This window comes from Echiichthys vipera (genome assembly GCF_963691815.1).
Source record: "Echiichthys vipera genome assembly, chromosome: 18".
NCBI classification, from domain to species: domain Eukaryota; kingdom Metazoa; phylum Chordata; class Actinopteri; order Perciformes; family Trachinidae; genus Echiichthys; species Echiichthys vipera.
This window is the reverse complement of record NC_139843.1, coordinates 27,596,364-27,735,142: the sequence shown is the minus strand read 5'-3', so window position 1 is coordinate 27,735,142 and position 138,779 is coordinate 27,596,364. Positions and strand designations below refer to the sequence as shown.

Here is a 138,779-nt window from a genome sequence, read left to right as displayed (position 1 = left end):
AACCTTTCACCGCCATTGTTGTTGTTGTTGTTAAATGTCCGCGCATGGTCCGTCCTTCTATTTACTATGTCCGAACAGGCGGACATAACGCTACCGCCGTAGGGCTCGTGCTCGTGCTCGTACACGGGCGCATGCTCGTGCTCTTACATGTGCAAACGGCTCCGCTAAAGCCCACCTCTTTCAAGCGGCTGTGGGCGGCCCGCTGTCTGCTGTTATGCGCGGAACGGGTGCATTCACACTGCTTAAAGGTACTAGGCTTTAGCTGAAAAAACGGTTTGGCCCGGTACAGAACGACAGTGTGAGTGCGCCCTTAGAGATAAACTGTTTATATTTCAAGAAGAGAGTGTAAGCAGGTCTTGTGTCAGTCATCCCCTTGCAGTGTCCACTGGCACAGAGTAACCATGTTAATGTTATGAGTTTGATAATGACAAAGTGTACTACATATCAAGGTCAATTGATGTCAGTGCCGCCTGCAGACATACAGATAAACCGTCATACAGACAGATAAACCGTCATACAGACAGTGAGGCAACATTCCATCAGCCTCAGCTTTCTTCAACAAGGTAAGAACAAGTAACAATTACAGTTCACCTCAGGGTGGACAGCAGGACGCTTTATTCAGCCTATGTCCCTATCCCAGATATAAGCAGAAAAGAAACAGTAGGTGAACTCTCTACTCGAAAAGAACGATGCAGCCAAACAACATGGACACGCATGAGCTTCAGTTGCTCAATTCATTTGGGAGATGTTCCAAACAGAACAACCACAACCTCCTCATTACTGGCTACACCAAAATAGCTTCCCTTGCATTCTTTGGTAAAACATTCTTGTTAGAGGGCCGGGCCAGTATTCCCTGACAGCAGTGTTTGAAAGTACACAGGACCACTTTATGTCCAAAATTGGACTTGGACTGACAATCTTTTCAATAGAGCTTAGCAAAGGACATCCATGAAAAAACACTGAGGAACTCTAGTATGAATTAGTAGGAGTTATTAGTGTCCCATGGTGGTCTTAACCACATACTAGAAAGCCTGTGAAAGTTCTCATATGTCCAGGTCATTGTTATCTACAAAGCAATTTCAGTCAAAAGCAACTGGACTTGGTTATTTGTCTAGGAAGAGGTTTCACCTCTCATCCAAGAGGCTTCATCAGTTCATGTACGCATCTGACCAGGCTGGGACTGGTCCAACTATCTGGTGTGGAGATCCAGGTATTTAACCTTTCACAAGGTCGATGATGTCACCGGAACCCTTTGTGCTCCAAGTGCCAACGACCGTCGTTAGAGTGACGGTCGTTGGTGGGAAGTTGGTTTCGACTTTGTTAGTGCTCTATTGAGTCTTAACGACAGTCGTTGGAGTCCCAGGAGGCCATTTGTGAGCAGTTGTTCTTTGAGGTTAGATGTTGAATCTCCTGGGAAGGGATGAAAGGGCAGCATTGTAAATTGGAGATAGGTGGTGTCTCAGACCTCCTCCTCTGTTTAGCGATGGTTTCTATACTTTTGCATAGATGGCTTCTTTTACTTCTCTTTCAAACCACCTGTCCTCTCTGTTCAGGATGTGGACATTGTTGTCATCAGAGGAGTGAGCTTTCTCCTTGAGATATAAGTGGACAGCAGAGTCCAGGCCTGAGGAGTTAGCTCTCCTGTGTTGGGCCATGCGTTTATGCAGTGGTTGTTTTGTTTCTCCAATGTAAAGATCTTTGCATTCCTTGTTGCATTGAACAGCATAAAACAGATTGCTTCTATGGGTGTGTGGTGTTCTGTCCTTGGGATGTACTAGTCTCTGTCTGAGTGTGTTACTGGGTTTGAAATACACAGGGATGCAGTCTTTGTTAAAGATCCTCATGAGTTTCTCTGATACCCCAGTCACATACGGGTTGACTAAGTTGTTTCTCTTGTTTTCTTTTTCAACCACTTTGGTTTTCTTTCTGGAAGCAGCAGCCATTTTCCCAGGTCCAGCTGGGATAACCACAAGTTGTGAGGGCGCCTCTCAGGTGCTTGCGTTCTTCTACACTTGGGTATTGTTTACTGGGTATTGGCTCTCGCGGCCAACGGCAGTCTTGTGGCTAGCACCGCGCAGGCTACGCTAATCTTCTTTTTATAGTACAGTAAGCCAGTACAGTAAGACCCCAAGTTGTTCTCAGCTTCAGCCATTGTTTAATATCAGACATCTCCAACCAGGAGTCCGCAAACTTACACAAATTTCCAGATTTCTGAGTTTATTTCGCACCAGGAGGGTAACATATAGGGGATAGACTGGTGTTTCAATAAAGTTTACGAAAGAGAAAGAAATTATTTTTTACACACAGAGACCATGAACGTGACAAGATGGAGGGTTTGGATAGAACAGGCTGACCTGAAGTTGCATCTTATTGCCAAAGATGCCGCTGGAAACAAGGGATCTCAAATCTACAACTTTAAGTCTTGTTGCAAAGTGAAAACAAAGGAGAAGAAGTCAGTTTATGTGAGGTCAGTTTAATAATGATTGCGTTCAGAGTTGTCATAAAATAAGGGATATCAATTTAAAAATGTCTATAGTAAACGATAGATACGCCGTAGAATGAACCATCAAGTCAAAGTTTAAAACCAACAATCACAATCTGTCTAGAAGTGATATTAGATCAAGCTAGTGGTCAGTGTGATTCATTTAACAAGGTAGTTAGTTTTTTTGGTTCTAATCAAATTCTAGGGTTTTTATATCAGTTTTATAAATATATATGATGTATTGAAGCATTAATGGCCACCAAAATACAAATGCCATTGCAGCCTTGTGATGAGAATAGAAGTAGAGTAGCACGGTACATCATTCAGGTCTGACATGGTCCTTTAGGAAACCACAGCAGCTGTTGAGTAGTAGAGCCTAATGTATTCCCAGGGTTATCTGGGAAGCCTGCAAGCCTATAGGAGACTTTATGGCTGCTGTATGTAGCACTGTGTGTGTGTGTGTGTGTGTGTGTGTGTGTGTGTGTGTGTGTGTGTGTGTGTGTGTGTGTGTGTGTGTGTGTGTGTGTGTGTGTGTGTGTGTGTGTGTGTGTGTGCGTGTGCGTGTGCGTTTTAGAGAGATGGGGGAAGGGTACATCCAGCCAGCAATCCAGCCAACCCATCCTGGCTTCAGATTACATTTTGTTTCCTTAGGCACCAGAAAACAAACCACCAACACTCTGAGTATCCAGTTACTGTGCTGCCCAAACACCACATAACATGGATGTCACATAGCAATACTGCGGCTTACTGTGCAAATATCAACTTGATAAATAAAGACTCATCATTACAGCATAGACTACTTCTATTCCCCTCTGACTTTACTGAAATTCATAATCACAGCTACTTTGAAACACCAAGCAGCTGAAAGTGTGAGGAGTATCTGTGCTGCCTGTAGACATCAGCACAAAGCCATACTGCACTGTTAGCAAACATCAAAACATACATGAAGCTTACTGGGTGACATTAAATAACATGCAAATGTATTTGCTCCATCCATTATGTATCCAGTATTGTGTATGTAACCTGGTGATATGTCTGTCTTAACAGGAGCTGTACTCAATATTCAGAACATTAACATTAACAGCAAACAAATATCAGTAGGAGTTACACAAACAGAAAATATCCTTTACCCACGTGTTGTTTACCTTCTGAGCTATGCCTCGACATTGTTAGTACGTCATGCGCCGATTAATGTCTACGTTGATCTGATTGGTTGATTTGGCCCGCATGGTGGTGATAGACAGATGGTTTATCCAATCAGCAACCAGTATTTTTGCCCCTTCCCAAAAGCTCTCCAAACGGTAGTTCCCGGATGGATATGCAGAGCAAATGCATATTATGGGAATCAATTCATCTGGTGGAGACAGGTTACACTAACTGTGCACCGCTTGAGATTTTATCTGGGAATGTTACAGACACCGATATCATCACGCCACAAAAACCCAAGGCTTTCATCAGTGGGCTATAGGCTCAACCTCCAGTATGTTACCACATTCAGTGATAGATATTGACTTAGAAGACATTCTTTAATCCATGTAATGGTACGTTATGAGGTATCTTTAGAAGATGGGAGTCTCTTTCCTACCATTATAAATCTCAGTCTCTGGTTTGTGTTTGTGCTCCAACAATGCTGCTATTTATGACCCAAAACACACGCACACACAGCTTAGAAACGTAAACTGCAGCACTGCAACAACCACAAATGGATTCTGTATGTGGAAGGTTCTTCCACGGTCACAGCCTGTCATTTTCTGCTGATTAGCCACACAGAGATGAACCTCGGGCCACAGCACTAAAAACAAACTAGCAGCACTGCTAGTGTACACACAAACACACAGGTGGACTGTAATGGAAAAAAAGGCTCCTATAGGCAGTGACCTAGCTGCCCTGCTCTTTCCATTCAGGCATAAGAACATTTTTGTTTGGTTCCGGTTTTCGACCGACCGTGTCAATTTTATGAGCTTGGGGAAGAAATAATAATAATTTAAAAAAATCAAATACACAAATAAGCAATTGAGAAACTATAATTACGTTTTTGTACAGCACCTCTTCATCCTGTACAGGAATGAGCGCATTCTCTTTTTTTTAAATGAAAACAACTTCACGTGGGATCTGCGTGCAGAGGACTGGATATACGGGAGCGCTTGATATTGTCATATGGTCGCTGGAGAAAGATGGACATACAAAATTGTAAGATTGGGTTTACCGTGACAGTCTTAAAGAAGTCAAGCAGTGCACTTGTTAATTTGTGTCTGCAGCCGGAAAAGTGAACCGAGTTGACAGACCGCCAGCTGTGGCCAAAACATGTGCTAAAGTGCCCTCTAGGAGCCAAAACGTGTGCTTAAGTGCCCTCTAGGAGCCAAAACGTATGCTAAAGTGCCCTCTAGAAGCCAAAATGTGTGCTAAAGTGCCCTCTAGGAGCCAAAACGTGTGCTAAAGTACTCTCTAGGAGCCAAAATGTGTGCTAAAGTGCCCTCTAGGAGCCAAGAATTATGCTAAAGTGTCCTCTAGGAACCAAAACGTGTGCTAAAGTGCCCCCTAGAAGCCAAAACGTGTGCTAAAGTGGCCTCTAGGAGCCACAACATGTGCTAAAGTGCCCTCTAGGAGCCAAAACGTGTGTTAAAGTGCCCTCTAGGAGCCAAGACTTATGCTACAGTGTCCTCTAGGAACCAAAACGTGTGCTAAAGTGCCCTCTAGGAGCCAAAACGTGTGCTAAAGTTCTCTCTAGGAGCCAAAATGGTGCTAAAGTGTCCTCTAGAAGCCAAAACGTGTGTTAAAGTGCTCTCTAGCAGCAAGAACGTGTATTAAAGTGTCCTCTAGGAGCCAAAACGTGTGCCAAAGTGCCCTCTAGGAGCCAAAACATGTGCTAAAGTGCCGCCTTCAGAGGGAGGACACACTTTATGTGCCCTTTGTTTTCCTTTTCTCCCCAGCCTTACAAAGGTCTGTGCACGCCACTGCTTCTGACGTTCTGACAATGGAGATCTACGGTTTGGTCAGATACATTTTAATATAGCTTGAGATGTCTTCAATGCCAACGGTCCAGAATTGGTTTTAGGAGTAGGAAAAAATACACAAAAAAGAGTAAAGAGTATGCATCGCTGCCGTAAAGGAAAATAAAAAATAAAATTCTTTTCCTACCGATCGCTCACTGCCACTGGAAAAAATTTAATAAAATAAATTCCCTACCTACCCATGACCTCAACTGACAACCAACAGGAACCAAACTTTTTTTAGGCCTCATTGTGAATCCAGATGAGTATGGCAGTTTTATGCCTAATGTCTCAGCATAGGGTTCTGCTGCTGGGTTTTTTCTTTTTTCTTTAAACTTGTCAGTGTCCCTCAACTCCCATCAAAGTGTCTGCAGGCGAATAACAATGCGGTTTAGATGGTCTGTATTTCACTCTGTATGTCACTGCTGCACAGATTTTCAGCTTTCAATTTTAATGTTTTTCTGTAGGTCTCATTTAAACTCACTTTGACACTGTCTCTGCAGTGCCAATACTGGGTCACTGCAGAGGAATTTACAATGCCATTAGAGTAGTGGGGCGATATGGCAAAAATATCATATCACAATATTGTTTTACAGTAAATTCACAATTACGCTTTTATGTTTTTACATTGATTTTTAACTATTTTGCAAGTAGCTGAACAGTGCATCCAAAGTATTTCCCTATGTAAAAACATAGCCATAAAAGAAAAAATATAAACCAGCATTTAGGCCATAGAACCTTTTGAACAGATTTGAATCAGTTTATGCAATTTTGCCAACTTGTGCCAAGTACAAAACACACTCCATGTATGATTCAGACACAGGCTGCAGTGTTTCAGTGGAATTAATAAATTAGCGGCTCAGTCCGACACAGTCTGACACAACGCCGTAAAAGTGAAACTACAGTTCTAAATATAGCGTCAGCATACGTCACAATTTCAGGAGAATCAGGTCTGGAGATAGTCCGGAGTTTCTCTTTCACATATGCAGCACACAACAAGACATTTTCTGTGTCAGACGTGTTCTCACTTACTGGAAATACTCTGTTTGGTTTAGGTGAGGGGGACGCCTGGGTAGACAGGATATGACTTGGATTACCAATGGATGCCAATCGAGCCATTTGTAATTTGATCACAACACAGTCTCTTGCCGTTCTTTGAGTTCTTTGAATTAAGGGCCTTACTGACAAAAGTTCCCAACCCTCATCATCTCTCCAGCTTTGTTGCCGTCTTTGTGTAAATTCCCCTTTTTTCTTTAACCTTGCAGTTTGTTTTCTTTCGGTATCGGTGAGCCCTGTGGTAGAAACATCATGAACATGCCCATTCACTCTCCGTGAATACTCCACACAATAAGCTGCTCTTTTCACACATGGGCTCACTCAGAGATTAAACGGTCTTTGTATTAGGGAGCTGTGAGGGTGGAACTCCACTTGATGTCTAATCCAAATGATTAGGACATTTGCACTCTCAAATACAGCTCGTCTGAGTAATGAAGAAATCATTTCAGGGGCTCGAGACTAGGGCTGGAACTAATGACTGTGTTCATTGTGGACAAATCTGATAATTCTTTTCTCAATTTATTCATTAATTATTTGGTCCATAAAACATTCAAAACTTGAGTAACATGCTGATTACTATTTCATAGAGTCCAAGGTGCAGGGCTAATTAAAAGTACTGTCAGGTTTAACAGGTGGAGAGCTTCAAGACCTTGAATGGTTTGTGAGCTACAGATTACCATGACAACATGAAAATCCAGGTGCTGGTTTATTTTCTTTTGATTAATGATTGACTGTTTCAGTTCTATATTAAAATGCTTAGCTATCTGAGATCAGCATGTTGAGTTTAGTGTGTATAACCAAGGATCTTAAAACAGTGTGATGGATAACCCCTGTAGATTTAGCCCAACAGATTTTTATATATTTGGTGCTTAATAGCTGGGACTCTCAGGGCCTACTCACACTGTCCTTCTGGCCGGGGCCAAAACCGTTTTTTCAGCTAAAGCCTAGTACCTTTAAGCAGTGTGAGTGCGACCGCTCCGCGCACAACTGCGGCCAGCGGGCCGTCCACGGCCCGCTTGAAAGAGGTGGACTATAGCGGAGCCGTTTGCACATGTACAAGCACGAGCGTGCGCACGTGTGCGAGCAAGAGCACGAGCCCTACGGCAGTAGCGTTATGTCCGCCTGTTCGGACATGTAAATAGAAGGACGGACCATGCGCGGACATATAACAACAACAACAATGGCGGTGAAAGGTTCACGTTGGTGTGATGCGGAGGTGGAGTGTTTACTGCAGATTTGGTCGGATGAAAATATTCAAAAACAGTCGACAAGACGCACAAAAACTCAGAGGTCTGTGGAAAGATTTGTAAACAAAGCCACACACACGCAATGCGTGTGACGTGTTACGGCGTGATGGCGTATGGACAGCAAGAAGCACTGGCCGGCCCTGGCAGTGTGAGTACAAACGGGGCTGGGGCATGGGGGGGAGAGGGAGGGGGGACAAGTACCCTAAAGTCCGGGTCGCGGTCTGGAAGGACAGTGTGAGTACGCTCTCAGACTGATCTCTATATAAATTTATATTCATATTGACCTGCATTACTTTTCTACTAATATAGCTTTGAAACCATTATGCCTTGGTGACAGGGATTAAGATTAACCCGGGGTCATAATTAATTGTCACAGAGATGATCAATATTCTCTCTCGGGTCGACCTCGGGACAAAGAGAGTTTTGTGGGCACTGACTTTATTTTTCATAACGAGTTTGCGGTCGGTGGAATAAATGGAAATAGGACGGAGCTTCGGCTCGGTTTGCTGGCGCGCTCCGCACACTCGTGTTTGTGTTGTTCAGTGAGACGCACGCGTTGCTCTTGCACTGCTGCCGCTTGAGCTGAGACGACGATACGCAGCTGTCACCATACTGTATTACTCTTTGCTGTGGGCCTCGGCAATGATAACGATGCACGCAAGTCTCTGGGCAGAAAGCTTTTAGTGGCTAGCGACGTCAGATTAAGCTAGAAAGCTAGTTAACACACCCTCTGATATTATAATACAATATTCCATCACTTCCATCTTGTCTTGACTCTAGTAGTAACTGGTAACCAGATTAGCATCGTCTGCTAGCTACCTAACGTAAGCAGTTGTATACTATTATACTGGTGAAACAAGGTAATAACACACTAAACTGTATACTCACTACACCAAGATTGTTGGATATCATTCTCAACTTTTCTGGTTATTGTGGTAAAAGTAAATTATCCACTAGTTATCCACCATCAACACAGGTAGACTGTCACAGTTTACGTTAACAGGGTTATTACCAATTGCTTTTAATGGGAGTCTGTTAGCTTCAGAGATAGCCAGCTCTAAATCTATGTTTATTATCATTATTTTGGTTTATAGGAGCCTGCTCACACTGTCCTTTTGGCCGCGGCCAAAAACGTTTTTTCAGCTGAAGTCTAGTAACTTTAAGCCATGTGACTGCACCCGCTCTGCGCTCAACTGCGGCCAGTGGACCGTCCACGGCCCCCCGTTTGCACATGTACGAGCATGAGCGTGCGCACGTGTACGAGCACGAGCACGAGCCCTACGGCAGTAGCGTTATGTCCGCCTGTTCGGACATGTAAATAGAAGGACGGACCATGCGCGGACATTTAACAACAACAACAATGGCGGTGAAAGGTTCACGTTGGTGTGGTGCGGAGGTGGAGTGTTTACTGCAGATTTGGTCGGATGAAAATATTCAAAAACAGTCCACAAGACGCACAAAAACTCCGAGGTCTATGGAAAGATTTGTAAACAAAGCCACACACACGCGATCAATGCGTGTGACGTGTTACGGCGTGATGGCGTATGGACAGCAAGAAGCATTGGCCGGCCCTGGCAGTGTGAGTACAAACGGGGCTGGGGCGCAGGGGGAGAGGGAGGGGGGACAAGTACCCTAAAGTCCGGGTCTCGGTCCGGGAGGACAGTGTGAGTACGCTCTAAAACACCTGATACTTTAACTTGCTGCTACAATGTCCTCAAGACGAATTAAACTCACAAAATGCAGTCACTAAATGGTTGAGTAGTGGCAGAAGGTCACGTGGACCACAGTTCTGTGACTGAGGTTGCTGGCCGTCACCTTGAATCGAATAGAATGAAATAGCTTTTATTGTCTTTGTATTGCATACAACGGAATTGTACATAGTGTTGTTTTTGCCGGCCTGTTTTATTTTTAGTCTAGTCTAGTTTTAGTCGACTAAAAGTCTGAGCATTTTAGTCTACTTTTAGTCGACGAAAAGTCTGACCATTTTAGTCTAGTTTTAGTCGACTAAAAGTCTGAGCATTTTAGTCTAAATTTAGTCAACTAAAACTTATGACATTTTAGTCTAGTTTTAGTTAAAGAAAATTGTATATTAGTCTCTTTTTAGTGATGCAATTATATTTAATCAATATAATAAAAGTACCTAGTGGTATTGACAAAACCAACATTTTATTTTAGCCAAACCCATGCAGATATCTTTAGTTTACATGCATGTACAGGTCTAGAATAAGTTATCCAATTTATGTTGATGCTAAATTCAGTTCAGTGTTATTTGCTCTGTGAAATATAAAACTAGTGAAAGTAATTGGCCAACAAGGGGAAGTTTAGTGCACTATAGAGTGAGTCAGTCAGGTAGGAACTAAAAACACACTTTGGACTCTCACAAACAAATACACATACACACGCTAGCCACGCGCGCGCACACACACACACACACAAACACACGCTAGTCTCTCTCACACACACACACACACACACACGCTAGTCCCTCTTACGCACACGTGCGCACACACACACACACACAACTCCAGTGGCTAACGCCAAAGCTAGCGTTAAAACCCGACACATTAACCGTAGCCTCATGTCGCATGAGCTTAATAAAACAGAAAGTATCTTTACGTTATGTCTTGACTTACCTAAATGTCATTTTGGGATGCCCTGAGGTGTCTCTTAAAATCGTGGTGTTTTTTCCTGTGATTTTGTGGTCTTTCTTTTTCCACAACACATTCCGTTTTCCTTTCCACGTTTATGTAATGAAAGTGTTTCTTCTTTTGCTCCCAAACACGCCCCCCGGCTGGTGGCACACTTTGTTCTGATGTTTCTTTAGTTGTCGCTAACCCTAACTCTAACGGTAACGCTGACCCACAGCAGCGGCAGCTTCAGAATCCAAATAATGCTCGTGTGGGGATTGAGGAAGTGACGTCGCACAGACGCGAGACTGGGAGAAAACTACAAAATAATAATAATAACAATAATAATAACGTGACTAAACGAGACGAAACAGTGTTATTTCGTCTCGTTTTCGTCAACGAAAATGAAGAGACATTTCGTCTCGTTTTCATTCGTCAACGAAATTGCATTATATATTTCGTCTAAGTCATCGTCACATGCCCAGCATTTTCGTTTCGTCTCGTCTAGTTTTCGTCACGTGATAGAGGTTCGTTGACGAAGATATTTCGTCATCATTTTCGTTGACGAAAGCAACACTAATTGTACAACTCCTTTTGGTGCTTTAAACAAAAAAACAATAAGAACAATTAACAACAAGGTAAACAAATAGTTTGTAAATAAATATATTATTTTATCAACATAATGTATTGTGTTTTTATTACAAGTAACAACTCAAAATGTACAAAAGATTTTTGGAAAAATTTGGGATGATTCTGGTCGATTCGGGGCGGTTCTAAACGTTTCTCGGGACGATTCCGGGACTGTACTGAAAAAAGTTAGTTTTAACATGAGACGCTACTAACCCAGTGTACTCCTGCAGTACTGGCTTTTCTGACCACATACACTTGACAAAAGGCTGATAGCTTGGCTTGACACACTTCTTCTAATCTAATCTCCAATCCTTCTCCACTGTATTCGCTCAGCTAGTTAAGCCCCTTGCTAATGAGACTGTGCCACATTGTATGGGATTAAACCAGAACATTACTAACTGTCTAAATCACATCACACACAAGGGCCAGTTCTACAAGGGAATTAGGAAGGTTGGAGCATGTTTGTTGTGCGACACAAACAAGTACATGCAATGTGTTATGTAGATGAGGGAGCATGCAATTACACATGAGAGAAGACTTTGGCTTTGACACTGTAATCGATTCATGGAACTATGCCACCTCACAGTTGCTGTCAAATACAGAAAAACAGCCTGATGTAAATGCGTGGGTGATGTGAAACATGGATAAATCTACTGTATTCATCATATAGAAAGCACCATGAGTAGTCAATGACATGCGGGAAGGACCTGTTACATATATTCTGGCCTGAATGTATGCTTTAAAATACACAAACACATAAACTGAACTACTACAGATGCTAACCCTGTCAGAGAACTATGACCATTAGATGACAATAATCTAAATTTAATATCTGATGACTTGCGGTCTTCAATAAATAGCACATTATGCAGACAGAAATCACACCAAATAATCAAATGACAGCCGTGCAGGGGTTTGGCCACTTCTCTGCACAGGCATATAGAAGGATTCTGTGAACAAAAGAAAACGGGGAACAGGCACACTGTACAGTGAGACACAACTGTGTGTTTGCCAGACAAGGGCTTGTCGGGGCAAATATTTCATTGTTTGCTCGTTTTAGCACGTTAACTCTTTAAGAAAATAGCTCTTTATAGGAGGGGGGGAAATACAGACTAATACATTGTCCAGATTCTCATCAGCCCCTGCCTACTGTCTGTACTAAAGCAATCATTACACCTCAAGTAGGAATAGATCTGCTTAAAAGCTCCACTAGTACCATTGAGTACTCTTGAAATTGCAGACAATATTTTACATGAAGACAAACTGCCCATTGTTCTGCCTGCAGCAAGCCACTTTGGTTTTTACACGTCCTGGTATTCCTCCTCCCTGTCCAAGTCGGACGTGTCCGCCAGAAAAATACCGGCAGACGGGGCATTACGGTCGATTATCACGCTCAAATAATGTGGATTGTGACCAATAACCACGAGATAATATGGATTAGCTCGACGTGAAGGCTGTAACGCGGGGTAAATCTAGAAAGCTAACACACCTCCGTCAGCTGATTTGCAGTATATAGCAGATTAAAGCATTTAGCTGCTCGAGACTCAAATTCCTACACATGTTTTTACAAACGCAGGCGCTCTCGGAGAACACGAGATCAGTTCTAATTCCAGGGGTTTCTCATTCTCAACTGATTCTTTTGAAATGGACGCTTTACATGATCCATTATGGCATGGAGGCACACAGTTACGTTACCTACACGAAAGCCTCTGGGGTTCATGCATTTTTCTCATTTGCTTAATATGAAACTATGTAGTCTTGTCTCAGCCACAGTGAGTGGTGTAAGAATGATAGAAACGTGTTGAAGGAAGGTTACCAGAGTGTCTGGACCACCGCGAGCTGTTTGCTTTCCAGAACCCCCTACTGGTAGTCTGCCTCCAGTTAACGTGCAAGCTAAGCAGTCAAATAACTAGTCAAACTTGAACACGCAACAATGAGAAATATTTTGGCGAAACAATGATAGATACCTGCGGTATACACATTGGTCCAGCGAGCCATAATAACGAAGAGAAAGCCACAAAATAATTTCCGCCTGGCAAACCTAGCCACCAACCACATACATGTTCCATTTGCTGTGCGTGTAACAGACCACCGATGAGCACAAAGTCAGCGTTTCCCTTACCGTCAGGTCAGGATTGTCGCTGTCACGGTGGTTAACTGCTCGTATGACCCCGGACCTCCATGGCCACCGACCGATGTTGCAGATTTCAGATGGCTCGTCCCCGCTGACACAGAGGAACCGCTTCCCGACCAGCTCCGGTCGAGCCTCGACTGCCATGGCCCTTTGCTGGTCAGCCCCCCCACCCCCCCTCGAAAAAACTTCCCAACAACGACGCCCTTACAGACCTGTCATTCACGACATCAAACCAGTTCTGAAGAGTCCAACATCAGAAAGAAAATAAAAAAGGAAAAGTTAGTTCTCGATAAACGCTGAAAACCGACCCGGGGGATTTAAATGTGTAGCAGTCTCCACCCGCTCTAGCGTCAGCCTCTTCTCTCTCAGCATGAAACGGTGGAACACTGAACCGCATCACCGCCGCCATCCATACTTGTATTTCTCCGCTGGATCCCAAGGCATTCACAGACCGCAGCACAGTTGTTTCCCTCCGCCCAATTGAACGCTATCGGTACTATTTTTACAAAACTAATCCTATAACTGCTCTCAATAGTGGATCTGCCACGACTATTGTTAACAGCAAGTGAAGACAACTTCTGCTTCTATTACTACAGTAATAGACGCATATAACTACTGTAATAGAACTGGGCTATACCCTAATAATAGGCTAAGGAGAATATTAAGTCATATAAAACACATATAACTCATAAAATATACATGCAGCAGATCCTCCATTAATTGTAGATGTTTTATTTTTGTTTAAAAGTTTGTTTTATAACACCTTAATATTTTACTGATTGATGACTCAGTAGCCTATCTCGTCAACACCTTTTGCAAATAACAGTTGAATGCCTAGAATGTAGTGTGAGGTTGGATAATATAGTAAGAAGTAAATATAATATATTTAATAGATATATATATAAAATATTATGTATGTAGAAATAGGTTCAAACCATTGGTTTGGCATGTCCTATTAAGTACAAAACACATACTGTTCTAGGCATCTGTTGTATCCCATTATATTCTGTATAGAATGATAACTAATTAGCAGACTCTTGAAACTCTACTAATGTAACCCGTACAGGGACCACCAAGTCTACATTATTGTTATACTTTTGTTTGAGGAAAAACATTGCACAATTGCAGATCAGTCTGTTATCAATGGTACAGACCAAAATGCCTCTGGACACAATTAGATAGAAAGAAAATGGAATGATGAGAAATCTAAAGTCAAAGTCTTTGTCGTAAACAAATTCCATCCATTCTAATCGTTCCCTGTTACAGGTTATCAAAATTATATTGAAAGCAGATATCTGTTTTGAGGTTCAAGTGAAGAATGTTGACCACCAAAATCAGGTTACTCTCTTCTCGTACGGATTTACACAAGGTCATACATGCATTTGTTTGTTCCTGCCTGGACTGCACTTGTATTGGTATCAGTAAGTTCTCCCCTCACAAACTCATTGTCAGGATCCCGGTCCTGTCAGGCTCTTCCCTCTTCCTTTCGTGTGAGTTTGTCTCCCTCTGTCTGTGTTCTCCTGCTTGTCTTTGCTGGTAGGCGTGGTCCCGCCCAGCTGTGGTTCATCAACTCGTCAGCACTCGAGGAATATAAGGCCGGAGGTGGCTCACCTTCAGCGCCAGACTGTTGTTGCATTTACGTGGTATCGTGTCTTTCTTGGTTGACTACCTCTACTTATTATCATTATCTTATTTATTTTGTAATAGTTTCCAGTGTTCCTGTTTTTCGACCACCTGTTCGTGTTTGTCTCCTGATCCCCGCGTTGGTTTTTCCTCGTCTTCACCCGGACCCTGTACCTGTTTCTTGTTTTCCCATTAAATATTTGTTTAAATCTTTCGGGTGTTCATGTCTGCATTTGGGTCCCGCTCCTCGAAGTTATTCCCCGCACCGTTCGACCCTGCAGACACTGGGACGATTCCTCAGGGATTTTCCGTTTGCCGAGCGGTTTCCGCTCAGGGAGTCTTACTCGGTCAACATGCGCAGACATTACAAGGAATCCAGGAAAGTCTGAGTCAGTTGTCCGCCTGTGTTTCCTGTATCGAGGGTAGACAGGTTAGTTCTCCCCTAGCTTCCTCTGCTAATGCTGAACCACTCACTACCCCAGTGAATAATCCCCTGCCCCACGAGCCTTATGTACCTGCGCCTGAGCGTTATAATGGAAAGTTGGGTGAGTGCAGAAATTTCCTATTCCAGTGCTCGCTAGTGTTCGGTCAACAGCCACTCACTTACACTAGCGACAGATCGAGGGTAGCTTATGCGCTTGGTTTGCTGACAGGTAGGGCCAGTGCCTGGGGAGCTGCTTTTTGGCATTACCCTCAGACGCAATAAGCTACTTTTCGGCAGTTGTCTAGTGAAATGCTCTCAGTGTTTGATCATCCTGTTTCCGACTGTGATACCAGCAACCAGCTGCCCCGACTGTGATACCAGCAACCAGCTGCCCAACCTACGTCAGGGTTCCGCCAATGCAGCAGATTATTCTGTGGATTTTCGTACCCTAGCGGCGGAGTTAAGGTGGGATGATAGGGCATTACAGAGCATTTTCTTCAAGGGGCTAAACGAGGAGGTAAAGGACTGCTTAGTGGGTAGATCTGAGACCTGAGCTCATCAGATTAGCCATTAAGATTGACAACTATCTCTGTGAGAGACGCCGTGAGTGTCGGCCATTACCTTCCGTATCTCCTATCTCACTCGCAGTACCGCTTGACCCCGTTACTAGTTGGCCTAGCGCCCCAGCTAACTCCAGTGTTCATCAGTCCTCCCGCTCTTTCCAGGAAGAAGTCCATGCAGCTGGGTCGTAGTCGCCAAAACTGGCAGAACGGCAACGTTGTTTCAGAGGGAGGTTGTGTATTTACTGTGGGGCACTTAACCATCAACTGGCCTGCTGCCTAGTTCAGTTAAACTGCCAGGCTCACCAGTCGCAGACAGGGTTCTGGTGAGGAAACGCATTAACCTGGACATTGTTTTGAGCTGTGAAGACAGAGATTACCCCCCTTCAAGCCTTAATCGATTCAGGTGCGGATACTAATAGTTTGGATTCCGAGCTGGTACATAATAGCCAGTTCCCGACCGTTTAGATACTCCGCTAGTGGTAATGGTCTCAGTGGTGAGGAGCTAGCCCAGATCTCTGCCGAGACGATTCCCATGACTTTGTCGCTAGCTGGTAATTATACTGAGACCATAGACTTTCACATCATGCCCTCTGCTAATGCGTAGCGTAGTTCTTGGACTCTTGGACTTCTTGGACCATGGCTTATAGCTCACAATCCTGTAATTGACTGGGTTACAGGCAGGGTTGTGAGTTGGAGTAGCAGTTACTCTTCCTGTCTTCGTTCGGCCCCAGCTAGGTGCCTCAGTGACCCCAGACCCTTGTTGACTGAAACTCCTGATTTGTCCTCCGTGCCAGCTGTGTACCACAACCTTGCCGAGGTGTTTAGTAAGACGAAGGTTCTATCCTTGCCACCTCACCATTCATACGATTTTCCTATAGATTTGTTACCCGGGTCGACTTTCCCAACCAGTCGTTTATATAATCTGTCAGGACCTGAGCGTGAATCAATGGAGACATATATTAATGACTCTCTTGAGTCTGGGATTATCCGTCCTTCCTCCTCTTCGCTGGGAGCGGGTTTTTTCTTTTTGGCCAAGAAGGAGAAGTCTCTACGGCCATGTATTGATTATCGCGGTCTGTACAACATTACGGTCAAGAACAAATACCTATTGCCACTTATTAACTCCGTGTTTGAACCGCTACATGGTGCCACCGTCTTCTCTAAGCTGGATCTCCGCAACACGTACCATCTGGGCCGGATTAAGGAGGGTGACGAGTGGAAGATCGCTTTCACTACCCCCCTGGGTCTGTTCGAGTACCTGGTGATGCCGTTTGGATTAACTAATGCCCCTGCTGTTTTCCAGGCATAAGTAAACAACGTCCTCATCCTTGTTGAATCACTCCGTGTTTGTTTACCTGGACAACATCCTGATCTTTTCCAAGGACTTTCTATCGCCCGTTTATCCGGAATTATATTCATGTTGTTTCCTCAATGACCAGTTTAACGTCTCCTACCACTCCTTTTGTGCAGTCGTCTGCTGCGGAAGATGCGTTTCAGACACTTAAGAAGCGCTTCTCCTCCGCCCCTGTGTTGGTCCAGCCTGAACCCTTGTGACAGTTCATTGTGGAGGTGGACGCTTTGGATCTGGGAGTGGGTGCGGTTCTGCCGCAGCGAACAGCTAAGGACAACAAGGTTCACCCCTGTGCCTTCTTCTCCAGGAAACTGTCCCCAGCAGAGCGAAACTACGACGTTGGGAACCGTGAGCTACTTGCTGTCAAGTTGGCTTTAGAAGAGTGGTGGCACTGGTTGGAGGGGGCAGAGACTCCGTTTGTGGTATGGACTGACCACAAGAATCTGTCCTACATTTAGTCAGCTAAGAGACTGAACTCTAGGCAAGCCCGGTGGGCTTCAAACGGTTTAACTTCTCGTTGATGTATATTCCTGGGAGCAAGAGCGTCTAACCGAATGCCCTGTCCCGACAGTTTGGATCAGCCAAAGAGTAGGAGACTGTTTCGGACCACATCATACCTGCGTTATGGCAGCCCTTACCTGGGAGATAGAAACGACAGTAAGACAGGCACAACGTAGTGAACCTGACACCGGTAGTGGTCCCCCGGGGCTTCTGTTTGTTCCCGCCAGTGTTCGCTCCCAGGTACTCCAGTGGGGACACTTTTCTCGTCTTGCCTGCCACCCCGCAGTCACCAGGACCCTATCTCTTCTTCACCGTCCAGTTCTGAACTGTCTGCGCTAGAGGCAAGGCTTCTCGTCGTCCTCCAGCGGGTCTTCTTCGGCCTCTTCCTGTGCTTGGTCGTCCTTGGTCTCACATTGCACTGGATTTTGTCACTGGACTGCCTGTTTTCCAAGGTAACGACACGATTGTGACCATTGTTGATCGCTTTTCTAAGATGGCTCATTTTGTTCCTCTGCCGAAGCTGCCGTCAGCCATGGGGATGGCATACCTTGTGGTAGATCATGTTTTACGAATCCATGGGATCCCCGTGGACATCGTCTCGGACCGGGGTCCTCAGTTCACGTCCCGGGTCTGGAAGGCTTTTTGCCAGGCTTTGGGGGCCAGTGTCAGCCTGTCCTCAGGTTACCACCCGCAGTCAAACAGACAGATGGAGAGGGCCAACCAGGATCTGGAAACTGCGCTTCGCTGTGTTTGTGCCAGCAATCCCTCTTCGTGGTCATCTCAACTGTCCTGGGTGGAATACTCCCAAAAATGCTCACCTGCTCGGCCACAGGTATGTCCCCTTTTGAGGCCTCATTAGGGTACTTACCTCCTCTTTTACCTGCCCAGGAGTCAGAGATCGCGGTTCCCTCAGTTCAACATCACCTTTGGAGGGTCTGCCGGATCTGGAGAGAGGTCCGAGGACTGCTACTCCGCACAGCAGAGCAGAATCACCGAATGGCGGATCGGTGTCGCATCCCTGCTCCCAAAACCTGGTCAGAAGGGTGGGTTGAACTCTTGTGACATTCCCCTGAATGTCACTTCTAAGAAGCTCGCTGCCCGGTTCATTGGTCCATTCGAGATCGAGGCAATCATCAACCCCAGTGCCGTTCGTCTCAAGCTCCCTGCTTCCCTCAGGATTCACCCCATGTTCCACGTCTCCCAGCTGAAGCCGGTGTCCACCAGCACGCTTTGCCCGCCTACCGCCGCCCCACCACCCCACTTACCGTGGATGGCCATCCGGCTTTCCCGGTCAGTTCCATACTGGACGTGCAACGCAGAGGACAAGGCTTCCAGTACCTGGTGGACTGGGAGATTATTGACCTGAGGAGAGGAGCTGGGTCTCTCGGTCCCTGATTCTGGACCCGACTCTTATCAGAGACTTCTACCGGACTCATCCTGGGAGGCCCGAGGGAGCGCCTATTGAAGGGGGGGTACTGTCAGGATCCCGGTCCTGAACCAAATGCAGACACAAACACCTAGAAAGATTTAAACAAATATTTAATGGGAAACGAGAAACAAACAGGATCCAGGGAACAGGGAAAATAGGTACAGGGTCAGGGTGAAGAAGAGGAAAAACCAACGCGGGGATCAGGAGACAAATGCGAACGGGTGGTCGAAAAAACAGGAACTCTGGAAACTATAACAAAAGAAACAAAGAAACAATTAACAAGGAACAGCGTAACACAGAACACGATCATAAGTACTGGTAGCCAACCAAGAAAGACACGATACCACGAAAATGCAACAGTCTGGCGCTGAAGGTGAGCCACATCCGGCCTTTTATTCCTCCAGCGCTGACGAGTTGGTGATCCACAGCTGGGCGGGACCACACCTACCAGCAACGACATACAAACACAAAGGGAAAGACACAAGCAGGAGAAAACAGACAGAGGGAGACAGACTAACACAAAAGGAAGAGGGAAGAGCCTGACAGGACCGGGATCCTGACCGATATATTGGACCCCTATGTGCATGGGCATTCCCTTAGGTCAGTGGATGGGGCTATGTGTTTATAAGGTTGTATTGGTCATAAGGAGGCTTTTGCTGTTACAGCCCCCAGACTGTGCAACACTGCCAATTTTTATCAGATAAGGCTATAAAATATAATATGAATATAAATATAAATATAATATGAATATTTTTTATGTGTTGGGGTTTTATCATCTTGTAATTTTAAATTCTATCCCTGTCTTTATGATCCCTGTGTTGTTGTTGTTGTTGTTGTTGTTTTTATTTGTTTTTATCTGCAGTTTTTTTCTGTAAAGCACTTTGTTACCATGTTAAGACAAATGCTATAAAAATATTTTTATTACCATCCATCATTCCATTCATTATAATCTGCTCTAATCTATTTCACAACTTTTTAATATTGCTCTATACATGGATATTTCTTTCAAAATTTTAAATGCAACTGACATGATCTCTTTCAATGTGGATATACCAGTATGTTTCCACTGCCATGCTCTTTTGCAGCTCCAGACAGAGAGAGAAATGGTGAAGGAGAGAACAAGGCAGAGGAACAGAAGGAGGTTTGTGTGTGTGTGTGTGTGTGTGTGTGTGTGTGTGTGTGTGTGTGTGTGTGTGTGTGTGTGTGTGTGTGTGTGTGTGTGTGTGTGTGAGAGTGTGTGTGTGTGTGTGTGTGTGTGTGTGTGTGTGTGTGTGTGTGTGTGTGTGTGTGTGTGTGTGTGTTATTTGCGCATGAGGCTGTATGGAGGTTTGAGAGTGAAGCATGTAGAAAGCAACCTCTAGGGTGGGATGCAAGAGGGGAGACCCAGAGATGTTATTTATTTATTTATTTTAAAAGTGGCACAAAGTGATCATATGTCCCCTATCGTCTGACACTGTAGTATCCAAACTTGGTATGGTCTTCTACTCAGACTCTGGGTGGTCCAAACAATGAGCAGCTTGTCACGTTTGCAGCAATGTGTGCAATATTGCTTTATATTGCCCTTTTTTCAGGTTAGAGCAACAGCCCCTTTAAAACGTCTGGCACGCCCCTGTAATGGAGGGAAGAAATTAAACAATTGAAAGGAAAAGCACCACGATAACTATGAGGAAGTGAGATTGTCATATTTCTTGTCTTATTTACATATTATGTCATGTTTACGGAACAGGTGTAATAATAAACAAAACATTTAGTGTTTTTTTTAGTTAGCATTAGAGTTATTTCTTGACAAACACGCTGAGCAGCTGGATGGCTTTAGAGCTATTAGAAAGCAAACCCAGTTGACAGATTAAGATGTTGGCATTGTACGTTTATGCAAACCACAGATGTTCTGAATCAAAATGTTTCTAAACCAGCTGCAACCTGTTCTCAACCCCTGCTTCTCACGTACCATTAGGTTAGGTTTAGACATCAACACTACTGTACATGGTTTGGTTTAGGCATCAAAACTACATGGTTAGGTTTGGGGCTATGCTTGCTCAAGGTATTCCATGGGCAGAGTAAACAGACATTCATTCATTCATCTTCAACCGCTTATCCCGGGGTCGGGGTCGCGGGGGTGCTGGAGCCGATCCCAGCTGACATCGGGCGTGAGACGGGGTACACCCTGGACAGGAAGCCAGTCTATCACAGGGCACATAGAGACGTACAGAGACAGACAACCATTCACACCTACGGGCAATTTTAGAGTCATCAATTAACCTAACACGTGCATGTCTTTGGATTGTGGGAGGAAACCGGAGAACCCGGAGGAAACCCACGCAGACACGGGGAGAACATGCAAACTCCGCACAGAAAGGCCCAGGCCGGGATGCGAATCTGTAACCTTCTTGCTGTGAGGCGACAGTGCTAACCACTACACTACCGTGTAGCCCTGAGTAAACAGACAAACAGACATAAATTCACCCTCTTCTGTGATTACTGATGCAATGACACATAGCTGCAGAAACCTGCAGCCTCCACTGTGTGAGTGGACCCATCCATTGCAAAAGTCTCTTAAATGCAGAATTCTAGTTCAGGTGTATGTGGTTTTAGCTTTAGTTGTAAAGCTGCTAGCTGTTGTACTGCAGACAGTGTAGCTGCTTCTGTGACCAGCTCTACTTATTCGTCCTCTCATGTTGGCACACTGGACGTTACAGTGACCCTCTCAAGGCACACGCATTAAACATGATGGGCTGGGGCTGGGGCTAGCTGTTTAGCATGCTAATTTCAGTAGATTTTATGTTTTGAATTAACAATCTGTCCATATATTAGACATTGGACCTTCACAGCCTTCCCCTCAAATGTGACCTGAGGCCACTGACAGTGAATAGTCTAAAAGCATTTATGTATAAAAGGTTGCACTATCGTAATAATTTTAAATCTGCTTTGATCATTATAAAAATCTACAAATAGAGGCATTAATATTATGGATACAAGAAGAAAGAAAGAAGAGCTGATTGGGATACATATGTCCTCATGGCTTTGAAGCTCCTATTAATCTTCCAGACTGGATGAAGTGTTTACCTAAGATATTCGGAAACTGCAATTGAAAAAACTGCTTTCAAGTAAGCAGATGTGAAGCATAAAAAGGACATCAAATTAACAACTGGAGTAAGATGTAAGTGAACAGATGCACTGTATGTACATCTCTTGATATATTGATGAATATGATATTGTTGAACAATATATATGAACTGCCAATATACCGTATATATACTGTATGTCAAGACCCATCAGCCGTGATCCTGGCCATGATCCTGGCCGTGATCCTGGCCGGGATCCTGGCCTCCTTCTCGGTTTACTGGGTTGACCATTTCGTCCTGTTTGGACCCAGTTCTAACTGCCAGTACTGCAATAACCAGTACTGCCCCAGTACGACTTGATGATCTCCTGGATTACTGACTACTTGACGGGCCTGCCACAGGTTGTCCGTCTGGGCAGTGTCCTGTCTGACATGGTGGTCAGTGATACAGGAGCTCCACACGGAAGTGTGCTTTCTCCTTTCCTCTTCACCTTATACACCACTGACATTCAGTACAACACTGAGTCATGTCACCTGCAGAAGTTTTCTGACGACTCAGCTGTTGTCGGGTGTGTAAGGGGAGGGGATGGGCAGACTATTTCCTGAGGAAGCTTAGATCCTTAAACGTGTGCAGCAAGATGTTGGAGATCTTCTACCAGTCGGTTGTTGCCAGCTCCATTTTCTTTGCTGCTGTGTGTTGGGGCAGCAGCATCAGAGCCAGTGACATCAAAAGACTTGATAAAATCATCCAGAAGGCTGGCTTTGTACTTGGTCACAGGCTGGAGTCTTTTGAGTCCGTGGTGAAGAAGAGAACGCTGAACAAGCTGTTAGCCATCATAGACAATGATCAGCACCCTCTCAATCACACAGTGGTCAGACAGCGGAGCACCTTCTCACACAGGCTGCTCCAGCTCCGCTGTCGAAGGGACAGATACAGGAAATCTTTCCTGCCACATGCCATCAATACAACAATAACAGTTAAACTTTTCAGAACAATACAATGAGAAGCACCTTGTGTTTTTTCTCACAATCTGTCCACTACACTTTAGATTATAATATGTTTACATTTGCACTACACTTAGACCGCTTATAACTGTTTAATTTTTTTATCCATGGTAGATTTTCAGCTGGGTGTGACATTATACAGTACTCTGAGGTAAGCAGTGGAGCAACTGAATGCTCGGTGGGGAGGTGTTTTCTGTTCAGCTGTGATACTGATGCTGTCCCAGACAGGCAGTGTGACCAGAGAGGGTCCATTGGGAATCTCCCTCACACTGCTGCACACTGCAGCAGCCACCTTCATGAATAACAAGTAGCTATGAACACAACCCCCCTCCACCTCCATACACATACTCGTATCATATGTACACAAAGCATGCACATATCTGCATTTGGTCAGAAACATGCACATCTGTAAATATATAATGTCAGAAGCTCGTAGCTGCACATATACAAGCTCACACACATGAACATGAACTCAGATATCACTATCCACACACAAAGAGAAGGGCATGCTGAAGCTCACAGATGGGGATTGTGTCTGCCAGGTGCTGTGTATGGAAAACTGTAATGAATATGATTACGACCTAAAAACTGATGTGGTTTACATAGTGAGCAAGACAGAGGCAGACTACTTTGTACTTAAGGTATGCAGTCTAGTTATATGTCTCTGTATAGAGAATAAATACCTATCCCATGGTTAGTATGTATGTCTGTGTGGGAAATACATCATAGTTAGAATGAATATGCTTTAATATGCCATTCATTGCACAATGCACATTTGGAACTTTTAGGGTTTTGGTTTTGGGATGACAAAATTCCTGTACCTGTGTTTTATTGAACTGATTTAGATTGATTTGGTCTCTTGAACAACAAAACCTTGTAGTCTTCATGATTCAAATGAGAAGGACCAAATGAGAGGGGGTTGTAGCCAATTCAGAGGTCTGTCCAGTCCGTCCACAGACCAGTGGTACAGACCAGTCTCTTGGTGGTTGGTAGCAGCTGCAAGGTCGTCCGGACCAGTCACCAGATGGTCGAGACCAGCTGCTTGGTGGTTTTGTTTTTGTTGAGACAAATAAAGACGACAAATCATGATATTTTATGTAGCCTAGATTTTATATGGAGTCTAAATTTACTCCCGGGTATAGCTGTGTTAACTGACTTTGGGTGAATGGTTTAAGTATTGGACCTTTACCTGTGTGGGATATAATTAAAAATGTTGATTTATTATATTATTATATTCACAGCTTGGTAAGGTTTAGTCAACAAAATTGGGCTACTTGGTTAGGGTTAGGCAACAAAGTTACTTGGTTAGGGTAAGGCAGAAAAAATGGGTGAAAATAGCATTGTTGGCTATGGACAATGAAAATAGTCTTTGCCTTAGCATCATTAGGGAGGCCTACCCCAGGTTGTAAATAGCACAAATTTCTATATACACCAGGGTACAAATAGCATCCACTTCTAATTATACAATGGTGCAAATACCCTTTGCCATCTTTATGTACACGTATGTACGGTGGCCTTGATGTGTAAATCACAACAGCATTACAACAACATTAATTTCTAGCGGAAACGGTAGGCCTATCTAATCAGAGGATGGACTCTCCTGATTGGACAGACGGGCTGTCTGTCTTTTAAGAGGAAGGAGAGATGGAAATGACGGAAAATAGCCTATTTTCAAAGAGTATTTCGGAAGATACTTTCGCTATTATTAAGAAATATTTTTGATGCAGGGCATCCGTACACGTGATATTTGATATGTTGTCAACAAACCAAAACATCAGGATGAGTATATCAGACTGTGTGATACAATTCTAGAATAATAACTTTAATCTTTATTACACCTTAAAGAATTAATTTTTACGTAACAGGCTAAAGAATAAATTAATAGATGTTACATCTTTGTATTAATGGAACAAACACACACACACACACACACACACACAAACGTACAATGCCAAATGACAGTTTATAATCTAGTGTAAATACAGAAAGTCTGCTGCTCCCTTTACCTGAACTAATTACAGGTCCTGCTCTCATTGGAGGATTTGAAGACATTTGATAATAACTTGGAGGCAGATTTATTTGGCTGTAGGTATTCTGACTGATATATTCATGATTATGGTATAATTGCCGTTTTTACTTATTTGATATATTTTTATTGTATTATAGTCTGTATTTTTATATATCTTTGCTGTTTTCACTTGTTATTTAATATATTTTTTATTGTATTATAGTCCTGGATTTTAATATACATTTCCTTTTTTAACTTATTTGTTATATTTTTTATTGTATTATAGTGTGGTGGTTAGCACTGTCGCCTCACAGCAAAAGGGTTCCTGGTTCGAATCCTGGCTGGGGCCCTTCTGTGTGGAGTTTGCATGTTACCCAGCTCTGCACGTGTTAGGTTAAGTGATGGCTCTAAATTGCCTGTAGGTGTGAATGGTTGTCTGTCTCTTTTTCTGTCTATGTGCCCTGTGATAGACTGGGATCAGCTCCAGCCTTTAGCTAACATTAATAATGAACGTGTATTTCTCCCTGTTTAACGCCGTTAGCCAGCAGATGGAGGCAGCATCGACAATAAAACACTTTTCGAAAATATGTAATCTAACTCGAGTCCTCATCTATGACAGACACAGACAGAATATAGCTGCCTGTAATACGTTTAAATTACTTCTTCAAGGGCCGCTTTGTCTGCCCGGGTGACACCAGTGGAGAACGGTACTGGTCCGCTCCAGGTTTTGCTGAGCGAGATAGGCATCTGCAGTCAGGATGTGAAGATGGGATATGTTGTGTTTTTGCGTGTTGTCTTTCTTTAACATGTGGTTGCCTACAACATAATTCTCCTTTCTTATTTTACATGGTGCTGTCTGACAATTGGAGCAACACATTACTTGCTTTGTGGCATCGAACTTGAGCCAGGCGAACTCCTACTGCTCCCACTCAGTGTTTTAGCTGTACGTTTCTATCCCCAAAGCAATTTCAGTCAAAGGAAACTGGACTTATTGGTTATTTTTCTAGGAAGACGTTTCACCTCTCATCCACGAGGCTTCATCAGTTCATGTATTCATTTGACCAGGCTGGGACTGGACCAGGACCAGGCTGGGACTGGTCAAACTAACTGGTGTGGAGATCCAGGTATTTAACCTTTCACAAGGCCGATGATGTCACTGGAACCCTTTGTGCTCCAAGTGCCAACGGCCGTCAGAGTAGCAGTCGTTGGTGGGAAGTTGGTTTCGACTTTGTCAGTGCTCTATACAGTCTTAACGACAGTTGTTGGAGTCACAGGAGGCCATTTGTGAACAGTTGTTCTTTGAGGTTAGATTGTTGAATCTCCTGGGAAGGGATGAAAGGGCAGCATTGTAAATTGGAGTAAATCCTCCCCTGTTTAGAGCTGGTTTCCCTACTTTTGCATAGATTAGACTTCTTTACTCCTCTTTCAAACCACTGTCCTCTCTGTCGATGATGTGGACATTGCTGTCTTCAAAGGAGTGGGCTTTCACCTTGAGATGTAAGTGGACAGCAGAGTCCAGGCCTGAGGAGTTAGCTCTCCTGTGTTGGGCTATGTGTTTATGCAGTGGTTGTTTTGTTTCTCCAATGTAGAGATCTTTTCATTCCTTGTTGCATTGGACAGCATAAACCAGATTGCTTCTGTGGGTTTGTGGTGTTCTGTCCTTGGGATGTACTAGTCTCTTTCTGAGTGTGTTACTGGAATTTAAATACACAGGGAAGCAGTATTTGTTGAAGATCCTCCTGAGTTTCTCTGATACCCCAGCCACATACGGGATGACTAAATTGTTACTCTTGTTTTCTTTTTCTTTTTCAACCCCTTTGGTTTTCTTTCTGGAAGCAGCTTCCATTTTCACAAAGGTCCAGCTGGGGTAACCACAAGTTGTGAGGGCGCCTCTCAGGTGCTTGCATTCTTCCCCTTGGGCCTGTGAGCTGCTTGGTACGATATCAGCTCTGTGTTGTAGGGTTCTGATAACTCCAAGCTTGTGATCCAGGGGATGGTGGGATTCAACTAATATCTATTTCTTTTGACTTAAATTTCTTTGGGGATAATGATGACCTGGACAAATGAGAACATTCCCAGCCTGTACGTTTTAGCTTTCACTTTTGTAGTTGGCGCATTTTCAGTCAGTGTTGATGGGTCCTAGACAACTTCGTTCACATTATTTTCTGTGTTGTCTGGACAGGTTGGATAAATCTCTTCATGTTGACCCGTGGGAGTTATGTTAGCCACTGTGTGCCAAAGGTAAAAACTGCGACTGTGAGGAATTGTGTGAATTGGTGTTCAATTTACATGACATTAGATTAATCATTGACCACAGTTGACTTCAACTACCAGGAAGGATAGTCGTATTCCAAACAAGATTTCTTTTGGTGGCTAAATCGGCCCATAGCACCCAAAGCTACAGGGAGGATTCATTCTTAGCACAGGCGTGTGTTGATGTAGCACATGCACGGGCTGAACATATATGTTGCACTGTACAACCCTGATCTGATTGCATTATACTCAGTGGTGTTTTTTTACACTAACGTTACATCATGTAAGTGGAGTGGATACATCTGTTTACTATAGAATATGTACAGTTAACAGTTCATGCTAGATATCAGAGTAAATGCACATGTTTTTGCTCTGAATCTACAACACTGTAGCTCTGTAACTTTAGGTGCATCTGTTCCTACATTAATGTTACCGACAGTTTCTCCATAAACCTTATAAAGTGACGTTAACACACTAACATTGATGTTAACTTTACTTAAATAACTCTGTGGGCTCTCTGGACCCATCTGTCACGACTATAAATTATAAATACATTAGCTGTGAAAACATGCTAACGCCCTGTAACTACACTTCAGGGTTTTAACATTAGCGAACTGACGTTACAGATTAACTGGTAGGTTTGACAAAATCCGATGCTAACTGTTAATGCTGGCTAACAATAACATTATCTTATTAGCCTGTGTGTTCTATGGCTGCTTTACAGCCAGACTACTTACCACACCTCGGTTCATCTTATTACTGAAACACTTATGCTGGTCCATGTGGAAGCTGACAAACATTAGAAAATTAAACATGCAGTGCACATGTAACCCTTTAGGGCCCACAGAATACTAAGATAAACCAGAAACTAGGTTCGTAGGAGGGTTAAAGGAGTAAGTGACAGACACAAACAAACAATGGAGCCACAGAATGCTTTTGACGTGAACTATATTGACAGGTTGCATAAAGATAGGTTGCATGAGATTCAGTGCAAATATAACTGCTCAACAGTATATCACAACACATAAAATAAATTCTGGAACCAGTTTTGTTCCTAACCACGCACTAGGAATGGGCAAAAAATTGTCCTGTGGCACAAAAGCAGAGTTTCGTTGAAACGTTCCTTTAAATTCAGTTTGTTCCTTTAGGTTCAGTTTGTTCCTTTCAGTTCAGTTTGTTCCTTGTTCTGATCAGATTGTATGTTGAGTCAGTTGTAGTTCAAAAATGTTCAGTAGTTATTCAGTAGGTTCGTCAAAAAAGGAAAAGAGTCAAGTAGTCATGTGTAGTCTACTGTAGTCTAATCCTACCGCACTGGTGTACTCAATGGATGAAAGGTGGAAGAGGAGAGATGGGTCCCCTCTTTGGAGAACAGTTAATCTCAGTCCAGCCTCTTGGATGAAGGAGGTTTTCGCTGGGGCTCACCATCTCCCTCAAGCAGAATTCCATCCAGGATCTACAGGTTTCCCTGAATCTCAGAAACCTAGCCTGTATGGAAACAGGGCTATTACTATGATGTCATGCAGTTCCACTCTTTGTGGCCATAATGGATATCAAATCAAAATCTTTACAAGTAAGGGAAGTATCAGGTTAGACTAGCACGGGAGTGGACGAAAAACGCTTTGTGAGAGTCAGAAAGGCATTGTTGGCGGCAGGAGACCAGTCAAAAGGAGTAGAGGGGGACGTCAACCTAGTCATCGGAGCAACTACCTGGCTGTAGTTACGGATGAACCGGCGGTAGAAGTTAGCGAAACCTAAAAACCGCTGAAGTTGCTTCCTGGAGGTGCGAGTCGGCCATTCGGTCACAGCAGTGACCTTTGTAGGATCAGCCCTAACCTGTCCACTCTCCACATTATAACCCAAAAATGTCACGAAAAACGTGGAACTCGCATTTCTCGGCCTTAACAAAGAGATGATTCTCCTGGAGACGCTGAAGAACCTGACGAACGTGCACCACATGTTCATTCAAGTCCTTGGTAAAGATCAGGATGTTGTCCAGGTACACGAAAACGGAGTGATTAAGCATATCACGAAGCATGTCATTAACTAAGGCCTGAAAGACGGCTGGGGCATTAGTTAATCCGAACGGCTTAACCAGATACTCAAAGTGTCCAAGTGGAGTATTGAAGGTTGTCTTCCACTCGTCCCCCTCCCTCACCCTCACAAGATGATATGCGTTGCAGTGGTCTAGTTTGGAGAAGACGGTTGCTCCATGCAACGGTCGAACGCGGAATTGATCAACGGGAGGGGGTACTTGTTTTTGACCGTGATATTATTGAGACCACGGTAGTTAATGCAGGGGCGTAGCGATTTATCCTTCTTGGCCACAAAGAAAAACCCAGCCCCCAGTGGAGAAGAAGAAGGACGAATGATCCCTGATTTAAGCAAGTCATTTATGTATGTCTCCATTGCCTCACGTTCGGGACCTGACAGGTTATAGAGACGACTAGTAGGAAAAGTTGACCCGGGCAACAACTCAATGGGACAATCATAAGGACGGTGAGGAGGTAAAGATAACGCCTTAGTCTTGCAAAATACCTGGGCGATATCGTGATACACGGGAGGCATTGAAGACAAGTCAGGAGGATCAGGTAGTGAGGAACTGGGGGTACTAGGACATCTAGGAGGAGCTGAACGGAGACAAGATAAATGGCAATTGCTACTCCAACTCACAGCCCTACCCGTTAACCAGTCAATAACCGGGTTGTGAGTGATAAGCCAGGGGAGACCAAGAACAACAGGAGCATTAGTAGAAGGCATAATGTGGAAGGCAATTGACTCTGAGTGGTGACCAGCAAGAGACATGGTTAAAGGCAGATCTGAGCGAGTTCGCTCCCACTGAGACTATTAACCATTAAGGGAGTCTCGAGCTGGTTCACAGGGATAGTATTAGAGTCAATAAAATTAGTGTCAGCCCCAGAGTCAATTAATGCTTGCAGGGAAAATTCCCTGCCCTCACAACTCAATATTACATCCATGATAATACGTTGACTGGGACAATTTGGAACAACTGAACGACTCACCAGTACCCTGCCTGTGACTGGTGAGTCTGACAGTTTAACCGTCTAGGACAGTTGATTAACCGATGATTGGAAGCACCACAGTAAATACATAATCCACCTCTAAAACGCCGCTCACGTTAAGCGGGAGTCAGATGGCTACGACCTAGCGGCATGGGTTCCTCCTGGACTGGAGTAGAGGACAGGGGAACCCGGTTGCTTGCAGATTCATAGGTGGTATACACAGGTAAACTAGCGAGTGAACATGGCAAATGGGAGGAACTGACCGCCTCTCATGGCGTCTCTCACGGCGTCTCTCACGGCATCTTTCACGTAGACGGTTGTCAATCTTAATGGCGAGGCTAATAAGCTCCTGAAGGTTAGCAGTCTCAGACCTTCCCACTAGACTGTCCTTGACCTCCTCATTTAGCCCCTTAAAAAATATACACTGGAGAGCCCGATCATCCCATCCTAATTCTGCTGCTAGCTTGCGAAACTCAACGGAATAATCTGCAACACAAGCGGATCCCTGGCGTAGATCCAGCAAACGATTGCTGGAATCGCTATTAGAGACAGGATGATCAAAGACAGACATAATCTCACTGGAGAAACCAGAGAGCATTGAAACAGAAAAATCCTGCACTCACCCAGTGTACCACAATAACGCTCTGGTGCCGCAACATAGGGCTCACGAGGGAGGAGAGTACTCACGGTAGTAGCGGGTGACTCAGCCTTCACTGGAGCAGCAAGGAGAGGTCCTACCTGTGACTCCAAACGAGCTAAGCAGGCCGTCAACTGACCAAGATTCTCCAAGATTCCTTGAAGCGTCAGTGAATGTTTACCGAGCAGTACTCCCTGGGATGTGGCCGCGTGACGAACGGAAAAATCCGGGGGCTCAATGTCCGCGGGGTCCATGTTATGGCCGGACCGTTCTGTCATGAACGGTACATTGATGACACACAAAAAGGGTGGACCCAATGCAGACACGGACACGAAATAAAAGTACAAACAATATTTAATTAACTACAAAAACGCAAAACACTAAAGGGTAAACAGGTGATACAAATGACGAGACGGTCGAGGGAAAAACAGGAACGAGGGACGACGGAAGATCAGGGGAGACGGACGAGGAAACAGAAACACGGGAAACTACGGAGAAAACTGAAAACAAACATGATTAGAATATACTTAACGACGGGGAGCGTGATAACCACAACGAGAAAAGGAATGCCAATCCGGGGGGACTAGTTTTACCAATGAAGGAATACAACGGTCCGGCGCTGCATGCCTGTCAGCTCAGAGTATAAGTAGTAGACCAGGTGATCAGCGTAACAGGCTGCAGCTTGGGGGAATGCCTACCGGACGTAGGTGACAGAAACAAGAGGAAAGCACACATGCAGGGAAACACAGACAGAGGGAGACAAACTCACACAAAAAAGGGAGAGAGGAGGGTACTGACAGCACTGACTCTTGACACTTTATCTCTTCTTAAACCAAGAGAAATACATTGCATTGTTTTAACCATGAAAATGATTAATTTATCTCTTTTGCTATGAACTAAAATATGTTTTTAGCTCTTATTTAACCATGAAAATGATTAATTTAAACTATTTAAATGTTGCATATGTGTACTTTAACTCATGAACTGAGTAACAGCACATTATACAAATATCTCAGTCTTAAATTCAAAGCAATAGCTTTAGTGCACAGTTTGATTTCTTTACACACTTCTACATTTTAACACATATAGTGCATAACAAAACAGACATGCTCCAAATGTAACATATAAATAAAATAAAAGTGCTTAACTTCAATTCAAACCTCATATTTTCTATCAGGTGATAAGCGCAAATTATAATTCTTTCACTCCAGCTTACTATCAACACACGGCAATAAACACCGAGTCAGTACACACAGAGAAAATACGAGCTCTCTACTATGCCTCGTGTCACAAACAGCATGGCTAACAGTTAGCTGCCCTAGCTTAGATGCTTCAACTAACCAAGACAATGCCAAAAGTAGTCAACTCCTGGCTCACGGGTCCTTAATCATCTCTTTCACATCGCGTGTAAGTCTGCTCATAGTTTACTCCGTCTTGATACAGGTTTAACAACTTCCACTCTTGTAGTTTAACTAGTTTTCCCACATCAGCTCAGATGTTCGGAAGTCAGCATTGTCTTAAGAATCAATAAGAATTAACATAGACAACATCCCTCTGATTGACAGGTTCATGGGCGAAAGGAAAATAATGAGAAATGGTGATATTGAGAGGAACTATAGGGGAAATAAAATAACACATAAGGGCCCAATTCTTTACTGGTTTACACACAGTTCATGTTTTCGTCGAGCTGAGTCTCTCTATGACCATGACCATCCCTCCCACCGGGCGCGTCAGCAGCACCGGAGGCTGACGGGGGTGCACTAGCTGACTGCCTCACATGTATGTCGGTGTCAGCTTCAATATTTCACTCTAATTTATAAATTATATCCACATATTTCACAAAATAAGAGAGCGTCCTAACATTACACGGCCTTGTAAAACTGCAGCAGTGATGAGTTTGATGTGTGATGAAAAAAGAGGTTTCTAGAAGCGTTGCTCAAAACCACCCCTTTCATCTCCGATTTCTGCCCATATGTTTTGTTAAACTTAAACAATCTTGCATTAACTTTTCAAATGGTCATTTGCTTAGAAAGCTTAAATGAAGATGTAGTAAATAATTAACCTGGAAGTTGCATTTAATAGCAAAAGTACTCATGTTTTGAAAATAGGCTCTTTTCTGGGTTTTCCACCTCTTCTTCCTGTTTAAAGAGAGTCTGTCCAATCAGGAGGGTCCATCCTCTGATTAAAGAGGCCTACCTCTTGACCTATTTTAGTTAATGTTGTTGTGTTTTAGGATTTGTTCAACCTCCCACCACAGCTACTTTCTGGTTGATCCAATCAGGAAGTGCCAAACACTGCAGTTCTTCGAGTGTCCACTAGGAGTAGTTTGCACAATAGCGCAGTTTGTCATTGACCTCCATGTTAAATAGGCCGATTTCACAGCACAATTAAACCTGTTTAGGACTTGTTTACAAAAAAACTTTCTAGTCTGTATGTTTAAGTCATATTTTCATTACAACATTTAGGATGTTGAATATTTTTGTTAGAGGCTATTTTTTTATTTTATTGGAGGTTAACGTTTGTGAATTATTAGGGGCGTGATCTCAAGTGACAGTTAGCCTCTGGCTCTCACTTCTCCTCGGAGACTAGTTGTCAGGATTAGCATCATTAGCATGCTAACTCCATCATCTGGTCCTGGACTTAACGTTAGCTCTGTCATGTTAATTATATATCTGCACTTGCACCATGACTTACAGTACAGCCTGCTATCTATGACACATACACTAGAAGCCAATCTGGAGCAGGGGGAGGATTCCAGCCGTGAGGGTTTTACAGTCTATGGGCATGGAACTGTGCTGAATATCAGTTTAAATCATGGATAATAAATGCTGCCTGCACTTTACTCCTGAAGCTGTTGTAATCTCCGCTAGAGATACAGGAGTGCCTGCACTCGACTTACTTTTTCACATTTTTTTCTCCCCCAAACCTTATTTCATATCATAGCCAATGTAATCTCCGCTAGAGACACAGGACTCCCACTCCCATTTATCTAGTAACGTGTTCTGTTAGCCTAACTCCCAGGCGGTGCAGCTAATGTGAGATAATGTGGCTAATTCAGTAAAAGTCACCCAGACGAATGTATCACCCCCCACCCCCCAACGTCCCATCAATGCCCATTTCTGGTAAGAGGAAATGAGGAGGAGCCAAAATCCGACAAGATGGCGACTCCCAGAGGCGAATATGACTGGATGTTGAGAGAACGGGCCTTGGCGGAGAGGCTACGTCCATTTTTTATGCAGTCTATGGATTTGTTGAAGTGCTTTCATATTTGGCGTTTTGTTTTTTTATTTGGCGTTTTTTCTCATTTTGCATTTTGTTTTCTTATATGCGTTTTTTTTAAATTATTTGGTGTTTTGTTTTGTGCTGATTTGGGCCACCGTACATATGAATATGTATGTGTACACACACATACACACACACATAAACACACCACTGAACTAATATCTGTTGTCCTTGATGACTAATATCTGTCCATGCATGAATTTATGCACTTGATTTCATCCTAATAAATTATAACCATTTCACATAAAGTTCAACATATTTTTATTTATTATTATAATTAACATTCCTTATTGACAAAATCACCATAATAAAAATAAATAACAAAACAAAAATAAGAAATTGTCTTTAAAAAATAACTTATAATAATAAAACAAAAAGAACAGAAGAAGGAACTGGATTAAAACAATAACCACACCAACTCAACACCACCCACCTCATCAATAATTGTCCCCATAACTTTTCACCTGGAACCTTGGTATTCCCTCAAACCTCTCAAGAATGTCCTCTGTAGCCTACATAAAAAAGACTATATACTATATATTACTATATAAGACTATATAAAGATGGATCAATTACAAGAGAGAGGTCAAACTGACAGCTTGATTGACAGTGAATAAACATACATTTGTGTGTATGTGTGATTAAGAGAACAATATAACCTAGATACTGTTACAACATTAGATGTGTGTTATGAGTAGAGAGCATAAAAACGCCTCCTTTACTCAACAGAAATTTGTATATACTACCTCTGGCACCATTAGGCTACATCTCTAATGGTGTTGACATTTCTCAAGTTAGCATAGTCCAAAGACAATGCCTCCTTTACCAGTTTGATTAGATCTTCAAGCTGTTGGATACAGTGAAGGTAAATAATTATCTACTGTTCTGCAACTTCCTAAAATAACTATTTTTTAAAATGTACATTATTTGAAGAAAATATCAGTATAGCCTATGCTATTTGCACCACTGTATAATAAGAACTGGATGCTTTTCGTACCCTGGTGTATATAGCAATGTGGGCTATTTACACCCTGGTGTAACTTTTAATGCAAAGAGTATTACTATTGTCTGTAGCCAACAATGCTATTTTCACCCATTTTTCTGCCTTACCCTAACCAAGTAACTTTGTTGACTACACTTAACCAAACTGAAAAATAATTAGTCAACAACTTTTTTTTAATGTAAATCTTAGTTAGATTCAAACAACTGTCTCCTGGGTGAGGGTCTGATGCTTATACCATTGACCCACAATCAATTATAACTATCATACCAACGTGTAAATATAGACTCCATATAAAAATCTAGACCTAATCAACAACAAATGGTTTTTATAGACTATATAGGCTAGATAAAATATTATGATTTGTGGTCTTTATTTGTCTCAACAAGAACAAAACCACCAAAAGACACTGGCAGCGGGTACCGACTACAAGGTGGCTGGTATCGACAACCGACAGACTGGTGTCTGCTACAGTCTGTGGACGGACTGGACAGACCACTGAATTGGCTACAACCCATGTTGGACCAGATGTTAGAATTTCCATCTGTGAGGTTCTGGTAGGGCCTGTTCCTCTTGATTATATAGCACAATAGACTTAAAATGAGAAAGTGTTTCTGCATGAGAAACAATGACTGATTTTTTGGTCCATTAGATTTAATGATACAGGCCTATGGATCAATAATGTCTCCATAATGTCAAGTCATCGCCGGTGGGGTGTCCTACGAAGCTGGATTAGTGGGTAAGCGAGGTATGTTGTTCTCAAAGCCCGCGAAAAGTCGCTCTCCTTAGCGTTGATGTATCACCATGGTAACTGATGCTTTCAACCAAACCGGGTCGGGAGGAGGTTTGCAGCTCAGACTTAGAGCTAAGACCTAAACTTTCGTGTTAGATCGGCTACTTAAAGCTCAGAGCAGCTTCCTACTTCCTTTGTGAGAGATTCATGTTCTCATCAGAGGGGATTCACTGTTTGATCGTCCTTGTTGGACCTTGGCAATGTTACACAAAGAAGCCGTGCACTTAGTGTTGAGCAGTGTTTCACTGGGATTCTTTGCCACGGGTACATATACATCATGCAGTTGGTGATGCTGAAAATCTGAGGAAAAATATGGCGCTATTAGCAGGGTTGTAGATGCGCTCAATATGTTTGTGAAGTTTCCGAGCTGTTCGCCCACCCAAACTGTCAAGGAACGATTTTGTTTTTTAAAGATTCTTTCATTATACAAGACAGACAGGAAATGGGGCGAGAGAGTGGGGGAGGCATGCAGCGAAGGGCCGCAGGTCGGAGTCAAACCCACGGCCGCTGCCTCGAGGACCGACAGCCTCTTTACATTGGGGCGAATGCCCTAACCACTGTTCCACTGGCCGCCCCAAGGAAGGTTTTTAAAGTGTTTAAGACAAAAGAAAACTTTCGGCTCTGTGAGACAGTGGTAAAGTGGAGGCAGCAAATCAGTCTTGTAATTCTGCGTGCAGGGTTCGTCTCCCATGTGATGTCCATTTAAAAAAAAATTCACTAATATATACAGTATATATATATATACCTTTGTATTTGTAACATTCTACAGTTCTCTAATCCATGTATAGGATTCCCCAAACTCATGGGTGTAAATGACCGTAAACATGTCCCCATCAATGCACCTTTAGAACATGAGGCCGACTTTGTGAATAAAAAGTCAACACATAGCATCAACGTAGCCTACTAAAACGTTGTAATGGTGCTTGAAAATGGTCACCAAATGTAGATGGGGGTAGAAGACAATTCTGCATTTGTCAAAGTTATTTTTAGGCAATATGTAGAATATTTCTAACTTTCAGATTTACACGATTATTATGTGCAACTGTGTTGCCCCTTGCTGTTATACTCAGTTAATTATAATGATCTGCTCCTCTTGAGTGGAACGTGCGGCACTTGTGCTGCCTTCTCGTGCTATGGAAAAGATGGTCCTTTGCGTTTGTTGTTGTAGTGAAATGAAACATGGCGGACCCACAGATCCTAACCTGTTACGTGGGGATTCATCAGCTACAGCAGGAAGAGGATTTATCAAAACACAAACGGTAAATATTAGGCTGTACTTTTTTATAGATCATCCTGGTTCGAATCCCAGCTGCGGCCCTTCTGTGTGGAGTTTGCATGTTCTCCCCGTGTCTGCGTGGGTTTTCTCCGGGTTCTCCGGTTTCCTTCCCAGAATCCAAAGACATGCACGTGTTAGGGTAATTGGTGACTCTTAATTGCCCGTAGGTGTGAATGGTTGTCTGTCTCTGTTTGTCTCTATGTGCCCTGCGATAGACTGGTGTCCTGTCCAGGGTGTACCCCTCCTCACGCCCGATGTCAGCTGGGATCGGCTCCAGCCCCCCCACGACCCCGACAGGAACAAGCGGTTGAAGATGAATGAATGAATGAAAATTAATGAATGAAACTGAATGAATAGTAGATTTTTTAACGGACAAAAAAGAAAGCTAATATTTCTGTTTTAGCTACATAAGCTTGGTCTACACTAATCTGAAGCACACAATCTTCCCTACCAGCTCAAAAACAGTGTTGTTGTAATAAAGTAGACTCTTGCGTTGCGCTCCACCATCTCGGCAACTCGTGTATCAAAATATTCTACACGTTTCCCAGTGGATATTACCACAGGAGGGGGCATTCATGTGCAATTTTTACGTCGGATTTTGGCATTAACCAAAAATCCCATAGGACGTGAAGGTCCCATTGATCTATCCAAAGGGTGAGTCAAATGAAGCGATACAGCACCCCTCTGGCACGAGGAATGGAGTGCTTGTTTTCATTCACGTTGCATGCACTTTCTTAGGTCGCTCCTGCAGGGGTTTATTAAAGTTTTCTTTATGTTGTTTTAAATAAATCAATAGATGTTCATAATATAGTGACCAGCCAAGCATATTTGTAAACCTGGCTGTTACTATGCACCGAGCTAGAAAACAAAAGTCCCGAACAACGACGCTTGGAATGTCAACCATACAGTGTATGACATCAACCAACACGGACAGAACACAGGCCAATCACAGCACAGCTCGCTGAGTTTCAAATTCCACCGCTTCTGTCAAACACAAAGGTCACATGGGCAAATGCGGCCAACCAATGATAACTCGTGTTTCTTGTAAACACACTGAACTGACCAATAATAGGTTCGGGAGGTTGTTCTTTTCCCGGTGACGTCAGTAGCTATATAGGCACCATTGTGGTATCGGGGACTGGGGAGTAAAGTATAGAGGGAAGGAGGAAACCTAAGGGGATCAGACAGAGTTCGAAAACAACAGGAATCATATTGGAAAGCTATCCCGTCCTTTAGCTTTGGCTAAAAAAACAGAGCAGGGAGATCGGGCGTGTTCCTAAAATGTGTGTAGAGCGAGATAACTAGCTGCTCCTGGATTCGCTCATCGAAGTTTTCGCTGAAGAAGTTTATACGGCGGTACGGCTTATCATCTGGCTGTCTTCTACCAGTGACACAGCAATATACAACCAAGACAGAAAACATGGTGTCCTGGATGATTTCGAGAAGCGTTGTGTAAGTACCAAGACCATTTAGACAGCTGATGGGATTGAACTTTGTTAGCTTGCTTGGCTAACCGCTCACTTCCTGACTTTAGTCCTTTAATTATCTACATCAGTACCGAACCTCTGTCAACAAGAAACCAAACTATTTTGGTTAGCAAACAGTTACCTGACGCCACAAACACACAGAACCCAATTTATTTAGTCATGTAAAAGTTGTATACAGCTAGCCATATTGCTGCTGAGAATAACGTTAATGCGAATGCTAATGCTACCATGTTGTTTATGAATCATAGCCATGCACACTGTTGGTGAGTCACCTTTAGGTAACAGTGTGTCACTTTTACAAGTGTCGGTAAGTTGGAAACTTTCAAGTTCAATATGTCTATCTGAGAAGGAGTGTCAGGTACAGCAGTCAGCTTCAAGATATTGTTAGCCAGGCCTTCCCAATTTAACCAGGCACCAATAAATAACACTCAGAAAGACATGCCAACGAAACACCTTTTAAACGACTTTGCGTGGGTTTGTTATCTGATGTAATTCCACTGGAATCCCTTGTGTATAAAGCAGAAGTCAGAGCTTCATATTTAATACACTTGTATTTGTAAAGCGTGTTTATTTTTGGGTAAAAATGCAAATGTTTGACCTGTCACCAAACAGCATGCCTTTTTCTCATTCTCTGTCCATAGCAACCATTCTCCCTTTGTCCTTCTCTGCCTGTATACATTCAGGAACAGTAGTTACAGAACTGGAAAATGGAGAATAGGAATGTGGTGGAAAGCACAGAAGGGAGTGGAGGAAACATTTAAAAGATGTCTCCTTTTTATCTAAAGCAACGCTTTTTAACACAGGCCCTCTATTGTGGGATAATGAGCATATTCTCTTGTAACAGAAGTGAAGCAGACATCCTAGGTCAGGGGTAGGCAATTCCGGTCCTGGAGAGCCACTGTCAAGATACAAGATTCAAGAAGCTTTATTTATCCCGAGGGAAATTATTTTGCAACAGTTTCAATAGAAAGGTGGAAAAGGGTCAGAGTAACAATAAGCATAAACATAAATCAAATCAAAACAAAGCTAACATCAGATAAATCAAGCAATGAACTAAGTGTGACAGATTGCAAAAGACATCGTGGTTAAGCGTAGGTATATACAATATACAACAATACGCACTGTTCAGTTTAGCAGCAGATTGAAATGAAATAAGTACAAACTAATAAGTGAGAAGGAGAGATAAGTTATAAGTGTAAAAAATGTTAAAAATGTAGCAGCATTTCCTACATAACTAAGTGACAGTATGGCACAGTGGAGTGTAGCAGCATTTCGTACTGAACTAAGTTACAGTAAGTTACAGTAAGTTACAGTAAACCACAGTGAAATGTAGCAGCATGTCCTAAGCACAGTAAGTGTAGCAGCAGATAGTTACAGTACCATTAATAAATAAGTATTACATTATATTACACCGGGGGAGAATGAGTCTGTGGCTGAATGTGCTTCTGCTGGAGGTCAGCAGCTGGTGGAGAGGGTGAGAGTTGTTGTCCAGGATGCTGTGCAGTTTAGACAGCATCCGCCTCTCAGACACCGCCACCAAAGAGTCCAGTGTGACCCCCAGGATGGAGCCAGCCTTCCTGATGATCTCACTGATTCTCTTTGCGTCTGCTGCCCTCAGTCTGCTGCCCCAGCACACAACAGCAAAGAAGATGGCACTGGCTACCACTGACTGATAGAACATCCCAAGCATGGTGTTACAAACATTGAATGACCGGAGCCTCCTCAGGAAATAGAGACGACTCTGGCCCTTCTTGTAAACAGCCTCAGTGTTCTTGGAAAAGTCCAGTTTGTTGTCCAGGTATACTCCAAGATATTTGTAATCCTGGACAACATCCACAGTCACGCCGTTGATGGAGATGGGTGTGGGGGCAGATTTACTCCTGCGGAAATCCACCACTAGCTCCTTAGTCTTGGTGGCGTTTAGAATCAGGTGATTAGCTGCACACCAGTCGACAAAGGAGTCCACAACGCCCCTGTACTCCTCCTCCTTCCCCTCACTGACACAGCCAACAATTGCAGAATCGTCAGCAAACTTCTGCAGGTGGCAGGACTCAGAGAGGAACTGAAAGTCTGAGGTGTACAGGGTGAACAGAAATGGGGAAAGAACAGTACCCTGTGGAGCTCCAGTGCTGCTGACAACAGTGTCAGACACTCCGTCCTGCAGTCTGACATACTGTGGTCGACCCGTCAAGTAATCCGTAATCCAGGAAACCAGGGGAGGGTCCACCTGCATCGCCGTCAGCTTCCGTCCCAGCAGAGCAGGCCGGATGGTGTTGAACGCACTGGAGAAGTCCATGAACAAGATTCTCACTGTGGTCCCTGCTCTGTCCAGGTGGGCGCAGGGACGGTTGAGCAGGAAGATGATAGCGTCCTCCACACCTAGTCTCGGCTGGTAGGCAAACTGTAGAAGGTCCAGTGATGAGCTGACCAGGGGCCGAAGAAGTGAAAGAACCAGCCTCTCCAGGGACATCATCAGGTGCGACGTCAGCGCCACCGGTCTGTAGTTTTCGGAGGTGCTGGGACGCACCTTCTTTGGTACTGGTACCAAGCAGGATGTCTTCCACAGCACAGGGACCTTCTAGAGACTCAGGCTGAGGTTATAGATGTACTGCAGGACTCCACACAGCTGGATCGCACATGTTTTGAGGACCCTCGGGCTGACACCGTCGGGACCTGCTGCCTTGCCTGGGCGGAGTCTGCACAGCTCCTTCCTCACCTGCTCTGCAGTGAAGGTCTGTCTGCTGTGTGTGTTGGTGGGGGTGGAGAGAGGTGACGGCGGGGGGGAAGGGGACAGGTAGGGCAAAATCAGGAAGGAATTAAGGGGGGGGGGGGTCTGCAGGGTTGGAGGTTTGGAGGTGGGTGGTTGTGGAGGAGCATTGGGGGGGTGGTCCAGAGCCCTTTCATCAAATCTGTCGAAGAACAGATTCAGCTCATTGATACGTTCAATACCACCTCCTACTGTCTGGCTACCAGATGGTTTGTAGCCAGTGATGCTCCTCATGCCGCTCCACACGTCCTTTAAGTTGTTCTGCTGGAGTTTGTGCTCCAGCTTCCTCCTGTAGCTGTCTTTGCCCTGTTGGATCCTCTCCTTCAGCTCCCTCTGGACCTGCCTCATCTGCTCTCTGTCCCCTTCTCTGAAGGCCCTCTTCTTCTCATTCAGCAGGACCTTGATGTCTCTGGTGACCCACGACTTGAAACAGCGTACAGTCACTGTAGGAACAACGCTGTCCACACAGAAATTGATGTATCCTGTTATGCAGTCCGTGAGATCATCAAGGTCCTCCCCTTGTGAATTACAGAGCAAATCCCAGTCTGTGAGTTCAAAGCAGCCCTGTAGAGCTTCATCAGTCTCCTGTGACCATCTCCTCACAGTCCTGGTGGTCACAGGAAGCCGCTGGACTTGGGGCTTATACAGGGGCTGCAGGTGGATGAGGTTGTGGTCTGATCTTCCAAGAGGAGGAAGGGCAGTGGAGCTGTAAGCCTCCTTAACATTAGCATACAGCAGGTCCAGTGTCTTGTTTTCCCTGGTGGGACAGTCCACAAACTGCTTGAAAGTGGGCAGTGTTGCAGCCAGAGTGATATGGTTGAAGTCCCCAGATATTGCAATGAATGCGTCTGGGTGCCGTGTCTGAAGTCCCGCGACGACGGTGTGGATGACGTCACTCGCGCGTGCCGCGTTTGCAGTCGGAGGAATGTAAACAACCAGAACGCTCATGTGTGAAAACTCCCTCGGCAGGTAGTATGGCCGCAGACTCACGGCAAGCAGCTCAATGTCCGGGCTACACACACGCTCCTTTACAGTAACGTGTCCAGGATGACACCACTTGTTGTTAATAAGAATAGCAAGTCCCCCACCTTTCCTCTTGCCACTCTCACGGTGACTCCTGTCCGCCCGAACAGTCTGAAAGCCGTCCACAGTTACGTTAGAGTCTGGGATGTCTTCGTGGAGCCACGTCTCCGTGAAACACAGCACACTGCTCACACGATACATCCACTCAGTCTTCACCAGGCCCGCCAGCTCGTCCATCTTATTAGCCAGCGACCTCACGTTCCCCATGGTGATGGAAGGGAGAGATGGTTTGTATCTCCTCTTCTTTGCCCGTTGTTTACGTCCAGCCTTACATCCCCTGTACTTTCTCCTCAGTTCTGTGGGGATTTCAGGCCTCTCCCGCATTAGCGCCGTTGGTGCTAGCGACAACAGCTGTTCACAGGTGTAAACAATGGAGCCGCCGCACTGTTGTGTCCAGACGGAGATGCGGTCGGCAAAAATAGTCCCAAGAATGAGACAAACGGACAAAAAACACGTAAGAAAGTTGACGAACATAGTTGGCTAAGGTTAGCACGACGACTTACAGGAAAAAGCACTAATAAAAAGACAGTAGAATAAGATAAAATAGCAAAAAAGTGCGGAAAGGAGAGGGAGCAACTGTTGCTGGCTGCCGCTTTACACAGCGCCAGAACCGGAAGTCCTGCATGTTTTAGGTTTCTCTGTGCTCTAACACACCTGATTCTAATGATTTGCTCGTTATCAAGCAGCTGATGCTTGTCACAGTTTGTTATTGTTAGACTCAGGTGTGTTAGGGTAGGGAGAAACCTAAAACATGCAGGACAGTGGTTCTCTAGGACTGGAATTGCCTACTCCAGTCCTAGTGGCACTGGCAAGTACTGACTCCTCTGTGGTACCTGAACGACCAGCGTGTGGCACTCAAGTCAATAAGGGTGGGGTTACATTTCCTGGATTATTTTCACAACAGGTCAACAGGCAGCAGCATTGCGCAGGCACTCAGTTGGGCTGGCACAAAATCTATTGATTAGCTGTCCAGACGACAACGCTAGGGTGCCGTTGAAAGGTTTATCCAATCTGGGAACCAGTTTCAGAAAAAAACGTTTTCAGGCGTTATAGGCGTAGTATAGGAAGCAGATGGGCAGTACGGAAGTAGTGCCGGTCGTCTGGGTATCTTCAGATGCAGCATTTGAACATTTTTTGTTTCATGCGCCACTGAGGAACTTCCAGTAGCAGTCTACACAAGTAGCAACATTTTTTCAATTTAAATGGATTTTTGATGTATGACTTAATATATTATAAAAAATAAAACACCGGAAGTTTCAGTGCGGTGTCTCTTCCGGAACTAGTGGGGGCAGTATAGCGAGTGTTCCAGTCAGACTTGGATTCAGAAGTAGGAGGTCACAAAGAATTGGAACTCACATGCATAACAAACCCCAATGTGTACATTCTCTGTGGATGAATCTTAGTTCTGTTATATTCTATATGTCTGTTATAGAAATGTCATTTTATTTTTTTGCAAATTTGCTAATAAAGAAGTTCATGGAGTAGTATTCAAGCAAATGGGATCTCACAAAATCCATCTTTATTTTTTTTGCGTTGTATTGAAATGGCATCCAGAGAATCGTGTAATTTCATTGGTATTGGCACTGACTACTGAATTTGTGGTATCGTGACATCCTCTAGTCTGAACTGGACTTTAGAACTCAAATGTCCGCCCACTGAACCCAGCAACAGCTCATCTCGCTTCTCATCGGTTTCTCTCGTGTTCTCTTCCTGGGCAGGAATTCGTGCAATGAGCAACGTTCCGCACTGAGTGCAAAAATAAATTGTGATTAATTGCTTTATTTTTTTTTGTCGCGTTATTTTTTTTGTAATGTTATTTTTTTCTGTAATCAATTAATCGTAATTAAAGCGTTAAAGTCCCTGCCCTAATTTTCATACATTTGGTTATCAGCATTTTCATGCCATCTCGAAAAGAGGTCAGAGAAAGTTCTCTCCCATTCACTCAAAACCTTCAACTCATCATGGGAATGTTTTCTAAACGTTTTGGGCCCAGATTATTTATCTTGCTCCACAAATGTTGTGGGTTCTTTTCATTTATCTGATCTAGGTATATTATTGTCCTCTCTGATGTCTTCGTTTGTAGAACCTACGTTTTTTTAATCAAAAATATGCTGTTTTTGCTTGTACATTGATTTATACTGTTTTCTTAATAAATAATCCTTACATTTTAAAAAGAGGTATTCAGCACTACACATATCTGACCATAAGTCACCTAAGTCCTTATAGAAGGGTTTATTCATTTTGTGTTTTCTAAATTTAGGCTTATCAATGTCATTGTTTAGCTCTGATTTAACTAATAAACAAAAGTTTTCATATCATTTATCCAGATCCTCTTTAGTTTTTTTTATTGTGTGCAGTCTCTCAATACGTTCTAACATAGCAATGCAACTCATATCCGAACTTGGAAAAAGTATTTAGGACAGTACATTTCACCTGCTTTTTGATCAGTTCAGCTGTAGCAAAAGGTTTTTGGGGCTGGGGCATTTTATGACCAGCGTTAAATGTCATCCACACTAATGAATGATCTGGTAGCCGACAACGGTGTCCAATCAGATTAAATAAAGCCTTTTCCTCCACCACTTGTGAGACGGACATCACCTTAAATTCTGAACAGTTTTCTAAACTATCAAATGGTGTTCGAATATAATCGACCACAGCTCTTCCCTTCATTGAAACTGATGTAAAATTGTCATATAGGGGATTAATCCTTAAGATACCTTAAATCGCTGCAAAAATAAAAATAGCATCTACTTCAGAAAACTGATAAATTTGGCTTAACAGTTGGCAAAAAAAAGATGATGCATCTGGGTGTTCCTTTAGCTTGTTTCTGACGCAGGATTGCAATTTTTGTTGTTACCTAAACCTTCCACAAATAGCTGCTTCATTTTATCACAAATATTTTCCCCCTCTTCTGATGGTAAACAAGCCACCACTATGGAGACAGCAGGGTCAAAAGGGATTTTTGAACATATAGCTGAGCCCTGTGGACTTGAATTTATCTTTTCCTCCAATACTTGCATCCGTGATTATAGGCGACCAACTTCAATATCCAGTGTCTCTTTCATATCGCGGCCGTATCATTCCATTTCAAACATCATTGCTGTATGGTTCTCTTTGATGGATTTTTTTCAGAGAGGCGTTGATACGATCGACCTTACTGTTCATCTGTTTTTCAAATGTGGACTGCATGTCTTCCACCATAGTGCTCAGCTGCTGTTCGATGTGTTCCTGCGTATCATCTATTTTACCATTCATTTTCTTTAATTCTTCAAAAAGTTGTGCAGTATTTTTGTTTTTCCCAGCCATCTCCGATCCCGACTCTTTCCTGACCTAGCTGAGGAGATGTCTTATATAATCTGTGCCACTTTTTTATGTGTGTACTGTCTACCGAAGAAAAGCAACCCGGCAACACACTCAGCAGACCCTCACACCATTTCAAAGAGCCTTCTTTCTTTTGATTTGTTCTAAATCATTCAAATACAAAACAATACACCATAAACCATTACAGGTGTTTTCTAGTGTTTCTCCCTCTATACATCTCCTTTCCAACAACCATTTCAATTGCTTTGTCATGCAGCAGTTGACCTTTGTTTTGGCAGCAGTCTGGGAGTTATGATTCTGGAATATATCTGTTTATCTTTCATAGTCCTTATTTGTCCAGCTCTCTCTCTTTGTTACAGTCTTCCTTTAAGTGTTGACAAAGTTTGAGTTGTCTTCTCAGGAGTAAAATAGCCAAGAAAATCTCTGATATTCAAACCAATAATGTGGACCCATGGTGATAATTATTACATAGCACAGCAGTGTTCTTATTTTGAAAAATATAGCAGCACAATTTAAACAGCACAAGAGGTAATCACTACCATACCTCCTCTACAGTATAGTGTGATTTGATGCAGGAGCTCTGTAGCTCAGAATGGTATTAGTTGAAAGGCTATGGTATTGGGTTGTACTCAATTGTGCAATTATTTATGATACTTGATCAGTAATTTAAAAATACCTGTGTGCTCACGAGTAGAAGTGTGATGACATTTTGAAAGGCACTGGCTCTGTTGTCTTAAGTTGGAATGTTGTGTACACTGCCTGCTGCAGTCTGCTTGTACCTCTTAACAGAGTGGAGAACAAGCCTTACAGGATCAGCAGGATAGGTGTGCTTTCATTGCCTGTGGCGATAATTCTATGTGCCAGAGGCATTGTCTTATTCATATTCATCACTGTTGAATAATATCCTTATATGGATGGTTGTTTTCTCCTGTGTGAGATTTTTCTGCCAAAGCTTTGGTTAGAGTTGTGGAGTTGTTTGCTTTTGCTGCTAGCCCACTGTCATTCATATCTGATACACACACACACACACACACACACACACACACACACACACACACACACACACACACAGTCCTGATGAATCAGAGTTTTGACTGTCTAACTCTTTCATAGCTGGGGTTGGTTAGCATTTGTTTATTTATATCGGTGCTAAAAACAATAATTTTAAAACGGTGCAGATATTGATACTTTTAAAATAAAAAATGACGGTCAACGACATTGAAGAAAGGCTTTATAATTGAGGCATTATTAAAGTTGAAATTGATAAATCTAAACTTTTTTATTCATATGATGGTGTTGGTTGCATGTTTTAATACTTCTTCTTGTTGTGTTGTTTGTGCGATGTCGACTACATACTCTGTACCACATTGAACAATGATTTTATAAACACTTAATATTACATACTATAGTTAGTAATAATTAGTTTGATTAGTCGAAATAACATCTGGAACAAGAAAAAATACAAATATAAATAAATAAATAAAGTTCTAAACAGCAACTGAAACAAGAAGAATTTGTGCAGTTTTAACTAAAGAAAGTGCAAAACATGTGCAAAGGTGGTCAATCACTACTTCTGTCAGAGCTGACATGTAGCAGCACTACAGGCTATCCTCCTTGAAGAACAACTCAAGGGCCCTGTTGAAATTCAACTCTTTCACAGGTGGACCATTTATACTGTTTCTCATGCAGGCTGAACACAAGTCATTTTAGTGTGCATGCGATGTAAACTGATGCTAATTATCTGGGCAACATTCTCTGCAGCAGTCAAGTTGTGAATTTGTTGTAATGTCACTATAAGAGATGACTTTCTCTGTGCTCAAAGTAATGTGTGTCAAGGTCACGTGAAGTATACCAGGCCAACTATGTTTTTTTCATTGTTTGTTGCGTCAAATCTTACCCAGATACAATAGTGCTACTTTCTGATTGGCTGTTGTGTAACCCCGTTCTATTTTTTGATTGGCTGGCCGCTGGTAAGTGGCAGCTCTTGATTCCTGCTGGTTCCATAGTGAGAGCAAAGAGAGTAGCGCTGCTGCACCGTGGCCAGAGATTTTTTGGGAGCTGTAGCATATTATACATTGTTTTTCCGTGTGAGACATACAATGTGTGGCGTGAGTGCGTGACCAAAGACTGTAAAGAAGGACTGTCACGCCCAATGCGTGACACTTAAAAGGCCTGGACTTTTAATTAAAAACAGTTGTGACAGTGTTTCTCATCCAAAAACATCATTACCTGCCTATTGACATTGATACATCGCCCTCTGGTGGACAGAAGAACATATACAACTTAACAATATAGTCTTATTGAAGGCATTTACTGGTCAAAATATTGTTAATAAATATTCTAATATATTCTAATATTAATATTAATATTAATAAAAAAACAAACTTAGAATATGGTTTTGGGGCAAAAGTCACAGCCCTAATGGCTGGAGGTGAACTGTTGGGCAGGTTTTATTGTAGGGTCTTTCCAGTTGTCGCTTGCAAGATTTCATTTGATGGAGTTCAGTCTTTGGTTTTAGTGGGAGCCAACAGATTGAGACAGGAGGAGAGAGTGTTGTAATAGTCCACAAGGTCGTTGGGATCATCAGACAGGGGGAAGGAGAGGTAGATATTGCACTGGTGAGAGAAGCTGAGAGGGATGATTGGCTTGATGGACTTGATGTTTCTGATTTTGAGTTTGTCTTTTAGGATGGGGATGGAGATGTTGATGTTGACAATGATTTCAAGATAGTTGGAGATGGGAAGGTTGATGCTGGAGAGATGGTTTAATGTGAGTCCAGTGGAGCAGACCAGATCAAGGATGTAACCATGGGAGTGAGTGGGGAAGTTGATATGCTGTGTGAAGTTGAAGCAGTGTAACAGTTCCAGGAATTCAGTGGCAGGTTTGCAGTTGGTGTCGTTGATGTTAAGATTAAAATCTCAGATGAGGAGGACGGACGGTGATATGGTGCAGAGCTGGGTGAGAAAATCTTTAAAGTCTGAGAGAAAGGTGGGATTTGGTTTTGGAGGGCGGTAAATAATGGCAGTGACAAGCGGGGTAGGACCAGAAAGTTTGAGGGCAAGATATTCAAAGGACAGGGCAGCCGGAGTTGAGATGGTGGTGATTTTAATGTCCTTTCTGTGGATGGCAGCAATACCACCTCCCTTCCCTTCGTGGCGAGGTTTGTCAGTGTAGGTGAATCCTATGGGTGTGGTCTGGTTAAGTGAAAAATAGTCCAGGGGTTTTTGCCAGGTTTCAGTGATGCAAAAGAAGTCCAGTTTAGTGATGAATTCATTCAGAATGAGAGTTTTACTGCTAAGTGAATGTTTTGAGCAGAGCCAAATTTAGGTGACTGAGGAAGAGGACGGAGGTTGGACAGATTCACGTGTGGTTCATGACATTTGGAGCATAGAATCTTGCAGCGGATGCATGTAGAGGAAACCTTGGACTTTCTCGTCATCATTCATATCTGACTAATGAAGGCTCCACTTGACATAAAGTCTATAATGATCATGATATGAGCGAGACAGCAGAAGGGACCAAGTTAGACCAGGTCTGTTCCATTCTGGTTCAGTTGGTGTTGACAGTGGACAGATAAAATCACAGCATGTGATATACAGTATGTAATGAGTCTAATCTGAAGTCTTCAGAAGCCTTTTAAGACATGTTTGATATTTGTGACAGATTCCACTTGTGATACGGTCGAGGGAGACTGGTAAATAAAGTTCCCTTTGTAGGCCCTTTGATCCTACACACCTCTCAATCCAGGATCTTACCAACCTTTTTTGGTCTGTTCAAAACGAATGACACTGCGCATCAACAGTGCAAGCTGCTGGTCACGTCCATGTTTATTTAGGATAAGTTGTTTGGTGTTTAATTATATTAAAATGCGGATCACTCAATCCAATCACCAAATGTCTTGTTTTGGCCACAACTCAAAGATTGGAATTGGAAAAATGGACATTTTTCTCTTTCAAAATTACTCAAAAAGATTATTGATTATCCAAATAGTTTGCAATACATTTAATTGTTACTAATTGATATTGATAACAACTAATCATTGCAGCTCTGATCTCCAGTGGTTACTGACTATCTTTATATGTGGTTTGTCTGTTTTTTGCAAATTTCAGGTCATCTTTTGGTCTGCTCCAAGCTTTACTGCTTCAACTTTGATGTGCTGTACTAACTATTTTTTCTCTACAATCATTGGCAACATTCTAGGTGTGCAAACTCCCAGTTTAATTTCCAAATGTAGTGGTTTAGACAAATGGCTTGTGTGACCTGTTGCACTTTGTTCAGAGCCATGTCACTGTGTTTTCAGGTCTTGGCTATTAACTTGGTGACTACAATGTTTTCATAACTGATGCAAATGGTGTTAAAAGCCTTTAAAATGAGACTGAAGTTTTAATAATCCAGAATTATTTTTAAATGGATGGTGTGCTTTTATGTTAGTCAATTGCTCTATTGTTATTGAAAAGGTATCTATTATTTCTACTTCTAACTTAACTTGAAGTTTGATGCGTTAAGTATTGATGTAATTAGAGGCCAGTCTAATGATGTATGTTATTTATTTCCCCATGAGGAAATCCTCTGGGTATGTACAGACCTGGAGTGTAACCAGTCCCATTTGCTGTAGCAGCAGTTCTCTCAACAATTCCCCCTCTGTTTTTAGAGGGAAAGTCATGTAATCACATTCTTATTCCTGAAGCTCAAACCAGATGTTGCAAGCTCAAGTCTTGAAGATCTCTTTTTCTCTTGCCTCCTGTTTTTATTGCTCTTGTTCTCTCTTTCTTTCTTTCCCTTTGCTCTCTCTCTTACAGTCCTGTCCTCCTCCCTTCATCTGGTTGTTGGTGGTGTACGGTGTCAGGAAACCAGGGTAATTGACCTGGAGCCTAGAGTCAAGGTCTATCTAAAAGCAACAGGGCTATTTTCTCAGCTGCATGCAGAAAGAGGGGGAGAAGGTATTTGAAATGCAAAAAAAGGGGAATGAGAAGGAAGAAAAGGGAAATAGAGAGATGGTAGTTTTGGTATGAAGAAGGGGCCCTGCTTTTCACTAAAATGTTTCAAGAACATTTCAGTGCACGTTCAAATTCTTTTGTGTGAGCTTGGTTCATGGATACACTTGATCTGAATGTCTCTGCTGGTCCGTAATTACTCTTAAAGACATTAATGTACATTTTAAGACTAAGAAATGTCATAGTAAGTAAGTTTTCCAAATTTCTTTAATGGTTTATGTAGACAAGTGCACAAGAAAAAGTATAAAATTTGTATAGTGTTTCTGCTTTAAGGTGAAAAAAAGCAGACAAGAACAAAAAAAAACCTGACATGGATCCCGCTATCCCACCCAACAACCCACATCAGACACGGTCACAATAACCAACAAAGTCGATAGGTAGGGGGCTCTCTCCTTCTAGCACTAGGAAGTGTTCTCAGCATCATCAGGAATAACAGTAAGACTATTACTAATAAGAGCAGACAGTGGGTCCCAGGTTTTGTGGAATGCTGTCAATGATCCCCTCTGTGAAAGCCTTAACTTGTTTAACCTTAGACATTGTAGAATTTCACATATCCAACTGTTATGAGTCGGTGGAGAAACATGTTTCCATTGAAGGAGAATGTTACGTCTGGCAAACAGGGTGGTAAAGGCCACGACACGTTATGTAGTAATGGGCAGATTTTTAGACGGAGGGAGCCCAAAAAGTGCTGTCAGGGGATTGGGTTCCAAATTTGTGCTGAGAGCCTGTTTGAGGGTTTGAAATATATCGGACCAAAATTCAGCAAGTGTTGGGCACGTCCAGGACATGTGTGCGTGGTCGGCTGGGGACTGCTTACAGCGGTAACAAGACTCACTGTGACTAGGATATATCTTAGCCAATTTAGCATTGGGGAAATGGGCTCTATGAAGCACCTTCCACTGTAATTGGTCGTGCCTGGCACGGATCGAGGATGAGTGAACCAGTTTTAGAAAGTCTATTCACTGGTCATCAGTAATGTCTACCCCCATATCCTTTTCCCATGCATTTTTAGGTGATAAAGTGGGGACTGGGCTCAGAAGAGCAATTGTATTATAAATGACAGCTATCAGTTGTTTGTGTTGTATGTTGAGAGCCAGGAATTGGTCCATCTCAGCTTCAGGCGGTCAGTTCAGAAAATGTGGCAATTGCTTTTAGATAAAATGTCTCACTAGAAGGTACCGGAAAAAGTGGCTATTAGGCAGGCTGTATTTGTCCGACATAGATACGAAGGATTCAAAAACACGGTCATACAGGTCATTAAGCATTTTGGGGCCCTTATCTGACCATATGCGGAATGTAGGGTCGGTGCAGGAAGGGAGAAACGCATAGTTATTTAAAACTGGGGAAAGGATGGAAGCCCTTTGCAAGCCGTACTGCTTCCTGAACTGGATCCAGATTTTATTGGTATCAACGACAAAACGATTAGATGAGACCTGAGCAGGATGAAGATGTTATCTTAGTGTGAGCCCAGGGCTGACATACATAAATTGACCACGGAGCCCATATAAAAGTTTATTAATGTTTTAGGCCCAGAAGTACTGGGGGAAATTAGGGAGTGCTAGTCCCCCTTCAAGTTTAGGGAGTTGAAGAATGTTTTTTGATACAGGCTGGTTTATTCCGACAAATAAAGGCGTTGAGTTGTTGGTCTAGATTAGTAAAAAAACATTTGTCCAGACAAATTGGGAGATGTTGAAAAAGGTACTGACACTTTGGTAGACTGACCATCTTAATAAGATTAACCCGGCCTGTAAGGGACAGGGGGAGGCCTGCCCATCTAGACAAGTCCGACTTATTTATCTAATAGCGGCTGGAAGTTATTTTTTAAAAAGGTCCCTGAATGAGGTGGTGATGAACACCCCCAAATATTTGAACCCCTTGTCAGCTGTTTTATAGGGCAATATGTATTGTGGGAGTAATCTCGCCAAGTTGTTGACAAAAAATGACTCACTTTTCTTAATAATCAACTTATACCCCGATAGGTGTCCAAACTGATCCAGAATTGATAAATCTGGGGGGAGGGAAGATGTGGGGTTTGAAATAAATATTAAATTCAATTATGATTTACATAGACCCTATCACAGACAGGAACATCGGATAGACCCAGCTCTATGGAGGATGGACATCTGTCTTGACCGGAGAGAGAAAGATGGACAGATGGACAGAGAGAGACACACTTCCAGTAACTATAATAATATCTATAGTCATGTGAATATGACTTGTATGTTATGGCAGTTAATACAGCAGAATAGTAGAAACAAGCACAGCTAAGGTGATGGAATATGAAAATGATAATAATTATGGTGGCAAACATGATAAATGATGAGCAGTGGCAACAGCAGCTACGACACAGCGAGACATACCACTGATGGTACCTCTATGGCTACAAAATACATAGTTTATAAGACTTGTGATAGTATATATGACTAATAGTTATAATAGATGCAGGACCACTGCAGCAGGCACCACCAAGATCAGCAGAGACCTACAAGACGACAAAGCAGAAACAACTCCGGGGAAGAAGTGAATTAGTAACATGCATTGATGAGACATGGATGATACAGACAGAGAGGAGAGAAGCTCAGAGGAAAAATATTATCCCTGGCAGACTAGGCCTATAGCAGCATAATTAAGCACAACAAAATCAGCTTAAAAATAACAACATTGCTAAGGGCTTGTAAGCTTTAGCTGTAAGCTTCATCAAAAAGGAAAGTTTTAAGTTTACTCTTAAATATGGGGACAGTGTCTGCCTCCTGAATAACACTTGGGAGTTGGTTCCACAGGAGAGGAGCTTGGTAGCTGAAGGCTCTGCCTCCTATTCTACTTTTGGAGACTATAGGAATGACAAGTTGCCCTGCATTCTCAAAGCGCAGCGATCTAGTCGGGTAATACGGTACTATGAGCTCTTTAAGATACGATGGAGCCTGACCAATAAGAGCTTTGTAGGTAAGGAGAAGGATTTTAAATTCTATTCTAGATTTTACAGGTAGCCAGTGCAAAGAGGCTAATACAGGAGAAATATGTTCTCTTCGATTTGTTTTAGTAAGTACTTGAGCTCGACCAACTGGAGACTCTTAACAGACTTATTAATGCCAATTAGATGCTCCAGTCTCTGTAGCAGGATGCGATGGTCAATCGTGTGGAAGGCTGCACTAAGATCTAGTAAAACAAGTACAGAGACAAGTCCTTTGTCTGAAGCTATTGGAAGGCTTTTAGTCATTTTGACCAGTGCTGTCTCAGTGCTATGATTCGCATTAAATCCTGACTGGAAGTCTTCAAATAACTCATTATTATGTAAAAAGTCACACAGCTGATTGGCGACTAATTTTTCAAGGATCTTAGAGAGAAAAGGAAGGTTAGATTTAGGTCTATAGTTGGCTAGTACCTCTGGATCAAGACTGGGCTTTTTAAGAAGAGGTTTAAGAACAGATACTTTAAAAGACTATGGTTCAAAACCTGCTGATAAAGACATGTTAATCATATCTAATACAGGAGTGCTAACTAAAGGTAACTTCTTTAAGTAACCTAGTTGGAATAAAGTAGAAGGCTTTGATGCGTAAATAATAGAGGTTAATTTGTTACGGTCAACTGTAGAAAAGCAGTCCAAGAATATATCAGGTCGTACAGTTGTTTCTAAGGTTCCTGGGTTTGAAGAAAAATTGGTGCCAAGCGAGTTGATTTTGTCTCTAATAGTTATAATTTTGTCATTAATAATTTAAAATTTAAAATAAAGAGAAGGTCATCAGCATATAAGGAAAGTTTGTGGACTAGACCAAAACAAGTGATACCTTCAAACTAATTTTGGTTTCTAAGCCAGATGGCTAATGGCTTGATGGCTATGTTGAAGAACAAGGGAGTGGGCAGCCCTGCTGGGTCCCCCGTTTGAGAGGGAAATATGCTGAACGGACACCGTTAGTGTTTACAGATACAGAGGGTGTTACATGCAGAAGCCTAACCCAAGAAATGAAATTAGAATCAAATCCAAATTTCTCAAAAATGAAAAAAAGAGAGCCCCACTCTACCCAGTCGAAGGCTTTCAGGAAACCTTGGGAGTGTCCGATCCAGGTGAGAATATAATGTTGAGCAGCCTCCTGGTGTTGAAGAATGGGTGTCTCCCAAATATGAATCCTGTCTGGTCTAGCGAAATTATTGATGACATCACACTTTGGGGTCGGAGGGTTGGGACCTTAGCAAGGATCTTACAATCTATGTTTAAAAGTGAGACCGGTCTGTAGCTCTCACATGAGGTAGGATCTCTCTCTTTCTTCAGGAGCAATGAAATAGATCGTACAAGGTTGCTTGCAGTCTGCCTTCAGTAAAGGAGTCATTGAACATTCTCACAAGGATGGGAGCTAAAAGCATCAAGTACGCCTTACAGAACTCGACTGTAAAACCATCGGGACCAGGGGATTTCTTGTTTTGTTTAGACTTGATCGCATCATGCACCTCCAACAGAGAAATGGGTCTACCGAGCTCCCTAGAGATATTTATATCAATCTTAGGGTACGTTAGTACGTTATGGAGAGGTGGAAGAAGTGCCATCGCGTTTTACCAGTTCCTCCACAATTTCTACCAGCTTAGCCCGTTCAGCCCTTCTCATTTGAGAAATGTAGGATATCACTGAAATGTAGGAAACTCTGTCAGAGCGAATTTGAGTCGCAACAAAATCTTTAAACTTACTTACTATACTTACAGTAAGTGTGAGCTGAACCTCCATGGTGAACGTGGAATTGTTTGTCATGGAAAACTAATGTCGACTGTGGTAGGAGCATGGTCAGAAGTGACTATTGGGTGATATTCACACACATTCCCCCTTAAGATGCTGTAACTGTGTCAGGACCTTACCGATTTTGATGTCACGTTGTTCATTCCGTTATTATTCCAGGAAATCAGACGCACTCCAGTACCTGTCTGTACAGCATTAGCCATAGGAACAATAATAATAAGTTAGAATCACACTGCATGGCCTCAAAGTGTTCTGTAGTCGTGGAGTAAGAGAGTGGGGAGGAAGGTAAAAGAGAATAAACAAAACAAACAAAAAAGGGCTAATGCACGCATAAAACAAAACAACATAAAACAAGACAATGACATTTTGACCAATCTGAGGGCTACTCCCATAAAAATAAAGCTCACAACTAACAGCTAAACTGAGCTCCGGGTCTCCTCCTTGAACTAACAGTGTTTGACCCCTTAAGTCACCACAAGAAAGGAGAAAAAATAATAAACTGAAAAGATATATATTCCAGAGCAAACTGTGTGAAGTAAATAAAAGCAGCCAGCAGAGGTTGCAAAGATGCCTTAGGGCAGGTGGGCCATGGTGGTATTTAACAGATAAAGGTAAATAGAATTCCAGCCTATAAGAAACCCACAGTCCATCCTGGGTTAGAATGTACACGCTGTATCGATATAGGTCATCTCTGTACACCAGTCCATGACAGGTGTCAGGCAAGAATACTCAAGATAACCCCGTGGAAGTGGTTGATAAACAACCAAAAACAAAACAAAAAACAGCTGTGAAGAATATATATAATAACGAACTTAAATCCACATGTGAACGGGCTTCCAGTACTTGGCACGGAGGCCGATTAAAGATGATCTGAATTCACATAAGTGTGACCAGCCACAGAAAGAAATAATAAAAACGGGAATTTAAAAAATATAAGAAAACACTGCATCTTAAATCAACAGTGTGTTAAAATGTCAATTTAGCGATTTCTGTTCAACCTTTAACAGACAGAATATCAGCAGCCTGTCAGGACTTTAACTACTAACGCTGCGGTCTAAAAATATATTCCTGTCAGTCCGAGGCTGTTAAAGCACAGCTACACAGCTGACAAGCTCGGCAGGGAACAGCAGAGCGAGTCGGAAGCCCAGGTTGTAAAGCTCCGACATCGACACCTCTCTGTATTTCTGGCGCTCGGCCACCACCTCCGGTTTATAGTCCTTGTAGATGGCGATAGGGGAGCCTCTGTACCCCAGACGTTGTCCAGCTTTGTTTTGAGCGTTGAAGGAGGCTTTGAGGTCGACCGAGACTGCTTTAAACTTGGCGGAGAGGACTGTGCGGTGCTCCTCCCAAGAGGTTATTAATGGCCGCCATGATAATCTCGCCGTCTGCCTTCTCTGAGGGGCTAGCCTTCGCCCCCTGGTCTTTTACAGTCTTTCTGGTTGCCTGCGTCAGCATATTTCGTGGGATGTATCTGTCAAACGAGACAAATATTACTATTGTCGTGATTTCCGGGGTCCTGAACGTAAAAATTAAGTAGCGGGAGCAATACCTGACCCGTATCTACTCCATCTCAGCCAAACCGGAAGTCATTAAATGTATACTTTATTCATCTGAATCCAGATCCGTGTCATGGCAATGTGGGAAGTGTGTTCAGATGATTGGTTTGGCTTTGTGTGACCATTTAATATTTGAAATGTACACAGACATACTCTAACCTAACTTCCATCAGATGACTTTTGTTTTGCCTTGCTTCCGCCTTGACTCCGCCTAGCTCCACTCAACCATCTGGGATTGCTCCGTAGGAAAGAGAAAAAATGGTCAGGCCAATCAGGATGTGATGTAGCTGAGAAACGACTGTTGTGACTCAGACAACAATGGCGGCTCGCATCGAGAAAGCAGGCATGAATCCTGCCATTTCATCCGTGTTGTCCAATCTAGAGAATCTTTCTTCTTTAAAAGAACACCAGAGAACGGCCCTAAAGGCTGTTTTTTTGTGGAAACCATGTCGGCTTTTCTGTTGGCTTTTCCTTAGAATAGAATAGAATAGAATAGAATAGAATTACTTTAATGATCCCAGACTGGGAAATTATTTTGTAACAGCAGAAGTGGGTCAGCAAATAAAAACTTTGTACATAACATAAATAGAATCAAATATATACATAGTGTATATATACAGTGCACAGTGTGCTATAAGCAATAAACAATAATATATACAACAAAATATGCTAAATATACTACAACAATAATACTATATACAAAAAAAACAGCAGAGAGAGCAGAGTTCTGTGTCAGGCAGAGGTGAGAGAGTTATTATGAAAAGTGATGGATTGTGGCAGGAAAGATTTCCTGAATCTGTTGCCACGACAGCAAAGCTGAAGCAGCCTTTTGGAGAAGGTGCTCCGCTGTCTGACCAGTGTGAGGTGGAGAGGATTATCCATGATGGATAACAGTTTTTTCAGTGTCCTCCTCTCCACCACAGCCTCCAGAGTGTCCTGTTTGCAGCCAATCACAGAGCCAGCCTTCCTGATCAGTTTGTTGAGTCTGTTGGTGTCGCTGGCGCCAATGCTGCTTCCCCAACAAACCACAGCAAAGAAAAGTACACTGGCCACAACAGACTGATACAAGATCTCCAACATCTAGCTGCACACGTTGAAGGATCTTAGCTTCCTCGGGAAATAAAGTCTGCTCATCCCCTTCTTGTAAACAGCTTCAGTGTTAGATCTCCAGTCCAGTCTGTGGTTGATGGTAACACCCAGGTACTTGTAATCCTCCACCGCCTCCACATCCTTTCCCAGAATGCACAGAGGCTGGAAAGCCGTCTTCCTCTTCTTCCTGAAATCTATCACCATGTCTCTGTTCTTGCTGATGTTCAGCCGCAGGTGATTCTGTCCAGTCCACTTCACAAAGTTGTCTACCAGTGCCCTGTACTCCTCCTCCTGTCCCTCACTTATACACCCAACAACAGCCGAGTCGTCAGAAAACTTTTGCAGGTGACACGACTCAGTGTTGTACTGAAAGTCAGTGGTGTATAAGGTGAACAGTACAGTCCCCCTGTGGAGCTCCTGTATCACTAACCACCACATCAGACAGAACACTGCCCATACGGACAAACTGTGGCCTGCCTGTCAGGTAGTCAGTAATCCAGGAGATCATTGTGTCATCTACTCCGATCACCTGCAGCTTCTCCCCCAGTAGCAGTGGCTGAATGGTGTTAAAAGCACTAGAGAAATCAAAGAATGTGATTCTCACAGTACCTCCTCTACCATCCAGGTGCAAATGGGCTCGTTGCAGCAGGTAAATGACAGCGTCATCAACTCCCAAGTGGGGCTGGCAAGCAAATTGCAGAGGGTCTAGCAGGGCTCTCACCTGCGGCCTCAGGTTGACCAAAACTAGTCTCTCCAGCACCTTCATGACGTAAGATGTGAGGGCCACTGGTCGATAGTCATTGAGGTCTGATGGTGAAGACTTCTTTGGAACAGGAATCAGGCAGGAAGTCTTCCAGAGCACTAGTATTCTCTCCTGACCAAGGCTCAGGTTGTAGAGGTGTTGTAGGACAGGAGACAGCTGGCTGGCACATATGTTCAGGATCCTGGGGCTGATACCATCAGGGCCTGCAGCCTTATGCTGGTGGAGTCTCTCCAGCTGTCTCCTAACCTGGCTTGCAGTCACAGTCATGCGGGGGAGGCTGCTGGTGTCTTCAGTGGAGGACGAGGAGGTGGAGGAGGAGGTGAAGGTGGAGGAGGAGGAGGCAGAGGAGGAGGAGGAGGTGGAGGAGGAGGAGAGGTGCTGCACAGTAGAGCTCACAGCAGGGGATTGAGGGGGGAGGGGAGGAAGCATTTGGGGCAGTGAGGGTGTGTGGGGGTCTGGAAGTGTCATGGAGACGACAGAAGGCTGTGAGCTGAACCTATTGAAGAATCTGTTCAGCTCGTTTGCCCTCTCCAGGCTGCCTGATGACTGTCTGCCGCTCACCTTACACCCAGTGATCTGCTTCATACCAGTCCACACATCCCGCACATTGTTCTGCTGGAGTTTGGCCTCCAGCTTCCTCCTGTAGGCGTCTTTACAGGTCCTCAGCATATCCCTGAGTTCATGCTGTACTCTCTAGCGTCACGGGTTGGTTTCGATGTGAGTGGTTGAAGTAGCACTTCAATAAAGATGAAGGACAAGTGGTTTATCCAATCATATGCAAGGATTATTGATAAGGCCCAGCCTCCTGAAATCTCTTCCCATTCGAGCGATCCCAGATGGATGAGGGAAGCAAGGAGAAACATCTGGCAAGAGTCAGGTTAACCATACCCAGCTTCAGTTGAAGAATGACCGCATACAGTTTGACACAGATCGTTGCCCATTGAACTTGACTAACCTGGCTAGCTGGACTAAACCGACTAGCATGATTAGACTAAAACAAAACTTTCTGGGTTCTAGAAATTCTATTACGACAGACAGGGCCTGAACCAAGGCAGTAGTTTTCCCAACCGAACGCCCTATACCATTGATTCAAAATAAATACACATAACATTACATGGCTAGTACCATGTGAGATTAGTTATTACTGACTTACTAGTAGTAGAACTGTGTCATACGTGAAACTGAAACCATATTTTACTGTCAAAACATTTGCAAAACAAACTATTGATCCTGCCTATCTGCGCACATATTGAACCGGATTGATTCAGTTTGAATTTAAACTCCTTTTCTCTTTCTGAGTCATAACTCGGTTAAATCTGAACACACATACTTTAAGCATAAGCTGCTGGAATCAGCATCAACATTCCAGTGATAGTGTATCTGATGTTCAATACCAATACATATCCAACTACAGATCTTGCCTCATAATCGGATCATAAATTGCCATGACTTCCTCCATTGATGGATAATTCTCATGGTACGGCTCTAATATGTGGTCACATTTTTATTAGAATTTATTTGTACATTAGCTACTGTTTTTGACAGGAATTGGCAAGCATTGGCAACATACAAGATTGTTTGCAAGCTATCAAACGTACAAACAAATTTTAATAAAAGGTTCATAAATATGATATATAACCAAAGCAATACATACTAGTTACATGTGGCCGTGATGGGACATTTTGGTGTTGCTGTTGAAACATCATCGTCCAGTTATGTAGGCCAGGAGAGGGAGTTAACTAACATCCAACAACAGCTGATGTCTCAAGATACATGGAGATATGACGTTAATCCAAACAACGTGACACAACAGCACTGTAATACACTATATTAATAATGTATCCCAGTTTCCTCTTGAGTGCTTTTATTTTGAAGGGGACATATTAGAAGTGTTAGCGATGTGAGTTTCTCTGACTTGAGAGGAGCAAAGAAATAAAGTACACCGTCCCGTTCAGTGAATAGCGTTTCCGTATCTTTTATTTCTTATCTTCCCCAAGTATAGGCGACTATAACCCACGATACTATTTGACTCACAATAGTAAATAATAAAAAATAATAATCCAGCTTTAGTCGAACAACTCCACTGCTCCACTGTGGTCTGTTGATGTTTCTGAATGCTTCCGGGATGTAGCTGTAATACTTCTTCTAGCGAGCTGATTGGAGACGAAACAACCAATCTGAATTGAGCTTTTCTAGGTCTCTGATTGGTTGGAATTGTGGCACATTTTTAACGCTGTGCTAAGTTGAGCGAGCGTAAAGGTAAAGTTGAGTGCGCACAGAAGGGAGAGATTGAGAGCGTGCATGCAGTGGTCTGCAGCGCAGTGAGCAAGAGTTTTGAGACAGCATATGAGAAACTGAGTGAGAGGGCTTATTATTGCACATTAGAATGAATAAGAGCAAACATGCTCATACATTTATTGAGCACAGAATATTTCTTTATATTTTTTAAAAATTGATTTTTCTGCAACCTAAATCTCACTTTGCTCCTTCACTAATATGGCACAAATATAACGCCATAAGATTCCTGCTATTAGCACAGCATCAGCAATAACCTTTCATTTGGAATCACTATATACTAGACAAACAGATGGCTTTAAATTACAGTGTTTGTGAGGAAAGCCTTCATGTGGTTGCACAACTACGACAGAATTTAGACATTTAGAGATACCCCTCCCTCCAGCTGTTCTGGTTTCTCTACGACGAACACACATACAAACACACCGACATACCATTGAAGACAGAGGAGGGATACATTAAACTTTGATTTATTTTGGCGGATGGGTCAGCGCTATTGTTCTCTACATTTATGCAAATAAGCTGAGCAAGTTAACAGTGAGCTGTAGACATAAAGAGGGAGCATGCAAGCTTTGGCAGCCTTGCTGTTTCTATAGCAACAGCAGGAAAATAAACTGCTCTGGTTGTTGGTGGCTTGCCTGCTGCTGAAGAGACTCTGGTCAGTTTTATCTGTATAAAAGACTATATACACTGTGCCTGTGTATGTTTGTAAGTTACTGTTCACTTCACTTTAGTTAATCCATGCTCCTAAAATAGTTAATTCATTCAACCCTCAATAGGTATATCTCATTTGGCAGCTGTTGCCACGGCAGCTATGGTGTAATTTGTTTGATGATTTATTATAAAAGGGTGAAGCCTGATGTGATGTCCCTTGAGTCAGTGTTGGTTGGGGCTGCAGACTACAAGTCTGAAAATATTAAAACATTTGGGGGTGTGGATTAAGGCAACAGTATGGAAACTGTATGGGACAACAGGACCACCACAGTGACTCATTGCTTTAGACTAGGGATGCTCGATATTGGCTTTTATGCCGATATCCGATATTCCGATATTGTCCAACCCTTAATTTCCGATACCGATATCACTCGATACCGATATATGCAGCCTTTTTACACCAAAATTCATCACATATCACCTATTATGGAATTAACACATTATGCCTAATTTTATGTGATGCCCCACTGGATGCATACATAAATGCAACACGGCTTTTCAAATGTAAACACAGTCTGTACAAAATAAGTTATTGAAAAAAGTGCCATTCATTTATTTGTTTGTGTTTTTAGAGAGAATATTTTGCCTCAAACAACACTACAGACAACATCACAACAAGGAAGATGCATAGCTTCAGTCCAGAGTAGTAAACAAACATAGTCCTCTTTTTCCAGACTGAGTAACGACAGAGCCGTAACTTGGCAAATAATACAATCAATAAATTAGCAGTCAAGCTCAACATGCTAACCTGTATTGGATCTAACGGATACAGCACCAGAAATTACCTTCTCGACGTGACTGTAAACAACGCTGTACAGTTCGGGTAAGCACTGGTCTGAGAAATACTCGCGACTGGGCGTTATACAGACATAACGGGGCTCGAGGAACTCCACACGTTTGGTGAATCCGGCATCCTGAACGATAGAAAAAGTTTGTTTCTCGGTGTCGGCTGTTGCTTCTTTCCATCACTTTGCTGCACAGATGTAGCGTATAACTCCGCATGATTCTTCTTGAGGTGGGTGATCAAATGTGATGTATTAAAGGAAGACGCCTTGTTTCCTCCTCTCATAACTAACGCCTTGCAGTCATTGCAAAGCGCACATTCACTGTTAGGAGGTGACACTTGGAAATACTTCCAAACCACGGACATCTCATGCACCGGGAGAGCTGAAGCTTGTTAGCCACGGTTAGCAACCTACGAGTCTAGCGTGTTGTTGTTGTTGTTATACGTCATCAAGCACGCGCCTGTAAACGGCCCGTGTTGCATTCAGGTACACTCGGAAATGCTGAAGCCTACAGAACTAACATCGGTTGTAAAAACCCGATACGATAATTCCCGATATTACATTTTTAACTCAATATCGGCCGATAATATCGGTGGGCCGATATTATCGGACATCCCTACTTTAGACACTTCTACCCTTCACTCACTCATTGAAACACATATAGTTCCAAATATACCTGTCTATCTTTAAACCTAAAATGATCTTAATGCATGGTTCCCTGACTATTACTTACTTGACTCGGTTTAGTTATAGCTGGTTAATGGAGCAAAAACAAACACTTTATTTATCCTGATAAGGGAATTTGCGTGTCAGTTTAGTGTTGTCACAATACCAAAATTATGAGTTTGGTAAGATAACTGCCTGTAATATCTTGATACCGATACTGAAACGATACCGCGTGGAAAACTAAAACATCATCAAAAGTAATGGAATAAAATATTAGGTGACAGCATGTGGAAATTAAAATAATGTATTTATTTTTATTAACACAAACTTTAAAAGTCAAAATAAAAATGTATTTTTTGTAAAAAAAAAAAGCATAGCTTTATAGCTACTTAACATGTTATAAGGTACAACACAAATTACCCAGACCTGGTGGAGGTCTGTGCTCTATTCAGACCATTCTCTAATAATATAAATTACAATATATATTATAAATTATTGACAAACATTGACATGCTTTGATTATATTACCAGAATTGATTGATTTAAAATGGATAATTTATACTATACTAAGAACATGTTCGTTATTATCTGGACTATTCTTTGACCAACCTAAGGTTATTGGCATTTTGTTGTTGAACATACTTGTGAACACCAGCTCATGTTCTGGTAAAGTTAATGTCTCCAGTGTGAACCACATCAGACAGTTAACTTTATCCGACTGCCTTGTGAAACACTGATGGTGAAAAAAGTTCACTTTTCACAAAATAAACACTCACTAGACTTAATGTTACATCCAGGGGATATTTATGTTATCTATCTCTAACCTGCAGCTCTTTGAACTCTTTAAATAAGTCCACATCTCTTTCAGCTCGATGTTTCTCCAAGTTCGTCATGTTGGCTCCCTTGGTCTGTATCGATTTAAAGCTTTTCTTGAAGTTCTTTGTGCCTTTGATGAGGTATCACACAGCATCACCAAGCTGATACCGTGTGCGGCAGCAGTACTTGTCATATTGTCTCTTTGCACGTTTCACAGACTCACCAAGAGCATCCCTGGCAGGCGCTCTCTGGCACAAACCCCTGACTATGTACAGAACCTCAGAGTCTGGAGGCAAGCCAGCTACCAGGTCCACTGGCTCACTCCCTTCCTGACCCAATATCATGAAGTTGGGAGTGAAACCAGTTGCACTGTGTCTTGTTGCTCTGTATGCCATGACAGCATAGGGGATCATGAGGTCCCAGTTGCGCTCAGCCGTGGTGGCCGGGATCTTTTGCAGTGTGGCATTGAACCTCTCAACCTGGCCATCAGATTGAGGTCGGAAGGGTGTGGTGTACGTCTTGTCGATACCAAACGGTGTGCACATATTCTGTAACACTTCAGACTCAAAATTAAGACCTTGGTGGCTGTGCAACATGCGTGGTGCTCCATAATGACACACCCACTCTGGGGTGAGCACTTCAGCCAAAGTTACAGCTTGGTCATTGGGTAGCGGGAAACTTTCTACCCACTTGTTAAAAAAGTCCTGTATCATGAGCACATATCAGTTGTGGCACTCTGTCTCATTTAGTGGCCCCATAATGTCCAAGGCGACACGCTCCATCAGGGCACTTTAAACTTACCCAGGGGGGCTTGTGGTGTCTTGTGCGGCCTGGTTTAGGATGCACAGCTGGTACAGGTGCCGCACCAGGGCAACATCCTCCCTCATCCAGTACCAGAAATATCGGGTCTGCAGCCGGACTACTGTGCGCTCTAAGCCAAAGTGTCCACCAACCTGCCCCACATGCAGCTGTCTCATTACATCATGGCGGAAAACACGAGGCAGTATGATTTGTGGGTAGAACTGGGTGTCATCCAGGCGGTAGAACCTCCTAACCAGTATCCCACTTCCACTGGCTCCAATAGGTCTTTGTGGCTAGACTGAACGTTGCAACTGCTACCCATGGAGGACGCTCACTGCTGCTCTCCATCCACACATGGATATGCAGAATATATTCTCCTTTTCTTCCTCCCCAACCGGTCAAGACAGATGGCCGTCCTCCACAGAGCTGGGTCTGTCCGACGTTCCTGCCTGTTAAAGGGAAGGTTTTCGTTGCCTACGTACTCTACAGAGGAATTGTTGGGTCTATGTAAATTACTCTGTAAAGTGTCCTGAGATAACTTTTGTTATGGTTCGACATAACAACAATAAAATTGAAATTGAAATATTTGGATCAGCTTCCTGGGCTTGTTGCAGGTCCTCTGATGTCCAGCCGGAAAACAGGCCAGTCGTTTGTCTTGGTCAAGTAAATTCTGTCAGGGAGCCTTAAATTTGTCTGTGTCTGCAGGTCAAGCTTTATCTACCTCCCCTAGATTCACTGCCGCAGAAACTGACTGTCCCCCTACCTCCACTGGACTTTGAATCATCTGGTTGATTTCAGAGTCCAACTCACATTGAACAGTCTGGTCAGTCTCCCAGTCATCTCTAGGAGTGGCGGCAGACTGTCTTGGAGAGGCTGTCTGCATTGCTGTGTAGCCGGCCCGGGCGTCGGATGATCTCAAAGTTGTACACGCCGAGTCTCTCAAGCCACCTAGCGAGCTGTCCCTTAGGCTCCTTCATCTTTGTTATCCACCAAAGGCTGCTTTGGTCGATGCGAACCATGAAGGGCCACCCCAGATGACACTGCCGGAAATGCTAGCAGCTCCCGCCGTGTGGTGCAGTAGTTGTGTTCAGCTTTCGATAGCTTGCGGCTCCCATAGGCAAGCACACGCTCCCAGCCTTGCTGGATCTGAGAGAGGACAGCTCCAATGCAAACATCGCTGGCATCAGAGTCCAACACCATATTACATCAACTGGACAACCCAGAATTGGTGCAGTGGTTAGTAGGCGTTTTAATTCGTCAAATGCAGGCTAACATATTTCTGTCCACTGAAAATGGGCGTCTTTCTTGGTCAGGGCATGGAGGGGCTCTGCTATGGAAGCGAAGTCTTTTAGGAAACGCCGATAATATGATGTAAGGCAGATGAACCTGGAGAGATGTTGGCATCTGCCACTCCTGCACCTTCTGCACTTTACCGGGGTCAGTAGCCACACCGTCCTCTGAAACATTGTGGCCCAGGTAGGCTACCTGGTGCTGACAGAGGCAGCACTTAGCGGGTTTCAGTTTCAGGTTGGCCTGGCGAAGTCTGTTTAAAGACCTGAACCATCCTCCCCAGCATCTCTGACACACCTCTTCAAGAATGATGATGTCTTCTAGGTAGACCAGTGAGGTCTCCCACTGCATGCCGGCCAAGACCCGGTCCATTAGCCGCTGGAAGGTTGCAGGAGCATTACACAGTCCAAACGGCATGACATTCCACTCAAACAGTCCATAACTTTTGCAGAATGCAGCTGCTTTGCATGCTCTGGTCGTCAGTTCCACCTGACAGTATCCAGCGGTGAGGTCCAGCGTGCTGAACTATTTTGCGGTGGAAAGGGTGTCCAGGGTGTCTTGGATGTGGGTCAGTGGGTATGCGTTTTAATAGTGCAGTCATTTAGGGCCTTATAGTCTATGCAGAGGCAGTAAGTCCCGTCCTTTTTACGTACCATTACTATATGTGAAGCCCAGCTACTGTGGTTGCAGCAAGCCATCCCCGTTTCCAGGCTCTGTTGACTCTGTTGATCAGCGCTCTGTTGTTTTTCGCCATCCGGTGTGGTGGCTGCTTGACTGGAGCACCTGGTCGGGTGATGATGTCCTGCTGCACCAGGTTGGTGCGGCCAAGGTTGTCGGGGCCAGTAGAGAACACACAGTCATAAGTGCACTGCAGCTGGGCTAGCTGCAGCTGCTCCTCTGTGTTGAGCTCTACGGAACTCTGAGTGTAGATTTCCTGCAGGTGCTTGGGGACAGCGGCGGAGCTGCTGACAATATTTGGCAGGCTGGAGGAACCCTGCAATGGCCAGGGTTGAAGGGCGGAGAGGCACAGTATTATGATGTGGAGTTTCTACTAGGACACGGGCCACCAGCACTCTGTGTTTCTCTACAAACCCTTTTGTGGGACTCAGCAACACCTCCCCTTTTAACTGGTTCTCTGAAGTGGGTTGTGCCGTCGAAGGTGTGATTAAAACAGTGAGTAGGTTTGTATGTACACCAATCGAATCTAATACAGAGATAATACTAAGATAATAAGAGCAATACTAAGGCTATTAAATATAAACGTCCATGTGAATATTAAATTCTCCTACAATGATTACTTTATCAGATTTAAGGACTAAATTTAAAAGAAACTAGTACAGGAGCTCTGTACACTATAACAAGTATAATTGGCTGCACAGTTTTCCAGGTTGAATGTGAAAGACAAAGAACAAGACTCAAATGAATTATAATTTAGTTTAGTTTTAGGGTTGATTAAATGGTAAATGGACTTATATATATACTTATATAGCACCTTTCCAGTCTTCTGACTACTCAAGGCGCTTTCACAGTGTTTGTCACATTCACCCATTCACACTGATGGCAGTGGACATCTACATACCATCCAATCTAATGTAACCATTCAAACCACATTTACATACACCCATGCGCAGCACAGGGAGCAATTCGGGGTTCAGTGTCTTGCCCAAGGACACTTCGACATGTGGACTGAGGGAGGTGGGGATCGAACCACCAATCTCTCGAATGGAGATCTCTGTCACTGAGCCACAGTCGCCCAGATTAATAGGTCATAAATAGCTGCAACGCCTCCTCCTCTGCCACTGTCTCGAGGAATATGAGCATTATTATGACTGGGAGGAGTGGATTCAATTAGGCTAACATATTCTTCATGACACAGCCCGGTTTCAGTCAGAGTAAATCAATAAGGTTATCTGATATCAGATCATTTACTAATACAGATTTAGATGACAGGGATCTGTTGTTTAAAAGTCCACGTTTTATTTTCTGATTTTGTTGCATTATCGCAGATTTTCAAGTTTTTCTGTATAGCTTCTGTTCATTATTGATCTGGTTAATTTAGATGATCGTGGGGCAGACAGCGCTTGTATACTATACTGAGCAGGAAAATGCTCCACGGGAAGCGCAGAGAGGTGTGGAAGACTGCAACTCTGCTTGCTGGGCATCTATGATAAGGGCAGCGCAAAGAGGTGTATTAAACTGCGACTCTGCTTCCTGATCCCAACACTGGGTTGGCATGGTTCTTCGATATGAGAGCGACACCCTCCAAAGTAGGATGAATACCATCTCTCCTAATAAGACCAGGTTTTCCCCAGAAAGACTGCTAATTATCTACGAAGCCCAGATTATTTACTGGGCACCATCCAGACAGCCTGCATCGGGACAGAGAAAATTACAAAATTATGAAGTCCGACTCCACATTAATTTTAGTGACCTCCGATTGACGTAATCGGGTGTCATTACCGCCAATGTGAATAACAATCTTACCATATTTACGTTTATCCTTAGCCAGCAGTTTCAAATAGGACTCAATGTCGCCCGCTTTGGCCCCTGGGACGCATTTAACTATGGTCCTTGGTGTCCCTAAGTTCACGTTTCTCAGAATGGAGCTGCCAATAACCAGTGTTGTTTCCTCAGCATGTGTGTCACTGAGTGGAGAAAACTTGTTTGAAACGTGAACGGGCGGATGGTTAAACATTGGCACTATGCTTTCCTCTCACAGTCACCCAGGAGCACCCTGGCTGCTCAGGGATTTCCGGGGGAGGGCTGGCAGAAGCTAACGCTACACTATGTGGCTTCCCACCGGCTAAAGTTATAGGTGGCCAGCTAGCTACCGTAGCACAAGACTGAGCTTCCATGGTGCGGAGCCGTGCCTCTAACTCACTGAGCCTCGCCTCCAACGCTACAAATACACTACACTTATTACATTTACCATTATCACTAAAGGAGGCAGAGTAGTAGCTAAACATAAGACACTCCAAGCAAGAGAGAGCAGGAGAGAGAGCGGGGGAAGCCATCACCAGCCGTGAAGCTAACTGCTAAGCTAATGTAGCTAACAGCGTGTAACGTACAAATACAAATCAAGTATTTATCAAATCAAAAATACTCAAATTATATGATTTAATAAACTATCACACGGTACAGATAATGTACAAGGCAGCCAACAAAAGCCTCTCACAACCTGCAAATACTCTTCCTAGACAGAGAGGAGGGACACAATCTGAGAGGGAACATGATTTTCAGGTAGAGAAAGGTACGAACTACATTCAAATTCTTTACCATGACATGTCAGGGTGTCAGACAGTGGAATGATCTAGATGAGGAAGTCAAAAAAGTCTTCAAAAAAATTATGTAAATATGACTATTAATCATTACAGAATGACCCAGGATGAGGGTTGATAATGGTCAAAGGCAGGAGTCAGCAGACACTGTTGAGACGGTATGGGAGAAAAAACAAAAAAACACTTGTACCAAAACAATAGTTTTTTGGATTTGTAGTCTGTTTGACTGTCTAGAGCTACACTGCAGCTCTTACTACAACCTGCTGTTGAAACATGTTATGTCAATCGCATAAGAAAAATAGTATGATGAAGATAATGTATTCTGTGGTAACAGGGGCGGGACTAGATAAGCTTTTGCTTGCTTCCATCGCTTTCCCTTTCGGACATGTGAATTGTATGATTTAAACTAAGATAATGTGTGATGATAATTGAGTCACACTTAAGTCGCACACAAATGTGGCTTGAAATTTGACTCCCCGAAGACATGAGACTGGACTTGGATTTGAGATTTGAGACACTTGCACAATCTTTTTATTTATGTACTTTTTAGAGGATTAACATCATGAGCAGAAAGTCATTCTCTCCCACAGAGATGTGTGAGCGGCTACACTCCACAGATGACATGGAGAGCACGCCACCTGCTGATGACCGGGGTAAAGTTAATTCTAACCTCAAACTAACATCACCCTGGTCTGCTGCTGCAGTTACAGGAAGAGCTCGCTAACATTAAAAATCTCTTTTTTCAGTGTGCCTTGAGACAGACAGCAGCACGACTGATGTTTCTGACAAACATGAGCAGCTTACTTACCGGATATACTGAACAACAGACTGTGTGTCTTTTAGTACAATCGGTCAAACTTAAGAAACTGAAAGCACACTGCGAACACAGAAGAACATCACGGCTGTCATTTTTCACGGCTGCTTTGGGTTTGATTGACAGCTCTCCGTCTTTGAATCCTGTCAATCACAAACTTTTGCAACCAGCTTATTGTAGCGATGGATCAAGTTAGAAATAGGTCATTTTTTCGTTGACTTGCATACAACCGGAAGTCTTTCTGCAACGCACAGATCCAGAGGCTAGAGTCTATGGTGCAGAAAGGAAAACTTCTTCCTTCTTACCTTTCACAATAAAAACTCACACACTACATAGTTACCAGGGAGGGAGCTCAAATTAATTCCTAAAATTTTATAAAAAAGGAAACGCAAAAAAATTTCTAACTGTTGCTGTTCCTGGCTGGAGTCAGCAGAAACCACACACACAGGAAAGTAGCTACGTCCATCTGTTGTATACAGTCTATGGTTTATCACGATTCCATTTTAGTTTTAACAGTATCCATTATTGTTGGCATTAGCTGCCGATCATTTGATTATGTTGAATATTCAGTACTGTTCAGCCAAGTTAGTAATTTTACTGGTGTACTGTAGTTTCCCCAAATTGTCGTGTTTGTGTTTTCTTTTTTCCACAAGCAAAAGACCATGTGCTGACAGAGGCAGTGCAAAGTCACAAAAAATTGCCAGCTACTTTTTGCGTGCACAGAGGTTCACTTTGTGTGTTTGGGCCCTAGCAACCAGAGTTTCTCTCTCCTCCCCTCCCAACTATCCTCCGGATGCCAGTTTAAATGATGAGTCAGGTTAGATTCAGCCGCTCAAGTCTGCCAGGCCAGGTTGCCTTCTTTAATTTCCCTTTTTCTTTCCCTCTGAATGGGATCAAGAGGGAAAGAAGAAACCGTGAAATTGGTATGACCAGTTGAGAGGGGGAAGATTTTACACTTACTTTACACGTACATCAGTTTTTCAGTCTGTCTTGATAATAATGAAGTAATTTACAGGGAGATCCAGGTAATCCAGGGACACTTAGAGGGGAATTTCGGTGTAATTCAACATGCTGATGTTGTTCACATCAAGTTCACCTTAGTCATGGCCAGTAGCTTACTAATCGTCCTGTGAGAACAGTTGTATAATGTATTTTGTTGTTCTAGGGGAGCTTTGTCAAGTCCGAGAGAAAAAACACTGCAGGATTTGCTCCGTTTGGGTGAGGAGACTACACATTTATAACAGAGAGAACTCAGTGGTTTGGAGTTTGAAAGACATGAGCAGTCACTATCGAGTTGCATTACAGGATGTATAGGATCCAGTGTTTTGGGGGCTTGACCCATGGAAAATCAGGATGTTTTTGCCTCTGATGGGGATGGGCACTATGAAAAAAATCTTCTATCATGGTGTTACATGTGCATCTTCTGTGTGCATTCTGTGTTCTCTTTCTCTCTCTCTGACTGTGTTTCCATTTGGTATAAACATGTGGTCTGAGGGATCTGATCACAAGTGGACAGCTCTGAAAACAGGTGAAAACACTCTCAGGATGCATTGAGATGAGTTTGTCAACTGGTGTGATGAACCCTTCCTAAGGTTAAATACCACTGTAGGTGCAACCGGTATCCCAAAGATGATTGTTCATTTATTAATGTGAACTTTCAGTTTGAGGCCATGCAAATCTCCCCCAACAGGTCACACCCAGGTGTGAACTCTCCCAGGAACCCCAAACTGTCAGTTCATTGGCTGACCTGACCTCTTGTGATGACTTCACCATCGAGTCTATAAAACTTTAGGACACTTCCTGCTCACTCTCTTTCTTGGACTCTCTTCGACTCTCTTCTGCGGGATCTCTGGTTTAACTAGAGTAATTTTTATTATTATCTTTGATAATTATTGGTGATAGCTAATATTTACTTGACATGAGTCAAGGCCCTACATTTAATTGGTTCTCTGTGTGAAGTTTTTAATAAATTATTCATTTTTAGTAATTTTTCTTTATTAATTTTTTTTTGTCAAATATTTAATTTGATAGTCACACTTTTGATCCAATTAACCTAGAGTACCCACACCACGAAGACCAAGGGCATGTTCATTGATTTTAAGAAATCATCCCTCATCATCTCAGAACTTCACCAAAGGAAGTGGCATTGAGGTTGTAGGACAATAGAAATACCCTTGTAAGTTATTGATTTATGCGAAAATTAGGAACATTGTGTCTCAGAAAGATAAAAAACTAGTCCATGCATTTGTTACTTCTAGGCTGGACTACTGCAACTCCTTATTATCAGGCTGCTCCAATAAGTCTGTTAAGAGTCTCCAGTTTGTCCAAAATGCTGCAGCTCGTGTACTGACAAACAAATCAAAGAGAACATATTTTTCCTGTATTAGCTTCTTTGCACTGGCTACCTGTAAAATCTAGAATAGAATTTAAAATTCTTCTTCTTACCTACAAAGCTCTTATTGGTCAGGCTCTGTCGTATCTTAAAAAGCTCATAGTATCGTATTACCGACTAGATCGCTGCGCTCTGAGAATGCAGGGCTACTTGTCGTTCATAGAGTCTCCAAAAGTAGAATGAGAGGCAGAGCCTTCAGCTACCAAGCTCCTCTCCTGTGGAACCAACTCCCAAGTGTTGTTTGGGAGGCAGACACTGTCCCCATATTTAAAAGTTAACTTAAGTAAACTTTCCTCTTTAATAACTTGGACTTCTCTTTAATGATCCCTTGAGATGACTCCCGCAAGGAAATTGAATTTCCAGCAGCTTACAAAAATACAAGGGAGGAATAAAAAAATGCAGTATAGGATAACCAAGCTTATAGGTAGGGCTTACAAGCCCTTAGCAATTTTGTTATTGGCATTCAATTTCTCTTAGAGCCTGCATTTTGTTCTGCTTAATTCTGCTGTTATAGGCCTAGTCTGCCGGGGGATAATACTTGTCCTGATACTCTGAGCTTCTCTCCTCTCTGTCTGTATCATTCATGTCTCATCAATGCATGTTACTAATTCAACTTCTTCCCCGAAGTTGTTTGTGCTTTGTTGTCTCGCAGGTCTCTGCTGACCATGGTGGTGCCTGCTGCCGTGGTCCTGCATGACGCTTTCTATATACTATATACCAGGGGTACTCAAATACAAATCTTAAAGGGCCACAAAGAATTTTTTTAATGACTCAAAGGTCCATTTATTGAGGTCGGTCAGGCCACATGCAATAATACTGTAATATAAAAAAAAAAAAAAAAGTTATTTTCATTCAAAACAACAAAAATACGAAAATAATAATAAAATGTAATTTCCATTTTGACATAAATTAAAATAAATAGTTGCTTGCTTAACTAGATCACCAGCCAGTACTTCAGTGCGTCTGGTTGCTGTGGAATCTGAGAGGGGGATTTGTTTAATTTTAGCTGCCATTTCGTCATTTTGTTTGCCTTCAAACATTGTTTCCATCACTTCAGTCATGCATTCTTTTATTATTTCTGCATCTGAAAATGGCTTCTTGTGCTTACCCAAAATCCACGCCACTCTGAGGGAGCACTCTGTTGCCCTCTGTTGCTGGGTCGTAGAAGTGGCAAGGATCCTGCTTGCAGCTTGATATGATGATATAAGTGCATTTATTTTCGTTGTTCTAACCTCAGAATTTTGAGGAAATGTCTCCTCAAAATGCCTATGTTTCGTCTCATACTGACGTTTTAAATTGGAAATCTTCGTCACAGCTATCGTCTCCTGGCATATTAAGCACATCGGTCTTGTGCTGTTTGAAGGTAGAATGAATGAAATTTTTTCAGTACATTCTTCTTTGAACTGTCGATTTTCACTGTCAACTTTCCTTTTACCACTGAACTTGGAACACGCCATTTTCGTCCAATCGAGTCTCCTGCAGCCGGCAAAACATCATCATGCGAGCTTCTCCAAAAGCGAAAGTGAAACTTAAAAATTGCGCTCGCAGCAGTAATTGACCCAGCTGTCTGTGTATCGTTGGCATGAAGACAAGTCCCGGTGCACACGTGCTGACCCAAACCAAAACACATGGTGAAGGAACATTTGTTCGGGGGCCAGAAATAGGCGGCAGGCGGGCCGGATGCGGCCCGGGGGCCGCCTATTGAGGACCGCTGCTATATACTATCATTAGTTTTATAAATTTTAAAAATTGTAGCCATGAAAACATCATCAGTAATATATCTCATTGTATCACAGCTGTTATTACCAATACTCATCTTTGATCATATTTACCACCACAATTATTATCATTGTCATATTTTATCACCATAGCTGTGCTTGTTTCTTACTATTCTGCTATATTGGCTTCTATAACATGTAAGTCATGTTCACATGACTATAGCTATTATTATAGTTACTGTTACTTTTGTGGTTGCTTGCATCTCTTGGACTGTCTCTCTGTCGGTCTTTTGTGTCCGTCTTTTCTCTCTTTCTCTCTCCTTTTCTTTCTCTCCAACCGGTCAAGATAGATGTCCATCTTCAATAGAGCTGGGTCTGTCTGACATTCCTGCTTAGAGGACAATGCACAATATTGGAAAAAAACTAACCTTGCAATTTTTCTTTAACCCTGCAATATGCATATTGCGATATTAAAAAATACAGGAATTTTCACCAGATGACCTGAATAGCACTCTATACCATGCTGCACTGCTGAAATCTAACATGCACTGATCTTACCTCTTTTTGTGAATGTTAGTAGAATGGCTTCTGTCTGTTTTAGAGATATGTTTTGCTTGCTTTTATTGTGCTGGGACTTGAGTGCATGTTTTTTTCCATCACGTATTATTATATTATATTATATTAAAATGGAACATTCCAGCTTCATAATGTTGCTGTTGTCGCTGCATAATACGCAGTGTCTGACAGCTCTGTTTAAACTTCTGCCTTTCATTTGTCGTACAGCACCGGGATGGCAGATTGAAAGAAAAAAAAAGGGTGACGGCTTACATACTGTTTGTCAAGCAAGCTGATAATTTTTTTAAAACGGTCTTTTGAAACAGTATAAATGGGTACCATATCTTTAGCCAGGTGAAACATGATGGCGTCTGTTATTTCTTGGTTCGTTTGACCAACTGTTTCTCAACAAGGCATGTCATGCTTGAGGGAGGTGGGCTTTTGTAAAGCATGGATGCACATGTATGGGCATGAGCATGCGCAAGAGCATTAGCACCAACTGCGGTCCTGATGTCTATTTATATACGACTGTTCCCCGCGACGGACATTTAAACAGATGACACTGAGCGGTTCACGTGGTGGAGTATTTACTGAATCGGTTCGCAGCCGAGTGAAACGGCTGGGATGGGGATCAGCACCTCTAAATCTGAGGCCATGGCTCTAAGCAGTAAACCGTGGATTGCTTACTCTGTGTAGGGAATGAGTCCTTACCCCAAGTGAAGGAATTCAAGTACTTCAGGGTCTTGTTCACGAGTGAGGGGATGATGGAGAATGAGTTTGGCCGGAGAAACAGAGCTGCGGGGGCGGTATTGCAGTCACTTTAAAGCACCGTTGTGATGAAAAGAGAGCTGAGCCAAAAGGCAAAGCTCTGGATCTACCGTTCAATCTTGTTCCTACCCTCACCTATGGTCATGTAAACCTTTATACCTGATTAATCTCTGAATACTTATAATACACCTATTATTACCAGCAGTGATGGTTCAGTATGCAGCGTGTATTCCAGCTGAACGGATTCTATATGCATTTGTGGTGTAGTCTATTTTTTTGCAGTGGATATAATGTCTATACTCTGACTCACTCGTCCCAGAACAAAGCATTTTACAACAACCATCTTGGAGCAACACCTCATAAGCACCATCCCTACCTTGTGGCTGATGCTGCCTCCTAACATGTTGATAACATACCCAGTCATTCAGAAGACTCTCAACCAGAATTATACTGTAGGCTATGCATTATTGAATGAGATTCAGATTCATATGCATAAAAACACTGGAATCTGAATCACATTCAGTAATGCATAACCTAAAGTAAACATCTTAAGAGCATTCTGTAAGACTGGGTATGTTATCAACAGTTTGGGAGGCAGCATCCAGCCGCAAGGATGCAATGAGACTGGATAAATCAATTAGGAAAGCTGGCTCTTGTGATTGGTTGGACACACTGGGAGGTGGTGGAGAGATGCACATTAAAGGTGTTAGATGTTAGACACCATGATGGACCATAGAAACAGCCGCGCCTCTCCTCACTGCAGGACAGAGAGATAAAAAAAATTCTTCATACCTATAGCCATCAGGTTTTCTAATTCTTCTGCAAATGGTAGATGACCATTCTCTCTATCTCTCTCTCTCTCTCTCTCTCTCTTTTACATATAGATATTGTATATGTTAAATGTTCATAGTTCTGTGATTTCCCTGATGTTCATGAACGTAACATACACTAAGGGGCTGAGAAGCCTGTCAATCATTGTCATTTCCATGACAATGGGTTGTTCTGAAGTGGGCTAGAACTGTGTGTAAGCCGGCGGGCAAGGTAGAGAGCTGAGCTAAAAGTTGGTCAGCTCATGACTATGACAGAAGTTCGTTTGCTTGTCTTGGTGTCGGCCACGGCTCACAGTAGCCTGGCTGTTCACAAATAAAGCACGGAGAAACCATCTGATGGTAGTGAATGTACTGAGGGATCGCTACAATAAATATACCAACGATCCCCTGTAATGCTAATTTCACTTGCTGGTTTGGATTATGGTAGTGTCGGTCTACTCCTCCAGCATTATGGTAGCGTCGGGCTCCTCCTTTGAGGTTATGGTAGCGCTAACTCCTACGGGTTAGAAACATCCTCTGCTGAAGCTATGTGTCACTGAAGCACTGAAAAAGTGTTGTCTCATAGTTTTGTCTTTTTATTTCTCTCACCGAATGCCTGCAAAATAAATTTGTTGCTGTTGTCATCAAAGGCAACGGACGCCACAGAGGTCCAAAAATGATGTGAACACAGACTGGGTTAATTTAATGAGTAAATCAATGTGTGAAGGCTGTCAGAATAATGTGGTTCCGTATGCTCGCGCATTAAGTGGAAATATGGGGGAAAAAAAATCTAGCGAGTATAGGGCATACTTGCATCACGCAGACTACACCACTGGTATGCATCCCAGGTAGATCTACGATGAAAATACTGTTTTGCAGACATGGCACGCATGCACGCACACACACAGGCCTATATTCAGGGAAATATATGGTGTGCATCTTAGAATAGAGAGACGTTCTCTTGTGTGCGTCTGTGAGCAAGGGTGCGGCTTGTTCGCATTGAGAACACATGCCGTGTTCACATGCTTCACAACAACAACAAACCAAGCTAATGTAGCTGCGTGTATGGCTGAAGTTTAAAATGAGTGAACAGCGCCAGGAGACAAAACACAAACTCCAAACACCAGCCTCAAAATTGACGTTGTGAGATTTAATAGCCAATCTGCAAACTCGGAAACAGTGGCCGTCAACTCAACAATGTACTTGCAACGTAGCAGCTTTAGCAGCTGTAGCAGCTGTTTATATATATAAATATAATATTATATATATATATATAATATTATATATATATATATATAATATATATATATATAATATTATATACATATATATATATATAATATTATATATATATAATATTATATAATATTATATATATATAATATTATATATATATATAATATTATATACATATATATATATATATATATATTATATTATATACATATATATATATTATATTATATATTATATATATATATGTTTTGTTTGAATCACCTGTGAAGTTAACCAAGAATGGTATATAATCTGCAGGGACTGGAGTGAAAACAGTTAAACAGTAAAGGGTAAAAGTGCCATGTTATGGGGCGCTTTTAAAGGAGATTTAAATATATTGAGATATAATGTATATCATGAAAAGGGGAAAATGTATCGGGATATTCTACCCAAAGCAATTTCAATCAAAAGCAACTAGACTTGGTTATTTGTCTAGGAAGACTTTTCACCTCTCATCCAAGAGGCTTCATCAGTTCATGTACGCATCTGACCAGGCTGGGACTGGTCCAACTATCTGGTGTGGAGATCCAGGTATTTAACCTTTCACAAGGCCGATGATGTCACTGGAACCCTTTGTGCTCCAAGTGCCAACGACCGTTGTTGGTGGGAAGTAGGTTTGGACTTCGTTAGTGCTCTATTGGGTCTTAACGACCGTCGTTAGAGTGACAGTCTTCATCAGAGGATGACCAAAAGGTTTAAATGCACAAATATGGCAACAGAAGGGTGGGGAGGACAAGGTTCAGGAACTCCTGTCCATAATGACCAACACTGAAATTGGAATCAAGGATAAGCAAGAGACCCTGTTGATGTTTATTAAGAACCGTCCAAGGCTCTTCTCCCCGATTGCTCAGTTTGGACGGCCAGAAATGTTCTGGTCGTCCCAAACTTCTTCCAAGGATTATTAAGGCCACTGGATTCCAAGGATTATTGAGGCCACTGGGCTCTAAGGGCGCACTCCATCCGTACCGTGCCGTTGCTTCAGGGTACTTGTCCCCATCTCCCTCTTCCCCCGCGGCCCAGGCCCGTTTGTACTCTCACTACCTGGGCCTCGCAGTAAATGCTTCTTGCCTGCCTATACGTCATCACGCCGTAACACGTGACACGCATTGATTGACGTCATCGCGATGCGTCGCTTTGTTTACAAAAGCGTGCGGTCTTTTTGACCTTAACTCTTTCTACACAAGGTTCGAGCAGGACAACACCACCCAGCTGGAAGAAGCGATGTCCAAACTCAAGCCCAGTGACTCAGCAGCCTTCACCTTCAGCGCAGAGGACGTGGTGAAAGCCCTCAGGAAGACAAGGGAGAACAGCTCACCTGGCCCAGACAACATCAGCGGCCGTGTCCTGAAGCACTGTGCTGAGCAGCTAGGGGGCGTGTTTCAGACCCTGTTCCAAAGATCCATGGACAGCAGCATAGTCCCCCAGCAATGGAAACACTCAACAGTTATCCCCATCCCCAAGAAGAGCGCCGTCAAATGTCTGAATGACCTCCAGCCGGTGGCCCTCACCTCTCTTGTGATGAAGGCCATGGAGAGGATCATAAAACAACACATCATCAGGGAAACCCACTCCCAGATGGACCCGCTCCAATTCGCTTATCGAGCTGGCAGGGGCGTCGATGATGCAAAAACATTCATAATAGACACTGTTCACAAACACCTGGAGGCCCCAACACCTCAGCCAGACTCCTGTTTGCAGACTTCTCTTCTGCATTTAACACCATGCAGCCCCACATCCTGGCTGACAAACTCTCAGCCCTCTTTCATCTGGTCCAACAGCTAATCCTGTGGATACTGGACTTCCTGACCAACCGTTCACAGAGAGTCCTGGTCAACAGCACCTTCTCCGACCTCCAACACACCTCAACCGGCTCCCCTCAGGGCTGTGTGCTCTCACCTCTGCTCTTCATCCTCTACACAGATGACTGCAGAACCTCACAGCCTAACTGTCATCTGGTGAAGTACGCTGACGACACCGTCCTCCTGTCTCTGCTGTCAGGCCCATCTCTGCCCCACGGACCAGCTCTTCAGGAGTTTGTGGAGTAGTGTTACAGCTCCTGCCTGGAGCTGAATGTCAAAAAAACCAAAGACATGGTGGTGACCTTCTCCAACAAGCAGAGGGAACTGGCTGCATCAGCAAACACCGTGATCCACGGGAAGCCTGTTGAATCTGTTGAGGAGTACAGGTACCTGGGCACCATCCTCGACAACCTGCTGAAATTCTCCTCCAACACAGAGGAGATTCTCAGGAAATGTCAGCAGCGGAAATACCTCCTTAGGAAGCTCAATTCCTTTGGAGTCAGCAAGAACATCCTCCTGACCTTTTACTACTCCTTCATCGAGAGCATCATCACGTTCTCCATCACATGCTGGTTCTTCTCCACCAGCCTCCAGAACAGAAACCGCCTGCAGAGCATAGCCACGGTCTGCTCTAAGATCATTGGACTTCCTGTTAGAACTCTGTTGACCATCCATGAGCAGCAGACACTCAGGTTAGCTGGTCGGATCATGCAGGACCCCTCTCATGCTCTCTTCTCAGCGTTTGAGTGGTTCCCCTCAGGACGCCGTCTTCGCTGTCCCTGCTGCAGGACACAGAGGAGAAGAGCAACCTTCATCCCCAGGGCTGTCCAGCTTCTCAACTCCTGACCCCTCTGACCATCCCCCTCCCCACTCTTGACACCCTCCCCTGGACACTTCACCCCCGCCCCTCCCTGGACACCATCAACCCCCACCCCCCCCCCCCCCCCCCCACTCCAGACACCCTCCCTGGACACCTCACCCCCCTCTCCACCCTGGACACCTCTCCCATCACCCCTCCTCCTCCCCTCTCCAGACACCCTCCCTGGACTTTGATTCTGTTTATAATGTTACTGGTCTGTTGCACTACGGCACTTATTTATTCTGGTTACTATGTTACTCCGGCTGTTGCACTACTCCACTTATTTATTCTGTTTACTATGTTACTCCGGTCTGTTGCACCACTCCACTTATTTATTCTGTTTACCATGTTACTCCGGTCTGTTGCACCACTCCACTTATTTATTCTGTTATTATGTTCACACCGGACTTATTCTGTTACTATGTTCTTACTGGTCCACTTGATTCTGTTAGTTATGTTAATTTATGGTATTTATGCACTGCTCCACTTTATTCTGTCTATCAGGTCTTATATTGTATCCATCATAGCACTATGGTCACTTTATTTTTCAGTATTCATCTGTTACACAGAGCTAGCATATACTTAGACTGTTGTTTTCCTGCCATGCACCACTATCACTTTATTATTTAGTATCTGCACATAGCTTATAGTTATATATTATATTTATACTCTATTACTGCACTATAGTTCTGTTTACGTCTGCTCATTACACACAGGTATCATGTCTGACCTCATCTGAATCCGATCACTGTCCACTTATATCTTTTCTGCACTACAGTTCTGTTCATACCTGTTTTAACAGTCTACTGCATGTTTACATTGTTTACATCATATACACCCATTCACATGTCTGCTTACATCTGATACACGCATGTCTTTCTACATCTCACGCCGACGATGTTCTCCGTATCTAACCTGTACTAAGACACTAACATCCTGACACTTATTCTACCTGTACTAACACACTAACATCCTGACACTTATTCTTCTTTTACACTTTATTCTTGTTGTTGGGATAAAATGTTTTTGTATAGTTGCACTGTCGTTATTTGCTCTGTGTGCCCTGAATTGCCCCCCGGGGACAAATAAAGTTTTTTGAATTGAATTGAATTGAACATTATGGAAAGCAGTGCAGAAAACATGGTAACGTTTTTGGCTTTGTGTTTTTTTTTTTTTCATTGTTTTGGAGATGGTCACAATTCTTTCCATAGACCTCAGAGTTTTTGTGCGTCTTGTCCAACTGTTTTTGAATATTTTCATCTGACCAAATCTGCAGTAAACACTCCACCTCATGTGTAAATGTGCTTTACAAAAGCCCACCTCTCCCAAACGGGCCGTGGCCGGCAAGCGTACCGCACCTAAACGCGGTACGGTTGCACTCACACTGGTCAAACGAACTAGACTTTAGCCGTGAAACGTGGGGCACGGTACGGATGGACAGTTTGAGTGTGCCCTGACTGCCCCCTAAGGAACCTGAAGTGTAGCAGAAATTCTTTTATAACCTTGGCCGGATCTGTGCTTGGCCACAATGCTGTCTCAGCTCTTCGGGCAGTTTCTTCGACCTCATGATTCTCATTTTCCCTGACATGCACTGTGAGCTGTAATGTCTTATTTAGACAGGTGTGTGCCTTTCCTAATTAAGTCCAATCAATTTAATTAAGCACAATTGGACTCCAATAAAGGTGTAGAACCATCTCAAGGATGATCAGAAGAAGAGTTAAATATCAGAGTATCACAGCAAAGACTTGAATAATTATGGACGTGATATTTCACTTTTTGTTCTTAAACATTTGCAAAAAAATCTACAATTCTGTGTATTTCTGTCAAAATGGGGTGCAGTGCAAACATTAATGAGGAACCAAATATACTTAAATGATTTTAGCAAATGGCTGCAAATTAACAAAGAGTGAAAAAAGCGGTTGAATAATTTCCATACCCACTGTATGTATGGCTGTTTGCATTCATATATATATATTTAAATAATCTTATGTGGGGAACAATGAGACATCAAAGTGACAACACACTGTATTCAGACAGGGATGTCAAGGTTTTCACAATGTTAAGAATGTTTCAGTAGTCTTTGAAAGAAACCGTAGTAAATAGGGAATCTGGTTATTTAATATGTGAGTGTAATAGAAATGATAAGCTTCATCTTGTGTGTCCTCTTTGTCCGCAGGCTGTTCTTTGGGACTCTGTATCCTGCATACTACTCTTACAAAGCAGTCAAGACAAAAAATGTCAAGGAATATGTAAGTATATGAGCCTCACAAAGCATGTATGGAACTCTCACTCACTCACTCACTCACTCACTCACTCACTCACTCACTCACTCACTCACTCACTCACTCACTCACTCACTCACTCACTCACTCACTCACTCACTCACTCACTCACACACACACACACACACCAACCTACATTTTAATTTATGTTGAAGGTTTTTGGGTATCTAGCACTATTTCACCATGTAACACCATGTGTTGCATTGACTATATTCATTTGTAAAATACATAATATTGTAAATGTATGCTTTCAATAAACCTATACATTCTGTAATGATTTGTCTTAAAGTTGTACTATATAAGAATTGAGATCCCTTGTTTCTAGCAGCCTCTTTGGCAGTAGGATGTAACTGCAGGTGAGGCTGTTCTTTCAGAGGCGTCATCTTGTCATGTTCACGGGTGATGGACTCTTTTTTTTTTTTTTTTTTTTTGCTCTTTTGTAAACTTTATTTAAACACATTCACCTCTCTACTTTCGGTCTCTCCCCTATATGTTACTTTCAGTCATGAAAGCACTGTTAAATGTCCTGTGCAACCACTGACTCCTAATGTGTTTAACAAGGAGCGAGCGCCATGACTGCACAGAGGCCGTCATCTGCCTAAATCTGACACACACACACACACACACACACACACACACACACACACACACACACACACACACACACACACACACACACACACACACACACAGTGTATCTGAACCAATGTCTCTCAGAATGAGCAGCAGAGGGACAGACTTAATCCCTGTATCATCTCCACATTTAATGGAAATATTGTACTGCAATGTTTTGAGTTCCCAGCTGAAATGAATACCAAATCCGTTTGCATGACAGTCATTATATCCGTGATTCTACTCTGTCACCTGATGACAGCATTTAGGGAAATAGCTTTCTGTGGTTGTAGACCGTGAGTGTACTTTCCAAAATCACTGGAAAAACAGAATGGGAATTGTGTCCTGGCACTCTTGTTTACATTTGAACCCAGGGTTTGATGGCAGCGTATATGTGCATATAAATGTAAGGGCTTGGAGGTGTTTTCTCGGTGGAGTTGGCTGATAAGGATTCTCAGGTCCAATTCTTAATTGCATTAAGGGACACATATGTGCTCTTGCAAATGGAAAAGGGAGATGTGGATGAAATCACTATCACAATATTAATATAAATGTTCTTTCTTTACTAATGCCATCTTATCCACCTGCCCTGCAATAACTCCTCCTTTGATGAAGGCTATAATATCAAGTTTTTGTTCAAAGTGTCTTAGAGAAGTCTTGCTTCATGATCATTTTAGAGGCTGTAGTTTTGTGCCAATGGACTGTATTGCGTTATATTGAGATTACTTCTTTTTTCAGCCCATCCTCACTGATATAAATGGGATGGAGTGGCTACCGAGTGAATGTCACAATATGGCAAATGTTTGCAAAATTACACATACAATATTCAAAGTAATGTTTAGGGCTGACGTCTTCTGGTCAGTTGGTCGATATTTGCAGATATATAAGATATATTCCAGCTGAAAATGGCAGGCATTCTTCTAAAAACACTCAGCAGGGAGTGCCAGAGTGCTTTGGAGGCACATTGGGGTTTTTTCAGCTGAGATGCCTTGATTCAGCGATTGCCGTTGCTGTGCATGGTAATTGGAGTGCTGTGATCTTTGATACAGAATATCCCAAAGAATTGGAATACCTACAGAAGTAAACATGTCGGCACATATCGCTCCATAGTAAAGTGATTTCAGGTGGTAGAGCCAATCAGGATCGCCGACTGTTGTGAATCAGACAACAATGGTGGCTTACATCGAGGAAGCAGACGTCAACATGGATGCTGCTGTTTCAGCCATGTTGTCCAATCTAGAGAATCTTTCTGCTTTAAAAGAACACCAGAGAACGGCTCTGAAGGCTTTTTTTTGGTGGAAACCATGTTTTCGCCCTTCTCCCGACCGGGTTTGGCAAAAGCTTGATCTACGAAAAGGCTCCGCTGATTACCTTTTATCCGCAAATTTTCCTTGCACAGACGACATTCATCATCTACCGACATTGCTGGAATTGCTGCTTTATCCAAGATGTCGGCTGTTCTGTTGGTTCTGTTGGTTTTCCCTACGTTGCTCTTATCAGCAACACGGGTTGGTTTTGATGTGAGTGGTTGAAGTAGCATGTCAGTAAAGATGACGGACAAGAGCTTAATCCAATCATATGCAAGGATTTTTGGCCCACCCTCCTGAAACCACTTTCCTATGGTGCAATCCCAGATGGATGAGTGAAGCAAGGAGGAACGGAATTCATCTGGCCCGAGTCAGGTTAGCAACAAGTGCACTGTGGACAATGTTGGTTATCTAGAGATAACCTTCAGATAATTTTTTTCCCCATCTATCATGGATTGGTTGAAGAGTAGGTAGAATTTCAGTGGACCAAGATTTTCATTTGGTCCACGAGAGCCCTAGTAATGTTCAATGCAATGAGCCTTGTTGCTTTGGTACTTTCACTACTATGAAATGTGGATATTGTCTTAAACACGTGGTATTAAAAAGGTATTGTGGGTTTGACCATATTAGGAACACACTTTAAAGATGCCAAGGAGAGATGTACAATTTTCTGCCCATTCAGCCAATGTCAAGAGTGCTGAATCAGTGAATGAAGACTGGATCTGACAGAGGATGAGCTAGGAGCAGCATAAGCCTTCAACTTGCCATGATCATCTAACCCAAACAAATTCATGAGATTGAATTTACTTTTTCATGAAACATACCCTCGAGCACATATATGAATGATTTTATGTAAACGTCCACTAATGCGACTTCATTACGTGAATACAGCAGCTTTTGTACAGCTGAATTAGGCCTGTGGCTGTTATTATGTGACCTGAGCGACAGCACGCCCTGCCAGAGGTTATTCCAGTTCATGACAAAATTGACTATTTACATCCATTCCTGAGGGCCAGCCCTCTTTTTCATGTTTTTATTTGTGTGCATGTTTACATAGAGTACCCATTGGTGCATGTTGAGCGACATATCTCTAAACCAGTGTCTTGTTGAACACCTTCATCTCTAGTAAAAGTAGAACCAGTGATTGAAACAATGTCTCATCCCTCCTTCTTCCTTCACTCCACATTAATAAACATTGGACACCATTCTGTTAGACATAACATTGCTCCCCACTATCCCTCACTCCATCTCTACTACCTATCCACTGGAGGTTGCATGTTCTCAAGTCCTCCGGCTCAGTCCCACAGTCCAAAGATATGCAGGTGTTAATTGAGGTTAATTAATTAAGGTTAATTTATTTCTCTAAATTGCCTGTAGGTGTGAATGGTTGTCTGTCTCTATGTGCCCTGTGATAGACTGGCGTCCTGTCCAGGGTGTAAGGACAAGCGGTTGAAGATGGATGGATGGATGGATAGATTCTGCCTCCGGACTGTGTTTTCATTTTGTGGTGACATTATGGACACAAAAATTAGGATTATTCAGACTTGCTGTTACCACAGTATTTTTCATATAAAATGTTACAGGGATAGTACAGATTTTTTTTAAGTGTTATAGTATGAGATACTTATCCATAGTCCGTGTGTCACCTACAGAAGATCGACTGTTAGCATGTCGCCATTTTGGAGAAGCAGTCAGGAATACAGGCATGGAAAGCACATAATATAGTGCTGTTGACGGGAGTAGACACCCAAAAAAATCTAAATCTATATCTTGGACTTTGATAAACCAGGAGAGACATTTTTTTCTATCTTCTGACATTTTATAGACCAAATGATTAAGTGATATATCTAGAAGATAACCTACAGATTAAAAAATAGAACACTTTCTCTTCAAACAAATTATTTCTAAGCCTGTATTCATTGTTTTTCCTTATAAAGCTACTCTCTGTTAGGCTCAAAACTACCTACATATGTTTCAAATTAAAACTACCAGGAAAGGGAGGGATTCTGCCCTTTGAGCCATTGGGAGGCTTTTTATTCAAACCTGCACAGTGGTGGGTATGACACAACTCTCCTGTTGACTCTCTCACTACTGATGGAGTAATGCTGGGGAAAAGCTAAATATATCAGGTAATCATGGAGGAAGTGTTTAGCTTAACAGAACAGTATTCCTCAGTTTTCAATTAGACCAAGGTAGACCGTGAGGGCAACAATTGCATTTCTTCCCAAATACCTTAGTTAAATAATGTCTGAAATAAAGACGTGCTAATACTTAAGAGTCTATGACCCACATGGGTTATTATACTGTATATCTTAATTGGCTGCTTTGTTTTAATGCTCTTAGGGTGCAGAAACTTTGGGAAATTATGATGAGTATTTTTCAGTATTTTGTGATGTGCTGAAGACCAAACTTTTCATTGATTAAACAAGAAAATATTCTGCTTATTGATCGGTTATGAAAATAATTGCAGCCCTTTTTGCATTTAAATTGACACTGTTTCACATCAAAATAATAATTAAAAAAAACAATATTAACAATATTTACTCATTGGAAATATTTCAAAGCTATTTTGCTGAAGAAAAAGGGGTGGGCTGGTGTAGCATGTACACCCCCTGTTGCATAGCATTCACTGCTGCCCAGCACGGTCTTCATGCTCTGTCTACCAAGCCTAGCATTACCAGTGGGCCCAGTGGCTGTTAAGAGCTGATGTCGGGTGTTTTTTTTTCTTTCTCTTTTAATGGAAGGCAGTTATTCACAGACTGGGCTAGTAAATGTCTGCTATTGCCTTAGGAAGCAAAATGGCGGCTGTATATTTCACTGAGGTCACGTCTTTATGCCCTCCCTACTAATGAGATGAAGGAGGGAAGGAAAAAGAAAAAACAGAGTGAAGAAAGGGGGTAGGAAGTGGAGGATGAAAGGGAGAGGTAGAAGAGAGGCAGAAGTAGGTTGAAACATATAACTTAGATGTCCTCGCAATCTCACTGCTTTTGAGTGCAGTTGACAGTGCCAAATCATAACAAAAATTATCTCAAGACACGTTGCATATGGAGAAGGTCATGACCACACTCTATGACTTATTCATAATTTACAGAGACCCAACAATTTCCCACATTAGCAGCAACAAGTTGCACCATCTTTAATAATAATCATTATAATAATAATGGTTATTATTATAGATATCATATACAGTATTATTCCAGCAATGTTATGCACACAGTGGCGACGAAAGCCTTCCCTGTCACACAGGAATGTCGAACAGACCCAGCTCTATGGAGGATGGCAATCTGTCTTGACTGGTTGTGGAGGATGAAAAGGAGAGAGAAAGACACAGAGACGGACAGAAAGACAGGCAGTCCCAGAGATGCCTTGTGTCCTTGTGCCGTCTCTTTTGGCCTCCAGGGGCACACTCTCCCAGAACAAGCTGTGAGTAGAGGACTTGCTTGGGAAGGCGAGAGTCACACATTCGAATCACGTCCCCAGTCCATCCAAGCTGTTGTTGGGCGATGATGGCAGTAATGGTGGAGATGCCAGCCTCCTCCAGGACACTGGTGTTAGTCCATTGATCCTCTCAGGTTATGTTGAGAATTCTCTGGAGGTACCTCTGATGGAAAGCCTCAAGTGCTCTCAAATGCCTGCTGTATGCGGTCCAGACTTCTGACCCAAACAGAAGAGTGGGAAGCAATACTGCTGTGTAGACCAGAATTTTGGTCTTTGGGATTGCTGCTGTTTGGTGGTGGCTGATTGAAGATTTGAGTCTTTTTTATGTTGATGGCCAGACCAAGCTGTTTGTATGCTTTCACGAAGCCAGTCAAGGTGCATTGTATGTCCTCTTCTGAGCGGTATACGATAGCATTATCATCTGCATACTGCAGCTCTGTGATGGATACAATGGTGGTTCGACCCTTAGCCCCTGAATCTGTTGATGTTCAGAAGTCTGTCAGTCCTGTACATAATTTTGAGTTCCAGTGGCAGCTGGTTCCCTGAGAGATGGAGAATGGCTGCGATAAAGATGGAGAACAGCGATGGAGCAATGATGCATCCCTACTGTACTCCTGTGTCGACCCAGAAGGGTTCTGTCTCGTCTCCAAAACCAGTCAGTACAATGGCGGACATGTTGCCGTGCAGTAGCCGCAGCACTCAAATGTATCTTTCCGTGCAGCCAATTTTTGTCAGGACTAGCCAGAGCAATTGTTAACTATGAGTAAGTTAGCCAGCCTACCTCCGTGTAGCGGTTACTCCATGACATTTATTGATGAGAGAAGACACAGGCGTGTTCACAGTAATCTGGTGAACATGCACCAACGACAACTCGATGGGAGGGAGCAGAGGAGCTGGTTGGTAGTGGGGGGAGGGGCGTGAGAGCTGTAAAAATTCGAAATTTTACTGAGTCAACTCGATCTGCCAGACTTGCCGACTGCAGCTATAAGTGGACCAAAGGGCAAAATGGCCCAAGAAATGTGAGAATTTCCCTAAAAGACGTGATTGAGGGACAAAAATTGCCCCCAAAGATTTTAGTAAATGTTATCCTGGCGACACACGAGCTATAGCTGACCAGATCTAAAAATGGGTTGTTTTTATGTGCCACGGCATGGCCGTTCATCTGCTCTTATCCCTGGTTTCCACCTGGTGGTGCATTCTGGATGTGACCCGGGTCTTTCCGTCCTTCATACCACACTGGGGGCATTTCAGAAGTTGTAAGAACACTCTCATTTCTACTGCTACATGATCTGTTCTTTTTCTGCAAGGGTTCTCCTCTAACTGTATGTGAAATATAGATGATATAAACATGGACTTTTAACAGTATTAACCTTGTCTGTAGGCTAACAATAAATCACAATTAAAACATTCAAAAAAGAAAGCATTTAATTCCCTACTTATTTATAGTATTTTCACAAATATTAAGGAAAAATACCAAATCATCAAAATCTTCAATTCAACAAAATTTGGAAGGCAACACATTTTCCCCCACAAATGCTAGTGTTACTTTCCCTGCATTTATAGCAACAATTTGGATGTGATAATCAAGGCCTCCAGACTCTTGAAATTGAAAAACTTTGGAACATTGAAAGTTCTTGAATTTTACTCTCAAAAAGTTTGAAGCGGCAGACTGCGAGTAAATGGCCCAGGGGCCAACTGACTGACGCCACACAGGTGACACTGTTCGGATATCTCTGGGGAGTGAGATAAAAAACACACCTGCAATTACCTCTTATCACCATAGGTGCTGCCAAAGAGAAATGGAGCTCTTTGGAGATTGTGACTTGGTGGTTTCACACTGCTGTGTTGCATCTGCCCTGACAACTGCCTACCTCCAAGAAGCATTTTTAAAAGCAAATCCTGCCGCTATGTGGTTTCAGCATGGTGAACTTTGGGCAGCAGAGAAAAAAACCTATGTGTGTTCTCGTGGGCTGATTTAATATCACTGTGATCAAAACCACCTCCCGTCATGTGGTAGTGTGAAAGTACCTTTAGTCTTTTATCCATCAAATGCTTGAAACTTATATCAAACCTCCCTGGTCTAAAGCTATATTTTCCACCAATAGGTGAGAAAGTTTGGTAGTTTCATTTCAGTATCGTGTTTCTAAGGAGAAGATTATTTGTCAGTTTTGTAAACATCTTGGTTTGTGTGGTTTAAGAAAAGCATAACATGCTTTTCTTAAGTGATGTGCCTTATTGTTCAGTATTCATCCTGTTTGTGTGTGTAGGTCCGATGGATGATGTACTGGATTGTGTTTGCCCTCTACACTGTGGTGGAGACCATCACTGACCTAACACTGGCGTGGTGAGTTGCACACAAATACAAATATATAGTCATATCTCGGATATCACCTATAAAAAACAAAATGTACACAAAATTATTTAAAAATGTATTTATTATCTTGTCTCAGCTGTCCTCTCATATGGACAGTGTTTTGGGGACTGTGTTTTGTGAAAATTCCTCTGCCGATATTGATTATATAGATACTAGGGCTGCAACGATTCATCGAGTTACTCGATTATGAAAATTCCTCGAGGCAAAACATCTGCTTCGAGGCCTCGTTAAATTCCTATGACGCGCCTATGTGCAGGGATCTGATTGTTCCACACTGACCGTTTTTCAGGAAGCACTCCAGCGCGTCATACACGGTCATACATTCTGAATTTAGTTGGCGCCAGAGAAGACTCTGGTTGGCGCGATGGCGGAAAGTCAGACTCAGAATGTCCGTAAACGACAGAGTATCTAAAGTTTGGGATCATTATATATTGAAAGAGGGAGAGAACAAGGTGCAGTGTGTTTACTGCAAAGCAGGCTTACCACTCCAGTACGACGTCAATGATCTGTCTAGAAAACATCCACATGCTGTTTCACCAACAGTCGCTGAAACAAGGTAACGTAGCCTAAGCTTTTACATTGATGTTCGCTGATTTTAATAGCATACTGTATTTGTAGCGATGTCGTGATGCGGTTTGACTAGATATGATGTTTAGCTTTGATGTTAAGTAGCCTAGCTATTCTAAAACGGATAGTTTCAGTCCTTGATTGTGATTGACTGAATCGCGTTAGATGCCGTTGTATATAGCGCGATAAACACACACATTGATCGCATTTCGTTATATAGTAATGCGCTAGCACAACTAGCTCAACAGTTAGAGTGGCTGCGTCTCGTTGTTGCATGTCAACCATTCATATGGAGGAAATATATTTCTTGGCGGAAGCATGATTATCTATGAATCAGTGACGTGCAGTGAGGGTTGGGGTTGGGGAGGCACTGACTCACAAGTCAGATTTACAAACATACAGTAGGATGCCAATCCGGCTGTTAAGACGTGACGTAACACCCTTTCAAAACATGATTTCCGGGTCCAAGCTGTACAGAGCCTCGTATTTCTGCAACACTGCAGTGCTGTGTTCCCCGTTGTCTGAAAAGATCAGAGTTTTTAAAAAGACAACATAATTGTCATTTTACCTCTTTCTTATCGATGAAAAAGATGTCTAACTGATGAAAGAGGTGATCGAGGTGATGTTCACATGTTCGACCGTTGTCTGTTTTGTTTCAATGGAGCATTTGGATCCGGAAATCGTATTTTGAAAGGGTGTTACGTCAGACCTAACAATCGGATAGGATAGGATGAGAGAATAGGAGCCAATAGGATGCTGAAAACCATTTTAAAACACCAGTGCCACTGTATATTGCAGTATATCTTATCTTTACTTGTAAATGACTTCTTGCTTTGACTGAAAGTCCAGCTTTGAAAAATGTCTTAGTTTAGAAATCAAATCCTCCATTTTCAGGGTGAGAAATGACAGCTTGTCGCTAAGCTCTACAGCGTCGCACAGCACACACTGTGTTTACTTTTTGCACAGGGGTCAGAGTTCACCGTGACCTGCTGGCTATCAGGCTGCTCACTATCGCCGCATTTTCCCTGTGGATTTATGTCATATCAATAAGATGTAAATATTACACACACACACACGTAAAATACATTACTGAACACCATGGAAAAGAAGACGTATACTTTTATTACATAAAAGTGTCCTCAACCATCATATTGGAAACATACACACCCTCTGCACGCGCTCAATTGTTGCATAATTCAAAGTCCTCCTCCACTCAAAAAAGTGTTTTTTATTCTGTTTTTGTCCTCTTAAATGTCTGAAACTGACTATAGTGACTTGTATCCGAGCAAAGTTTATCATTAGAGAGGTGTTTTATACGATGGCCCTGAGAACTCACAGCACTGCAAGTTTAGAAAACACACAACACAATCAATTTGACAACACATGCGCAGAATTTAGAATAATTAATTAATTCTTTAATTAACCAAAAGCTTTGCAGCGACCCGCCGCGGTCAGGTGCGGTCCCGTCACTCACATACTATGCTTAAAGAAACGTAATCATCTATGATTCCATCGTCCTTTCCTGCTACACTGGTGTTGGCTCGCTTCCTCCGTGTCGGCAGTTTAGGGGAAAGTTAAGGGAAACTTAACAGCTGAGGGACTGCTCCTCTGTTTTCTACACCTCTCAATCTTCTGAAAGCGTGTTAGACATTTTAGGTAAATCATTAAAGCTGTCTGAAACCAATTTTGACATTCATGACACTACAACATAGTTAGTGAACCCAGACTTTATTAAAAAAGTGTTTTGAAAGACTTACCTACTGGCCCCGGTACCAGCTCCTCTCGTATTAAAGTCCATTCAAGTTGATTACCAAATACAATCCAAAAGGAAGGAGCCCATTGATGATTTATTTAGGAATCTGTCGCCTCTTCCAATTTCTTCTGGGGACATGGAAAAAAGTGTCCAGTACGGTGCAGTTGATGAGGGATGGGGAATCCTCCGTAACAGTCACACAGCGTTTTGCAGTATTCAATGATTCCAGGCCACAGTGAAAAATGTCACTCTGTTAGCATTAGGCACACCAAAAAATGCCAACACACTGAGACTGATGCTATGTCTGATGCGCCTCTACCTGTAGAACCTTCAACAGACGTCCTTGCCCCCTCGTGTGAAATTTCGGTGCTGCAGGGAAAGTTGCTCTCTGGGACTTTTCTAAACCTTTTACATCTATTATTAACTTACAGTTTACCAAACTGCCACAAACCACAAAGTTTACGTGTTTTGTTGGAATAAATTAGCAATGGGCTCCTTCCTTTTGGATTGACTTTGGTAATCCACTTGAATGGACTTTACTACAAGAGGAGCTGGTACAGGGGCCAGTAGGTAAGTCTTTAAAACACTCTTTTAATAAACTCTGGGTTCACTAACTACGTTGTTGGTGCTGCAGTTTATGTGCAAGGACTCTTCTAATGCTACTGCAGAGGTTTGGTGTTATTTTGAGCATCATTAGTGGTTAAAAAAGACGTTAAATGCCTTCACCATACTGATCAGTGTTAGCCAAGTCTGAATGTTAGCGACTCTCCGGGATTTCTCCGTTAATAGTTTATACACAAAAAACTGTCTTGATGGCTTATTTGATGATGAGACACTTTCAATTCTACAAATGTATTTGCCAACACAAATAAAACGTACGCAGGCCCAGGTCACAACCCAGTCTCTAGGAATGACTGACCTTCCCTATTGCCCGATTCATACATTCAGGTTCAAACACTGGCAATGCAAAAGATAGCGCTGTGGGAAATGCCCTTTCAAGGTGAAACTCACTTTTATTGTGAGCTGAGAAATGTCCACATTTTGTGTTTTAAAGAACAACTTGCAGGTTCCCAGACACCAATGAATCAGTGTGAAGGAAAATAAGGCAGAAATTAGATCTTAAAACAAACAAACATCTGGGGCCTTTTTTTGAAGGACAATTTATTTTCCAAATCCAAAAAAGAAGTAACAGCCTCTACTGTACCTCCTTTGTGGTAGTTCCTACCACAGTAGGTGTCTCCAGGACGGACCCCAATTTTCCGTGACATACAAACACACACACACACAGACTCACAGACTCACAAGCTGAAAACAAACCCAGCAACACTGTCGTCACTGGTAACATTTTACAATGCAAGCTGCTCTTTACATGCTGACTCCATGATCCTGAGAATGGCCTCCTTTGCACAAATACTGGACATGTTGGTTTGTTCTACAAGCCTTCTCCTCCTTTTTTAGTGTTTGCTTGCCTGGTCAATTCTACCCTGGCATCACCTCTTTTCAATTTCCACTGGGCTTTATTGACCGTGCAGACCAAGACACAATTTGATAGACCTCCAACCAATCAGAGTAACACATGCTAGTTGAGGCAGTGCTTGGTCTTTTATTGGAGCAGGAAAAAATGGCGGCCAGGTCACAAACTTTTTCAAATGTTGTTGTTTGGGTCCAGGTTTCCTCTCTATTATGAGCTGAAGATAGCCTTTGTGATCTGGCTGCTGTCCCCCTACACCAGAGGAGCAAGTCTCATTTACAGAAAGTGTCTGCACCCTCTGCTGTCCTCCAAAGAGAGAGTAAGATCATCTATCCGTCCCTCCATTCTTTTGTTGTCATTCTGATATAGTTACACTGTTTTGTACTTGATTACACCCTACTACTGGAAGTAATTGATTGTGTCCCTGTAGGAAATAGATGAGTATATTGTGCAGGCCAAAGAGAGGAGCTATGAGACCATGGTCAACTTCGGCAAGCAGGGATTGAGCATCGCAGCCACCGCCGCTGTCACTGCAGCTGTCAAGGCAAGTGTCTCTGGCTTTTACTCTATATTCTATTTGATATTTGTTTTAAAATGACACTTTTACTTTATTATTTCACTCACTGGTTTACTTAAACACTTTTCTGTATTTTTAAAAATTCATTCTATACTTGTGGTATCTCAACCCATTGATTTCCCATGAATCCCATGGCTTCCTGTTCCCTGTCCCTTACATCTTTGTCTTTACTGAGGAGGATAAACATTTTAAAAGTACTTTTCTTGATTCTTTTTCACTATCCGACTTTGTAAGAAATGGTTAGAGCTTTAGCACCCTTCACTTTTTACCTGTTTTATGCACCAAAGCAGTCCAGCAGATTGTTTTTCCAAATTCACCCAGTTGGTATAGAAAGCTCCCACTTGGCTTGCTAAATCATGTAGAACGCAGACAGAAATAGTGTAAATGCTACACCCGGTCATTATAAAATCTTAACTTGAAGATGAGAAACATTGTGCTCATGCAAATGTGTCCACTGTGAATGTGTCTCGAAAGCACCTTATTTTCCCACAGCTGTCACTGACACTCTCCGTATAAATGAAGCGTGTGTGAACTGGTTTCATCAGCATTGTGTGAATGCCTGAGTGTGTCAGATAATCCTCGTTGATCTCCTGTCTAAGGCTTCCCTCACTGAGGTAATCCCAGGCAGTGGGAATCTACTATTAGATAGAAAATCAAGTTATTAGATCCACATTTACAGCACATGCTATCAAGCATAGATTTAGGCTACATCCTAGGGGTGTATGGTGTAAATGGTATAGATTGTAGGACAGTAGGAATTTGTGTTAGGGTATGGATGCGGATCTGGCCCGCGATGGAATATATACTGGCCCTTAGAGTAGAAGCCTATGTGAAAAAGTAATTCCTGGCAGTAGTGGCCGATGTTGACTGCTGTCCTCTCGCATATCAGCGCAACTGTCTCAGCGTGTCAGATACCTTGCCCTGGAAGACTTGCTCCATGCGCTTCCTGTAGGCACGTGGCCACAACAGACCACTACGCACACTCCCGTTACACACGCTCCTGTAACACTCTTCTTCGTGTGCTACTGCATCGCTCCTCTCCACAACAGCTCACTTTGCACCTGTTGTTCTTGCAATTGTTTCAGTCTGGTTAAATCCTTGGTTAAATTACAACCACTATGTCTCTTTGTACTTTGAAAAAACAAAAGGCTGGCACCAGCAATTCGACAGCGAATAGACAAAGAAGTATTTGTTTATAACTGTCACAGTGAAGTCTGTGTGTTTACTCTGCAACGAGTGTATATGGCTGTAAAGCATTTATATAGACATTTAAGGATAAATCAATATACCATGATATAATACTGTTACCGTCTATGCTTGAAATTATACTGTGATATACATTTTAGACCATATGGTACAGCCCTACTACATCCACACTACTACATTTTCATTTTAAAACGCATGACTTGCTACGTTTTACGCCTCATGTCAACTCTTATCTGGTGTTTCCGAGCCGCAAAAACGCTGCTGAGCCCTTTTTAGTTAGTTAGTGAAAAATCCAGGGTTACGTTTTAGTCTGATGGGCGGAAAAAGAGGCTGATTCCAAATATAAGGACTTCACCGTAGTTACAGATTCTTGGACATTGCGAGTAGGGATGGGCGTTTACAGTCATTTCAATATTCGAATACTCTCATTACCTGATAAACTAGTACACGATTACTCTTAGTAAAAAAAAAAAAAATGGCAGGTCCGTTTTTTTTAACCCACGCAGTTTACAGCGACGTCATGATTCTGTCACTTTCTGACTAAATAGAATCATGGTAATTATATATTCATATTCTTAATTTTACAAACTAACGAAATTCGTTAAAGCAAGTAATTTGGTGCCTTTAACATCCAGATATAAATGTAAGACAGATTCCTGTTGGTATGACCTGCAGACAGAAGCCCCTCCCTCTCTTTTCTCCGCTGAATATTTGGATGGACTCTGTGTTTTCAATTATGCATCTGTTCCGTTTTGTGCTTTTAAAGTTATGTCAAGAGTGTTGCAGGGAGCGAGCGGAGAGAAGCAACACACTGTCTCCACAGCGTCTCTCTCCTTTCCGCACTCTTTTTATTAGTGCTTTTTCCTGTAAGTCGTCGTGCTAACCTTAGCCAACTATGTTTGTTAACTTTCTTACATGTTTTTTGTCCGTTTGTCCGTTTTGTCTCTATTTCTGCCGACCGCGTCTCTGTCTGGACGCAACAATGCGGCGGCTCCATAGTTTACACCTGTGCACAGCTGTTGTCGCTAGCACCAACGGCGCTAATGCGGGAGAGGCCTGAAATCCCCACAGAACTGAGAAGAAAGTACAGGGGATGTAAGGCTGGACATAAACACCAGGAAAAGAAGAGGAGATATAAACCATCTCTCCCTTCCATCACCATGGGGAACGTGAGGTCACTGGCTAATAAGACGGACGAGCTGGCGGGCCTGGTGAAGACTCAGTGGATGTATTGTGTGAGCAGTGTGCTGTGTTTCACGGAGATGTGGCTCCACGAGGACATCCCGGACTCTAACGTAACTGTGGACGGCTTTCAGACTGTTCGGGGTGGACAGGAGTCAGGAGTGGCAAGAGGAAAGGTGGGAGACTTGCTATTCTTTTTAACAACAAGTGGTTTCATCCAGGACACGTTACTGTAAAGGAGCGTGTGTGCAGCCCGGACATTGAGCTGCTTGCCGTGAGTCTGCGGCCTTACTACCTGCCGAGGGAGTTTTCACACGTGATCGAGTGGCGTCATCCACACCGTCGTCGTGGGCCTTCAGACACGGCACCCAGACGCATTCATTGCAATATCTGGGGACCTCAACCACATCACTCTGGCTGCAACACTGCCAACTTTCAAGCAGTTTGTGGACTGTCCCACCAGGGAAAACAAGACACTGGACCTGCTGTATGCTAATGTTAAGGAGGCTTACAGCTCCACTGCCCTTCCTCCTCTTGGATGATCAGACCACAACCTCATCCACCTGCAGCCCCTGTATAAGCCCCAAGTCCAGCGGCTTCCTGTGACCACCAGGACTGTGAGGAGATGGTCACAGGAGACTGATGAAGCTTTACAGGGCTGCTTTGAACTCACAGACTGGGATTTGCTCTGTAATTCACACGGAGAGGACCTTGATGATCTCACGGACTGCATAACAGGATACATCAATTCCTGTGTGGACAGCGTTGTTCCTACAGTGACTGTACGCTGTTTCCCAAATAACAAGTCGTGGGTCACCAGAGACATCAAGGTCCTGCTGAATGCGAAGAAGAGGGTCTTCAGAGAAGGGGACAGAGAGCAGATGAGGCAGGTCCAGAGGGAGCTGAAGGAGAGGATCCAACAGGGCAAAGACACCTACAGGACGAAGCTGGAGCACAAACTCCAGCAGAACAAATTTGAAGGACGTGTGGAGCGACATGAGGAGCATCACTGGCTACAAACCATCTGGTAGCCAGACAGTAGGAGGTGGTAGTGAACGTGCCAGTGAGCTGAATATGTTCTTCAACAGATTTGATGAAAGGGCTCTGGACCACCCCCCCACTGCTCCTCCACAACCACCCACCTCCAAACCTCCAACCCTGCTGACACCCCCCCCCCCCTCAATTCCTTCCTGATTTTGCCCTACCTGTCCCCCCCCCCCCCTGAGCTGTGCCGGCTCCTCTCAGGCAAGGCAGCAGGTCCCGACGGTGTCAGCCCGAGGGTCCTCAAAACATGTGTGATCCAGCTGTGTGGAGTCCCTGTGCTGTGGAAGACATCCTGCCTGGTACCAGTACCAAAGAAGGTGCGTCCCAGCACCTCCGAAGACTACAGACCAGTGGCGCTGACGACGCACCTGTCACTTTATATCACCCCTACATCACTTTATTTTGTGGTACTGTAACTTACTGCTGCTACACTTACTGTGCTTTACTGTTACCTAGTTCTGTAGGAAATTCTGCTACATTTCACTGGTTTACTGTAACGTATCTCAGTAAAATGCTACTACACTGTACTTTACTGTAACTTACTTACTTCAGTAAGAAATGCTGCCACACTTCACTGTGCCATACTGTCACTTAGTTCTGTAGGAAATCTGCTACATTTTTAACAATGTTATCACTTATCGCTCCTTCTCACTTATTTAGTTTGTACTTATTTTATTTCAATCTGCTGCTAAACTGCACAGTGCGTATTGTTGTATATTGTATATACCTACGCTTAACCACAATGTCTGTTGCACTCTGTCACACTTATGACTTATTTTACGTTAGCTTTATTTTGATTTGATTATGTTAGCTTATTGTTCCTCTGATTCTTTCACATCTTTGTATTGAAACTGTGTCACAATAATTTCCCTCGGGATAAATAAAGCTTCTTGAATCTTGAATTGAATCTTGAATCTGAGGGCTGTCCAAATCCACAATTTATTTAGTCCACACGGGAACTCAAGTGGACCTCTCTGCAGACTTACAGGGAGTACGCTTGCCAGACTTCATTGATTAAATTACCCACATTCCGATGCAATATGGACGTGATAAGGCCCATCTTTATCATCAGAGCTTTGCAGGCTCTCACCCACGAAGACAGTGAACTTGTCACAGTACATACCACTCAAGTCCACAAGGCATCAGTCAGCAAGTCCGATGGGTTTCAGCTGGAGACGTTTGGAGACAATGACACAGGCACCCACTTCTCTTCCTGATTGGGTCTTTGTCAGCCGCTGGCTCATGGGCCTGTTTACCTGTTTGCAACACTTCCTGTCCGCCTGTGTGCTGTGGTTATGCCGTAATCTGCAAGCTGTCTTCTGTTGCTTTCGGAGATTGTTTATTCCTGTGCCTGCTTGGTTGGACTGCTGGACTCTTAGTACTGTGTACTGTCTGTCGGTGTTTTACCGAGTTTGCCACTCAAATATCCGGGTTTCAACTAGGTCTCTCCATCTGGGTCAACGGCACAGAGCTTAGTATTACGATAAGCCTAGCCACGCTAACAGCACAGGAAAATGAGACTGAAGCCGAAACCTGAGGCAAAACCGGATAAATAATATGTTATGCTCACACAAGTAAATTAGCTACTCCAACAGCAGCAAGAGATGTTCCCTGCACTAATACGTTGATTGTGAACACAAAGTGGTCCAGGTTCACTTTGCACTTCGCTGCACAGACGAGCACTCGAAAAAATAAATAGACAGAACTGTCCGCTCATTACACCAGCAAAACTAATGGATGAGGAGTACAGTAGTTTGGTTTGAGGACACTCAGGGTTTCTTACAGTGTTCACATCTTGCAGAAGCCAAAACATACTATTGCCGATGACAGTGAATCATCTATCAGTCATTCCTTTAGAATATATGTTGGCCACTGGTTTACTAATGCACTAATGATAAGCAGTGACAAAACCATATTATTTACATCAAGTGCCAAATAGCTGAGTAGTTAACAAATAAAAGTACACGACTTTTGCCTGTTACAAATGTGTATTTTCTCTACTTAATTGAGATGTACTGTATGTGTCCTCACAGTGACACCAGAAGCTCTCCTGTCTCTACTTACATTTAACATGCAATAATCACTTATCAAAGCTGCAGTGCCTATAGAAAGTCATGATACCCTTTTGAAATAGTCACTTTTTTTGTCTTATAGCCAGAAATGATAATACATAAAAATATATATTTTTACAGTGTGATTCACACATTTTGCCTTACAATAGGGCAAACTATCTCAGCACAACAAGAGCAAAGAGAGACAAACCAAGAAATTTCACAATTTGCAATCCCGGGACACTGGCAAAAACACAGAAATACTCACTTGGAGGCAAAAAAATGACTTTCCATCAAAGGAAGAAACACAAAACCGATGGGTTAAGAATTTGTCTGACAGAGATCTTTCCCACCCAGAGAAGGAGGTCTTAGCCAAGGGCTTGAACTTTGCCATGACACCAAAAGAGGTACCCGTTGTGGAGTTGATTACGGCTACGGAATCAGCTATAAAGAAAAACAACCTTAATGGAACTGAGGCTGAACAGCTAAGGTTGAAAGTGTCAGCAGCGTTGTCCCAGGCTAAGGTCCCCCCATCCAACCTCACCATTGAGGAGAGAAAAGCAGTAACGGCACTGAGCAAAGACCACAGCATCACTATCCTTCCAGCAGACAAGGGTAGATGCACAGTTGTTCTCAATACAACTGATTATCAGGCAAAGATCTCTGCATTACTCAGTGACTCTAACACTTATGAAACTCTGAAACGAGACCCTACCAGCGGTTACAAAAAGAATTGATAGAATGTCTACAGCAACTACGAAAAGAAGGAGTCATTAGCAAACCACAGTATTACAGGCTTTACCCCCAGGACTCAACCCCCTGCTTATATGGACTCCCAAAAATCCATAAAGAAGGGGCCCCGCTCAGGCCCATTGTCAGCAGCATAAACTCGGTCACTTATAACATTGCCAAGCATGTTGCCAATATTCTGGCACCACTGGTGGGAAACACCCCACGCCACATCCAAAACTCCATGGACTTTGTGAACAAAGTCCGAGACCTAAAAATGGATCCAGATGAAACCATGGTGTCCTACGATGTGACTTCCTTGTTCACCTGTATTCCAACCATGGAGGCCTTGGCCACGGTAAGAGAGCGGCTCACACAGGACATTTCCTTACAAAACCGAACAAATCTCAAACCAGACCACATTTGCCAACTTCTGGATTTGTGCCTGAATACCACATATTTCCAGTTTAATGGCATTTTTTACAGACAGAAACACGGCTGTGCCATGGGTTCACCAGTGTCCCCGATTGTGGCAAATCTGTACATGGAGGAGGTAGAGGGCAAGGCGTTGAACTCCTTTAAAGGAGTAACCCCAAGCCATTGGTTCAGATATGTGGACGACACATGGGTTAAAATCAAATCCAAAGAGGTGCAAACTTTTACTGAACATATCAACTCAGTGGACAGAAACATCAAGTTCACCAGAGAGGAAGTTAAAGACAACAGCTTGCCCTTCTTGGACTGTGACGTCCATATGGAGAATGACAGGAGCCTCCACATAGGGGTATACAGAAAACCCACTCACACGGATCAATATCTACTTTTCGACTCTCACCACCCTTTGGAACACAAGCTTGGCGTTATCAGAACACTGCAGCACAGAGCTGATAACGTACCCACTAGCTCACAGGCTCAAGGGGAAGAACGCAAGCACCTGAGAGGCGCCCTCACAACTTGTGGCTACCCCAGCTGGACCTTTGTTAAAACGGCAGCTGCCTCCAGAAAGAAAACCAAAGTGGTTGAGAAAGAAAAAGATAACAGGAGAAACAACATAGTCATCCCATATGTGGCTGGGGTATCGGAGAAACTCAGGAGGATTTTCAACAAACACTGCATCCCTGTGTATTTCAAACCCGGTAACACACTCAGACAGAGACTAGTACATCCGAAGGACAGAACACCACACCACCACAAAAGCAACCTGGTTTATGCTGTCCAATGCAACGAGGAATGCAAAGATCTTTACATTGGAGAAACAAAACAACCACTGCATAAACGCATGGCCCAACACAGGAGAGCTAACTCCTCAGGCCTGGACTCGGCTGTCCACTTACACCTCAAGGAGAAAGCCCACTCCTTTGATGACAGCAACGTCCAAATCTTGGACAGAGAGGACAGATGGTTTGAAAGAGGAGTAAAAGAAGCTATCTATGTTAAAGTGGAGAAACCATCGCTAAACAGAGGAGGGGGTCTGAGACACCACTTATCTCCAATTTACAATGCCGCCCTTTCGTCCCTTCCCAGGAGATTCAACAATCTAACCTCAAAGGACAACTGTTCACACATGGCCCGGGTGACCCCAACGACTGTCGTTCAGACTCAATAGAGCACTAACGACGTCGAAACCAACTGCCCACCACCGACTGTCACTCTAACGACGGGCGTGGGCACTTGGAGCACAAAGGGTTTCAGTGACATCATCGGCCTTGTGAGAGGTTAAATACCTGGATCTCCACACCAGTTAGTTGGACCAGTCCCAGCCTGGTCAGATGCGTACATGAACTGATGAAGCCTCTTGGATGAGAGGTGAAACGTCTTCCTAGACAAACAACCAGTCCAGTTGTTTTTGACTGAAATTGCTTTGAGGATAACGATGACCTGGACGAATGAGAACATTCACAGGCTTACAATAGGGAATTTTTTTTTTTTTTTTTATAATTTCTGAAAATAAATTAAAAAATTAAGTCAAATTCTGTGGTGAGTGGTGACGGACTGCACATTCAATTCCATCCAAATATGTTCTGTAGGATTCAGGGCTCTGACTAGGCCACTCTAGGACGTTCACCTTCCTGTCCTTTAGCCACTGTGTTGTTTTTATGGCGGTGTGTTTTGGGTCATTGTCATGCTGGAAGGTGAACCACCTGCCCATTTTCAAGTGTCTAACAGAGGGCTGCAAGTTTTCCTCAAGAATTTGGGTGTACATGGCAGCATCCATTTTCCTTCAATCCTGACCAATGGCCTAGTCCCTACTGAAGAGAAACAAGCCCACAACATAATGCTGCCACCAACATGCTTCACTGTAGGGATGGTGTGTTTTGGCTGGTGTGCTGTGTTTTGTTTCTGCCAAACATAGCTCTTGGAGTTCAGCCCAAAAAGTTCAGTCTCTGTCTCATCTGACCATGTAACCTTTTGCCACATTGCATCAGAATCTTCAATATGTTTTTATATGACACTCATTGTGACATTTTATAAGAAGAAGCTTCTTTATTGCCACCCTGCCATACATGTAGAACTTGTGAAATTGTGGTCCCATGCACAGATCGACCAACCTCTACCATTAAGACTTGTAACTCCTTCAAGGTCACCATGGGCCTCCTGGTAGCTTCCCTGATCAATATTTTCCGGCTTGGTCATCCAGTTTGGAGGGGCGGCCCGATCACGGTATGGTCTGGGTGGTGCCATATTCAATTTCAATTCAATTTCATTCACAGTGCCAATTCATAACAAAAGTTACCTCAGGACATTTTACGTATGGAGTAGGTAAAGACCACACTCACCACACCCAACAATTCCCCCTTGAGTACACAGTGGCAACGAAAACCTTACCTTCAACAGGCAGGAACGTCGAACAGACCCAGCTCTATGGAGGACGGCCATATGCCTTCCACTTCTGGAAAATACTCTGAACGGTACTCAGAGGGATAGTTAAAGTGAAATCTTTTTATATCCTTCTCCTAACTTGTGCCTATCCACAACTTTATCCTGCAGCTCTTTTGAAAGCATCTTTCCAACCTTGTTGAATTCTTTGTGTTCCGATGCACTAGTAATTAAAAACTGAGAATGTTTATAATGGTTATTCTAAAGGGACTCATCACTTTTCCAACAGGGCTATTCTAGTTCTTCATTTTGTATTAATTTTCAGAAATTTTGAAAAAAAAAATTCTCTGGAATGTTGTAAGGCAAAATGTGTAAATGTTTTTTTTTTTATGTATGATCATTTCATCAACAAAAAAAGTGACTTTCATAAGGGTATCAAAACTTTTTTTTTTTAAGCACTGTATGCCTCTCTCTCATTCTCCAGCATTCCAGTCTCATGCTTGCTGTCTCTACCACACCTGAAAGCGAAAGTTACAGATGTAACTACGGTTCTATGATCCTTGATGACCCCCAGAGGCAGTGCTAAACACTGGATATCTAGAGTATTAATATCAACAAAATGACCTTGGATGACCCCCCGGCTCAGGTATAAGTTCAAAGTTCAAAAAATGGTAATATCCAGAATGACCATGATCCAGGGGGACAGGCGCTGTTCCAAAATAGCACAGCCCCCAAGGATCATCCTAATAGCCATCCAGGTCCCACCTCAACATGAATCCCTCACCGACGTGGCACATAGCACACATGCATGTTTGCTGAAGTGATGCAGTTTTGGCTGACAACCACATCAGTTCTGTCTGTGCCCAGCTTTCCGAGGGAGGCAAAGGGCATCCAACACTAAGGGAAGATCCCTTGCAGGAGCCTTAGGGGCACTCGTGGATGCAATCCCAGAGGCTTCTTTAAGAAGCATAACACCAGCCTGTGGCTCTCTACTAGGTTATTGCTGTCACCTAGAAGAAGAAGAAGAAGAAGAAGAAGAATTCCTTTATTTGTCCCGAAATGGGGAAATTCAATTTTCACTCTATTATTATTTTTGATTTTACACACACACAGGCCCGAAAACACACACAGGCCCGAAAACCTAACGTGCTGCAATAAAATAGCAGTCATCCTCAGGGTAGAGCAAGACTGTCCCTGGTCAGGAGAGATTGCAGAACCCTAAGGATAGTAGGTACTGAACAATGTTCTTGTCCCGTTTCAAACTGTATACCAGTTAGAAAAGAGCTTCCACTGGTTCTTTTACTGCAGACATATTGACAGGGTTCTGGCATTCAAAATACAGTAGAACTTGACAGAATCCATGCAATCGCTCCAACAGCCAAACCCTCATAAGTGTCGTTTCCATTACAGCGGAATACCCGGTATAACACGGGTCTTCCTCACCGAAACGCCTCTAATTTGAATGTGAGCGGCCCCTAAAGGCCGTTTGACCGGGCTCTCTCTCTCTCTCTCTCTCTCTCTCTCTCTCTCTCTCTCTCTCTCCCCCCCCTTTTTTAAATAATGGTCAAATCTTGAAGTGCTCATAACACTGTCTGAAGGAGAACTAGATTGTTATTGTTATCTGTTTTTCTCACTTCGAGAAACATGTGCAGAAGCGCCGTTCCAACGATTATGCGGCGATCAAAACCCATTCAGAGTGAAATGTCACCTCCGGACTTTGATAAATACCTCTGGGGTCCTTTTCTGTAATGGAGACACATAGAGTGGGAGGACATTTTAGAGAGCATGCCTTCAAAGTCTCCCAGTGGCCACATTTTACCTAAATGGAAACGTGCCTATAGCTGAAGGATGAGATGGGATGACAAAACCTCTTCTTCTGTTTTATCATGACAGTTTTAGGTTGCAGTGCTATTTCCAAGCCTTTAAAAGCTTTTTGTGTTTTAAGCCGATATTTCATTAACTTTGGCTTGTACTATACAACAGCTGCATCTTACATAAAATCCATCTATCTGAACTGCCTGACAGACAGAAGCAAACAGTTCAGAGAGCTCTTTGAAAGATTTCAGCAGAGAGTGCAGCCGTGGTGGAATTTTATTGAGTTCAACCCACACATTTCAAGCTGCTATATGCACCATCCTCTATTATGTATGCAGAATACATGCATATTGATGTGCATGTAGCCTGAGGCTGGTTTAAAATTGCATCTGTAAAGCCTCTACAGGTGTGAAGAAGCAGATTGGGTTTCTTTACAGCCGCTTCCTTCAGTCGTTGCTGCAGTTGCTGAGCTCCCTGGTCTGTGGGCAAAAACTGTGCCAAGACTCATATCTGCTCATGCTCAGACCACATTCAGAGGTTGGTCTTGGACGCATGTGGCCACATTGAAGGACATACCTGAATTCATGTATATGTTGGATATATTACTACCGATACTCCTGTTTCTGTGTAACGTCTGCAGTTGCTATTGACAAGCCAGAGTGAAAACCTTTCGGTTATTTACATAACCCCAGTTCTCACTATTGGATGCACTTCTCGCTGCAGCCCTCAGAAGCATTTATCTCATTACGCCAATCCTGATTGGCTGGTGAAACGTGTCCATCCGCCACAGGTAGTCTCACCTTAAATAGCTAATGCGGACGGCACCACCTCATTCAAGATAAGCACCTCTTCTCACTCACCCAAGCAAGAAGGGTTGAGGGTGAGACATCTCACTCATAATACTCAGAGAACCAGGGTTATGTAAATAACCTAAAGTTCTCTTTCATAATATTCCGTCCGATGGGATATGGTTGCTCCGTATTGCCAGACAGGCTTATCTAGTGTCCACCAACCCACAGGGAAAGGTTTTCTGTGTCAATCAGGACAGCAAAACTGTGCGTGCCACGCATGGAGCGGAGATGTCTAGCCTATAGAAACTGACAAAAGTGAGGGGCGAACTCCCTGGAGCACAAATGTCCTGAACAGAAACTCCCCTGAACATCAATCCCAGAAAGATAATGTCCAGTATCAGGGACAGCATGCATTTTCCACATTTATCACAAAACCAAGATCAAATAGGTGCCGTGTGAGAACACGTGTGTGCGCCCTGGCCTACTGCCTCGATTGTGCCAAAAGAAGCCATCGTCCAGATATGTGGCCAAGCGGATAAAAGCAGCCAATCGTCTAGATATGTGGCCAAGCGGATACCCTGCTGTCTCAGCGGGGCTACTACTGCCGCTTCTGTGCCACTTAAAGAGAGACCAAATGGGAGCATGCGTTACTCGTAGCAAGTCCCTTGGAAAGTGAACCTCAGATAGAGGGAGGATAGATCGGAATGTGGAAATATGCGTCTTTCAGCATGGATGCGTGTGTTAACATCCTGAACTTGTTTTTCCTGAGATATTTGTTCAGAGCAAGTAGATCCACGATAGGGCGAATTGCCCCCGTGAGCGCGGCCCATCTCTCCTATCTACACACGCTGCAGCTCCTCCGCCATGAGAGGGCACAACCGCGTCGCAGCAGCGCCCTCTTTTGGTGAAATACTGACATGGCCCCCAGGCAGTGCTGTGCACTTTGGCCCGGGCGTACAGTGCGGTGACGGGGACCTCGTTGCCCCCGCCCTGGGGAAAGCCGTGGCTTTGCGGCGGGGGAGGCAGAGCTTGAGAGCTTGATCCTCCTTCTTTTTGGCTTAACACTGTCGTTGCAATGAAATCAAAAATCCCTTCTGGGACAATGGGCATGTCCAAGACGTCGTCCTTCTCTCTCTCTGAGAGGTTGGCAAAGTTGAGCGGCTGCACGCTTTGCATTTGCCCACATCAAGCATGTCTGAGCTGGGGGAGGGAGAAGCTAGTGTGCTACCCTCGTTTCCATACCGAGAGGCGTTGGAGGCCGCAAGCTTTGCAGCCCAGGCCGGAGTGATGAAAATGTCATCCTCTTCTTCATCCTCTGATGTGAGGAGTTCTAAGGCGCCATCATCATCTTCCCCATAGTCCAATTCCAGGATGTCTTCCACCTGCAGGGGACCCGCGTCTAGCTCCACCTGGGAGCCCCAGCTGGCGCCAGCCTCTGGTGTTGCCACTGCAGCGTGTTTAGGATAAGAAGAGAAAACTACATGTATTATCATCAATTAATCACCTTATTAAGTATTAAAAAGAAGAAGAAGAATTCCTTAATTTATCCCGCAAGGGGAAATTACATTTTTTCACTTCATTAATTATTCCTCATTAAAAAGGGGGCACCACCACCGTATGGACAGATAATGTGGACTAAGCTCGATGGGAACCTAGTTTCTTTTATCAATTAATTGTATCAATCAATTTCTATCAATCTCAATCTGAAAACGTTTGATCTCGTAAAACACTGACCTCAAAACTTTGCAAAACAGAATGGAAGCTCACAGACAACAGCTGGGGTTTTGGGGGTTTTACTATAAAAATATGAATATATTTGTATATATAATATACATGATAGAATATAACATAAGATGACACACATGAGAATAACACAGAAAAAGAATGGGGATGGTAAAAGTTATGATATGGAAATGCAATTTCTAATCATACCTTTATGGAAAATGAATTTTAATATCAGATTGGCCAGTGGTCACCAGATCTGCTCATTAAAGTACCAACAACGTCATCTCACCAACTCAGCTTTGTAGAAGGGGGATCCAAGAGGAAGGAGGCGTATTTCACAGCTTCAGAGCAGCGTTCTAGACGTGCAGAACACGAGGTCTCTCCCGAGGTGCAGGGTGCAATCCTCGTCAGAGGCCAAGGAGTGGACTGGCAGCATGAGACAGCCTCTCGATAGGGGACGCTTCAACGTGGCAACGGATATTCAGCGTCAAGGGTCACTTTCATTGTGAACCCTAAATCTTCAGCTTTAAGCCAAAAAGAGTCTTTCTGAGAGCTTCGACAGCTCAGAGTCAAGTGGATGAGAGAGTCAGTTGGTCGCTTTCAAGCTTCTGGTGAATACTGGATTTTGATATAAACTTGTCCAGGCAGGACGTGCAGGCCTAGGTTGGGGAGAAGCACCACAGTTTTGGTTCAAGGCCAACCGCAAAGAGAGGAAGGAGATGGTGGTGGTGGAGGTGACAAGGTTAGAGGAAGGTGCTATAAGATCAAGGCCGTGTCACGGGGCCAACAAGAAAGCTGGACAACCTGTGAAAGACTCATCAACCAAAACATCAGTTGGACAGAGCTTTGGAAGATCCTGCAGGCAAGGCTCGCTTCCTTACTTGTGCAACATATGACACCATTCCCTGTCCTCGGAACCTTCACCAGTGGTTTGGGAGTGAGGAATGTTGCACACTCTGCAACACCCCTAATGCAAACCTCCAGCACATCCTGTCAGGCTGTAAGATCGCGCTCTCCCAGGGGCGCTACAGGTGGCGCCTTGACCAGGTCCTGAGGAAGCTAGCAGAGGTGTTGGAGGGCCGTCGACAGGGCAGCCGAGGGGTACCATCTGCAGAGGACCACAGCATCATCAGCTTCGTCACGGAAGGTGGGGGGAGAAGAGACACCAAGCCAAAAGAAACACGTAGGCTGTTCTCCCGTAACCAGGAGTGGAACATGAGAGTCGACCTCGACAGGCAGCTTCGCTTCCCGGTCGAGATCACTGCTACATCGCTCCGCCCGGACATGGTGGCGTAGTCCAAAATCCCTGCTCCTCATTGAGCTCATGGTACCAGCGGAGGAGGGGATCGAGGCCGCCTACAAGCGAAAAAAGGAGCAAAATGTTAGTGATTGGTGGTTCCGGGCTGATGACCCTGCAGGTCAAGAGGTAACAGGGTGATTCCATCTCCCTGTTATGTCTACTATGGTATTATTGAATGATACATGCATACAGACTGGGACAAACTTAAAATATAATCATTGGTGGATCCTTAATGTTAATACTTACATGATCAGGTTTAATATCACCACATTTCTGTAACTTTGGCAATCTTGATAATAGAACAACCAGAGTCGTTCCAAACAACACTAATTTCTTTACAGTTAATACCTACTATAATAGTTTTTTTTAAGAACATATTAAATTGTGAGTCTCTGTCTCTTTCAATCAGATAAGCCAGTGAGCTGTGCTCAGGGCCATAAAACTGTCACAGGTTTCTGTGAGGAGATGGGAGTTGAGTTGGAGATCGTTGAGGTGCATTAAAAGTTCTCTTGAGAAAGTATTTTCTCTATTAGTTAACAGATAAATTCAGCTCTTTGAGAGTATCTGTTGGTCTAAAATAAATTAGTCTTACATGTCTCTTCATTTAATGACCTTGATGTCATTTTGTTCACTCTTCCATGAGTTTGAGGTTCATCCAAAAGGTCAAAAGGTGAAGCAAGAGAAGCAGGGAGGTGCCAGTTGAGTTCAAAACACATGTCCAGTTCTGATAAGGTATCAGAGATTTCTGACTCTATATAAGGGCAATGTTTCCTACAAAAGATATAATCCCATTATTTTATTATTTAAAATTTCATTATGAAGCAGCAGAATCAGGAAATGTCATGGCCTCATCAGCAGTAATTTAACACAACTCCTATACAGCTCAACGTCAACAGGAAACGGTGAAATAAAGCAGATAGGTGAAAATTTATTTCTCTCTGCTCCCCTGCAAAGATCACCGCAGGTAGACATCCTTATTTTTATGTTTATAAAATGCACCTGAAACTCAGAACATATTACATAAACCGTCACTGGGCAGAAAAAAAGTTTGGCACACAAACTGTAGGTAGCGCTTCATTAGTCACCTCACATTTCTGTAATAATGATTAATGTGACAGGACCAACTGGAATTAACACACAACACAATAAAAAATATAATTTTCTTTCAAATCGGTAGGCTATCTACACTGGAGTACAAAATTAGAGAACAAATTATAAACACTTGATTTATTCTGAAATACTGTTATTTTTTTCCGTTCAGAATTTGAATTTGCTGTGGCTACACCACTGCTGTACTTTTAATTACCCATGGCACTTTAATAAAAACCTTTATTTTGTTAAAAATAAAACAGTGAGAAAAATTAGAGGACAATTACCATTGTGTCAGAAGAGAAGATTTCAACAATGTTTTCTTAGAGCTATAGGATTAAAAAAATGAATAGAAAGTGTAGAGGTCACAGCTTTGAATGACTTCAGCACATTTGCGCGTACAGGACATCACTGGTTTCTCACACTGCTCTGGTTTGATCTTGGTCCATTCTTCTTCAGTCTCTTCCACAGTTCACTAACTGTAGTGGGTTTCTTAGACATTACTTTGTTGCCAGGGATTTTCCAGAGATTCTCTATGGGGTTTAGATCTGGACTCCGGGCATTTCATTGTTTCAATAATCTTAGCTTCAACAAACTGCTCCATCTGTTTTGCAGTGTGACAAGGGGCATTGTCTTGTATGAAAATTGCAGCTGATAGAGACAGTTGCAGTGACAGTATTGCATCTTGCTGAAGGAGGTTCACATAAACATTTTCATTCACCCTGCCATGTAGCTGTACAAGAGGCCCAACTCCTGCTGAAGAAAACATAATGTTCCCATCAGACCCAAATAAATTGAACGTCCTCTCATCACTGAAGTCACTCTGGACCAGTTATCCTCAGTCCACACAACATGCTCCACTGCAAAGGCAAGTCTAGCCTTTTTGTTCTTTCTGCTGATGAGAGGTTTGGCCACTGCAGAATGGGCTTTCACTCCAAAAAGTCTTAAAGTCGCGACACTGTGTGCAGGGACACTTTTTGAGTGACTTAAATTAATCTGTGTCCTTGTAAAGTTTCAATCTTCTTGAAATCACAGACTGTGAACGTCCAACCTCTCTCTGATGGCTGAGAGGGTCATCCCTTTGGCCTTCATCTGGACAACCTGCTGTCTCAGGGTTTCAGTCTCCTTAGAGCAGCTCGCCATCTTGCAAAGTAACCAGGAAAGCTGCCAGATAATAGGGTGTCCAACAATGAGGTCAATTGTCACCAGGTGCCAGATTAAACCCAATAACTGGGAGGATGGAAGTGTTCTCTAATTTTGATCACAGTGTTTTTTTGTTTCTTTTTACAAAATAAAGTTTTTTGTTGAAGTGCCTTTGTTATTAAAAAAAAAAGAAAATCCTAGTACAGCAGTGGTATAGACACAGCTGACTCTATCAAATTATGAACAATAAAAATAACATTTCAGAATAAATCAAGTATTAATAACTTGATCTCCAGTGTATATACAAAAAGAGAATCAGAATCAGAAATACTTTAATTATTTTCGTTGCAAACTCCAGCTATTCAAATAACCTATTAACAACAAATATATACATACAATATACTGTATGTTTGGAAAAACAGTATATATATATATATATAAAATATCAATTTAGAATAGTTATATATACAAAAGTAATGTAATAATTATGTACATGTTTATTTGCATATAGAGGGGGGGATAAATATCACATCACAAGTGATCACTGAAGACAAGTGGAGACACATTCTGCTGGTAAAACTAGATGAAAGAGTCAGCCAGCTACACACTCATATTCGCACCTATTTAGTAAATTACAAGTTTGAAATTAACTGTGGAACAATGTTGTCACTTCTGCTGGGCTTCTGCTCCAAGAATCTAACCACCATGTACACTGATTTTTAGAAAGACTGAAAGCCACAGTTCTTATTATTTGGTCAGGATGATGTTGTGTGGATCTGCCCCAGTTCAACTACTAGCTAATCCTCTTGTTCCTTTGTTTCTCTTTCTCTTTCTGCATTGACATCCTTCTTTCTTCAGGGTTTGCGTGCTTCAGCAGGCTACTCTGGGAGGTAAAAGCAGTCTGTGTAAGCAGCATGGACAGAACTTTCCATTTCATACCAGCATTATTCTCCCATGACACCATGTCCCCCGCCCCTTTGATTTCCAAACATTGCTGTTCTTTTACCAGAGCTATTTCCATCGAGTTCTTAGTGTTGTAATAAAGAATCAACATTACATTACATTACAAATACATTTAACTCAATATTTTTAATCTCATTTTCTTCATTTATATCCCTTGATGTCTGGAGTTTGTTTTCTTGCTTGCTTTATGTTCTCTTCAGTTAGTTTGTTCCGCCCTTCTTGCTGTTGCTCATTTTGTGAACTGTTTCCATGAAGATGTCTTCATCATTGCAGATTTCTTTTGTCTTGGACTCGCTATTCCCAATATTTTTCTCTGTACACATTGTTAATATTCTGTTACATTTGGCAAGCTTGTCCTTGCATTTAAAGCTCTGGACAGGCCCCTCTCTCTCCACTGCATATGTCTAAATGATGACAGCGCAGCTTTAAAGTATTAGGAAACTAACATTTTCGTGTAACCTGATTAATGCCAGCCAGGAGACGAAAGCACAGTTACTGTTGTTACTAGAAATTAATCTGCCTTTCCACAGTCATTCTGCCAAACACTTGTTTCACTTGTTCGCCCTAAGCAGGGGTGAAAGTAGTTTTTGTACTTGCTGGTACTATCATATTGACCCATAGTTCGCACGCAGTGCACAGAAAAATACACTTAATTATTTATTAAAGTCTACTTATCAAGCAATTCACTAGAATGTCTTATCACACTAGCATCACTCTTTCATCCCCCTGTATCAGTTTTTGATAACAAATAAATTGCAAACACACCATTTCAACAACAGTCATTTGAATAACTTTTTTTTTAGCTGAACAGTTGAAAACTATCTTGACTTTTAATTTTTCATTATTATTTTCCTTTTGTCCTCTCTTCCTTGTCTTATCAAATAGATCTATTTGAATCATGATTTGAATATCCCTCAACCACGAAAAGTCTTTTAGAAAAGGATTTCCGCCCCACAGTCTATCTACACAATCTTTAGTTCATAAAAAAGAACGAGTCATGCTAACTACCAAAACAAATTTGTTGCTAAAATTACAGTAGATTATTTCTGCGTTTATGTTTTATGCAGAACTTGTTTCTTCAGAGCATAATAATATTTTGGCCGGGGGTGGTGGCACGGTTCGATACGTGAACGTTGTTACTACCCAGCTGGAGAAGGAAAAAGGGAGGCAAAATGAAACCAGCTGTTCTTGGTATATGTAAATCACTTATCAACAATAAGGGATAAAGTTGTACAACAGAAGGAGAGGGCCTACGGGTGAATGAAAAAGGACTCTGTAAAACTAGAGCTGAAACAAAAAGCAAACAAAAGATCACCTGAACTAAATCTCTTAAAACAGAAAATAACAAGAGCATCACAGAGAAGTAAATTTACAGGGTGAGCAGTGCCACTGAAGTGGTTGGAGCTGCTGCTGGATTGGTCGGTCCTACTGCTGCCAATCAGGATCCGCAGGTACCACGGAAGTGGGAGGGGCATGAACTGACAAACCAATCCCTGACAGGAGGCCACACATCCTACTTTGCATACTCTCACACAAACACTTAAATCATGAGTGAGGAATAAGGACAGCCGTAACAATTGTACTACACCAATAAGGTAGCTGCTTTTTGTCAACAGAATGGCAAGATGGCGGCTCCCCTATTTAGGTTACCGATAAAGACGAAAACACCCGAAAATCTGCTTAAGTGGGCCAAATGGATATTAACCAATGCTGCTTTATCAATAAATGTGTGTTGTCATGCTGAAAGTGCATTTTTTTCAGATATATTATATTTTTCTTTCTAGTACGGCGTACCCCCTCCAAACCTTTAGTGGTACGCCGTACCGGCCAGTAGCGGCTTACTTTCACCCTTGGCCCTAAGTGACACGGGCTGAGTTTGAGAGAGGTTTATTCATTTGCCTCGTCAGTTTTATTATTTATTATTTTTATTTACTTGTCAAGTCATTTGTAAAGTAAATAGAAGGATACCATCCATCTGAACATCCCTCAACATTGGTGCAACTATCAGACTGCTAGCTTCAGAAAGTGTATCCTCTGCTCAGCTTCAGCCAGAGTAAACTACCAAATGAGTCAAGATTTAGTGTAGAATCAGTGTAGGTGATACACAATAATCATTATATGGTTATTAGCTCTTCCAGTAGTATGGTCACGAAGGAGGAAAAACAGTTCTGAAATTGTACTGGAATTGTTTTGAGATTAAAGTCCTAATTATAAAGTTTGAATATTGGAAGATGATCAGCTTTTGTGTCAAATGAGGGCTGTGACCGGAGGTTTTCGGTTTTCGGTTTTCACTTCTAGACTGTTAAAGTGTTGGAAGTGAAATGAAAGCATTTACACACAAGCCAGTAACAGGCCCTGTTTTGCAGCACAGTGAGGACGGCTGAGCCACAACACAAAAGTTCAAACAAAATGATTAAACCTCAGTGGACTTTATAAGTCTCTTGAAATGCAGTGGAAGTTAACCAGTTAACTGTTAAAGTAGCTACACACGGAGTGAACATAAATGCTCTGTCGGTCTCTTTCTTCAGGAGTAAAGTTGTGGGATAGTTCACTGTACATGTTGAGGGGAGTAGATTGTAGATTGTAGTTAGTTGTGTTTAACAGTCCGTTGACACTCACTCACTTCATTAGTTTGTATTGGATTTTGTTCTGTTTTTCTCTGAGAGGTCTGAACTGTGGTTTGCTGGTGACTTAATATTGACAGGTGTATGTGTGTGTGTGTGTCACAGGGTCAGGGTGCCATCACAGAGAAGCTGCGTAGCCTGAGTATGCACGACCTCACACAGATAGCCCAGCAGGATGACGGAGGTGGGAACCAGCTCTACCAGTACAGCTCACGCTCAGCCAACCCCGCCATCAGGAGATCCCAGAGCACTGATGCTGGCGATGGTGCTGGTACGCACTCACTCACTCACTCACTCACTCACACACACAGATGTGTGGTGTGTTAGAAACTGGTAGGATTAATTCAAAGCAATATCATAAAAACAGGTTTGTAGCTGTTTCTTAAACTATCAACAGGAGTTGCTTATCTAATTACCTCACCACATTACCATCATGTTTAGACAGCAGTAAATGCAGGGATTGCTGTGTGTATATCCATGACTACAGTTTAAACAGGAACTGATAGAAACTCAAGCACTGTCCATTGTTCACAATTAGTTAGTGTTGGACTTAAACCAAATAGAGGCCAAATATAGGAATGTCTGTTGAAGCACAAAACCAATCTCACTGACTGCATGGCCAAACTTTGTTTGTTTTCATCACCCTAAGCATGATGGGAACAATAGTAGTTATTTATCCTAAATAGAAAAGGACAAGACAGCCAATGTATCACTATGACAGATTGCCATTATAGAGCCTGCCTGTTAAAAGGAAGGTTTTTATCTGAAAATGATAGGGTGTGCTCTAGACCTACTCTATATGGAAAGTGACCTTGGATAACTCTTACAGAGTAGGTATAGATCACATTCAATGACTCAATTATGATTTACATAGACCCAAAAATTAGCCCATAAGAGTATACAGTGACAACGAAAACCTTCCCTTTAGGCAGGAACATCGGACAGACCCAGCTCTATGGAGGACATCTGTCTTGACCGGTTGGGGAGGAAGAAAAGGAGAGAGAAAGAGAGAAAAGACAGACAGATAGACAGAGAGAGACAAAGACAGACAGAGAGACACTCCCAGAGATGCAAGCAACCATTAAAGTAACAGTAACTATAATAATATCCATACTAATGTGAATGTGACTTATATGTTATGGCAGTTAATATAGCAGAATAGTGAGAAACAAGTACAGCTAAGGTGACAGAATATGACAATGATAACAATTATAGTGGCAAACATGATAGATGAGGAGTAGTGGCAATAGCAGCTACAACACAGTGAGACATACCACTGATGGTGTTTTTATGGCTACAAATTTTATAATTTATAAGACTAATGATAGCTTATATGATTATTAGTAATAATAGCAGCAGGAAGCGTAATACAAGATCACTGCAGTAGGCACCACCACGATCAGCAGAGACCTGCGAGACGACAAAGCACAAACAACTCTTCGGAAGAAGTTGAATTAGTAACATGCATTGATGAGATATGAATGATACAGACAGAGAGGAGAGAAGCTTAGGGTGTCAGAAAAGGTATTATCCCCCGGCAGACTAGGCCTATGGCAGCCTAATTAAGCATTAATCAGCCTAGGCCTGGTACATGCAGGCTCTAAGAGAAATTGAATGCCAATAACAACAAAGCTAAGGGCTCATAAGCCCTATCTATAAGCTTTATCAAAGAGGAAAGTTTTAAGTTTACTCTTAAATATGGAGAAAGTGTCTGCCTCCTGAATAACACTTGGGAGTTGGCTCCACAGGAGAGAAGCTTGGTAGCTGAAGGCTCTGCCTCCCCTTCTACTTTTGGAGACTCTAGGAACGGCAAGTAGAGCTGCATTCTCAGAGCGCAGCGATCTAGTCGGGTAATACAGTACTATGAGCTCTTTAAAATATGACAGAGCCTAACCAGTAAGAGCTTTGTAGGTAAGGAGAAGGATTTTAAATTCTATTCTAGATTTTACACGTAGCCAGTAAAAAAAAAAGCTAATACAGAAGAAATATGTTCTCTTTGATTTGTTTTAGTCAGTACACGAGCTACAGCATTTTGGACCAATTGGAGACTCTTAACAGACTTATTGGAGCAGCCTGAAAATAAGGAGTTGCAGTAGTCTAGCCTAGTAGTAACAAATGCATGGACTAGAGACACAATGTTCCTAATTTTCGCAATATTACGCAGGTGAAAATATGCAGTCCTTTGTTGTTAGTTTTATGTGAGCATCGAAGGACATATCCTGATCAAAAATAACACCCAGATTCCTTACTAGTGGAAGACAACATAACATCATCCAGAGTAACAATATCTTTAGCTATTGAGTTTTGGAGGCCTTTTGGGCCAAGTACAATAACTTCATCTGAGTTTAACATCAGAAAATTGCAGGTCACCCAGCTTTTTATTTCCTTAATGCACATTTGAAGTTTAGCTAACTCATGGGTTTCTTCTGGTTTGATCGATAAATATAATTGTGTATCATCAGCATATCATTGAAAATTTATGGAGTGCTTCCTTATAATATTTCCTAAGGTAAGCATATATAAGGTGAATAGAATCGGCCCAAGGACATAACCCTGTGGGACTTTAGTGTGCATGGAGGATTTGTCGTTAACATGTACAAACTGATATAGATTTGATAAATAAGTTTTAAAACGGCTTAATGCGGTTCCTTTAATGCTAATTGGATGCTCCAGTCTCTGTAGCAGGATGCGATGGTCAATAGTGTCGAAGGCCGCACTAACCGTGCATTCACACCAAAAGCTATGGAGGCGATGAAAGCGTCAAGCTGCTATTCAGAATCAGTAAATGACGCGATGACATGCGATGTCGCTTCGGGCGACGCGTTCCGAGCGTTAAGAGCAATGCAATGAAGTGTCCATCGCCTCATCGTGTGTGTCGCTTGAAGTTGAAAAATTTGAACTTTTAGAGCGAAAGCGCGTGAATCTGTGCCGTGACAGCCAATCAGTGTTGAGATTACTGTAAGCGTCATCGAAGTTCTCCGTGAAACATCCAGGGGCTCACCAAAGCCACTACTGTTGCAGTCTTTGGGGTAAACCAGACTGTTCCTATGGATATAATATAATGTATATAACTATGAACTGTGGATGGCAGCGAAGTGCCTTTAGGCATCTAGTCTGTCGGAAATCCAGAGGAAGAAGAAGAAAGCCGTCAGTGGAGCGTATTCATGTCTGATCTACCGGAGATCGGGCTGCCACCTTGGCTGCTACCTGCGATAGACGTGATGAAGCGATGGTCAAAAATGTGAGAAATATGAGCTAGCAACGCGCAGCCCGTGTTCTGGGCAATTTCATCGCCTCCATTGCTTTTGGTGTGAATGCACAGTAAGATCTAGTAAAACAAGTACAGAGACAAGTCCTTTGTCTGAAGCTACAGTAGGTATATAGTTGGCTAGTGCCTCTGGATCAAGACTGGGCTTTTTAAGAAGAGGTTTAATTACAGCTACTTTTAAAGACTGTGGTACATAACCTGCTGAAAAAGACATATTAATCATATCTAGTAAAGGAGTGCTAACTAAAGGTAACACTTCTTTAAGTAACCTAGTTGGAATAGAGTCTATGGGACAGTAGAAGGCTTTGGTGATGAAACTTAGAAATTAGAAAAAAAAAACATAATTTAAGAAGAAAACCACTGATGATAGCGAATGTTCTTGTGGGAGACTGACTGTAAAAAGTCGGAGTTAAATTGATTTGAGCTTAACTTGGAGGATTCAGGAAGGTTTCTCTGTCTATAATTGGGTTTTGGAGAAATAGTGCAAAAAATTTCAAAAAGCCACGCCATCTTAATATTTAGCTTTTCCGTTTCTTTGTTTTGCCTTTGTTTGCTTGATTCCTCCCTTCCTTGCTTGATTTGAACGGCAGGCAGGCTGGCATGTCAATGAAAGCTGTGTGTGAGATGACTTCCCAGCAGACAGAGGGGATGAGATGAGGTTGAGTGGGATGCTGGTAGAATGTCAAACACACACACACACACACACACACACACACACACACACACACACACACACACACACACACACACACACACACACACACACACACACACACACACACACACACACACACACACACACACACACACACACACACACACACTCACTCTGTGTACTTCTGTCTCTCTCTCTCTCTCTTGCTCTCTCTCAAACACACACAGCCAGTCAGTGAGGCATGAGGGAAAGAGTAGGGGGTGGGAGTGGAGGACTGAGATGAATGTATACGAGGAGATTGGAAATGTAAGGGGTGGATGGAGGAGGAGTGAATTGGAAGAAGAGGTGGATGGATTGAGGGAAGCAGGGTTGGTAGACAACATTAGCATACTGAGAGAGGAATGAGTGTATTCATTGTATATGTATTCAGCTCAGGCAGAGAGAGGAAGAGAGGAAAAGATGTTTTTACCCTCCAAGTGTTCTCGGTCATGATTCTCACTGCTGTGAAGGCATTTCATCACACACTCTCTGCTGACCATATTGGAAGTCCTCACCTCTTAGACAACAAAGGTTTTCTACAGATGATTATTTTGTTGGACATACTATATGACTCAGAGGATAACTGGTGATATTCTATATTTAGAGAGTGTCTGTGTGCGTGCGTGCCATAAAGCCTGACATATCTACTTCCTCTGTGCCATAGAGCTCCATTGATATCCCAAAACTATTAAAACACATCAATTAGGGGCAGCTAGTGGCTGAGTGGTTAGAGCAGTCGCCCCATGTAAAGAGGCTTTTTAATTTAGTAAGTAGCCTTCTAAGTACCTTTATAGAGTCATATAGGTGTAAAATCACTTCAGAAAATATGTCTGTAATCAGGGATTTTTTCCCTCAAAACTTGGTATCGGTATTGGGTTCATATCTCCCATATTGGTCTGGCTCTACTTTTTGGAAATGACTGATATATTTTAAAATGAAACTATAAGTATATGTGTATTCATGTCAGAAGGTGAAGATTTTTAATGATGATGATAAAAAGTTGCTTTATTTATGTTAATATTGTTCTTCTTTAGAGGTGAACAATCAGAGTTTTAAGTCCATTACTGCCACCTACCCATGGATGTATTCTCTTGCACCAAATGCATAACTGCAATGCATTGTGGGTGATATCCACCTCTGGAGTGACCATCGTTGTTCACTTGATCACTCAGCCCTCTGAGGATCGATCTCACCAAGTTACCTTCTTCTAACTACACTTAAGATGTCTACATTCAAAAATAAGACCATCAATTCTGTTCTAGGCACCAAGACCTTATGAGTTTCCCAGACTAATAAAGAAATTTGTGTCCAAACGTAAAATGAATGAGTACAAGCTAAAAATAAACAAGGACTCAACCTCAACATATAGGGGAAACACATGGTCTAAATTTATGAATTAAGTCTTTGCATGGATAATATCTGTGTAAAATTTTAATTAGATTTTCATTAACGGACGAAACGGCTGGGTAGCAGCAGCAGGACATTTTTCTAATCCTAACCAAGTGTTTTTCATGTCTAATCCTAACCGTCACCTTTTTTAGGCTAAAATCGATTGAATATTGGTGTTTTTTGTGTGTTTTCGCTGCAGAACACTGCCGGTCTGGCAGCTTTTTGCGGCAGACTTCCGGTCACTGTTTTACCAATTTCTGTGCAGAACTTTTTTTTGCATAACCTCTTCCTGAAGTAATTTCAATAGTGATAATAATACTACCTACTATCTTCTCTTAATTTCTGTTGGGGTCACTTTGTTCTAAACCAGTACAAATATTGCACATATTATAACTGAACAATTATCAGAAGATATTTCTGTTATCTATACTTAGTACTGAATCAGTATAGAGCATTTAGATCAATATCGAATCAAATTGACAAAGGACCTAAAGATTGGAAGAAGGAATCGAATCGGGAGGTTCTTGACAATACCCAACCATAATATTTACATTCATCAAAAAAGAGTTGCCATGTTTTTACTGTTCCATTATGAAGCACCGTTGCTTATACTTTATAATAAAAGAAAATACATCAACATTATGTCACATTTTCATGTTTAGCTGCCCTCTTCACACAAACCAACTAACCCAAATGCAAATGTTCACCAACATGCCACAGTTTTACAAATATAGTTTATTATCAGATATTTGAATGAGCTCTCTAAACACCCAATAGCTTAATCCCACCTGGTCGTGTTCTGCCATCCCAAGAACTGCCTAAAGCTATACCTAGGCAGTACGTATGTCACTTAGTGTTTTCTAAAGCTGAGTTAGTATTTGAACAGCGATGTGTTTTTCATTTGTTCTGCTTCTATCTCCTGCTGCTGCTATTGTTGTCACATCTGGAGTCTATAAGAGAAAACCTCCCACTCTCCAGAATTGGAAGCAACCTTTCCCCTCCCAGAGGAAACAGGGTGGGATGAGACAGAGGCCAGCTTAACATGAGATTTCACATTCTAACAACAGACCAAAGATACTATCTGGATTCTGGATGTTGGCTATATGCTAATTTATCACAAATAGTCAAAAGCACTCCAGAGCTATAATTCTGAGGTTGGTACTGATGAAAGTATTCAGTCATGCTACTTGTGTAGAGTGTTCAACCCTGCAGTTGAAACAACCCATGTCTAGAAACCAGGCGGTTCATTGTCCCCAGCCTGCTTGGCTCCCACTATACCGGAGAAACACTGCAGCTCCCAGAATACAAGCCCAACCACAAACAACACCAACATGAAATGACATAACTTTCAAATGAAAAGGTCATCTGCACAGGAGCATGTTACAATAATGCTCCAGGGTGGAATCTAAATTCTCTTTCTGAACTGTGAAGAACAAATTCCAGCCATTCCAGCCATCACCGGTCTATTATGTGAAGAACTCGCCAATTTCCTGTCATGTAGAGAGCTGAGAGCTTTATTAAACAAAGCTCTGTCTTGCTCAGCCAAAAGCAAAGACCTGGAGCAGCTTATACAACCAGGATTTTGGAGTCCTCTGTTTCTACAGAAAAAAAATAGCACAATCTAGTGTTTTCTTACACAGATGATACCCAGTTATATATGCCAATACTAGTAGAGTTGGGCGGTATCCAAATTTCGATACCGTCAAACCTCCTCCCTATTTTACCCCGGTATACGCCATTACTGTGACTAGTTAAAAAGTATGACATAAGGCTCAGGCGACGTCACCAAACTGTTGGCTTGTGCCTACACCATTCAGAAACTGAATACTAAACACTAACGTTAGTTTCTCTGAAATTGATCACCTGGTTGATAGTGTTGAAGGCTATGTGCTGTTGCTATTTTTAAGACCCGTGGTATACTGTATTACCGCCCAAGCCTAGCCAATACATGATTACTGTGTACTGTACTGAAAGTCTGGGTGGTATTACCATTCCCACCTAGCTTTCTAGTGATCCAGTTTGTTTCAAAATATAAATTAGAATATTTGACTAAATCTGGTCTCCTTTTAACCAACGTTTTTGTTTTGCCCTATGTATTATCACATACCATTAATGAATATATTTTTATTACTTATTATAGTATTATTCAAACAAAATACAGCAGTGTAAAAAATCCTGCTGACTGTGTTGGGTTTAAGACATGGTCCACGTAATCCCAACATTCCCACAGAATGTGACTTCTCTCTCCCCTCTTTCCTGTCATCTCTCTACTGGACTCTCTTATTATGTCACAAAACAGACAATGTGTTGATTTGGTGCAATGTTATTTATGCATACCAAGAACAGTTGATTGATCAGTGCTTATACAGTAAGTCTGTATTCTATGTGTGGGCTGTTCGCCTGTTTATCAGGTAGTTTCTGAAGAAAATCTCATTGATGCTTCATATTTACTATAAAATGACTAGTTACAGTAAATATTTAGTCTGCTCAGTTTATATATCTATACTTGGCTTGTGTGGTTTCTTCTCAACATTATCTGTAAACCCATGGAATAAATGTTATTTTTCAATATATCAGAGCAAAAATAATGATGATAATCATGATACGGATCACAAAGGTTTCTGAATCAAAGATGATGCAGCTGTTTGCAAAGTGCCGACGGTGCAGACATACTACAATCATCTGCACAAAACACCTTTCTCTCATTAAAATGAGTCTAAAGATATTTGTGATTATTAGTCAGAAGCAGTACCGCTCTAGACATTCACCTGGTGGTGCATCCATGATAGTTTGGGCTGAAGTGACTGAGGGCAGGTGCGTTTTATTTCATCCCCGCTTAATTTCATTCTGCTCTCCAAGTTTCCTCTGTGTGACTGTGCTGTTACCTAATACCAAGGGCTGAGGGGAAGTGAAGGAAGGAGTGTTAAACAACTAATGAAAGCAGCTAGAGTCAAGCAGGGAGGTAGCAGTGTGTTTGCTGGGTGTCTGCTGACCTCTGCTGGACCAGCTGCCTCTTTCACTCACACTTTGAATCCCCTCAGTTCTCTACACTGCCACCTCTACAGAAGAGCAACAGCCCTGTAATCACCCACAGCCACAAGTGATGGTCGGGCTTCACTAGTCAAGTGGAAATTCAGCAAATATAGTTTCATTGTCACTATTTTATGTCTCTATTGCAGAGTGCTCACTACTACTATAGTGGGTTTTTTTGAATTACATTCTATCTTTAAAATAATAATCTGCAGTTTTCTTTTCTTTTTCTTGTCTTAGTGCGTAGTTGTAAAGGCCACTTGTGTGCTTTGTTAATCAGCAGCCTCTCACGGTACGAAGCTGCCAGATGGTCTCTTTCAGCACTAAGTTGGCTAGGGAGACCAGATTTTTTTTGAGTGTGGTTGTATGAGGTACATCTAAACTCAGTGTGTTACTTACAGTAAATGAGAGTTTGCACATTGCCAGGTTGGAGACACAAGCTGCTGTCGACGGTGTCCCAAAACACCTGTAAAAAATCAATTTCAGTTTAAATAAACTATAAAATATACTTTATTTAGAATATTTTCACAGCTTTATCAGACAGCTTTTCCTCCAGTTTGCACAGAAGTTTCCACTCTCTCTTTTTCTGCAGAAATTCTTCTTCTTCAGCTCATAAAGGGATCCTCTTGTCTCCACACTGAACATTACATCATCGCTGTTATAATCACTCGTTTTTATTTTCTTGAATTTGTTTATTCCATAAACCACTGGAAGTGTGACACAAACAGCTGATCTGCAGAGTAATACAGTGCATGATACATTACACTTTGGCGGGCTGGAGATCTCATCTCTTGCTTTTTGCAGATGATGTGGTCCTGATAACATCGTCGGTCAGTGACCTTCAGCACTCACTGGATCGGTTCACAGCAGAGTGTGAAAGGGCTGGGATGAGGATCAGCAACTCTATATCTGAGGCCATGGCTCTCAGCAGGAAACCGGTGGATTGTTACTCTGGGTAGGGAATGGGTCCTTACCCCAAGTGAAGGCGTTGAAGTACCTCACCTATGGTCATGAAAGCTGGGTCATGACCGAAAGAACGAGGTTGCAGGTACAAGCAGCTGAAATGGGTTTTCTCAGGAGGGTGGCTGGAGTCTCCCTTAAAGATAGGGTGAGAAGTTCAGCCATCCGTGAGGAACTTGGAGTAGAGCCGCTGCTCCTTTGCGTTGAAAGGAGCCAGTTGAAGTGGTTCAGACATCTAGTGAGAGTATTTTTGATGAGTATATTCCCGCTCATGTCTCTGTCAGTGCTAAAATATAATAATGTCATAAGTTCCCTTGGTGATCCTAACCTCAGCTGTACAAAGGACCGGTTCAAATGTTTTGAGAAGGACACAAATGTAAGTGTGTTTCAGTGATTCCTGATGTGTGTGTGTGTGTGTGTGTGTGTGTGTGTGTGTGTGTGTGTGTGTGTGTGTGTGTGTGTGTGTGTGTGTGTGTGTGTGTGTGTGTGTGTGTGTGTGTGTGTGTGTGTGTGTGTGTGTGTGTGTGTGTGTGTGTGTGTGTGTGTGTGTGTGTGTGTGTGTGTGTGTGTGCGCGTGCGCGTGCGCGTGTGCGTGTGCGTCAGACTACTATTATGACCAGGAGGAGAGGAGTGATGAAGAAGCTGAGCCAACCTTCTCTGAAGACGAGGCAGTTACTCAGAAAGGACTGAGGCGATCGCAGAGCGTCAAAATCACACGATCCAGAGTCCGCAAAGATGTAGGTGTTCAGTTCCATACAGTTGGAGGCTGTGCATTTTTGTTTTATAGTCTATAAAGAGGAATTACAAACACATATGGATAATGAAAAAAAGAAAATGGTGGCAGGAGAAATCAAAGAGAGGAGTTTGTACATAAAGTATATGCAGTGTTTTTTTAATTTTGAAATGATTCTTTGCATGTTTTGTCACCAGCCTCGTTATGGATCCCTGAAGATTAAAGGCAAGAAGAGACCAGCACTGAGCTCTGTTAACTATGGAATATGAAAAATATAGTGGTCACACACACACACGCACACATTCTGACTTATACACATAGCAGAGCAATCTGCTGATTGGTGGATGGTATTCCAGCTCTTCTCTGTCCGATTTTCTCTCTGCTGAACTCTTAAATCCCTCTGATGACTAGCTTTAACAGAGACAGACATAGACATATTTATTACTTCATTCATCCAAAACCAGTGACTCTGAGAACTGAGGCTTTTCTTCAGGTTGATGGTGTACATTTTTGCATGGACTTTTGTGTTTCATCTCTTAATCATTAGAATTGTTTTTTAGGTGTGATGTTATGTATATGTAGTCTTTTAGATTTTAGATGTATCTATCCTCTTAAATCTTTTCATCTGATTTTGTTTTTTGAATATTTGAATATTATTTTTGAATCTGACCAAATGCTTCTGTTCATACATGTGCAATCGTGCTTTACTTGAGCCCACCGCTCTTAACTGGGCCGCGGCTGGGAAGTTGAACAGTTGTACACACACAGACTTTAGCAAGTGAATCGTGCTTGGGCACGGTACGGATGGTAAAACAAAAAACCCTGTTACGCACAGAAACCTTGCACATTGAGTCCACTGCAGTGTCTCCAGGTCTGTTTCAGGGACAGTGGTCCAGTTTGACTGTCTGTGTGACCACTTTGTCCGTGTGGAATTCCCTGCTCCACTATTGAATCTATTTTTGGTGGAGCAGCTCGAGTCTCTGAAGTGTCATTTTTACTTGTAAATGTATATTTAATATCTGTATTTACATTTTGGATGATGACGTTTGCATCTATGGTAGCTTTTGAGTGGTCAAACAACTCTCCTTTTGATGGATGCAAAAAACAGAAATTTTGACCTGTTCCATTTCTCAGTCAGTGTGTAGTTGATCGACACAATGTGAGGTTGGATACATTTTTAAATGTGCGACAATTTGGGACAAAATACGGACTCTGTACAAAGTGACTCGGGTGGCTGACGTTGGCAGACTGTAGGCCAGCCGTTAAGTAAGCTATTAGTTTCAGCTTAGAAACCTTTTATAAAGAGAACTGTAGGTAACTGAGTAAACATTGCTACTGCTGCCTTTCAGTTGTTTTATCAATGAGGAAATTGTTCCTAGTTGAACCTCTGACACTAGTGTTGGAGTCCATAACAATCCATTTGGCTCAAAGGAGACTATTTTCAGGTACACATGCAGCATTCCCTGTCACAGTGGTGTAGTGTGAGTGGTAGCAGGATACCAGCTGCCTTCACATGAACATTTGTACTTTAGTAAAGAGTTGAATGAATCCGAGCGAAACACACTTGAACACCAGCGGATGAACACTACGCCTCATTCTGTCAGAGGAAAACACCAATGAAGAGAAAACCAAATAAGTGATTCTTCTACATTTCTCTGTGCAAATGTGAGCCTTTATTAAGGCCCAGACCTCCCTCTCGCTATTAACGATGATTTCTTATGTTCCTGCTTTTTACTCATGTATTTTTATATGGCTGTGTGTCCTGATCACACTCCTGGTTGTACATTTCTCATTGTATTTTATTCCTATCAGTGAAGATTAGCTTTTTAAATGGTTTTGAGTGTGTTATCTAACTAAGGAGTCTTTGTATTGTAAGCACATGTTTTTGAACAAATACGTTCTCCCTAATCTTTTGATCAATACTGTTGTTGCTTGTCATCTCATTTTAAATGCACTCTGCTGTTGGAGGTTGCAGCACACAGTGAGTGTACTATTCTTAATGATGAATGCTAATATTAACGGCCTCTCATGACATTTGAAAGTTTGGCTTTTTGCTGTCTGGTGCTGCGGTCAGTGCTGCACTGCTGACAGGCTGCAGCTGATGTCCCTTCTAGAGTTGCTGTTTGGAGTACAGATAAAACGGTGTGTTTATGTGTCAACGTGCTTCTGATTCTGAGTAGGACGTCTGGCTGAAGCTAAAGGAAGATTTACTGACCTTGTCGTATTCCTAGAAAGGATTAAATTGATACAGACAAGTGGAAAGTTAATAAGAAAATGAAACAGAAGTTCCAGGAAGACTGTGCCCCTGAGTCACAATCACTCACCAAAACATTTATAGAAGATTTTGAAGCACATATCAATCACAAATTATCATTTCATTAGCAAAGCTGTGAGATTTAGTATGATTTAATACACACACACACACACACACACACACACACACACACACACACACACACACACACACACACACACACACACACACACACACACACACACACACACACACACACACACACACACACACACACACACACACACACACACACACACACACACACACACACACAGGAGATCAAAATTAGAGAACAAATTATAAAAACTTGATTTATTCTGAAATATTGTTCTTTTTTTGCTGTTCACTATTCGATAGAATATCCTCTGTGTCTATCCCACTGCTGCACTAGCATGTTTCTTAAATAACCAACGCACTTTGCGGGATAAATAAAAGTAATTATTCTTCACTTCAATAAAAACCTTTATTTTGTGAAAAAAACAGTGATCAAAATTAGAGAACAGTAACCACTGTGTCAGGAGAGAAGATTTCAACAATGTTTTCTTCTCTAGGATTCAAAAATGAATAGGAAGTGTAGACGCCACAGCTTTGAATGACTTCAGCACATCTGCGCCCACAGGACATCACTAGTTTCTCACACTACTCTGGTTTGATCTTTGTCCATTCCGTCTCTTCCATAGTTCTGGAGTGGGTTTCTTAGACATTACTTTGTCGACAAGGGTTTCCCAGAGATTCTCTATGGGGTTTAGATCTGGACTCTGGCCTTTTCATTGTTTCAATAATCTTAGCTTCAAAGAACTGCTTCACCTGTTTTGCAGTGTGACAGGGGGCATTGTCTATATGAAAATTGCAGCTGATGGAGACAGATGCAGTGAAGTTATTACATGTTGCTGAAGGAGGTTCACATAAACATTTGCACTCACCCTGTAATTAACAAATTGAACAACAAATTATATCATAGAAACAAAGATTGTGAAAAAAGAACTGCTTCAAATGCCTTTTTAACCTTTTAACATAATTTAGCCAGTGCACAATTAATGCGACACAGCAGATAAACATAGAGCACTGTAATTGGTGAGGTTCTGCCAATAAATTGGTGAATCCCTACTGTTAGCCAAAGAACTTGTCTATGGCTGTTTTGTACACACTTTTTGATACAGTTTGGGATACTCACGCTTAGTTAACCCAGGTCCACGCTTCACAAGTTTGATCATCTACCCATGTTTGCTAGGGTCTATGTGGATGTTTGGAGACCCATGTGCTTCATGTGTGCTCATGTTTACCTATGCAGACATCCAGTGTAGTATAAGTAGAACAGCATGCATGTTTGCGTCTATTCTACCCTTCAGACTACCCTTGCATTTGCCAACACTACCATGAAAAAATGAGGGAGTAGCTTTTGGAAGAAATTCCACGCGCCTGAAAAATCTACAATTGGGCAACTAATTCTGCTTTCAGGATCTGTGTGACTTACATTTGATCATCTTCTCATCCACCTGTGCTGATATTCATGCGTGCATGATCTGATGGTCTGATCAACAACAAGCCAAACTTTCTTATCTCATGATGTAACTAAATCGCTAAATGAAACCAAAGCTTCATGTACTCACTCATAGCTGTGTGACTGGGTTTTTTAAATCTTTGTGGGGAAATGTCTGGTGTGTGGATTGTAAATGCAATATAATAAAGGCTGTCCAAATACAGAAAGGACAAAAAGTGAAGTGTGTGTGTGGCCTGTTCATTTTGATTCTCTTCAATTCAAGAAACTTTATTTGTCCCCTAGGGGCAATTCAAGGGCATACAGGGCAGTTGTACACACAACAGAAACAAAACAACAACAAAAACAGTGCAAAAGAAGCAAACTCTACAGACTACAACCCAAATTCCAATAAAGTCGGGACGTTGTGTAAAACGTAAATAAAAACAGAATACAATGATTTGCAAATCCTTTTAAAGCTATATTCATTTGAATACACTACAAAGACAAGATACTTAATGTTCAGACTGATCAACTTTATTGATTTATTGCAAATATTCAATCATTTTGAGTATGATTCCTGCACGTTTCAAAACAGCTGGGACAGGAGCAACAAAAGACTGGGAAAGTTGAGGAATGCTCCAATAAAACCTGTTTGGAACAGTCCACAGGTGAATTGGAAACGGGTGAATGTCATGATTGGATATTTAAAATTGACATTAAATAAACATATAACAATGAAAATGTATATATTAAGCAATAAGTCATCATAGAATATTTTCTTGAATTTGCCCCCGGGGAAATGTGTTTAGCTGAACTTGAGGATGGTTCATTACAGCATTGTACTGAACTGGAGCCTTCAGACACTTTGGACGCTTGCTGGAGTTGTTCTGGATGCTGTGGTTGTTGTTGACCGCTTGTGGACGGTTTCTCATCATCTGATTCTTCCTTCTGATGCTGTGTTGTTCCTTGAATATATTTTAGCATTCACCCTGTGAATATTTTTGAAACAAAAAAATTTGATAAATAAATAAAAATACCAAAACACTCACTACTGTTCTTAATAGGATAACAAGTGACTTAGCATTAATAAATGGAGGCAGGAAGAAGTAACCTGACTCATGCCAGATGAATTTCCTTCCTCCTTGCTTCCCTCAACCGATCGCTCCATAGGAAAGTGATTTCAGGAGGCTGGGCTTTATCAAAAATCCTAGCATATGATTGGATAAGCCACTTGTCTGTCATCTTTATTGACGTGCTACTTCAACCACTCACATCGAAACCAATCTGTGACGCGGATGAGAGCGAGGCAAGGAAGAGCCAAACAGAACAGGCGACATGGTTTCCACCAACAAAAGCCTTCAGAGCCATTCTCAAGTGTTCTTTCAAAGAAGAAAGATTCTCTAGATTGGACAACAAGGATGAAACGGCAGCATCCATGTTGACGTCTGCTTCCTCGATGCGAGCCGCCATTGTTGTCTGAATCACAACAGTCGTTTCTCCACTACGTCACATCTATAACCCCCCCCCCCCCCCCGGTGGTCCTCCAACACCTGAAATCCCTTTCCTATGGAGCGATCCCAGATGGTTGAGTGGAGCAAGACAGAACGAAATTCATCTAGCGACAGTGTCAGGTTAAGGAAGAAGGGAGCAGGGACTTGGGTCACTGCTGAATGGATTTCACTCCTGTAGATGACTATATGACTATAAATGGATCCTGCACAGGATACCAAAAACACAATCAACATAGACATTATTTTAGCTAACGTTTGTCTTCTGCATTCTCCTGTCGTCTCCTGTTCTTCAGACTCATCCCCCAGCCAGAAACAGTCCCACAGACCCAACCCCAAACCCCATCTCCGCAATAATCATTCATAAAGACTGGTTGCAAGTACTTCTTCCTGCCTCCATTTATAAAAGCTCATGGGGAGCCTAAATGGGTTCCATTCAGACCTTAACATTAAGTCTTTTACTGTTATATGTCAAAAAGACATTTTCACCTGGCTATACCCAATGTTTAAATCTGTTGTGATATTTATGAATTAGCACACACGTCATTAGATTATGCCCTGTTTGCCCATGTGAACAAACAATTTTAACAAAACTTGTAATACATTTTTTGTTTGTCTTGATGTAAGAAATCAACTCAGTAATTTTCATGGCGATATCTGAAGGTTATTTTCTTTCCCTAGTCACGTGAAAAATAATGAAGAGGTGAATGCATAGATAATATTTGGGTCTTTTTCAAAACTTTCCCCTATTGGGATTCTTCCGGGCTTTTTTCCCCTCACTCGGGTCATATTGGGGATACAAAATCAACTGAGTTTTCTTCTATTGCAATTTGTTCAACGTTGACCCCTATTTTGGCTTGAAATGACTGGACTATGAACTACACCCAAGACATCACATATGAGGAACAGGAAAGAAACTACAAACAAAAACACTAGGACCATGAAGTATTTCTTCTCAGGCCTGGTCTTATGAGGAGAACCCTCTTCCACATGTGCTGCCTGAGCCATATGCTGTCACGATGTTTCGGTGCTTCATGCTGATCCCGCATCATTTGGGAGAAATGCTAAGTACAACATTCTGACTTGGATGCAAAAGTGACCTACGTATATATAAAGACACAGGAGGTAAAGTAGGCCTACACCACTTTGTTAAATCTTTGTCCTCAGGTGTAGATGGCCAGAGTCAACGTAACTACAGCACATCCAGAGTTTCCATGACAACGATGAAGAAATGCTCACTCACCAGATTTGAAGGACGACTAAGATCAGGACGAGATGGAGAGCATGAGGTGTTTCAGTTACAAAGGTATTTATTACCACTATAAAAGGAGCTATAGTGACATAAAGTTGTGATAAGCTACTGTTAACATTACAAGCTGTATGCTGATAATATTATATAACTCTTTCATGACTTGTTTTGTGATGTCAGGACAGGACTGCTGTGTCTCCTTGATTATCTGACGGTGGACGTCAACCAGCAGCCAAACATCCCAGGAAGCTGCAGCATCACTGAACACTAACACACCGAACCTGCCTCCACAAACCAAAACCACTCCATCAATAATAATAAGAAGAAGACAGCACCAGCCAAAAGAAGCATCCCAAACTCACCTGTGCTGATGAAGCCGTCACTATGTGTTTCATCTGTGTTTCCCATGTGTGTGTGAAGCCCCTCACTCACACACACTGAAGAAGCTTTCTTAAGATTGTATACCATTATTTTGCCTACAAATGGGTGTGGTGTTGAATTCAATAACCCTAACCCTAACCCTCTATGATCCACTTCCATCTAGAGTTTTGTGAGATCCTTTACCCTCAGCGGGTTAACATGAAGCCTCTTGAATACTGAATCCACTGCAGGTGTAAAATGCAACTGTGCACCTGAAAACCTGCACAGTACTTGTAATGGTTAAATGCTGAGGGGTCTGAGTAATAGATAACTTGATAAAATCCATGTTTGAGCAGCTCCTACATATTGAACACGTCTGAGGATCCATTACAGCTCAGGAAATGAAGGACATCTCATTTTGGAAAGTGGATACACAAAATGGATCGTACTGAGGGCTTCATTCACTGCAACAGATGTCTGTCACATTATATTTTGCATACATGTATATTATATTATAGCATTTTAGGGGTGTCCCCGACTAAAACTTTTCATAGTCGAATCTGATTGGTCACGTCTTGCCTATAGTCAACTAATCGTCGAATCAGTTGTTTTTTTTGCTAATGAAAAACCCACGACCCGGGCTGGCGAGCCATAGACATGAAGCAGACAGCGGCGGGTGCGCGTGAGTCTAGCGCTGCACGGTCACGCGTGTCAAGCAGAGGGTTACTGAGAGATGTGATTTTTGATTTCTGATAAGAGCATCTTATTAAAAGTGTTTGTTGTTGTAACATAAATGTGTTTTGTCTGTATCTTTCTTTGACAGTAGCTGACGGTGTATTTAGAACTGTAGTTTCACTTTCACGGCGCTGTGTCAGACTGTCCGACTGAACGTCTATAATGAAAAACAACAAACGGGTAAATATTCAAATGAAATGATGCTGATGATTAAACAGGTGCAGACTGTTGTATTTCTGACGCCCAAATAGATTTAAAGACCAGTGAAGATGCGCTCTTACGGTGCTGGATCCTGGATAGTACAACTTAGTCTACGAGGGGAAGGGGGTCATTCCTGCACACTAAGGAGACAGATTAAAAGCACATGAGTTATTTTCACATTTTAGCTACAGAATTTATTGATAGGCTTATATTTATACCCACATGGGCTATTTATCATGGTTTATTGGGAGAAACCAAGCATCTATATGTAAAATCAGACATTCAGCACCCCCAAGGCCAGAATGGAATAATCCGTTGTTTCATATCCCCATTTTGCGAGGCTCCTCGGAGCGAGTCGTTGACTATTCGGGGTCACCCCTATAGCATAAGGTATATTAACACATTGAACTGTTCATCTTTTGGTGTAATACTAATAATCAGGTTAGAAGAAAGTCTAAATTACAAAAAACTTTTCCCATACTGAATACCTTATGGTGTTCTACCTGGAAAACTGGAAACTGGAAAACTCAACCATCAAGCCCAGGTGAGCCTACGGGGCCTTTTGAAGCATGGATTCGCATGTTTGATAACTGCAAGCTTGCTCTGGTCGACAAAAGGTGGAGGGTAAGAAGAAGCTAATTTGCTAATACACAAGGTTGGCAAAGATACTCAGCAGCTCTTCGAACGGCTGGTGATTCCTACAAAGATGCATTAAAGGCTTTAAAGACAATTTTTTTACCCAAATTAAACATCGTTACGGAGAGGAATAACACAGCTCAGTATGCAGCTGCACTGCGGGAGCTAATTGTTGCATGTGAGTTTGGAGCATTATCTGCTTGAGGATAAACTTATTCTTTAAAAGACTTTGACAATTGCTGCTCAGATTGAAAATGCAGTTGCTGAAGCTAGCTTCATAGCTATAGCGATAGCTTCATCAAGAGGAACAGCTGAGGCTGTTGTTGGTATTGTTCCCCCCGGTCAGGTAAGGAACAGTGGAGACACTGTGTCCTGAGAAAATGTCACTTTGTCACTTTATATCACTTTATATCATCACTACATCACTTTATTTAGTTGTACTGTACTCATTTCAGTAAGAAATGCTGCTACACTTTACTGTACTTTACTGTAGCTTAGTTCAGTAAGAAATGCTGCTACACTGTACTGTACTTTACTGTAACTTAGTTCAGTAAGAAATGCTGCTACACTTTTAACACTGTTATCACTTATCGCTCCTTATCGCTCCTTATCACTTATTCAGTTTGTACTTATTTTATTTCAATATGCTAGTAAACTGCACGGTGCATATTGTTGTATATTGTTCATACCTAAGTTTAACCACAATGTCCGTTGCACTCTATAATAACTCACATTAGTTATTGTTTGATTTATTTTATGTTAGCTTTCTTTTGATTTGATTTATGTTAGCTTATTGTTACTCTGATCTTTTCCCATCTTTGTATTGAAATTGTTCCACAATAATTTCCCTCGGGATAAATAAAGCTTCTTGAATCTTGAGTCTTGAATCTTTCCTCTCTGTTTGTTTGATAGGTGTGGTTCCGGCCAGCTGTGGCTGATTTCCGATCAGTGGCAGCAGCCTAAAGAGCCGGATGTGGGACACATTCCCTTTGTTCCCTTTGTGGGAATCCCTTTGTTTTTGTTATTAAATATTTGTTTAGTGCCCTACTCTGTGTCCTTGTCTGCATTTGGGTCCGGTTCCTCTGTGTTATTTCCTGTACCGTTCATGATAAGCTGGCCCTACAATTACTCCCAGAGCACATGTTCAAGAGTCACTTCAGCAACACCCCCCTCCTGAAGCCCAGAAAAACACTCACCACATACACAAAGAAACCTATACCCATGCTAGGTTGTCTGGAACTGATGGTGACATACATGACAAAATGCACGCCCCAGTACATTCATATTGCCCCAGCAGGTACACCCATTTTAGGCATGGATCTCTTCAACGCCCTGCAACTTGAGATCAGAGAGGGTCATGTCACTACTGACATACTCCCTGCTGTCCCTTTGCAGTACACAGCTGCTGAAACTGACGCTTCAAAGACTGGGACACTTACTGGATTTGTTCACAAAATCACTGTGAGACCTGGAATACAGCCTGTGAAGCATAAGCTACCTCACCTGTTGGTACAGTCGATGGAAGAGCAAACCATCTTGTCACTTATAGTAACACCATCACATGAATGACCGCAGTCCGGGTTGAGATAGCGGAGTTAACATGCTAATCCTGACAACTAGCCTCCGGGGCGAAGTGAGGACCACGGCTAACTGTCACTCAAGAGGCTGCGCTCATAATTATTCATAAACTTTAACCTCCAATAAAATAAAAACTAGCCTGTTACAAAAATATTCACCCTCCTAAGCAAACTTTTCCCACTGGACACTTGGAGAACTGCATTTTTTGGCACTTCCGTATTGGATCAACCAGGAAGTCGCTATGGTAAGGGCTTAGTTTCACCCATAGTAGAGGCGCACTGCAAGTCGGGTCGACTCAGGATATGTCAAGATCTACGTGAGCCCAACCAGGCTGTGGTTGTTGACAGCCGTCCTCTGCCTCATATTGAGGAGGTGTTTCATGAGCTCCGAGGAGCAAAAATATTCTTCTCCATTGACCTGCCAAATGCATATCATCAGGTACCTCTGCACCCTGTGAGCCAGTTTAACCAGTTTTTCAACAAGTTTAGCTCAGCTCCTGCTTCCCCTTCGACACCACCAACCCCCCACACACTTACACAGTGCTCTCCAGACTACAGACCCAGCTGAGGCCATAGGTGAGGACGTTTCTGGACCCATTGCAGCTCAGCATTTAGGAGTTGATGACTTTGTCATCTACCTGTTGCAACGAGCCCACATGCATCTGGATGGTGGGGGAGGCACTGTGAGGAGTTTGATTTCTCCAGTGCTTTCAACACCATTCAGCCTCTGCTCATGGGTGAGAAGCTGTGGTGGTGGTTGACGACTCGATGATCTCCTGGATTACTACTACTTGACTGACAGGCCACAGTTTGTCCGTGTGGGCAGTGTCCTGTCTGACGTGGTGGTCAGTGATACAGGAGCTCCACAGGGAACTGTGCTTTTCCCCTTCCTCTTTACCTTATACACCACTGACTTTCAGTACAACACTCAGTCATGTCACCTGCAGAAGTTTTCTGACGACTCAGCTGTTGGGTGTGTAAGGGGAGGGGATGAGGGTGAGTACAGGATACTGGTAGACAACTTTGTAGAGTGGCCCGAACAGAATCACCTGAGGCTGAATGTCAACAAGACCAGAGAGATGGTGATCAACTTTGGCAGGAAGAAGAGGATGCCTTCACAGCCACTATGGATCAGGGGAGGAGGTGGAAACCTAAAAATACTTGGGAATGGTGATGGACAACAGAATGGACTGGAAATCTAACACAGAGGCTGTGTACAAGAAGTACAAGAGCAGACTCTATTTCCTGAGTAAGCTGAGATCCTTCAACGTGTGCAGCAAGATGTTGGAGTTCTTCTACCAGTTGGTTGTTGGGGCAGCAGCATCAGAGCCAGTGACACAAACAGACTTGATAAAATCATCCAGAAGGCTGGCTCTGTTCTTGGCCTCAGGCTGGAGCCTTTAGAGTCCGCGGTGGATAGGAGAACGCTAAATAAACTCTTAGCCATCATAGACAATGATCAGCACCCTCTCCATCATACAGCGGTCAGACAGCGGAGCACCTTCTCACACAGGCTCCTCCAGCTCCGCTGTCGAAGGGACATATACAGGAAATCTTTCCTGCCACATGCCATCACACTGTACAGTAACAGTTAAACTTTTCAGAACAATACAATCGGAAGCACCTTATATATTTTCTCATAACTGTCCACTGCACCTTATATTATTATATGTTGTATGTATATACATCTGCACTACAATTTGTCCGCTTATTTATACATTTTATTTTTAGGTATCTTTTATATTGTATTTTTATATTACTGTTTTGATGTGTCTGTGTGTAATGCTGTTGTTACACTGCATTGTCCCAGCTTGGGATCAATAAAGTATTTCTATTCTATTCTAAACAATTTTTCTTCCCCGTCCAGTGAAATAAAGCCCGAAATAGTGCTCTCATTGGACACTGAAAAAGCCTTTGACAGGGTTGAATGGGGGTACTTATTTAAGGTACTAGGAAAATTTGGATTTGGAGAAAATTTATTGCATGGATACGCCTTCTTTATAAATCACCCCTAGCCTTTGTCAACACAAATAGGCAGTATTCATCATATTTTTCCTTGTCCCGTGGTACCCGTCAAGGCTGCCTGCTGTCGCCCTTACTTTTTGCTCTTGCTATTTAGTCGCTAGCCATATGGTTAAGATCTTCTGCACAGTTGCGAGGTCAACATTGAACAACGTGTCTCCCTGTATGTAGATGATCTATTCATTTAAATAATAGAACCTGTAGCATTTGCCACTAATTTAATACAGATACTAGATGGTTTTACAAAATCAACCTTCAAAGAACTGTTTCCCAATTAATTCCCAAGCCAAAACATTCACACGGGGACAAATTCTTTTTAATTTGTCTCCAGAAAGTTTTCAATATCTAGGGATCAACATCACCCACTCTTTTAAGGACTTGCATAAAAGTAACATTGACAAATTAATAAATACTGTCAAAACTGCCCTACAGAAGTGGTCCAAGTTACCGCTTTCATTAGCAGGCAATGTATGTGCATAAATGCATAAAGATGAATATCCTGCCGTGATTTTTGTTTTATTTCCAACCTCTCTTCCTGATGAAAACATTCTTTAAAAAACGTGATCAAGTTATTCTTTCATTTGTGTGGGTGGGCAGGCAGCAAGGCAGAATGGTGGGCTGGGCCTACCTAACTTTATGTTATACTACTGGGCCGCAAAAATACAAAAGATACTCAGCTGGTGTTATGAAAGTGAGTTGGACTGGTGTAAAATACCTCTCCTGCCACACCTCTTCACTAATGGCTCTGACATGCTCCCCTTTGCCGCTTTCAGTTTCCAATTATACTTGAAATCCTGTAATCTTGTCAACTTTGAAAATATGGACACAGTTCACATCTTAAACTAAACAATCTTGTCCTCCTAGATGCGTTATGCAATTAACATATTGTTTTACCTTCTAAACTTGACTCAGCATTCACACTTTGGAAGCAGAAGGGTATCATAAAATTCTGAGATCGGGTATCATATCATT

At 42.6% G+C, this 138,779-nt stretch overlaps 2 protein-coding genes across 3 annotated transcripts in view; one reads left to right on the top strand and one right to left on the bottom strand.

Annotated features, from left to right (window-relative positions):
* jmjd1cb (jumonji domain containing 1Cb) overlaps positions 1–13,310 on the bottom strand; it is a gene marked incomplete at its 5' end in the record, with an annotated part of 219,480 nt that extends 206,170 nt beyond the window's left edge. For both annotated transcript variants that reach the window (XM_083933314.1, XM_083933315.1), the window contains one exon: positions 13,155–13,310. In XM_083933314.1, the coding sequence (XP_083789440.1) occupies positions 13,155–13,310 (156 nt within the window). The remainder of the gene's footprint in view (positions 1–13,154) is intronic.
* Positions 13,311–38,531: 25,221 nt separating this feature from the next.
* Positions 38,532–129,760, top strand: reep3b (receptor accessory protein 3b). Its single transcript, XM_083932684.1, has 8 exons — positions 38,532–38,844; positions 82,986–83,058; positions 90,716–90,792; positions 94,812–94,932; positions 95,044–95,157; positions 115,775–115,940; positions 125,614–125,747; positions 125,941–129,760. The coding sequence occupies exons 1-8, from the start codon at positions 38,813–38,815 to the stop codon at positions 126,010–126,012; spliced, it is 789 nt and encodes a 262-aa protein (XP_083788810.1). The 5' UTR covers positions 38,532–38,812; the 3' UTR covers positions 126,013–129,760.
* Positions 129,761–138,779: the final 9,019 nt, after the last annotated feature.

What these genes read in the sequence shown, in the direction of transcription:
- reep3b (XM_083932684.1), top strand. Translation starts at nt 38,813, where the DNA reads ATGGTGTCCTGGATGATTTCGAGAAGCGTTGT. An exon ending in ACTGACCTAACACTGGCGTG is followed by an intron (nt 90,793 to 94,811) that starts GTGAGTTGCACA and finishes GTTTGGGTCCAG; the next exon opens with GTTTCCTCTCTATTATGAGC. An exon ending in TGATGCTGGCGATGGTGCTG is followed by an intron (nt 115,941 to 125,613) that starts GTACGCACTCAC and finishes CGTGTGCGTCAG; the next exon opens with ACTACTATTATGACCAGGAG.